The sequence below is a fragment of the Electrona antarctica genome, assembly GCF_951216825.1.
Source record: "Electrona antarctica genome assembly, chromosome: 12".
In the NCBI taxonomy this organism is placed as follows: domain Eukaryota; kingdom Metazoa; phylum Chordata; class Actinopteri; order Myctophiformes; family Myctophidae; genus Electrona; species Electrona antarctica.
The window spans coordinates 21,071,434-21,199,231 of record NC_136793.1 but is presented as its reverse complement, the minus strand read 5'-3'; the positions used below and the strand labels follow the sequence as shown (position 1 = coordinate 21,199,231).

General features: G+C 42.6%; 6 protein-coding genes and 2 long non-coding RNA genes across 14 annotated transcripts; 4 read left to right on the top strand and 4 right to left on the bottom strand.

Annotated features, from left to right (window-relative positions):
- Nucleotides 1-10,201: 10,201 nt before the first annotated feature.
- LOC306933307 lies at nt 10,202-10,626 on the top strand. The gene is made up of 2 exons (XR_013791210.1): nt 10,202-10,325; nt 10,363-10,626. It is a non-coding gene; the product is annotated as an uncharacterized lncRNA (long non-coding RNA).
- A 144-nt stretch (nt 10,627-10,770) lies between these two features.
- LOC306933292 (metal transporter CNNM4) lies at nt 10,771-41,519 on the bottom strand. Of its 2 annotated transcripts, XM_079515442.1 has the most exons (8): nt 40,071-41,519; nt 27,992-28,135; nt 27,689-27,826; nt 26,031-26,200; nt 16,797-16,893; nt 15,463-15,546; nt 11,907-12,085; nt 10,771-11,166 (listed from the first exon to the last, which is right to left on the bottom strand). In XM_079515442.1, the coding sequence occupies exons 1-8, from the start codon at nt 41,488-41,490 to the stop codon at nt 10,897-10,899; spliced, it is 2,502 nt and encodes an 833-aa protein (XP_079371568.1). In that variant the 5' UTR covers nt 41,491-41,519; the 3' UTR covers nt 10,771-10,896. The 2 variants fall into 2 exon arrangements, with proteins under 2 accessions (XP_079371568.1, XP_079371567.1); XM_079515441.1 differs by lacking the exon at nt 15,463-15,546 and having other exon boundaries at nt 40,071-41,514.
- Nucleotides 41,520-46,730: 5,211 nt separating this feature from the next.
- Nucleotides 46,731-52,138, top strand: LOC306933306. Its single transcript, XR_013791209.1, has 2 exons — nt 46,731-46,799; nt 49,710-52,138. It is a non-coding gene; the product is annotated as an uncharacterized lncRNA (long non-coding RNA).
- A 1,143-nt stretch (nt 52,139-53,281) lies between these two features.
- Nucleotides 53,282-73,397, bottom strand: sec14l8 (SEC14-like lipid binding 8). Of its 3 annotated transcripts, none has more exons than XM_079515451.1 (13): nt 73,114-73,397; nt 72,524-72,582; nt 71,878-71,953; nt 63,026-63,069; nt 62,190-62,252; nt 61,866-62,054; nt 61,208-61,303; nt 61,024-61,084; nt 60,385-60,468; nt 59,369-59,475; nt 56,403-56,542; nt 55,583-55,752; nt 53,282-54,792 (listed from the first exon to the last, which is right to left on the bottom strand). In XM_079515451.1, the coding sequence occupies exons 1-13, from the start codon at nt 73,262-73,264 to the stop codon at nt 54,416-54,418; spliced, it is 1,617 nt and encodes a 538-aa protein (XP_079371577.1). In that variant the 5' UTR covers nt 73,265-73,397; the 3' UTR covers nt 53,282-54,415. The 3 variants fall into 3 exon arrangements, with proteins under 3 accessions (XP_079371577.1, XP_079371578.1, XP_079371579.1); XM_079515452.1 differs by having other exon boundaries at nt 73,136-73,396; XM_079515453.1 differs by having other exon boundaries at nt 73,068-73,140.
- A 4,075-nt stretch (nt 73,398-77,472) lies between these two features.
- Nucleotides 77,473-81,061, top strand: rnf215 (ring finger protein 215). 2 transcript variants are annotated; one of them, XM_079515461.1, is made up of 10 exons: nt 77,473-77,707; nt 77,930-78,082; nt 78,203-78,274; nt 78,397-78,482; nt 78,597-78,651; nt 78,746-78,850; nt 79,052-79,168; nt 79,355-79,498; nt 79,807-79,909; nt 80,065-81,061. In XM_079515461.1, exons 1-10 carry the CDS (start codon nt 77,492-77,494, stop codon nt 80,085-80,087), a joined length of 1,074 nt encoding a protein of 357 aa, XP_079371587.1. In that variant the 5' UTR covers nt 77,473-77,491; the 3' UTR covers nt 80,088-81,061. The 2 variants fall into 2 exon arrangements, with proteins under 2 accessions (XP_079371587.1, XP_079371588.1); XM_079515462.1 differs by lacking the exon at nt 79,052-79,168.
- Nucleotides 81,062-81,687: 626 nt separating this feature from the next.
- Nucleotides 81,688-99,769, bottom strand: LOC306933293 (activating signal cointegrator 1 complex subunit 2-like). Its single transcript, XM_079515443.1, has 19 exons — nt 99,631-99,769; nt 97,176-97,285; nt 96,578-96,736; nt 95,693-95,866; nt 92,011-92,140; nt 91,670-91,737; nt 91,411-91,524; nt 91,074-91,186; nt 90,858-90,932; nt 89,509-89,613; nt 89,348-89,416; nt 88,525-88,599; nt 87,322-87,562; nt 86,380-86,576; nt 86,006-86,125; nt 83,990-84,214; nt 83,642-83,729; nt 83,278-83,372; nt 81,688-83,138 (listed from the first exon to the last, which is right to left on the bottom strand). The coding sequence occupies exons 2-19, from the start codon at nt 97,260-97,262 to the stop codon at nt 82,967-82,969; spliced, it is 2,307 nt and encodes a 768-aa protein (XP_079371569.1). The 5' UTR covers nt 97,263-97,285; nt 99,631-99,769; the 3' UTR covers nt 81,688-82,966.
- Nucleotides 99,770-101,447: 1,678 nt separating this feature from the next.
- slc39a14 (solute carrier family 39 member 14) lies at nt 101,448-124,609 on the bottom strand. 3 transcript variants are annotated; one of them, XM_079515456.1, is made up of 10 exons: nt 124,375-124,609; nt 120,171-120,358; nt 119,248-119,591; nt 116,472-116,649; nt 114,587-114,756; nt 111,776-111,898; nt 108,560-108,736; nt 105,984-106,209; nt 105,545-105,729; nt 101,448-104,983 (listed from the first exon to the last, which is right to left on the bottom strand). In XM_079515456.1, the coding sequence occupies exons 3-10, from the start codon at nt 119,560-119,562 to the stop codon at nt 104,828-104,830; spliced, it is 1,530 nt and encodes a 509-aa protein (XP_079371582.1). In that variant the 5' UTR covers nt 119,563-119,591; nt 120,171-120,358; nt 124,375-124,609; the 3' UTR covers nt 101,448-104,827. The 3 variants fall into 3 exon arrangements, with proteins under 3 accessions (XP_079371582.1, XP_079371580.1, XP_079371581.1); XM_079515454.1 differs by lacking the exon at nt 114,587-114,756 and adding an exon at nt 112,920-113,089; XM_079515455.1 differs by lacking the exons at nt 114,587-114,756; nt 124,375-124,609 and adding exons at nt 112,920-113,089; nt 123,287-123,326.
- A 1,625-nt stretch (nt 124,610-126,234) lies between these two features.
- LOC306934335 (TBC1 domain family member 22B-like) lies at nt 126,235-127,665 on the top strand (the record flags this gene model as incomplete). The annotated part of the gene is made up of 1 exon (XM_079516904.1): nt 126,235-127,665. The coding sequence occupies one exon, from the start codon at nt 126,235-126,237 to the stop codon at nt 127,663-127,665; it is 1,431 nt and encodes a 476-aa protein (XP_079373030.1).
- Between the last annotated feature and the right edge of the window lie 133 nt (nt 127,666-127,798).

Here is a 127,798-nt window from a genome sequence, read left to right as displayed (position 1 = left end):
ATGAACAGGAGGATGATGTCATCTGAGATATGGTTTTTCGGAGTTCGTAATAGTCAAAGGGGCCTTGACACCCACATCCACAATACTAGAGGGAGCGACAACGATCTGTCTATAGAACAAAAATGAAAAAATTGTCATTCTACAATCTACACTGTCCTCCTGAGGTACACCAAAGAATACCATTCACCCGTTTTAAACCCTGTGCCAATAAACCCCACCCTTAAATAAAATAAGGACCACTTGGCTGAATCAGCTGATCCACCAGGTTACATTTATCAGTATTTTATTTAGCCATATGAGAGTAAGTATTATATTCATTCAAAGGTATTGTGTCCTCCTAGATGATGCTACCTAATGCCCACCCATGTTCTGAATATACTTTTAGTTTTACATTTGTCCTTAAACCGTGAGATAATCTAGGTCTAAAGAAATAAAGGAAATACAGACAGGAAACCACAGAAAACACATTACAGTATACACGTACAGTGAATGATCTAATCTACAATGTCCTAATGTTTACATGTCTGTAATGTCTGACCCTAGAGTTCACTTCTCAAAATTCCATCAGTTCAAGTAGCCAGTCTTAACAAACAAGGGCTGAATCTCATCTTTCTTCAGTTCCTGTTGTGGAAGTTTCACAGGGAACCAAAGGACTATAGGAAGCTAATATGTGATTTGATTCCTCATTCCAGTGTAAAACCTGAAACTACTTCAATGACATGACATGTTTAACCAATACTCATTGTATCGGTTAAACAGAACAGGGTCCTCCTAATAATCTGAAAAAGCGTGTTCCCCCATTATCTGGCTTGGTGTCCTGGGCAAAACTACAAACTATACTGTAGGCTGCTATACAAAATTAGACGAGATGCAATCTGGCACCCTATTCTGTAAAAAAAAATTTTTTTGCTGCTATTAGCAGGCCCAATCATAACTATGAAATACCAAAACCATAGTAAAAAGTATGTCGCCTCATAAATTGCAACTATAGAGGGTATGCGCATGCATAAAGTGAATGGCAGATCGAGTGGCAAATCGAGTGGCACAGTGAGTGACAAAGTGAATTTAATGTTGTTTAAAGTCATTTAATGCAATCAAATGGGACTTTTCTGTGTGGATGTATGGGCTGTCAAGGCCAGAAAGTAGTTTGAAGTTTGAAGTTTATTGAGAGGATGGCCCCTTGAGATGTCGCAGCTCGTTTTAGAGGGGGTCCTATACATACAACATTACAGCAGTGCATGTACACATAACATAACATAACATAACATCATACCATAACATAACATAACATAACATACAGTTCGCTTGCTCCCTTTCTCCCACCCCCATCCCTGACCCCCGACTCGTTTATATATGGGAATAATGGGGAAAACGGTATTATAAACTGTCTCAAAGTAGAGGTAAACATGTGAGCAAGCAGTATTAGAAGCATGAACAGGTTGTTTGAAGATGTGAATACAGGGAAGTCCTGAAGCGGCCTAGAGAGGTGATTGATCTGAGTGGAAGCAGGAGATTATTCCAGTCAGTAGTTTTTTGCCACTTAGGCATTCCCGCATAACTTCCGGGTATGATGATGATGTCATGCGCATACCCTCTATTGTATTGCTCCCCCATGTGGGTTGGGGGAATGCACACGTTCCATGGTCTGTGACAGCATCAGATCAAATCACCTGTGCTTCCTTTTGAGTCACAGAGGTGTCTCTATGAACATAAAGTGTATCTATTTACAGACACCTGTCTGAACACTAACATATTATGGATTTAGGTCACACTATGTGTGTCAGGTATGTGGCACGAGAACTCAAGGGCGTGACTTACGAGCAGCAGACAGACGTGCAGGTTGGGGAAAGGCCCTGAGTACATACAGGAAACACCTGCATCCGGCAAACATGACTGGCACTGCCATGCTAGAGCACTACGCTCTAGTGGGCCTACACCAGAGGTGCCCACACTTTTTTGACTTGAGAGCTACTTTCAAAATGACCAGCTCAACGAGATCTACCCACCAAAAAATGATGATTCCATTGCTGAAACTAGTTTAACAATGTACCTGAGGGGGCTTTGGAATAGCAGTGCTGGCATTACATAGAAGACAAACGCACTTGGAAAGGGAAATAGAGGAAAAATGGGGAAATGGAATTGATAGTTTTTTTTTGTATATAACTTTGAAATACTACAGTAGTGACATTTGTGCGCAACATTCTTAAAACAAAATATTGCATTGCTGGTTTGAGCTGACAGGCCTTTTTGATGTTAATCAAGTCACCAATTGTTTGTTTCATATATTTTAATTATATATTTTTGTAGGGCATGTGGTCTACCTGCACAGCCTTTGTGATCTACTGGTAGATCACAATCTACCTTTTGGGCATCCCTGGCCTACACAAACTGTGTATGTGTGTAGGAGGGGTACATTTTGTATTATTACTGATTAATACACATTGCAAACGATAGTAAAAGCTTTGAAGTAAAATAGTACCACAAGTCATAATAAAGATTAAATACGTTTTTATGTGCCTTTTGGTTTATATGGATGGGGCTAGAGGAAATTATTCCGCTCAGCAGGTTTCATGGCCATCATCCACCCATTAGAAGTTGTGTGCAATTATAACATCTGGCCTAATGGTAGATAGATAGATACCTATTGATCCCGAGGGGGGATTTCAGTCACCCAGAGGCAGCACAGCAACCTATTTAGGACGAAAAAAACTTTTGGGGTTTTTACCTCTCAAGATGGGAACCCCCTTTGGGTTTTTTACCTTTCAAGACGGGAACCGTTTTGGGGTAGTTGTTGCCATGTACACTTGTACAGTACTGTATAGCAAGGTAATGTTTTTGTAATTTTGAAGTTGAAGGCATTTTACAATCGGCCTCAGGTCTAAATGAGTACAGACTAAGGAAAGTACGGTTGTATACAGCAATACAAAGGCAGGAAAAACTATAAGCACCGTCAATACAGAACAACAGCATAGTATACACTCACTGTAAAGACTGAACGGACCAAGACAGAGGCACAGGCTTTTATTTATTTATTTATTTACATTGATCAGAACCAACTCAGTGAAGCTGTCACATACCTCCCCTCAATGAGCTGGCCCAGGGGGCGGGGCTGGCCTTGGTGCTGAACTCCTCCTCTCAGAGCTCTGGCTGACCTGTTGGAAGCACTCATCCATGGGCATCTAGGGCGGCAGCGACACTCCACGACACCTATAAATACATTAAATACACAACTATTCTGCACTATGCAGAACAACACAAGGTAGGCTACAGCATATCCTCACCGTATCCCGCCCCAAAACAAATAAAGTGTCCATTACAGTCGTTACAGTGGCGTTAGATGAAAGGCCATTGGATCACCAATATCTGTAGGGATCATTGAGTGAGGAGTATGAAAGTGCACATTAAATTAAGGGAATAATATGTCACAACAGTCCAACCTGATATTCTGGGAGTAAAAGGTGTGCACATGTGGGCACTAGAGTAAAGATAAAAAAATAAATAATAATAGCCACTGCGAGGCTAGTTTATGCCAGCAAGTTTTAGACTTGTATGATGTGGTGGTCTTTCCACAGTGATAATTATTTGTAATTATTGAATTATTATTTATTCATTCACAGAATGGTGTTTGAAGTAATTGCCTGCCCTATCGTCTCAGTGGTCATGTGACCTGTGACCTGCTAGCATATAAGGGAGGTGTGTCACAAACTATGTCACCTGATGAAGGTCAACAAAGGCTGAAACGTTGTGAATCTGTGTAAAATGACAGTGTTTTTAAAATAAAATTAAACACTGTGGAGCAGATCTGTGTGCGGACCTCTCATCTTTTTACACTGGCACTACAGGAAAGGCCATCGTCTGGGGTTCAAGAAGGTGCAGAACATTCTAGGCAATCCAGCTAGATAGTAGTTTTTGAAATATGTTGATTAGGACCAAAGTGGTAGATAGATAGACTGACATTGCTAACCTAACCCTGTAGTTGCGGGGCTAAATAGTAAAGGTTATAGATGTGAAAAGTCAAACAGAAACAAGATCTCAGTGATTACATTGATGCAACTCTGCTGGGAGAGTCTGTGCCATATGATTACTTAAAAAGAAAAAGTAAAATGTCAGCATATTGGTGAAAGGTGTCAAAAAAGTTTCAAAACTATGCTATTCACACGCACGCACGCACGCACACACACACACACCACCATTTGATATACAGTTCGAGGACAACTTGTAGTGGTGGGCAATGCTGGGCATGAACCCCTGTGGCCGGATGCACAGAACTCCATTCTTTCTTTCTTTTTTGGCTTTTGGCTTTATTTTTATTTATTTTTTAATGGAGGGACAGACAGTAGGCTGACAGGAAATGGGGAGAGAGATGGGGGGAAGACATGCAGTGAAGGCCATCGGGATCGGGAGTCGAACCCGCAGCACACTGCCAGACTGGATTACCAGCCAAGGTGCCTGGACCACTGAGCCATGGCCCAGGCCAACAGAACTCCATTTTAACAAAAGATATTCCCTCTTTGTGTTTGATGATAGTGGGGAGTGTTGTTCACATTGGTCCAACATTTCCCATAGGTGGGTTGAGATCTGCTGACTGCAACGGCCAAAACAAATGATTCACAAAATTCATACTGCCCTGTGGATGGGGGACATAGTCATCCTGGAGGAGACCGCTGATAAAGGAAAAATGTTCTATAATGATGTTATGAAATAACTGGCACAAACGGACCTTTGTGAAATAGCCTATGTGAGATTTGCGAGAACAGACTTATCACAGGCCTGTGTTTGTGCTCCTTGGCCTGTCATCATGCACCGGTGGCCCCCAGAGAGACGGGCCCCAACACTCCCTTCCTCCCCTGACCTTGTTTATGCATTTTTTAGATAACCGATATCAACTAAATCCTGCATTCACCTTAGTGTTCCATGAGAATTAGATAAACGTTAGACTATGTGAGTTTGCTTGCAGACTGTCTGTGTTCATTCTGTCTTACACCCTTCTGTGTACTAGATCAGAGGTCCTTAACCCTTTCAATTCAATTCCAGGCACCGGATCCCCCTGGACCCCACTTTGAATCTGTGATAGATCCTCCTTGTACTATACGCTATCATCTGTGTTCCATTGGGATAGAAATGTTTAATCACAGCTTCTGCATTGTTTTCCACTACCAAGTGAGTGGGAGTGAGGCCTTGTCTCTTTGGACGTAGACCAATTTTATAAACATGTTGCACAAAATCATAACTTGCTTTCATTCACTGTGACTGAAATCATCAGTCCAACTTCTCATACAAGAAAAGAAAGTGCATGAGTCGCGATACAACACGTTGTGAACTTATAGATCGGCTATTTTCACTATTATTGTACGAGAAGTATAGGGCTTAAGTGGTTTAAGGGTGGCTGTGGCTCAGGAGGTAGAGCAGGTTGTCCAATGATCCATGGGTCGGCGGTTCGAATCCCAGCTCCTCATGTCGAAGTGTCCTTGGGCAAGACAATGAACCCTACATTGCCTCCAATGAGTCGGTCGGTGTGAGCTTGCCACCATTGGTGTGTGAATGTGGGAAGTGAGGACGCTGGCATCGCTGTTCGCTGTGGGAGGTGAAGCGCTGTTCGCCGCTTCACCTCCCACTGTATGAATGAATGAACCATTGTAAGTGCTTTGAGTAGGCACGTAGTACATAGAAAAGCGCTATAAAATGCAATTCATTATTATTATTATTATTTAAGGAGTTCACCCAAAATAGTCCGGCAGCCGAGGTGGACGGGTGGTAAATTTGGTATATAGTCTTTTTTATTGGCCTAAAATATTGTCTATATACATACATTCATGAATCCACTTGCTGACCGGCTGAATGTATTGGGCAATTTTTTTATCTGGGTTTCTTGTGACCCTACCATTAACATCCTATGGCAGGCAAAAATGTCAAATTCCTTTTGCTTTAAGTAGCATGTAACATGTCAAACTAGGGGGTTTTCATGATTCTGAATCCATTCCAAGCATTAGTTTTGCACAAAATACACTCCTTGGGCTAAAAACAGCCATAGACATGACAAATGTGATGAGGTCAGCACATTTTTTGGCAAGTGGCTATGGCTGCTATAATATTTTAGGCCAATAAAAAAAGACTATATACCAAATTACCCGCTTTAAACAAAAGAAGCCTGTCGGCTGCCGGACTAAAAGATTAAAACGTTTTTACACATGGTGTACATGTACACTGTACACCCCATGGCATGAAGCCTTCATTCATGGAGATCGTTTAGTTTTTGTCGCATTTCTAAGGCAATAATTTGATAACCAGCAGAGATTCAGAGTCTCCACTGAGTCTCCTAGTCCTTCACTTTGAGTCTCCTACTTTGCCCGTTTTGAACAAAATGCCTCAAATAATGAATGCAGTATCCAATTCCTGTGAAACATTGCTGGCCCACAATAAGCTACCTGCAGTGGTGGAGACCTGTGCTTCGAAGGGCACACTTTTCTAGTTGATATTCACAACGCTCTGGATAAGTGTCTATAAAGACACTGTGGACTGTATAAAATCAATAGCCCAGACAACAGAATGGCATTTTAGTGTACAGTACCCTGTTTAAGACAAACTGGATTGGTGACGAATGTTGAGACCGGAGACAATTAAGGGCTGACTCATCAGGAGGACTAGACTTTACTGTCTGGAGGCATCATTGTGATATATTGACGCATTTCATATGAAGCTTCATTTATAGGATAACTTCATCATAATGAATTGCATTTTTATAGCGCTTTTCCAAGTGCTCAAAGCGCTTTACAATGGTTCATTCATTCATACATTGGGAGGTGAAGTGGCGAACAGTCGACGCCAGCGTCCTACATCCCACATTCACACACCAATGGTGGCAAGCTTACACCGACAAGACTCATCATGGCGTCCCAAAAAGTTAAATTAGCTTTTCTATAGCAAATTAGCAATAGCAGATCTCACAACATACTTCATTGTGAGCTTGTAGATTGGTAACATCTGAGCATTGTAAATGAACAAATGAACGCCCTACTTGATCGTATTACAGCGCCATACAAAAGCATCAAAATTGCAGTGCTCTTGCCGCCGTTTTTGAATTTGAATGATACAAAGTAAGTTTTGGATATACAAGGTTTCCTCCCTACAGGGACGATATGGGACAATATGACATTTCCACAAACTTCCTCTTTCAGTGATATTCCCCTTTCTTTCTGACCTTTGGCCCAGATCTAGATTCTAGACTAGTGTTTTATGCGCGTACGACAAAGTATATACCAGGCTTTACTTTTAAACGACTAACATAAATTATATAGAATATGACCAACTTATGACAAACATGCATTTGCAACGTTTGTCAATTTGAAGCAATAGAATTGGTCACTGGTAGTCATGTAATCACGTATAGCTGATGACAGTAGGCTATACAGAACTGGTTGTGCAAATGTTGGTATGTCGTCTGCTACTGTGTGTATGCAGTCCAACATGTCGGAAATCAGGACTGCTACATGTTTCTGTAGAGAAATATATCTCAGGTTTATTAACAACTTTCTTCATCTTTAAAACAAGTAATTATAAAACAGTATTTACACCTTGTTTCTCTTTTAAGTTAAAGCATGCCAGACAAAACGGAGGACTATCAATGATTTTCACCCCGGTTAAAAGTCACCCCATTCTCCCCGGCTCTCAAAATAAAGTTAATAACAATTAAAAAAACCTAAACAAAACAAAAGATTGTTTACCACGATTACTGACAGTGTTCTGAGGTACAAAAATAACCTGGGACTCGACATGTCACACCCATACATATACATTGTACACAGTACACACGCACGCACACACACACTCAAGTCCAGTACATCTTAGGGGGTTATGCTCAACTTTAGAACCCAACAAACGTCACACGCAACACACACTTTAATGGCAACCGCTACCAGACCTGCTAAAACATTTTGTCTAGAAAACCAAATGTCTCCTTTATGAAGATAAATACATGTATGTGTGAGAGTCTGTGTGTTGTGTGTATGGCCCATGACATGAGTCATGCCTAAATTATGCTCCATCGATCGGTTAAGTATAAATCGGGCCTCAGGAATGAACACAAAATCCAGCAACGTCAACAGACTGAAGGCAACAGAACAGTGAGGTGAACAGGTGCTGATGGGAGAGGGAAATGTTGTGGAAAAGTACAGTACAGTGCCACTTAAGCACAGGATGTGAAACCCTGTTGTTGTGAATAACCCTTATTGCGACAGAAAGTGTGAGCTGGCGACTTTGGCATATTTGTGACTCGCTAAATCCTAATTTACAATATCTACTCGTATGACTCGTAAAACAACAGATTTTCAGTGAAACGTGTGTTATTTTCCTCGAGCACCGTGGTCATTCCATAAAGTATTAATAGCCTTAAAATAACGCAGTCCATGCTAAAGTGCGTGTTTGTATCATAATGAGTCCCAAGTCTTTGGCTACTTTACAACAGAACATTTTGGACCCTTGAAATTGATTATATATAAGGAAAGAATAACAGGAAATAAACCTACAGAGTTGTACTCACTCAAACAGTTTTTTTTTAAGGCAGTGAGATGCACACTGTGCTACAAAACAAAACTATAGCCTCAATAATGGCCTTCGTGGTTGACTACCCTGACCATGAGTCATGACATGTAATACCAGAAGAAAATTACTGTTTGGAGATAAGTTATGGACACATTTCTTTTGGCTTCCTCATTAGTGATTTTTTTTAAAGCTTTTCCAAGCATGGAATAACAATGTTTGCATCCAATATCATCCCATATATAAATGTTAATTCCCCTTGAGGACAGCATAAATCTGGTTTTGGTATCATACGCAGTTGTTGAGGTGGATCGGAGGGGAGAGCTGATGATCTCAGCAGTGAGACAAGCTAGATCGGTAGTTTTACCACGATCGAAATAGCTTCAGTAGTTTAGTTTCACACAATCCTTCAGGCCATAATCTGATTAAATAATGTATCAGCGGCAGCTGTTGATTGTACGTGTAATTCTTCAGATCATACAAAAAAAACATACTTCGATCTGATAAGGGCACCGTAATGTGCTGGAGTGTGTATAGGCTACAGGGGTCTGAACGAGACTGGCATGATCATAGTCAAACAAAACACTATCGTTTCACATAAAACTTAAAATGTGGCACAGTTTCTAGTGCCAGTGTTTGACTGCACTAATGCTACCATTGTAATTTTACCACAAGGCAGCCATTCCAATTGCATGACTGTAAGCCTCTCCCCATCTGCACTACAGCACGACCCCCTCATCTGAACATGGATAACAAAACACAACAGAATTTACATGAGATGCAAAAAAAAAGAAAAAAGAAAACAGTCCAATGTGTTAAAAAAATAAATTTTAAATCACATTGCTATATTAAAAATAAATAAGGTTTTGTACTGTGTACGTGAATGCATGTAGTCAGGAGTTGATTAACGCTTCACTCTTTTGGTTACACATGCGCGCATGTGTGCACACAACACACACACACACACACACACACACACACACACACACACGGGACCCTCGAGTACCTCTAACATTGACTATTGTCCTCATATTCTGCTTCCTGCGTCTTACCAGCGTAGCCTTCAACCATATTTACACGGCTCTCTACATTCTGATAAGTGTAGTCTTTCATTTGTAGCCCCCTCCTCAAATGGACCTGTAATTAAAACAAACAGCACCCATGCTGGAGGAATCGGAATCAAAGGTAATTATCCAAGGCAACGATAGGAGGACATCAGAGAGTATCGGGGCAGGGCTACAGTAATGTACCCTACACGACACGTTCATAATAGTAATGATTGTCTTAAGCCTAATACATACTAACTCATGCCACTGCGACATGCACGATTCGTTAACAAAATCTCTTATTTTTGGTGATTGCCAGCCAGGGTTGTATGACCAAGTACACATGGTTTAGACACAAAGTGAGCTGATTGCCTGTCTGTGCTGATGAATGGCTTGGGGACTGAAAAAAAGAAAGAAAAACTTGAAGTATGAAAAACCACAAAGAATATACTGCCGACATGAAAGAACCGATATGAACTGTTCAAAATGTCTTAGAGTGTGTGTGTGTGTGTGTGTGTGTGTGTGTGTGTGTGAGAGAGAGAGCATGCATACATGCAGTTGGCATTCTAGCATACACATGGAATAAATAGTACTGTGGGGTGATGGGGGATGGCCTGAGTCAAACTAATTAGACTGAGCTAGGTGTGACAGCACACCTACAAGTAGCTTCTGTCTGGCAACATATAGATGTTTTCCTTTTGTACAGAACATAGTACTACTGTCATCATGCAGAGATGGTGTTTTGTCTTCTAGCTGTATGGGTGAGGGTGTGCATACAGAGTGCTACAGGTGCACTTGGTTTGGCCAGGCTAATCGTTGTGCATGGTTATTTGTAGGGGGGGGGGGGGGGGGGGGTGTCTCCCTGAGTCTCTTAACGGAGGACTTTACAGTGAGATGGAAAAGTGGCACACACACACACACACACACACACACACACACACACACACACACACACACACACACACACACACACACACACACACACACACACACACACACACACACACACACACACACACACACACACACACACACACACACACTGTACTGCATTGGGAAAATGTAAGGTTTAAATGACACTAGCAGCTTCACCTGGAGGAGAGGAACACATGTACGCATGTCGGTTAGTGTATGTTTGTTTTGTTGCCATTTTGTTTTGTTTGTTTTGAATAAATCCTTTGCATATTATGTACACAATATGCTTAGCCTCTTTGGGGCCTTGCCGTCCGCGTGAGGCCGTGAGTCAATGTCTGCATTTCTCTGTCCCTGTTGGTTCCCTCGTGCGGGGCGCAGTTCGCGCCCAGGGGGCGCTGTGTCAGATGCTGTTCTCTGATTGGCTGTGGTGATTGGCTGTGGCACGTGGCAGAGCGGCCAGGCAGTTCTGCTCGTTGAGGAGGAGAGTGGTCTCGTCCGACCCGTTCTCCGTGCCGGGGATGGGGATGCAGACGCCGCCAGGACCCTCGGTCGTGGCGGTGGCGGGTGGAGTCTGGTCCACGTGGGCTACGTTGTGGCCGCTCTCAGGGGACTGGGGCATGCTGTCCAAACGAGATGCCACCAGGCCGTTCTGGTACTGGGCCCTTGTGATCTGCGAGCCGGGGAGAAGAATTGCCTTCATTGTTATGATAGTTATGGACTATAAAATGACTAATAACACTGGTTAGTTGGCTTGATACAAAAAGATTAGACTAGTGGTGTTCTTTAATTTGGTATAGGATTTCTTTCTACAGTGAAATGAGAAAAGGCTATTTTTATGAAGAGCCCATTGATATAATTAAATACAGTTAAATCAATACTTGACAGTTTCAATAATATACTGTTATCCGCTAATATTTCTTAAGCGGTACCATTTCAATCATTAGATCTAGTAAACAGCGGTTTTTCGGAAACGGCGCCACCATGATTACATGCAAAGACAATGGATGATTTTGGACTAGGTGTGACTACACACAGGTAGAGGACCACTGATACACTACCGACAATCAAATACATTACTATGGTTCCTTTGTAGATGAACACAATCAGAAGAAAGCCCATGATAAATACTAATGAGGCTCTTTAGATGCAAGATGTTTACAATTTTAGAATTTAGCATGACTGACTTTTGTCATGTTTTCTAGCTGGTTTGTGATGATGTACAGCCAGCTAGAAAAGTAATTTCACTTAAACATCTGTGATAACAATGTCAATTGATAAATATTTAACGGTTGTCTGCTGTTTGCAGACATGTGGTCCGCACATCGGTAGCAGCCACGGCTATTCACTTGCATTACATTACATTGTGGTTGTTTTTATGATCAAATCTGCACCTGTTGGACATGTTCCTACCTTGACGAACTGCAGGTCGGTGAGGGCTCGGACATAGAAGTCGGGTGTGTACTGTGGTGAGGGGCTGCTGTTGTTGAGCTGGCTGTTGCTGCCGCTCACCGACAACGACTCGCTCCGGTCGGCTCCGCTCAGCGAAGCCGTGCGGTTCAGTCCGCTCACGTGGGATGGTGAGCGGAACTCTGGAGAACACACACACACAAATACATAGTGTCATGAAGGGTTGAACAGACAGGAATACACTACGCGCGCGCACATGCACACACACACACAAATGAAGAGAAACAATATTCCTCTATTCCTTAGACACACACACACACACACACACACACACACACACACACACACACACACACACACACACACACACACACACACACACACACACACACACACACACACACACACACACACACACACACACACACACACACACACACACACACACACACACACACACACACACACACACACACACACACACACACACACACACACACAAATGAAGAGAAACAATATTCCTCTATTCCTTAGACTTACAATGATGTATAGATGCACGTAGAAACTCAAATATAACCACAAGTCTATGGTAGGCACAAGATGCAGAGATACAGACAGAGGGATAACAAAAAACAAACATCTAAACAAATGTTAAACAGGTAGATGAGAGAGGGGGCAATGAGTGAGTGATACATCTCAATCTTCCCATTCACACATGCACACAAAAACCATTCCATTTGTTTCACTTTCCCCAACACCAGGTGGTGTTCATTTACAAATGTAACTAAATGTATGTAAAATGCACTGACAATCAACTTCAGTGTCAAAGTCATGAACATACATGTAAAGCTCCTTCTTCACTTCACTGGATAAAACCAAAACAGCCTACTGGTAGTAATTAAGTGTTTGTTTTTCCCATCATGGAAAGAGACAAGCTTCAAGCACTCTTGACTAGAATACAGATTTTTAGTTAAATATATTCTAACATGGCTGGTTATGTACAACATAGAAAATACACAACTGGTTTTGACCTTTTAGGGTGATGATCTCACCATGATCTCACCAGCCTTTTGCTTGAGTCTTTCATGATAAAGATCAGTCCTTGAGCGCAGCTATAATGCAGTAATTCCCCATATCGCACAATGTTGAATTAAGAAGTGTTATTTGTGGATCGCACACTCACATGTTCATAGTCCTTATTATACAATGTAAACAAACAAAAGTAGGGTTTTTGTTGTCATGCACAACGTGTTTATTTACACCCAAGGCAAAGCCAAAGCATTGACTGCATCATATCAAAGTGCCATAATACACTCCATTACACAGGCATAACCAACCAGTTGTATTATTACCAGCAGTGGGTGTGAGTCTTCCAGCAGGAGGCCTCAGTGAGTCAAAGGAAACTGTTTTACCTGGACATGTTGACTCGGTTAGCTTTGGAGTTAGCATAGAGTTATATATAAGGGGAGTTAGGCTAGCTAAATGATTGAATCAGGTAGTCTAATATGCCAGTCAGTGGTTAGTTTGGTACTACTACCGTCAGGTCAGGTGTGAGACAATTTTCAATGTCTCTTATGCAAGAGAGGAAATCTAGAGATCCAGCAGAGGATTTCTGGAAGATTTATTCTTGTGCTCCGAATAACAAATTGAGACGAATAACAGTTCAAGTCCATAATAATAATCCATAATGTATAAATTATAGATAAGGGGTCAGGACAGAAAGGCCTTTTCGGGGAGGGGTCAGAATAAATGATGGACTTAGATGGTTCTCAACTGCTCAATGAATCACTAATTAACCTCAGCTGGTGAAGCTATCATTGTTTTTAGGGCAATGACAACCATTGGAAGACAATTCCTACTTTTAAATTCCCATCGCTGAAACAAGATGAGATTTTCAGGGACACATTGTTCACTCCGGGTTGCTGAGTGTCCACCTTGTGGTGACATTTGCAGGGAAATCCTCCACTGGATATTAAAAAATAATGATAATGATAAAAGTTTGGTTGAAAAGCATGAATGTTTTGATTTATAAGAGAGATACACTTTGTGTTAAATCAATGTTAAACTTGGGTAGAACCTTGGGTTCCATTAGCTACCTAGGCATGAAATAAGCCAAAATATTGTTGATAATCTTTATCCGTTACTTCTGTGCTCTGTAATTGAGGATCCAGAAGTAGTGATTCCTTCACTCAAATTGTATTGTGAAGCAGCTCTCAAAGTCACACTATTAGCTCATAAACAAACACGAACGAAGCAAATTCTGCCAATACATCAAAACATTTGTCCTGATACTTCATATGGCGAAAGTGAAATGGCTGTATTCATGTTGTTTTACCCCTGAGAGAAGTTCTCTAGCACCCCAAGTCATCATTATCAGCGTAAAGTAACTGAAATAGGCCCCAACTGCCCATTTTCTTTATTTTATTAAGTATGTGCTGAAATTTGATGATTTTGAGAACCATACAATGGGTGAATAGAATCACAAATTGTGGTTCACAGAAGCAGCAGATTAAGATGATTTTGACTTATTTATTCACACCCAGGTATACATTACAATCCAAGGTTCTACCAAAGTTCAACGTCACTCTAACGTCATTGAAGTGAGTTACATTTCGGAACTTATGATGGATGGAGTGACGGCGACCAATTCCAAAGAGAATCCTCCGTTCTATGGCTATCCCACATCTACAAAGTCTCTGCAGTATTGTAAAAGTTGAATATGTTGTACAGTACGCCCAACCACCCACGTTTTCTCTTTCCGGTCACGGTAAATGAGAATAGGAGAAGGTTTGAGTATTAAACTTGGAATTGGTCACTGGTGAAGTTAAGAAGAGTTGAAATATAGAGTGCAGGAGTTGTTTCAGTCTACTCTACATTGAGCTCTTGCAGACTACAAACTATGTCACTAAGTGCTTTTTTCTTTGTGTGCCCCGACATTTTGGCAAATGAGCTCTTTGATTTGCCAATCTGTTGAGCAAGGAGGGGATGTGTTCCTATGTTACCACTGTGCCTCTCCTATATACTGCTACCAGTTACCCGGCCAATGACAGAGGTTTGGGTCCGTTAACTATTACAATTTTGGAGAGACCTAGAGCCCCGATGATATATATTTTCTATCAAAGATTAATAAATAAAAGGGTAACAAATTGCTAAATCTTGAACTCAATTTGAAAAACAAAAATATAACTTCTTATTAAGTATATACATTAAACTTCAATAAATGAAAATAATATTTAATGTGTAAAAATAAATTGGGACATATTGGCTGCATAATTGCTGATAGTGATGTCTTCAACTATGGTAACAAACCCCCTGCATTACAAACTACTGGAAGCACAGAGGTGATATCGGTACCGATCTTCTCTCCGACACAAAAGACTCTTCAAAGAACTAACTAGCCAAAATGCTTGCTTAATGCTTATTCCTTCAGCTCTGAACCTTCCACTCCTCGCTACCAGTCCCAGGCAGCCCCACCTGCTCAAAAGAGTAAGCCCCGTCCTCCCTCCCGCCCCCCACCTCATCCTCTGCATTAAAAGGACCCAGACATGCCGGAGGTTACCTGGCAACCGAGAGAACAGAGAAAACCTCTTTAGAGAGAGATGACGAGGACGGGATGTAGCCACTGAGGGGACAGGAAAGGGGTCTTGGGGGAGAACAGAGGGGAAGAACAGAGCAGCGACCACCAGGACCGAAAGAGAAGAGGAGAGGAGCGAGGGAAGAGGGAGGGAGAGTCAGTGACAGAATGACAGACAGGCAAAACTCAAAAGAGGGTGAGGTCATGCATGCATGGGGATTTTTTTTGCCTCACAAGAGTGTCTTGTAGACATTTCCCCTTGAGATGGGTGCAACATTAACAGGATGGCACTGGCTTTCTCAAATGCCAGGACCGGGCTGAGGTCCCCCAGGGCTCTATACGTGGTCCACTGGTCCACTACTTTTTTCCCCGCCATCTACAAGCTCACAAAGCATCCTGTTGTTAGCTTGTAGATCTGATCAGCTGTTTTCAGCTAATGTTCACCCAAGAATAGGGATGCTAGGCTTCATGTGGAATTGCTAAAATAGCGATCTACCAGCTACGTGGTTGGTTGTACATTCCTCTATTTTCACACATTTGTTTTTAAATCTTTGAATTTCTCCTGCCAAAATACCCAAAATTGGGACAGCAGGTTGAAAGAGAAAAAGAGAGAGAGACAGACAGATAAAATGGACACAAGTTGGAAGCAGGAGGGCAAAGTAACACCTGAGGGGGAACAAATAGAAGCACACATCACATATCACAGGAGAACTGAATGGGGGGGGACAAGGGGGGGGGGGGGGGGGGGGGGGGGCGGAGTCATCAAGCAAAGGAGTTTTCAGAGACCACAGATGCGCCCCCTCCCTCCCCCCCCCCGCCCCCCCAGCCCAAACGGAAGCCTTTAGCATCCCAGTGCCCTCGCTGAACCATCCTCACACGCTACACACCTCGATGTGATACAAAATTCTATTTAGTTTACCTTAAATGTTACATATAACATCAGATCAGATGTCGTGTTTTGAATTTACAATGTAGACAGGAGGGAAGATGAGTAAAGGTTATTTGAGTGAGTGAGTGAGTGAGTGAGTGAGTGTGTGTGTGTGTGTATGTGTTTGTGTGCGTGTGTGTATGAGTTTCGAGCTTGTGGATGTGCTACATTTGATGCTTTTGTGTGATGCTGTAGTGTGATCAAGTGGGGCTTTAATTTAGATGAAGTTTCTGCCAAATAGCATAGCAACAACATAATCAAGCTTAATGTAACCATAAACCACTGACATCCCTTTGGCAGTAGGTGGCAGCAGAAGCACTGCAACTGTAGCCAAGGAGTAGTGAGGAGAGGAGAGGAAGAGGACAGGATAGTAGAGGAGGAGAGGACTTACCCAACGTGGGGGCGCTGAGTGCCATGACGCCGTAGAAAGAAAAGGGTCCCGTCTCAAACTTCATGTTCTCGTTGCCGGCCTCCACTTCCACTCGGCCCTGACAGACAACAGGTGGATCCCATGTTACAACAATGGCCGAACACCAACCTACTGCCAACCTACCTGATTAATAAGCACTCATTATTCACATGAATAAATAAATGGTGAGCAGTGCATGCAGTATGCTCCTGCATCATGGCGGGCAAAAAGTACATGCTGCGGCTGCTGAGTAGCAGTGGAGGGATGGATGGATGGACATACGGACTGAGCCAAATTTCATATACTTTATACTTTATACATCGAACAACATGACGCATGATGACGAACATTCAACATAGCCAATCTACAAGCACATAATGCTCGACGACACATTGTAGGATCTGCCATTTTCAAATCAAATGTTTTTTAAACGTTTTGCCTATAACGACAACAAGCCCAAAATACGGATGTCAGGTTGAAAGCTGAATGTGACATAATATTAATAATGTTAGCGTGGAAGAGATGGAACGATAGATGTGGGGATAGATGGGTGGACACTGGACAGAGAGGGGACAAGGCAGGGCGGGGGCCTCCGTGTTGGTACAGAGAGTTGGCTGGCCCCGGGGCCACTGGAATGTGTGAACTGCAGCAACAACACGGAGGGCACAGTTAATCCACGCTAACCCTCCCCCCACCACCCCCATCCCCACCCACCCCCCACCTCCACGCCACATAGGAGACAGACCAATGATGGTCCTGAGAATACGTAAAGAAAGGAGTGAGTGAAGTTATTGAGCTGGAGGTATATCAGCCTGTGACCACCTGTAAAGTTATTGAGCTGGAGGTATACCAGCCTGTGACCACCTGTAAAGTTATTGAGCTTGAGGTACATCAGCCTGTGACCACCTGTAAAGTTATTGAGCTGGAGGTATATCAGCCTGTGACCACCTGTAAAGTTATTGAGCTTGAGGTATATCAGCCTGTGACCACCTGTAAAGTTATTGAGCTTGAGGTACATCAGCCTGTGACCACCTGTAAAGTTATTGAGCTGGAGGTATATCAGCCTGTGACCACCTGTACAGTTATTGAGCTGGAGGTATATCAGCCTGTGACCACCTGTAAAGTTATTGAGCTGGAGGTATATCAGCCTGTGACCACCTGTACAGTTATTGAGCTGGAGGTATATCAGCCTGTGACCACCTGTAAAGTTATTGAGCTTGAGGTATATCAGCCTGTGACCACCTGTAAAGTTATTGAGCTGGAGGTATATCAGCCTGTGACCACCTGTAAAGTTCTGCTGATGGCATCAGATGTGGCTGCCACTAAAACACAAACGCAATGTTTTGTTTTACAAGGACAGAAGACCAAGTTCAAAGATCATGTATGGCGAAACTGAAGCCTGATTTACTGTATACTTTCACTGGAAATATCCGACCATCTACACACGCTCACGGTGTGTTGCAATAGGACGCGTTGTGAGATGCCTTTTTCAGCGAGCAACATTATGCATAACCCAGGGACCCATTGTTCTTAGAAAAATGTCAAAGGTTATTCAAAAACATGATAAATCTGTCCTCAACTTCAACTTAATTGTCACATCACAAGTTTACACGTATAAAAGAGCTGGGTGAAATTCCTCCATAAATGTCCACTACGTGCCGTGGACAGTAAAATGATCAGAGAACTTTACTATGGACATGATGAGGCTATCACCATCAGCTGCTCACTGGCCTCCTGGGGTCAGTCAGTGGTGCTTTTCTCTATCTCTCTCGTACATGGTTTGGTCTGGAGGAATGCAATGTTTTATGGTGTTCATTTTATAAAAGGCAGCAGGAACTGACCAAACTGACTCCCTGCACCTAAAGGCTGTGTATACTTTGAGTGGACACTAGTGTACAAGACTCAACACAAAAGGTGTTTAAATGGAAGGTGTTAAATGGATGGTCAGGTGGGTGAGAGAAGAGAATAGAAACAAGGTGAAGACAGGAGTGAAATCTGATTATACTGTCGTGTGCCGGAAATAGTAGATCGGCTATTTTTGGTGCGCGACACCGGAGCGCAATGAAGCATAATTTTAAGCCAGAGAGGTGTCTGGCCAGACCTGTTCAACCTGCCCTGCTCAGCCATTAGCTAAGCTTTGCCAATACAGCCTGCCCTCAGCACTGAGGTGGAAGGCCCATGTCATACATGTACCTACAGTAATTACATAACGTTACAGGCCTGCACACAGGTTTGTCTTCACTAGCTTTGTTGGGACATACAAATGTGACCGCTTTACTTAACCTGCTCAGCCAGCCTAACCCGAACCTGAAACCCAAGTTACCCAACAACCTAAAAAACAGTGTCCACACCAATGCAACTAGTCACCAACACTCCATTGGTGTGGATTGGCCTTAAAACTGTTTTGTAGCAAGGAGTTGCGACTAGTTGCATCTAGCCATTATTGTTTTTCTTGCCTTTGAATTGCTGTAGACGACAGTACTTCCCTTACTATGTATGTACCTGTAACTCTTAACTGCTGTGCTGCCTCTGGACGACTGAATTCCCCCGTGGGATCAATAAAGGTATCTATCAATCTATCTACATCACCCCCCATGGACGTGACCACGACCAGAGCAGTCTAGACGAGACCACTCTCCTCCTCAACGGGGAGAACTGCCGGGACGCTCCGCCACGCACCACACCCAATAACAGCCACTCAGAGAACAGTATTGGAAACTCTGACATGGGCAGCCCATGCCACGCCTCACACAGGGGAACCAACTTGGACAGAGAAATGCAGACGTTGACACATGGCCACAACACTTGAATTTAAATATTCGCCTCGGTTCGTCCCGTTTGTGCTGCACCAGGTCGCACAGCACCCGTTTGCGGTGCTCGCGCAACTTCTTGTCTTTGCATTGGCTTTGTATGTAATCGCGCCGCTCTAACCATCCAAGTCTGAATAAAAGTTCAGGAACTTAAGGGAACTTATTTTCTGTTTCCTCTTTGCAAGCCAGGCACATCTATGGTTGGTAGTGTTTGCGGTTTGCATGATTTAATAGTTCCCTAATATGTCTTATTACACCATAGACTGCGACAAAATAAGGAAGTCTTGGTCTCTGTGTGAACACGTGGATGAATCAGCAAGTTTCCCTCTCCTCCAGGTGGGGCTGCTATTGTCATACTGTATAAACAGCATTTACATTTCCCTAACACTCCCTGAAGAAAGTTCACGTGTGTGTGTGTGTGTGTACTTGGGTTGTATACTAGATAACAAACTCACGGGTGAAAAATGGCAATGAAAGTGATCTCAAAGGTCAACCAGAGAACTCGTTTCTTGGGCAGGATATCCCCTTATGTCAACAGCAGTGCTATGAGGACCTTGGCCGGTGCCCTCATCCAGTGCCACTTTGACTATGCTTGTACTTCATGGTACAGAGGTATCTCCAAGCTATTGAAAACAAAGCTGCAGACCTCCCAAAACAAGCTTGTGAGGTTACTACTAAAATTGAACCCCAGGTCTCATCTTACCTCTGCCCACTTTAGTAGCCTGGGATGGCTAAGAGTGGAGGAGAGAGTATCTCAGCTCTCATTGTGTCTGGTCTTCAAGATCCTAGATGCCTCTGTTCCTAAGTACCTGCTGGGCTACCTGCCCAGAGTGAGGGATGCTCACAGGTACTCAACCAGAGGAAGTCCATATGATCTAGTTCCCCCCCAGTTTCAGGACACTCAAGGGAAAAAATGCTTTTTACTACGCAGCCACTACTCTGTGGAATGCACTCCCTCCAGCCCTGAAATCCCTAAATTCTATTGCAAGATTTAGGAAAGACCTGAAATCATGGCTCCAGCTACACACTAACTGGTCATAGTTAGCTTCCGACCCTGGATAGCCCATCTCCCATGCTCTGGACTATTCTCTCAGGGTACCTCTTGTCCTATGTATATAGCTCCCAGCCTTATATATATAAGGATTATTTATTATATGTTCCATGGTTGTTTTGTTTGTACAGTATGTTTGTGTATAGTTTCATGTTACAAAGTGGACCACAATGGAAAAAAGCGAAGGCTTTTTTGTGTCTAAGTCCATTTGGCGTTTTTTAAAATGATGTCATTTTCTGTAATTTTCTTAAACTGCCAATAAAGTATTCTATCTATCTATCTATCTATCTATCTATCTATCTATCTATCTATCTATCTATGTGTGAGTGAGTGAGTGAGTGAGTGAGTGTTTTCTGCTAAGAGATGTAATACTGTGCCTAGGTGGGTCTGGGCCAAAGTTCAAGTGGAATGAATCATCAACAATTCCGGATTTACTGGCATTCAGTTGGGGAATGGGTGTCCCAAAGTCTCAAACCAGGACATCAGCCAAGCCATGTCATTTGAGGAAACAATTAACATTTTTCAAAACATTTCTGAAAAATAGCTACCGGTATAAGTCTATAAGCTCACAACACATCGCAGTGCAATACAAGATACAATAACTTGTATTACTTTATTATACTGTATGTAAACCTAGAATGTTTTCAATACACAATGACATTCTTACTTTGTCTTCCACTAAGTATGCACAGCTACAAATAAGTTGATATCAGTAATAAGCTAAAAAGATCTATATCAATAATAGAAAAGCATAAACATTAAGCAACAATTCTTAGGCACAGTCAGTAATAAAGGTTCCCATGTATGTACTGTAAGCGATGCAAATTTCAACATTATTTAAACATTTGTCTCTTAATTAAGGGACAACCATTTGCAAAAGTATTGAAATGTATTGTATTGTTTGTATTGAAAAAGCCTTCCGCTTTTGAAAGAAACACGGTTGTGGAAGTCATAGAACAGGGTAATTAGGATTGAATGGAACGAGGGCAGGTTGTGGAGGTATTGGAACGGGGCCGATTGAAAAGCACAATGGGAACCTGCTGCTACTGAAACAAGGACCATTCCAGCACTGAGCTCTGGCTACAGGTAACATACAAGCTAAGAATTCTTTCCAGACGATTGGAAAGATGAGCACATAGCCTTGGGATACGTTTATGTGTGTGTGTGCGCGTGTGAGTGTGCACCACACGTGCGTGCATGTGAAGCCATGTGGAGCCATTGCAGGGGTTAATGTCAGGTTTTTAAAAACTTATAAGCGAAGCGCTGGGGGCCCGGCCTCATACCACACACTCTCCTGCAAGGACCAGGCATGTGTGTGACTGTGTGTCGTGTGTGTGTGTGTGTGTGTGTGTGTGAGGGTCTTTCCACTTTTCCCAACCATCTCAGTTATGTTATGCATTAGTTATCCTCCACAAAGACCTGGCAATATGTACAACGACACATGACCACAATGGAAATAAGTCACACAATGTTATTAGTGTTTATGTTCTTGACGTTTCCCTGAGAACCATGTAACATGTGTTTTTCTTTTAACCAAGACGTTAACAAATCAAAATCATAAAATGAAGAAGGTTAAACTGGCTGAAATAAACTACAGTTTCCTGTGACATGCTTGTCAGTTCTCACTGTGACACTTTTGTGCATGTGCGCACAAACATCAGTCAATGTGTGAGGTGTCAGTAGTATCAACATCAGCCTGCCACGTTTTGGGGCTAAACAGAGAGTGTGTGTGCATGTGGGTTGGAAGAGTCACGTAAGGGAAGGCCTGACTCTCACATGCTACTGCAGCAAGTGACGTCGCATTACTCTCTCTCTCCATGCAGAATCATCGTGCTACAGTCAAAACATGAGTAGGCCATTAAGAAATGCCATTGCCTTCTAAATCAATAGTTCACACTTTTAAGATTTTTCCAAAATGTTCAAATATAGCAGATGTACAAGCTTGCAGTGAGCTTGTAGATTTGCTATTTTTCAACAGCCCAACAATGCTTTCCCGGGTTTTAATGGGTTAAGCAAGCCTAGTTAAGACAGACTCAGATATAGGCTTTTATTTTGAAATGATACAAGATAGTGTGAGTGGTGGCCACGATTGTTGAATGTGTCAGGGTAGCAACTACATAGAAATCCTTTCCTTGATGGAAACCCCCAAAAAACCTTTTAAGCTAGATGTTTTAATGGTGAAATGTCAAATTAAATCAAAACCAACAAGCCGACGCCTAGAGGGGGCTAGTTCATAGGCCAACAGAGGAGAGACTACATCCCATACCACGGAGGGACAAATGCTCTGCGATGGGCTACTACTAGTATAATAGTTGCTAGACCAACCAGCCAACCAATGATGTAACTTCATCACGTCTATATTTTCGGAGTGCTCTCAGTCAGTCAGGGACATGGGACTCGAATTGGCTGGCCCCCGGATCCGGCAACAAGCTGGTGTGGTGATCAAATGATCTGTTAAGGCCATTGTGTTGCACACATAGTAGAGTGAACTGTGGTTATCTAGGGCCTTTTGCTCCGCGTTGTGTGCGTGTGTGTGTGTGTGTAATGAAATGAAATGAAATGAAATGAAATGAAATGAAATCTATATTTACCCAGGGTATCTGGGCTAAGCTCAAGAACTTGTTTCCAGCCAGGCCCTGCTCATAGAACACAATTCATCGTAGTGGTTCAATGCCTTGTTCAAGGGCACTTCAGCGGTGGTAATTTGAACGTGTCGGACGGCTGATTCGAACTAGGAACCTTCCGGTATCAAGACCGCGCCGCTATCCGTTCGGCCACCGCTGCCACGTGTGTGTGTGTGTGTGTGTGTCTGTCTCTGCTCTGGGAGAATAACACAGCATCTTTATAGCCAGGCCAATGAATCACACTGCTCGTAAACAAATACACTCTAGTCTGCCCGCTGTGGGGGTCACTGCCAGGAAACGTGCACACACACGCAAACATGTGCACACACATGCACACATTCAGAGCTATAATAGGAGTGGAATAAAGTTTAGGGTGGACAGTGAATTATCTGTAATGAAGTTCCTGGTTCTCATGAGTCTCTTGTCTCTTGCAGCCTCCCACGCAATCATCTGATGCGCACATTTGTATGCACGTACACACGCATGATGAAGAGCAGTGGAAATCTAACCAATAGGCACAAATCGCATTACGTTCAAATTAAAAATAGGCCTTAGAAATGCCATGAAGTTCAAAATAGGCCCTAGAAATGACCACACACAAACTGGACCTTCTATCAAAAGACTGTGTATCCTCTCTAAGGGTTTAGCAAACCAGAAATATTCTGTCCTCCATCTAAATACATCTCCCGCTCTACCTTCAGCCCCACCACCCATCACCCTTTCCTTTGTTTTCCAAAAAACAATCCTGCAGTACTGGTAAACATTACACTGTGTACAGGACAAACATGTGACATTTGGTAATTGTACAATTGAGTCAAACTGCACCTTTATATGACGTTAAGAACGATCTTACAAGCAGAGTCCCATCCAGAGAGAGACCCGCCTAGGCATTTATGTTATGGTACAGATAATGTAAGTGAAAATGGAAGATGTGTAATCCTCCCTCATTCCATATACTGCATGTTTACACTAAATGCCCTCAATGGATTATTTGTAATGTACAATATCCTGCCTCCCATGGGGAAGATTCCACAAAGATGGGAGGGTGTTTGAAGCTCTGGATTAGCTAATGACTATTTAGGGACAATGACATCACTGGTTCGTGGGAAAACAAGAGTGTGTGTGTGTGTGTGTGTGTGTGTGTGTGTGTGTGTGTGTTAATAAGCAAGGGTAGGATAAAAGCATATTTCCCGACAAACAGTAATCTGGGTGCTTGTTTATGTCCACAACAGGTATTGGCTATATGGATTAATTCAGGCTATTGATGGTTTGATGGAGTGCTCGATGGTGCTTATGCAGCGTTTGTGTGTGTGTGTGTGCGTGCGTGTATGGTGTGGCATTAGTGTTATCGACAGCTGACTGATAATGCCCCTCCCCTTCTGCCGACCCTCTCCATAAAGGAGATCAATTAACAAAGAGCAGGGGGGCCTTTCACGCCCCGGTAACAAACCCACCACACGAAGGTCACAGCTGTCTTAAATGCCCCCCCAACCCCACACTTCCACTGTTCAATCCTTCCTCCTCTTCCCCAGGGGAGGCTGGCTGAGGTTTCTTTTTTGATTGACTGAATACTTTATTAGTCAGAAATGTGAACAGCACGCGGTACAGTCAGACACCAAGGCTGAAAGTATAATGCCAAAGCTCCACCAACTGTGTTGCGTTGCATTCAGACGGCGTCAACAAATAAACCGGTGGGGATTACAGCCACCGAACGCAACGCAACGTTGGCAGTGGAGGAGCACCCTTTATTGATTACGTTGACACTGACGCGACGCCCAATGGCTGCAGTGGAGCCCCGCCGTTTTTTAAACCTATTAACACAAATCTTCTCTTCTGGAGGTCCTTGGCACAAGACATTTTCCGATGGTGGGGTCCGTGGCCAAATACAAAAGAAACGGCCTCAGCTCTTAAATGTGTTATTGTGATACGAGCATTCTCAGTCAGTCCCAGTACAAAAGAGGAGCAGGGGTGTTAACTTCGCACAGAGACCAAATCTGGCTCTCTAAGACCGTTAATCTCCTTGTGGAGGTGATTGGCTTTACTGCAGACTTGACTTACCAACCTGTTGATGTTGTGTGACGTATACGCTCAGGTGAGTGCACCACACACAACACACACAGGCACACCCACATGCAGGACACACTACACCTACTAAGCTCAGGGGACATAGCCGAGTGGATATAGGCTGTCTGGGAAATGTAGAGGCACCGGGGGCTCCTAACACTCAATCCTCCTGCTCACTCATGTCAGTAGCCCTGTATAGAGCGTCGCAGTCCCGCCCCCTACCATGGACCAGGAAATTATTCTCCGTTCATTTTCCTCATAGACATTTCAGAAAGTATTTATTTAAAGACGTTTACGCCACGGACAAAGCCAACTCGAGTCGTGACAAATCATGACAACAAACACAATTTTTTGGGCCGAACAAATAATTAGAAAGAAGAAAAAAACGGCAGGTTACAACACTTTTTTGTTGTTTTTCTTCTTTGTAATTATTTGTTTGGTCCAACATATTGTTTGTGTTTGTGTTTGTGTCGAGTTGGCTTTGTCCGCGGCGTAACAGTCTTTAAATAAATACTTTTTGAAATGTCTATGGGAAAAATGCATTGGGATTCATTTCCTGGTCCATGGTAGGGGGCGGGACTGCGACGCTCTATAGATGTATCAGCTAAATTAGTACATGGGTAGTGTAAGGCGTAGCCTCCTCCCCACACCCAAACATGTTGTATACCTGTAGGATGAGGACAAAGTAGTCCACAGCCTTGCCCCGCTGGTAGACATAGTGCTGCGGTGAGCGCTTGTCGCTGTCGTTGAACTTGATCTCCTGGATCACATCAGGGTGGCGAAGAATCCGCAGTAACACCTTGTCTGAAATCTGAGACGGGCTGAACAAGGTCACCTCTGGAAGAGGAGGAGGAGGGGAGGGGGGAGAGAGAGAGAGATAGAGAGAGCAAGAATCAAGGTCAAAGAAGACAGCAAGACATCTATTCCAAACCTAAGATTCAACAGGGAACTCCCTGTTGAATTCTGGCAAGGTGCTGTGATTGGAGGAGCCAGGGCTCGTATGGTCAATTGCCACACCTGGATCGGGGACAAAGACACGTTCCACCTCACAATCAGTGTGAGTGAAGTAAGTGAACCCACACAGGGGTTCACAGTACTACTGTCAATACTCTACTGTAGAGTCTAGAGGGAAAGGTAGGGCATCCATCATCTACGGGCTGATCAAACATCGTTCATTCTGTCAAGTCATGCTTTGTCTTTATGCAGACACAGTAACTGGGTGTGAAGGGGTTCAAAAAGTTCAAAGTTGATGGTTAAAAGAACTAAAAGAACTTGAGGGAAACAGCTGGGTTTAGGGTGAGGTTATCAGGAACAGCACAAAAAGAAAAGAGAGATGGAAAGAAGAGAGAGAGAGAGAGAGAGAGAGAGAGAGAGAGAGAGAGAGAGAGAGAGGGGGAGAGAGTATAAAGTGGCTGAAGACACACAAGCGTGCTCATATTTTGTTTTCAGAAGCGCTACGTCATGCTAGCTGCGGCTAGTGCTAACTTCCGCTGGGAGGCTCCTGCCAGTCGCCGCTTTCGGACCTGACAGATGGTAACAGTCCACACGCTCAATTGATTTGTAGCGCAGGGAAGACTTTACATCCCGTTGGCCTGATGCCAGTGTCGCATTTTGCTACTAAGCACGTACAAGCATACTTGGTGCTCAGACCTTAAATATGGCTCCTGAGGAAACATGCAAGCAGAAACCCGAGCTTTAAATAGCAAGTAGGGACTTGTGCTGTTTTTTTTGTCGGACGTGCAGATTGCGTCAATCACTTTCTGGCACACCGAGCCGTGTTGATGTAATTAAATGCGTAGTGGAACTTCAATGAAATACTGGTTGGAACACTTTAAATGTGGTACAGTCATTGGCTGGGTTTCCCAAACGCATATGGTGTAAGACTTGTAGTGCCGCACATGCTCAGATGCCCTCATAGGCCGCACACAGAAGCCTGTGAACATAGACATTTCGTGCATAGATGTGCCACGCAGGCCTGAGGCCTGGTATGGTAGGCCTCAAACCTCAGGCCTGGTATGGTAGGCCTCAAACCTCAGGCCTGGTATGGTAGGCCTCAAACCTCAGGCCTGGTATGGTAGGCCTCAGGTCTACCATTCTGAAATTTAATTTAATAATATTTGGACTGCTAGACAGCTGACAGTAGGCTCTCTTTACTCTTTAAAAAAAGTATATATATAAAAAGTATATATATATATATATATATATATATATATATATATATATATAATCGTTTTTTTCTTACACCATATGCGTTTGGGAAACCCAGCCAATAACATTATGATTGTGTGTACATGTTGTATCCTTTTGCGTATGACTTTGACTCACCTGTGGCCAAGAAACGATGAGCGGCCAACAGTAGCTGAGGAGAGATCTTAACTTTGGATTCGGCCTCGGTCTGCTTGAAGGCCGAGAAATCTCTCTTATTCTTGTTGGCCGGCACCTTTTTCCTGTGGCGGTTATCAGCTGGACAGACACAGACACACACAAGACAAGAGTCTTAATTCAACAGGTTACCAGTATTACATAACCTAATCAAAAGATAAAGCAATGGCTAGTGACAATACTGTTCTCGGCGAGCTGAGCAATCAAGGAGCCTGTGACAAACAAAGCCAAAGCGGCGCCACTCACTGTAAAGATCAGATTCATCCAGGATCTCTGACTTGATTATCTCCTCGATGACATCTTCTAGCGTGACCAATCCCAGCACCTCGTAGAACGGATCTCCCTCCCCCTCGTTGTTCACCTTCTGTACAATGGCCAGATGGGATTTTCCTAAGTGGGAGCAAGATGGAGACGGGCATTAGTTGGAGTATCAGTCAATCAATCAATCTATCTATATATCTATCAACCCACCAAACAAAAGCCTGGATCAATGTCAACTCAATCGACTAAATGTCTAAAACAGTGAATTTAGGCGCTTATCTCAAAGCATATTAGCATACCTTAGAGCCTGGATCAATGTCAACTCAATCGACTAAATGTCTAAAACAGTGAATTTAGGAGCTTATCTCAAAGCATATTAGCATACATTAGAGGTGCAACAGTTAATATAAGTATTGTGCAATGAAGTATAAAACAAGGCTTAAGTGGTTAATCAGACTAATCGATGCAAAAATGTTTTTTTTGTTCACAAACGCATCGATCCATGAAACCTTTTAAAGAATGACAAAAATGCTTCAATATTATTAAATTAATCGAAAACGCAATGAGTAGAATATTCGCTAAGAAAATAATCGATAGTTGCAGTCCTAGACACTAGACTAGACAGTACACGTCATAATTTTTTGTATTATTTTATGCAGGAGGCCCATCGGGTTCAATGATCCTAAGACAGAGTCAAGTCAGGGCAAGTCAGATCCTTTCAAAGTGTATTTGTCAAATATAGCTGGCACTGACATGCTTGGTTTATGATTCAAGATTCCAGATTTTATCGTTATATATCCCATAATGATACTTATATGAGAAGCAACAAGACAAAGACAAAAAATAAAGAAAGAAAAGAAAAGAAAAAAGCAATAAAGAAAAGACAAAACAACGATAGGAATAATAGCAAATACCTCAAATCTAATGCAAACAACAATTGCACACTGTGAGTTGCCTTCAAACCTACCTCTAAATATTATGAGGTGCCTGTGACGTGACGTGAGTGTGGGATATGTTGAAATAATACAATAATGTCTGGTGTGTGTATTGTGTAAGGTGCTGCGTTATGCTTAATAAATGTGCAAAATATACACATAATGTGGATGTAGGTCTGCCTGTGTGTGTATGCACAGCTGTTCCGTGTGTGTAATAGGCAGACAGGCAACAGGGCTGTTAGTGTCCATTGTTGGTTGCCTGCCACTCCCAGAGCCTACTTGTCAGGGCCTTGAGGCTGTGGTGTGGTTCTGGGTACATACAGTATATCATGACATGTCTTGACGTTGTATTTATTTATTCCTCATCATCATCATTCTTATTTTGCACAAAACAGATACCATTGTTGATTTATGTGAACATGTGATACTAAAACATGTGATTTGGACCAAGCCTGCGGATTACAGTACGTCAACTACCCGACGGCTAACATTTATGACTTTTGACTATATCTGATAACGGCCCTTTCCTAACTAACCCCGCCTCCCCTCCAATTCCCTCTGCTTGCACCGCAAACAGCACGTTAATGGTTACAGGTCATAATAGGTAGGGCTGGGTGTGGACTTTGGCCATGTCTTTTACTGTACTACACAGTACACACACAAACAAAAGCACTCACACACACACACACTTATGTGCTCATACACACATTGTGTGCCACAGATCCACATAAACAAACACTTATTACACACAATAATGAACTCTTCACCTGGCACTTCATCACTGATATCAATAGTGTATCAACAGTGCAAATGTTGCTGCGGGACTTTCTGGCTGAATGGTTGTCCACAATAAGTGCAGCACTGGCAAACAGGCTGCCATGGTGCGCCGCGGACGCAGGCTGAATTATTAATGCCAGTGCCAGAACGGAACACTAGTCACAGCTGTCTCGGGGGTAGAGAAGGCCCCGTGTGGAGCAGGATAATGCCCTCACCACCGCCCTGACACACAAATGCCAAGTACCTGTATATACAGCATGTCCACACATACACAAAGGGTAACCAATAGAATAATCGATACGTAAATAATTGATGGTTGCAGCTGCAGGCTTGCAGCCCTAATTAGGACCTTCCTTCACTGTTGACCGAAAAGCATCATAATGTTATACTACAGTACACACATTCACACGCACACATTCCTAATGTTTGTTTCTATTCTGCTCAAGGCCCATTGTGATCAAGGATGAAATGACAGGTCGGCCGTCAATCAGCTATCCTTTTCTTCGCTTCCACGAAGAGGCCTGTCGACGGGACGTGTAGAGAAGAGGGCTTACTGAACTTAACAGGATCTGAAGTGTTTTAGGAGTGCGTCCTTGATGCCAGCCTGCATAGCCGGGAAAGGGGGGGGGGGGGGGGTAGACAGCATTGGCAGAGTGCCACAGGGACATTCTACACATTCCCTAACCTGACCTTGGTTTGACCACAGGAATAGAGCATAGAGTAAACCCATTTGTCTCTTGAGTCCCGTGGACCGGCTTACTGGAGGAGTCCATGATGTCATGTTCGCAAGAGGGAGACAGACTGGTGGGAGGGAGGGGGGTTGTATATTTTAGTCTGGACTCTCTGAAGTCTCCAGGGAAGGCAGTCATGATTCATTTGTTGTACGGCGGAATTAATCGCACGCCAAAAATAGCCGCTCTACAAGCTCACAACGGGTCGCGGATGATGCGATTGTGCACTTGTAGAGCGGTTATTTTCTAAGTATATAAATGAGGCTACACTCACCGCCGTGTTCTGGCTAAGACGCACAGCATTGGAGGCCGGTGGTCCTTAGCTTGCTGGTGGAAACAGACACTTCTAAATACAATACTGTAGCATGGCCGTGGCAATGACGTCACGCTCAGTGCCAACAAGACAAAACTCATAGATGAGGGTGCCTGGACTGCCTGGACGGAACAAGATCTGAAGGTCCGCTGGGCACTTGCCTGGAATGCCTTGTATGGGACGAGGAGAGTATGGATATCTGAGATGGGAGATGACGTCGAGAGACAGTATTTTTTACCAGAATCAGTACTGCTGTATAGGGCAGAGACATGGACACTCACAACACAGCGGGAAACGCTGGATGGTGTCTACACAAGAACGCTAGGAATGGCACTTGATGTCCCATGGGAGGACCAAGTCAGGAAGAGAGGGATGAGGCTGGCTGGGCACTGTTCTGATGGCAAGGGTACTGACTCTGTGGGAGACAACCCAAGGCACAGCTATGAGGGGACGGCGGCGCACGACTTCAGTAGACACACCACTTCAGTAGACACACTAGCGGCCTGACAGAGGAACGAGCAACACTGCAGAGCTCTGAGATCTGATGCCGACAGGAGGGAGGCGATCCAGAGTTGGTGTCAGCCAGCGCACACCATCGCATGCAATTAAAAGAGAGAGAGTGTGTGTGTGATTGGGGGGGGGGGGGGGCAGTTGTGTCCTGTTGTTGGCTTATGCTAATTTAATAAAGTGACTGTGAATATAGAGAGAAGTGACTGTGAATATAGAGAGAAGATTCTGCGTGTGTTCCTTTGGGATGCATCTCAGCAATATGCTCCATGTCCCATATGTTATTTCAACCCAGTACAGTAATTAGTTACATCTATAATCATTACTAGCTAACATTCTTGGGCATTGCATGCCAAGACATTAATGTGGCAATACAGGGAATGGAAAAAGAATGCAATGGAAAAGTCTCTGTGTGTGTGTGTGTGTGTGACCCCTCTCTGAGATCCCTACAGAGCTGAGTCAATATTTCAGAGGAAGCGGGGGCCACAGGGGACATACTTACTGCTAGTCACAGGAGAGTCACTTTTAGAATTTATTGACTCCTTTGCGCGCGCGCGCGCACGCACGCACGCACGCACGCACGCACACACACACGAGAGAGACATATGAACTGTCAGCTGGGGTCTCCAGAGTTCAAACACTACCGAGTCAGCCCACTATGTGGTGCTGGGCTGTTGCTAGATCTTTTCCACTAACATGACATGACAGACTCTCTTAGCACTGTTTGCACAGATCTTCACTGACCATTTACCACAATGGTAAGGAAACAACATGCGGGATGTCTGGTAGCTCAAACCTCTTTTCCCGCAAAAATAGGGATGCCTGGGTTCATTGTAATGGTTAATCTTAGAATTGAAAAGGTAAAAGGAAGGAAAAGGTCACAGACAGTCATGGGCAAAGTCACAATGACATAATTAGTTGCATCTCGGAAATGGCATATCATGACAACTGCATAGTGTTGGTGGAGTTATGCGCTCTACTGAGTGCAATCCTTCATGTTCTGTTGCTGCTGGCAATGTAAAGTACAGACAGATCTATACAATCTGTAACAAAGAGGAAGTTTGTCTGTCATGTTTCTATAAAGTGACTATCTGGCCAGTGGCCACACTGGACCGAGTGTTTTTGTCATGCAACATTCATGACTCAAGGTGGATATGTCAGTTTTCTTCCAGTGTAGGCCACGTGATGTTTAAGTGACCCATGGGAAAGGGGAAGAAACGAAAAGAGAAACGGGAACTAAGACAAATAGTAAGCTTTATCCAATCTGCTGTACACCACTCAGCTATGGACAGTTGATTCTCCTTTTGAAGCCATTTCTGCAATAATAATTGAAGTGTGGTAGTGTGGTGTTTTCTTTTAGGGCCGGGGTGTTTTTAAGGTGATCTACAAAAACTGGACTGAGCTTACCACTAATTGATGTTAACAAGTCAGAGCAGAGCAGACTTCAGCTAGAAAATCAGCTTATCAGCTAATGTTGTCTGATGTCAACACAGCATGGCCCACACTAAATACTGTATCTTTGCCCGACTGGAATAAGCAAACTGAAGCTATGCTGTTCATAGCTTCAGTTTGCTTATTGCAGGCTCTGGCAGTGGCTGTCTGTTAACTGGAAGGACCCTGGTTCGATCCCCGGCTCCTCCTGACTGTCTGTGTCAAATTGCCCTTGAGCAAGACATGCAAGTTGGTGGCTTGCATGGTTGTCTCCACTGTTGGGTGTCGAGTGTGTGAATGGGTATTGTAATGCACACCAAAAAGCACTTTGAATAACAAAGCATTATACTGTAGAAATGCAGAGTGCATTTCATTTTTACAATTAGGGCCTTTTCTCAGCCTCTCCCTCGGTTGCTACATCTGCAAAGTGCTTACGCTTAGGCCATTAGGCTTAGATGCAGTATTTCACATTGGCTCCCATACAGAAAAAATGTCTCATAAACAGAAATGGGAATATGTTTATTTTTAACTGTACTTTAACTGCAGACCATTCAGATCAAAACACCATAATTCATGTTATTATTCATACAGTAGATATTCACACCTGCGAGCTGCTCAGCACTGGCACCACAGTGAGTATTCTACTGTTGGACACCGAGCAGTCTAGACTAGAACTAGAGCATCCGGCTGGGGACTGACTGATTTGCCCAACAGTACACAGAAGGCTGTTGTTGTGGGAAGATGAGAGTAAAATGTATCACCTTATTCCTTTACCCGCCCTGATTCTCCCAGCCTGTATGCAGATTAAATTGTGCTCTGACCTTGTGGCATTCTGTCACCAGCATACCATTCACTGGCTCTGTGTTTGTTGACATGAAACATCACAAAGACGAGGGAGGAGAGCTATTAGTTTGTATGGGAAAGGAATGCCACGCGCATACCACCCACGAACACAAACAGATCGATGGCACTGACCACTGACACAAACAGACACATACATGCACTCCAGGTGACGAAAAATGCACAAACATGCACCCACACAAGTATATTATTGTGTGGATCAGGTCATGCCCTTCCGACCTGTTATTCCAGTGATATGGGGAAAAGCTGGAATCCATCACAATCCCTCACAGTTCCCCAACAATCTCAAAAGAGATTGCAGTACAACTTCCTTGTTTCATCAAATCTCTGTCCACTCTCAAAGTCCATTGAAACAGAGCATCAGAATTAAATCCATCGTCCGCTTTGAGTGAAGTGAGATAACGAGCGTAACAATGCACACAGGGCTGGGGAATGTATTGATTTTATAGCTATATCTTGAAGACTAGTCTGGACATTTTATCTTAATGACATTATATGGCATAGCTGTCGTTTTTTCCTGGTTTCAATCACTTAAATCACTGCGCAAAGTGCAAAGATTTGATGCATTATGAGCTTGTAGATTCTCTCTAGTAAGTAAGTAAAAAAAAAAAGAAAAAGAAAAAAAGATTATTGCGACCGAAGGTCTCAGTTAACTATGGAATTGTGCATTTCCCGTCAGTGTATCACTCAAAAAAGTGCCTCCGTACAGTAATGCCACGCCCCATTGATGAAATAATTTGTTCAAAAGTAGTTTTTCCGTAAAATATTCTAATATTTTGAGAACAAAAAAAGGTTTTAAATACTTCACTTTATGCACAATGAATTGAGAATATATTAAAGTTTCACTTTTTGAATTATATTACGGAAGAAAATGAACTTTTACACAATATTCTAATTCATTGAGATGAGAGGAGCTAATGCTAATAAATAAATATATATATATATATATATATATATATATATATATATATATATATATATATATATATATACACACACACACACACACACACACAAGGCCTGTAACGATATATCGTAAATCTATTTAAATCGATAAGAATCCCGACTATAAAAATCGATTTAAAAACAAAAGATCATATTCCATCATATTAAAGTGCTTATGGAGACAGACTTCATACAGTCACTTAATCAGTATAGAGCTTCAGATGGGAGCTCACTATCCTCTGCTCCTCACTGCCTGCACCAATCGCTCTCACTTTTCACACAGGCATTGCCCATAATATTATGGAGGTCTTAACGAAGCCCTTTTTCCCATTTAACAAATTATAAATGAATAATTACTTTATTGGTGAATTAAACTTTCCCCGTCTACTTACATCGGAAAACGTGCAACCTCACACCTCCGCCGCCTAGCGACACCTGCATCACAGGCCACCGTTCTCGGTGTTACCCCACTGGCATGCTTCCTTTGCTACAGCCGCAACGGCGCACACGTGACTTGCACATTAGGTTATTTGTGAGTGTCAAACTTTCTTCTTGCTGACTGATAATCATTAGGGTACCCGTACGTAAACCCAAGTGTTGATGTGACTGTTGTGGGAAATATGAACTCAAATCTATATAGTATATTGTTCCATGCTAGTCTGTCTGGTCGTGTCTGTGAGCAACGACACCTTGGCCTGAAAGCCTGTCTTAATCCAATCAACCTTTTGATCAAGCTGTACTCAGACACAACGTCAGGGAGTTGAGTGGATAGCGACAGCATTGTCAGCACTCCTACACCACAGTAGTTCCAGCGACAAGGCAGGAAGAGTAATAGAGGAGCAGCAGGCCGCTGATAAGAGCCTTCAGAGAGCGAGAGAGGTGGACAGAGATGCCGTGGTCCTGTTTTTACGTAATTTACTGTCCCGAGGTGCCACACATCCAAACACTGTCTGACACCCGCACTTGGCAGTTAGGAAGTGGTCCAAAATGCAAGGAAGCATTGGGCAGAGCAAATGCAACCATTCATTGCTCAGGTGTGGTCACGCGCACTTGAAATGCATGGCACTAGCATATTTACTAATGCACATCTCAATCCCATCTACCACCAATGCTAAAGGTGTACACGTGTTGGGAGTTGTCGATATATTTAATTATTCATATGGTGTCAATAATATGCCTGGTCTGATCTGCTGCCACTCACATTCCCCATCCCTTGAACAACATATTTAAAAATAATCACAATAATAATTTAAATAAGCTTGACAGAATGACTAGGATATATGCATGCACTTAACTGGCATTATACTGGCTGGCAGCAGTGATAATGATCTGAACTGTCGACCTGATATGAAAGGTGTGTGTGTGTGTGTGTGTGTGTGTGTGTGTGTGTACTCGCTGTTTCTAAAGAAATACTTCAGGGTGTGACGGCCAGAGTCACAATTTACTCTTAATTGACTAATTGGATAATTAACAGGCCGAATTCCACTTCAGGCCGAAACCGTTACAAGGGTTTGTCTTATAGAATTAGTCTATCAAATATGCACATATTGTACTATGCACGCATGCATGCGCACACACACACGAGAGAGAGAGAGAGAACAAAAGAGACATGTGGAGTCAAATGCACACATTAAATAGACTAGGGTGGTAGAGAGAGAGACACGGTGTTGAAATACAGAAATACAGTACAAATTAGAGGCACGCCCATCACACAAAAGGAGACTCAGGTTGGATCTGTGACAGGCCTTATCAGCCGGGATTGGTAAACCTTCAACACACATTGATCAAAGGGTGTGTGACACTGTGTGTGTATGTATGTGCATGCAGATGCATGCGTGCGTGTGTGTCTAAAAGGGAGTGTCAGGCAAGTGAGCATACTAAACCCCAGTAAAGAGTGGGAGTGGAAGTGGGTAAATGAGTGTTTGGTCCAAAGGTCAGGGAGGGCACTCTGTAATGAATAGTAGAAGAATGCTGAAAGACAACTAAGAGAGTGAGTCAATGTGTAGGAGTGCATAGTAGGAATGGTACATATATATATATATATATATAAATATATATATATATATATATATATATAAGAGAAAGAAGAAGATGGCAGATATTGAACATCAGCAAGGTATCTGTTATTGTAGCCCTGATATTTAACATACCAAAAGGTAGGGTGGAGTGTCCAGATGAGTGCGTGCACTGATAAAACACAGACGGGGGCAATATAGAGACAAGCCTAGCAACACAAACCAAACAGAAGTTGGTCTATTTCCTGTATGTACAGTCAGACTTCTCAACAAAAGGATCCCTATCTCAAAAGCTAATTAGCACATGTAGTTATAAATTTCAGGGAGAGCATTAAATTTGACATCATGTGTGTTGTAGGCTACGGACATTGAAAAAATAGAAAAATAGAAAACAAATGCATATCGGATCTGCAAGTGTGTGCATTTGAATGAATCCTGGTGACTGGCTCCGAGTCCATGCATACCTGGAAACACATATGACACGTGTGCTCCCGAGACATTTTAACAAAGCTAAGGAGAAATGAGATGGAACATGAAATGGACATGCCACCTTCTGAAAACCCGGTAATACAGATCCCATTACCAAGGCTTTGGGTCTCTTCTGTTTTCTAATATCTTAATGCTGAATCATTTGACATATCCTCATACATTTCATATAGAATTTGCTCAAAGATTACATGGACAACTGAATATTTTTGCTAGAACAGACACACACAATGCTATTATGCTACTCATAATGTGAGAACACAACGGGTTGATGCACAAAATCAGGAATACTGCAGTTTTGCTCATAAGCCATTTAAAATTGGGAAAGCATTTATGTCACTTCATATTTTAGCTATGAAAAATGTTGAATCTTCTGGGGGTCTTCCTGGCACAAAACATTTTCAGATTGACAGATTCCGCAGCCAAAATTTTGAGAACAGAAAGAGGAAGAAAAAGGCATTTGTAGAATCTGCCTCAGGTCTTAATGGGAGAAATCGTATTTGGGGTTGGCGAGACCCCACCCTGTCAGTGTATGATGTAAGAACAAAATGACCACCACCATGAATATGGTCCGTGTATCCTATGCAATGGGCAGGCCTAACACACCAACTCTCCAAAATGTGATTAGATGCAACAGGTGGTGGTGAACCCTGGCACCTGCATCCAACACAACTAACACTACACTATAAAGGCTGAAATGGGGAGGAGTGGTGACAGGTAGATTGCAAGAGAGAGCAAGACAATGTGACCTGTGGCACAGTTGGATACCATCACTATGACGACCGATGCCAAGGTGCTAGAGAATGGAACTCTGAGTCTGTGGGGGGTGAGGTCAGCGGAGAGGTGGACAAACTGTGGGCCAGTCAATCACGTACGGTATGTTCCCATGTAGTAAATGTTATTCGCTATTATGAGTTTGCAGACTGGACTGGACTGGAAGCTTGGAGCCTGAGTCAGTAAACTGGCAGTTATCTGGTGCGTGTGTGCGTGCGTGCGCGCGAGTGTAGGTCCACCTAGCTAACCATAATGTGATATACTTAGGACTCTCTAACAGGAGAGCACTCGACTCAAGTGTACAGTATGACCAACAGAGTGCACTCCAAGATCAACATCTCACCTCGCCATGCTCTCACTCATCTAACGCTCTCTCTCTGTGTGCGTGTGTGTGTGTCATTTTGCTCTGTGACTTGTTGCCAACGTCTCTTGCAACTCCAAGGTGAGCTGACTAAGATGAACTGTAGAGCATTTCCACAGCCAAATCTCACACTGCACTGGTGCCACTGCAGCCAAATGTCCGTTCCAATTGAGGTAAAGCCAATATAAACATAATATCAGCTGCAAGTGTGATAGCTATGTTAATACACTTCAGGAGTATGTGTGTGTAAGTAATATGTACAATACATGTAGTAAAAATACAGTAGCACACACACACACACTTTCTTTTTTTGTTCCAATAATGTACACATATGTATGAACAGGAAGGACTGTAGTGTCAGTTGTATTCAATGTACTCTGTGAAATGTGTCATATAATCCCATATGGGATGGGCCAAAGTGGCATGACACATGACAAATATTTCATTCATTCTCACTCACACACTCACACACTCACACACTCACACACTCACACACTCACACACTCACACACTCACACACACACACACTCACACACACACACACACACACACACACACACACACACACACACACACACACACACACACACCTAATTTAATGTAGCCACATTTATTGAATTGGGAACAGGCTCAATTAAATTCAGCCCAGGCTGTAATAATGAACGTCTACGGATCTCACAGTACCGGGAATACTAACAATGTTGTGGAGGCAGAAAGGCAATAACACAATACGCAAGTGTGCTGTGTGTCTGTGTGTGTTTTGTCTACATGTCTGTGACCTTCAGGCAAAACACCCAGAGGAAAAATAAACCCCTGCGGGAGATGTGCACGGTGTGCACGTGAAATGTGTGTGTGTACATATCTGAGGACTGGAAGCTGCAAAGGGTGAGGGTTGGGAGCTGGGAAGGTGTTTGGATTTGATCAATTGAATCTGCATTGTAGATCACCTATTTTTGGCGAAGAGATTTGGTGTAAAGGGGGAAAAGGAGAAGCAAAAATAGACCCCTGAGGGTGGTGGGACAACAAAGTATATAGGGGGTTCAAGTGGATAAGTGATTAGTTAGTCATGAGGGATAGCAGGAGGATAGACTTCTTGCCCATTAGTAAAGGTGATATATGCTTGAGTATGAAAGAGAATGTACTTTGTGTATGTGAATGAAAGAAACAGAAAAGTGAAAGCAGGCAAAGTTTAAAAAACAGTTCACCTCACTAGGTACTAGTCTCCCCCACATGCCAGTTCCAGCGAGCGAGCGAGCCACACACACACACACACACACACACACACACACACACACACACACACACACACACACACACACACACACACACACACACACACACACACACACACACACACACACACACACACAGAATAATAATAAAGAGATGATCCTGCTACAGGCTCCACTGCATATTCAAAGTTAAAAAAAATCATCACATGCTGTCTGACTCTGAATGAAAAGAGAAAATTAACTCCATAACAAGCTCTGAAGGCTGCTAGAAGTTGTGCAGCAGAAAATCAACTTCACCTCAGTTTCAGTTGACATGAGAGTGAATAGATAATGAAACAAATTGTATTTCTGTGTATACTACTCCTTAAAAGTCATCATTTCATCACTTGCAAGTTGCAATGTATGTCACAGATGCAGACCCTGCATGCAGTTGATTGTACTTCAACTAATGCAGTGACACACACACACACACACACACACACACACACACACACACACACACACACTTCACTGGGACTCTGGGAGAATAATAATAAAGAGATGATCCTGCTACAGGCTCCACTGCATATTCAAAGTTTAAAAAAAATCATCACATGCTGTCTGACTCTGAATGAAAAGAGAAAATTAACCCCATAACAAGCTCTGAACTGCACTGTCTCAGCTCACTCAATAAGACCCCCCAAATAACAAACAAACCTTTCTTGAACTCCTCAAGCATGGAGTCCAGCTTGGTGTCGTGAAACACGAAGTGGACAGGATGGTTGTAGAACTTGGTGATAGTCTTCAGGGTCGTACAGTCGTCCGGGTCGACGAAAGCCAAGTCTTTCACGTACAGGATATCCACGATGTTGGAGCGCTCGTCCTCGAACACCGGGATCCTCGTGTAGCCGCTCTCCATGATCTCCGACATGGTGTTGAAGTCCAACACGCCGTCGCTGTGGATCATGAAGCAGTTGGCGATCGGCGTCATCACATCTTCCACCGTCTTGGTCCTGAGCTCCAGGGCTCCCTGGATCATGTTGAGTTCCTCTTTGACCAGGTCATTGTAAGGCTCCGTGACTCTCAGCATCTCCACCAGCTTCTCCCGGTTGTACACCGTGCCGATCTCCTGTCCCAGGACGCAGTCGAGCAGCTTGCTTATGGGCCACGACAGGGGGAAAGTCAGAAGCATGAAGAACTTGGTCACCGAGATGGTGTTGGCTCCCACCGCCAGGCCGTGGCGTGAGCAAAGCGCCTGGGGAACAATCTCGCCAAATATGACGATGCCGACGGTGGAGGCGACCACGGCACCGATGCCCGAGCCGATCAGGTCGTCCAGGAGGATGGTGAGGGTGGTGTTCACCAGGACGTTGCCGAGGAGCAGGGAACACAGCAGGTAGTTGCCTTTCCTCCGGATGGGCTCGATCTTGCGGGCGTACTTTTTCTCCTTGTCCGTGCCACAACTTTGCACTATGCGGAGCTCCATGGGGTCCAGTGCCATGAGTCCCAGATTGAGTCCACTGAACATGCCCGAGAGGACCAAAAGGCAACAGATGATGATGATCTGCAGCCACAGAGGCAACAGGGACTTCTTCTCCTCCGCCACTCGCAGCCACCCATCGTCCTCCCCCAGCAGGTACCACTGTCCTCGGCTGTCTTTGATGCACAGGCTGTACAACTTCTCCACCTCGCTCTTGCGGAGCGCCTTGATTTTCAGACTCAGCAACCCCGAGGTGCCCTGGTTGCTGACGTTCATGCCGCCCCGGACGAGTATGCCTTTGGTGTCCTCCACGGAGCAGCTCCTGTTGAAAGGGACACTGGTGCCGCCCGCGCCCCCGTGGCCCTCATCCTCATCTTCGTCGCTCGCGTCCTGCTCCGTGAACTTGATGAGAGTCGAGGTGTTTGGAAAGATCTGCAGCCCGTAGAACCTGAGGAGGATGTTGCTATCCTCCGTTACCTGGATCACCCCGTCTTCAGTGGTCGTCGCCGCCTTGTCGCTTTTTTCAAGCCGCATGCCGAGTATCCGGCTGCCGGTACACAAGTCCGTGGCCCCGGTGTTGAACTGTCCACTCGCGAAAAAACATGAAAAAAGCAATAAAGTTAGCGTGAACCTCTGCCCACTCCAGCCTGTCGCCATGTTTGTTTCACTCTCTGGAACCTGGGAGCTGACGTCACATACTCACTTGAAAGAGCCCCGCCCATTAGTATAATTTTAAAACTGACCCAACCAGCATTCGGAACGTCACTGAAAAATACTGAACGAGCCCCTTTATTTTATTTGTATCCGATTTTTTTATTTATTTTTTTACAATGACTGATATTCTTTTCCAGTAGCCCAGGGCACATTTGCAGAGCTATCACGGTGACATGTGTTATTTAACACATTGCATTTAAACACGCAACCATAATTTAGATTCATTCAATTCAACTTTTATATACATTAAACTTTCCGTACAACCCATTTGGTCTCTAATTAAGCTGCAGCTTGCCTAGTAGGCAGTAGGCACTATGCAGGCTATCTTTTTATGATTTTATTTACAGCCTGTCTGCCTAGTAGTACCGTGTGTAGGCTATTTGTGATTTTATTTAAATTGTATTTAGTTTGGCTATTTGTATTGTTTTTACCACAGTAGGCCTAATGTCCATAACGGTTATTTGTACATTTGTAACACCACACGCAAGCTTTTGATTTAATTAGGCTAGAGTTTGTTTTAATTTGTTTTTCCAAATACAGTTTACTTCTCGTCCTGAGTCCTGACAGATCACGCCGTACCGTTTTCGTCAATAAAGCTGTAGTAGGTATAGATATGGGTGTCTCAAGGTCTGACTCTAGATATTGTGCAACGTGCATACAGTGCGCAACCATGTGATGTTCTCAAGACAGACTCCTGGCACATTTGAGGAAATAGTCTCAATCGCTCTCGCAACACAGGAACGACTCATTGCAGTGATTTTCAAAAAAAAAAAAAAAAAGACGCTCCATGCTCTTCCAAAGCAGAACTTTTTTTTTTAGTGCAGTGCTCCCTCTTGTGACCAAACTTGAAGTGCACTTGTGACTGGGGCTGGGCCCTGGGGACTCAGTGGGGAGGTTCAACTTCTGACAGACAAAACCGTACTGTCAGGGCACTGCCTCTGATATGTGAGTTTATAGCCAATCATTGCGTGTACAGTCAGACAGCCAGCGGCCTATAGCTACCATTTATATAATTTGAAAACAATGATGCAAACAATATAGCCAATCTTTCCCACAACTTTTACAACAGTCACATGTCAGATGAAGTAGCTATTTGACTCATCTGGGAACCCAAGGTCACAATGTGCCACAATGCGACACATTGTGACAGAGCCCGAGAGCTGTGCAGAGAGCACTGAGGGAGCAGCCAGGCAGGTGCCCAAACCCAAGAAAAGGGTAGGAGGGGTGGTCTTTTTGTGGGGTCCGTCCCTCATTCCATTTCACACCATAAATGTAGTAGGCCTAATTTGGATGTCTTATGCTAATGGAGCAAGATGTTCCACAATAACTTGGCCAAATAGGTGTAACAATAAAGAACCACATTGAAGTATATTCAAGACTCAGGACTGGGTTTCTTTCTCAAACAGCATCTCTGCTGTAGAACAAGAGTTGAAGAATGTTTGATTGATTTATTGAAATTTTTATTTCACAGTATGTAGAAGGCGTACATTTCAAACGAAAGTACAAGTCAATACAAAAACTGCTACTTTGAGGACGAAACCGAAAAGCACTAGACTTGTTTAGATCAGGGTCCTCCATTTTCAATTCATCTGAACATTTAAAGACGTACAGATAGACCAATATGAAAAACAGGAATCATGTAAAGAAAGAAAACAAAAGGAAAAACATGTACAGTTGGGGAAAGGGGGTGGTGGGCCAGTTTCGAATTGCAGCCGTCCATAGGTGCTTTGAGAGCGGTTTTGAAGGAGTCAAATTATTCACATTTCTTCTTTTCAAAATCTTTTTATTTCCTTTTTATAACAGTATGGGTGGTCACAGGTTCATAGAAAAAATAAAAATAAAATATCAGATAATTATTCACATTTCTTAAAGGCTGTTGGTAGGGCGTTCCACATTTTAGTTAACCTGACTCCGCCAGATGGGGCAGCAGAGAGTACACTGGGTTCCCCCCTCCTGCTCCCATCTGGGAACTCTCAGGCAGACTTGATGCCCGGCCACAAAACGGCCTGGCCAATCAGCAGCAGCTAGAAGCTAGAAGCTGCTGCTAGAAGCTGCTAGAAGCTGCTGCTGCTGAACCCAGTGTACTCTCTGCTGCCCCATCTGGCGGAGTCAGGTTACATTTTAGTGGCATAGGAGCAAAATTAATTTAATACCTTGTTTGAGCCGAATCTGGGTTGCACATGGTTTGTTGAACTCCCTCTGGTGTTGCGAGTGTGGAGTTCATTGACATTAAGGAAGTATTTAGACAGGTATACATGGGAATCTTGGTGATCTTGTGGACCAGGCCCATTGCAAGATGCTATACTGCCAACACTATAAAGCCATTCAAGCCTATGAAAATGGGCAGGGGTGAGGTTGGTTCTGGGAGTGAGGCCGCAAATAGTAGCCTGACCAGTTTGTTTTGGGAAGTCTGGATCATTGTATTAAGGGCCTTTAAGGTGCTGTACGTGGTACCAACCAATAACCAAGAGGTGCATGCATAGTCGAAGAAACCAAGTTGTGTTAGGGTATTCAAGGTGTTTTTAAACCAAGTTGTGTTAGGGTATTCAAGGTGTTTTTAAACCAAGTTGTGTTAGGGTATTCAAGGTGTTTTTAAACCAAGTTGTGTTAGGGTATTCAAGGTGTTTTTGTTCACCAGTGAAGAAATCCTGTGCCTACCTTGTAAGTTGTTACATTACATTACATTACATTAGTGGCCATTATATCACCGGAAAGATTTGCCTCCAGGATGGAACCTATAGGTAGGCGTTTTCATCTTTTCATGCAATATTGTCACCCACTTTAACTGCATGGGAAGCTGTCGGCCTTGCTGAGATTACTATTTGATGCAAAGAGAATGGATTAACTTTTCCCCAGGTGTAAAGATAGTTTGTTATCGGGGAGTCAGGTGCAGATTCTATACCGAGTTCAGAGCCTTTTCAACCTGCAGTTTGTTCCTGTCTGAGAGTGCACAGTGCAGAGTCATCCCCGAACAGGATCAAACAAGTTGTAGTCACACAAGCTGATCATGTCGTTCACATTATATTAGGAACAGTAAATTCCCTAGTATGCTAATTGCTTCCTTAAATTGTGGAACACCACAGCAAACTGGGAGGGGACGACGACGACAGTGTTCCATTCACTGTCACTTTGTATTGAGAAATGTACTGTAATTCTGCAAACTGTTAATAAATTCTTCAATCAATCAATCAATCACCTCCGCCATCTGTTTAACCTGACTCCGCCAGATGGGCCAGATGGGCTGCCCCATCTGGCGGAGTCAGGTTACCATTAGTCTCTTGACGATGGGATTCTCAGATTGGGTTACCATCTGTTCTCTTCTCTCCCCTCCAGGCAGGATAATTTAACAGCATCCAGCTCACTGATCTGATGTGCTATCATTAAAACCAATTGCTTTTAGCTTATTAATCAGTATGTCAGCAATTTTTTTCAGATTGTATTATTTAATGCGTTTAATAATTTGGAGTATAACATTTGCATTTTCTTTTTACCGTTTGAGAATACTTTTAAAAACTGTTTTTTACACCAAAATAAAAAATAGCAGTTTTCTTTTTTACAGTAGGTGGCAGTGCGAGACCTTGCGCTTGGTTACTCCAGCCTGGGTACAGAGGCTACTCCAGCTAGCCGCAGGGATCCATGGCGCAAGATTTGGGATCGCACTAGAATAGTTGGGGCACTGTTTTTCTGGCAAATCTAAGCTAGCAAATATAAGACTTCCGGGGGACGATCTCTTCAAAATAAGAGTACCCGAAAAAAAGATTAATTTGCACATTAAAACTATAAATTAAGCATTTAAACGATGCTATAGGACACACATTATGTTTCTGTGTAAAAATAAGTAATAACTAATGTTTCTGTGTAAAGATAAGTAATTAAAAAGTTATCTAAATGGATAAATGCTATTCACTGGAGTGCATGGACTTTATAAAGTGGACGCTGGACAAAAATCCCTGCTATGTATCGACTAGTGTGACATACGCACATGTCCGTGGAGACCTCCTCTACAACACCACACTGTCCGCTAAGCAGCAGAGGTGTAAAACAAAAATTGGCACGCCATACAGCGAGGTGAAAGGTCAAAAAATATCCCATTTCCAGACTAAAGTTAACTAAGGTGGACACTGGACAAAAATCCCTGCTATGTATCGACTAGTGTGACATACGCACATGTCCGTGGAGACCTCCTCTACAACACCACACTGTCCGCTAAGCAGCAGAGGTGTAAAACAAAAATTGGCACGCCATACAGCGAGGTGAAACATAAAAAAATGTCCCATTTCCAGACTAAAGTCAACTAAACTTTAGTCTGGAAATGGGATGTTTTTGACCTTTCACCTCGCTGTATGGCGTGCCAATTTTTGTTTTACACCTCTGCTGCTTAGCGGACAGTGTGGTGTTGTAGAGGAGGTCTCCCCGGACATGTGCATATGTCACACTAGTCGATACATAGCAGGGATTTTTGTCCAGTGTCCACTTTAGTTGACTTTAGTCTGGAAATGGGATATTTTTGTATCTTTCACCTCGCTGTATGGTGTGCCAATTTAATTTTTACACCTCTGCTGCTTAGCGGACAGTGTGGTGTTGTAGAGGAGGTCTCCACGGACATGTGCGTATGTCACACTAGTAGATACATAGCAGGGATTTTTGTCCAGTGTCCACTTTAGTTGACTTTAGTCTGGAAATGGGACATTTTTTTTATGTTTCACCTCGCTGTATGGCGTGCCAATTTTTGTTTTACACCTCTGCTGCTTAGCGGACAGTGTGGTGTTGTAGAGGAGGTCTCCCCGGACATGTGCGTATGTCACACTAGTCGATACATAGCAGGGATTGTTGTCCAGTGTCCACTTTATAAAGTCCATGCACTCCAGTGCATGGACTTGGGCACTCCAGTGCATAGACTTGGGCATTTATCCATTTAGATAACTTTTTTACGTTATTTCATTACTTATTTTTACACAGAAACATAATGTGTGTCTTCACAATAACTGTAATGTAATAATAATACTAATAATGTAATGTAATAATTATTTAATTAACTACACTTTTATTCTGAAAGCAACCGGATGTCTTAAATATGCTAGCTCTCAAACAGGAAGTTCTAGATTTGCCAAAAAGACGGAGCCAATAGTTGGCACCATAGAGTATATAAAGGGGTTGGCACGCCCGGATCTGCAGGAATCGTAGTCAGGAGCACAGTGCGCATGTGCCGGTGTTTTCGTCCCACAACTGGAAAATTCATCAGACAAAGAAAGGTACGTAATCCTTCTCTCGCCGTTCTTTCATGCATTTAGGGTTGATAATGTGTGAAAAACGTTTAGAAGATAGCTGTAGGGTGTAATTATGAGGCATGATTTTTCTCCAATTACAAGAGTAAAGGGACTGGTCAATGAGGTGTTCAGCTTTTAATAGTATCACTCGCATCACCAGGCTTTCCACTTTTTTTAATAAGAGCCGACAGCCGCGGCTTCCGTATTTCGTTTTGACCTACATGCACGCACGTTTCCGTATCCGCAATTGAGCAGTAGACGCGAGTTTTGACCGGTGTTTTTGACGCGAGTAGACCCAACAAAAAAGTTGAACCACGAGTTATTTGACATGTATACGGTGTAAAATGTTTTTGAATTGTGTTGGAAAATGGAACTGTTGGAAATGGTTCAAGTGCACACATTTTGTATGTTCATTATCATGTGCAGTGCAGACGCACTGACGCAGTGATGTGAAAATGATAGCCTACTTATCAGGGTGCCAGTGCATTTATGATGCAATGATGCAGACTTGCAATTTTCAAATGCTTCCGTCATTAGGGTGACCACTGACCAGATCCAAACTGTTAATTTGAGGTACAGAAGTATCGCTTGTGTGGGACAAGTGGGATGGGGGGGACCCGTCCCCCATCCCACACAAGCGCACACAAGAGATACTGGGGTAGTAGGGGTACGGGGTTTGCAACTTATTACTTGAGTTGCTATTAAATGCCTTGATGTCATATTCGACCATAGGCCTAATATTGCCTATCATTTATAAACTCCTACTCTGGCATCTCACATTTAGTTTTAAAATCATGCAAATTTTGGGTGGTGTGGCTGACTAGGTACTGTAGCCTATAGACCAGGGGTGCCAGGGGTACTTTCAAAATGACCAGCTCGGCAAGATCAATTAATCAATTATTATACCATTGCTGAAAATAGTTTAAATATGTACCCGAGGGGGCTTCGGAATAGTAGAGTTCGTGTTACATTCTGTACAGTATAAGACAAATGCACTTGGAATGGGAAATAGAGGGGGAGAAATGTTTTTTGTTTTTTTAATCGTTTTTTTCTCTTCAATATATTTAAATGAAATACTCTTTAGGGGCATGTAATGTGATCTACCTGCACAGCCTTTGTGATCTACTGGTAGATCGCGATCTACCTTTTGGGCACCCCTGCTATAGACCTTTTGTTTTTTTAGGCCCTAGGCCTAGGCCTAGGGGATATTTTCATGCTACTTTAACAGGCTTAAAAACACATCTTGCAGGAAAAGAGACAATGAGAGAACTTTACAACAGAAAGACAACTATTAGGGGACTAACTATTAGGGCATTTGAACACTGACCCTGTCACAATGTGGGACAGGGTCTCAATTTGTGGGACGCTTGAAAAGTCTTGGGAATGAGGGACAGTCCCAGTGTCCCGGACACTGGGACAGTCCCTCATTCCCAAGACTTTTCAAGCGTGACCAGATGTCCCTCTTTGCGTGGGACAGTCCCTCATTTCCAAGACTTTTTAGGCGTCCCACAAATTGAGACCCTGTCCCACATTGCACATTGTGACTGGCAAGCATCAGTGTTCAAATGCCCTAATAGTTAGTCCCCTAATAGTTGGCCTTCTGTTGTAAAGCTCTCTCATTGTCTCTTCCTGCAAGATGTGTTTTTAAGCCTGTTAAAATAGCATAAAAATAAAGCACGATTTTAAAACAAAATGTGAGACACGGCAGGTTACAACACTTTTTTTGTTGTTTTTCTTCTTTGTAATTATTTGTTTGGTCCAAAATATTGTGTTTGTTGTCATGATTTGTCACGACAAGAGTTGGCTTTGTACGACGCTTATAAGGTCTTTAAATAAATACGTCTTGAAATGTCTATGGGAAAAATGCATTGGGATTCATTTCCTGGGCCTGGCGTCGTCATGAAAGGGGGCGGGACGCTATAGGATCTTTCAATTGGAAAAGACACAGCATGCTAGCCCCTAGGGAGAGGGCACATATGGGGCTAACGGCATGCATGCATTCTCCATCTGTAGCATAATTAGCATTTACAATTTAGGCATTTAGCAGACGCTCTTTATCCAGAGCGACTTACATTAAGCAAGAACAAAAACATGGGAATACATCACATATGTAAAATGCATTTATCAAGAAACATGCGTAAGCTAAGAACGTAACTAGAACATATCTATAGAATAAAAATAAAGCACGATTTTAAAACAAAATGTGAGACACCAGAGGAGTTTATAAATGATAGCCAATAGGCCTATGGTCGAATATGACATCAAGGCATTTAATAGCAACTCAAGTAGCCTAGTAGGTTGCTAACCCGGTACTCCAGTATCGCTTGTGTGGGACAAGTGGGATGGGGGGACGGGGTCCCATCCGTCCCACTTGTCCCACACAAGCGATACATCTGTCCCTCAAATGAACAGTTTGGATCTGGTCACCCTAGTGTCCCACGCAAAGGGGGACACTGTATGACGGACCATCATAGAGCAACAGAAGCTCTATCATGCGTAAGCGATATAGCGGAAGTGGAGCCTCCTCCCCACTTCCGTTTCGTCTTAGTCATGCAAATGTATCCTAATATAAATCATCTAAGCATATATAGCTTGTTGCCAAGCAGAAAAGGAAATACAAAAAATAAAATGTAAAGAATTTTCGTGAGCTTCCTTACTCGGACTTCAGGAGGTGTAGTTCCAGACTATAGCATTCGGAGATTGTGGAATAGTTGTCTGGCTACGAGAGAGACTACGAGTAACTAACTCAAATTAATTGGACAGCCAACTAGTGCTGCACGATTCTTCACAAAATTAGATTGCACTCGGTGTCTGAATCTAGATCTCAATCTTGTGCAGCACTATAAGTAAATGCAAGCCATAACTCGTGTTTCAACATTATGTTCTGTATTTCAGCATAGCTGCTAATGGGAGCTGCAGCCTGTTACATCGGAGCAGAACCAGAGACCAGACCATACACAGCAGGTCTCAAGAATACTGGTAGTCTAGTCATGAACTCCAAACACCTGGAAAACCTGTCCTTCAGGGTCTGTGAGAAGTTGGGGGAGAGGGTCAGATTCGTTCCCGTCGTTCTGGACCCAAACACAGCAAATGGCTGGCTCTGTGTGTCTAATGACCTGACCAGTGTGAGACATGGAGACAAAAAGGAGCGGCTTCCTGACAACACAGAGAGGTTCAGTAAGTGTCCAGTTGTTCTGGGTCATGAGATCCTGGGTTCGGGAAAACACAGCTGGGAGGTGGAAGTTGGAGACCATCCTGACTGGACTATAGGTTTGGCTAAAGAGACCGTTGACAGGAAGAGGGAGCTGTGTGTCACACCCGAATATGGATTCTGGTGTTTAACACAGAAAAGTGGGAAGTACACTAATGGGTGTGGAGAAACCATCACGTTGCAGAGGAATCCTCAGAGGATCACAGTCAAGCTGGACTATGACGGGGGATTGGTGTCCTTCTATGATGAGATGACTCACATCTACACTCATAAATACACTTTCACTGAGAAACTCCATGCATTTTTCTCAATCGGAAAGCCTGGTGATGCCAAAACCACTGATATCAAACTAGATAGAGCTAAATAGAGACATAGAGATAATCGCTCATGGCATGTTTACAGTAATGCTAAGAGTAAATGGAGATATCTCTCTCTGGGATGTAAGTTATGTGTGTGTGGTATGTGTGAATTGAAATTGAATTGTGTGTGTGTTTAGGGAAAGTCAATGCCTTCTCAAATTCACCCACTCTCTGGCAACGGACAAATGTAACGTCTCGTCTTGCAGAGATTTTAAAGATACATCCTATGCATAGGAAAATGCATAGGAAATAGAAAAAAAACAGTCGTACGATTTGTCAAACACGAAATTTGACCCATCTCTTGGAGCAGTGAGCCGCAGCCAAGGAGCGGTGAGCTGCAGCCGTGCCGCGCTCGGGAATCATTTGATTAGTAGATTTGACCCCCCAATCCAACCCTTTGATGCTGAGGGCCAAGCAGGGAGGCATTGGGTCCCATTTTTCCAGTCTTTGGTATGACCCGGCCGGGGATCGAACCCCGACCTCCCAGTTTCAGGGCGGACACTCTAACCACAAGGCCACTGAGCTGGTCCAAGTTTCATGAAAGCATGTGTGGGCACACCATTTTAATTTTAATTTCTTCTATGAATTGTGCTGTTTCAATCTTCAGTTATTTCGGATGCTTTTTCCACATTGGTTACTTACAGTTGTACTGTTTCTTTTCTTTATCCACCCTGGCTTGTTTGTATGAAACAAAATGAGTTACAAGATGTGTTTATATCGGCCATATGATGTCTTGACGTTGTCACATTTAGTGCTCTAAACAAACATTAAAGTACATAGACTTTGCTGCCATATGACGGCAAAAAGACATGTATTGGAGGGGCTAGCGCCCCTCAAAAAAGGTATACAGGGTTCTAAAAGGGGCTAAGGGTATTGAGAGTATTTTAACCCCATGAGAATCATACCCCTACACCCAAAATAGTAAAGATACAGGTCTATGTTGCTTAAGTTTGTTCTTAAGTCTGGCATAGCTTGTTTGATGGACACTACTGTACGTCTGGGGATAATGTATAGCACTAACTAGACAAACATTTGTAAAAAAAAGCCAATATACAAGCTCACAACACGTCACAAACCAACATGTTGTAGATCACAATTTGCAGCAAAAAGATTTGGAGGTAAAAAAAAAAGGATGGGACCAGATGCAGAACTCAACAAATGCCTCAAAATACATAAGACGGCGCGCAAAATATGGCCGATCGCATGTACCATATGGATCCATGGCAGACTGTTTCATATTTATTATTTTTCATCGATATTGTTTGAATGTACATATAATCCATGTCATACTCTGAACCAGTGCAAAATACATAGGTTGCATAGGAATTAGGAAACCCCTGCATAGGAAATAGAAGAAATACCGGATACAGACAGTAGTATTACTAATGTCTGTATAATAAGCATGGGTCTTGTGCTCCTTTCCTAGTCCCAGTATGGTTCTAGCTGCTGAACCATTTTTGTAACATTTGTAACTATGTATTATTAGTATCTTGTTGCTACCCCTAACTTTCTTCTTTATATGCCCGGTTGGTTATATGAACTGCTGTACTACCCGTTTTGTTCAGTCAAGATTTGAGCTTGATACTGATGGACAACTAATGAAACGGAGTGATTTTGCTTTCATATTTTCTTTTTTTTAATAAAAAAAATCACACCCATGCACTGAGGATCATCTCATTCTGGCCAATCACAATTTGCATCCTCAATTTTGTCTTCAATGTTGATTTATGCAATGTTTGTGTTTACACTCTAGTGTTTGTACACAAACACTCAAAACTAGTCAGGTGGTGGTAGCAAAACAATATTTGTGTTTACACAAACCCTCAAAGCTGGACATAGGAGGGGCTAGCACCCCTCAAACAACAAAATGGAACTTATGTGCTGTACAGTATGTTGGTGTACTGTATGTTCTCATATTTCTATGTCTGCCATGATTAGGGGTGCAATAGTTAATTGACGACCTGATGATGTATTAATATCGAAATGTTGCCGCGTTACTTGCCTGCACCCATTTATTAAAAAGGCTTTAATTGTCAAGAGTTTGCTCCAGTACCTTCCTTACTTCATATTTCCAGTCCCACACCTGAGCGAAATCATTGTGCATCAAAATATCACACACACACACACACACACATGGGACCATGGGAGATATGAATTGGGTTGCATTATTGTGTACAGTAAAATTTGTGGCAAAGCAATGCAACAGGTAATAGATTACAGATTAGTAATAATCATGTCAATTTGTATGTTGTTTATGGGTATGTGTTACTGATATATATTATACTACTTCAAGAGCAGGCGTATGCCTCGAAAAACACTAGTTTGCCTGAAGGACACTTCACATTACTTGTTCCAAAAGCTATGCTTTGACACATCATCACTATGCCTTTTTACAGAACTAAAACAAATATTGCAGGGATCCACCTGGGACGTATCCTCAGTGATGTATCCCAATTTAAGGTCATCAGGGTTTTGGGTCTCGCAACATCATACCCCTCACTCAGGTGACCCAGCCAGGGTGATCAAGTCCCGACTTACATCCCACGATCAGTCCCATTAGGGAAAGACAGGGTCACACAGTCCGCCGCTCCCGAACTATACTCTGCCGGGACTGGGAGGTCTGCCGCGTGGAAGGACTAGGCTCTGTGGGTTGACTCCTGTCCGGGCCAACCAGGTCCACTCCTGCTCTCACCAGGTGCAGCGCAGGACCTGTGTGTTGCACCAGACTCCCAGCACCAGGATGATTGATTATTGGCTGTTGGGCCTCCTCCTCACGGAAGACTGGGGCACGAACCCATACTGCTCCCGGGTAGGGTACAAATCATTACCTACATTCTATAACTGTCAGGTAAGGATTATGTAATTGGGCAATTCAAAAAATATATACTGTATAACTATAATATAATACTAGACATTCTTTATTTTGTTTAACCTGAACATTAATCTTATTTCTTCACACTACCAAGTACCAACGTCTGTGGTTTTAAACAAGCAGACTGATAGGATAAGAAGAAAGAGTTGAGCCAGTGTTGCTGGGTGACGAGCACAAATTCCAGATAACATTAAATATTCTAGGACTACTGTAGGAGGTATGTACGGTATGAAATACTTCTCAAGTAGTCCAGTTGATATATGTTTCCCTGTGAGATATCTTCTTGAATGCATTGCAGACTGTTCCTCCATTTCTGTATCAGTGCATGGGTGACATGGTCATTGTCCATGGCTGCAGATTGTTTTCAGATCAAGTATCTCAGGACGTGTGTACCAGTGGTGACTAATCAGTGCAGCTGCAGTTCCTCTGACTACCTCATGTAGTCATTCTTGGTAACACTTCCTATGAAGCCCATAACTACAATGCATTAACCGGCTTATAAAACTATAAATGGCTATAAGAACTCATACATATGCTTCATAAGAATAATCATAGCAGAGTATAAAGCATATAAACTACTTATAAGGTCATGTATGCATTGTAATCTGATTATAACTGTAGCCTATAATTACAGTTTAAGTGCCCATTATGAAATCATAACACATAATAAAGTATTACTTTAGAAGTATTCTTCATAATTACTGGACATTTTCATTTGGCCAGATCATAGTTTATTATATTTCTCAAAGTAGTATATTATAATATTTTATAATCACTGTTATAATACATTATGGCGTGGTATAAATCACTATAAGTGATAATGTAGTGTTTTAAATAAAGTGGGCAAATAGCAATACAACTTTTCTGCCTACGCCTACTGGAATGTCATTATGTATTGTAAAGCACCAAATGAACATTTATAGTGACTTATAATCACACTATAATGCATTGTAACAGTGATAATACATTGCAAGTTATTATAAAGAATTTAAATTATGAGGATTCATAATAAAATGCTGTTATGTGTTTTGAGGTATTATGGTGTTTATAACTAATCATACAGTGTTCAAAATCAGAATCCGATTTATTGTTATAGGCAGATTGTAATGCATCATATAGACACGGGCTTGATAGGAAGTATTACCGAATTAGTCTTCAATCATGACTGGCTGGTGCTCTCCTCTTCTGGTTGGCTGCTAGACCCACCATTAGCCTTGGGGGACTGCAGTTGGACCTCTGGCTGGCTGGGGCTGCCCTCTTCTGGTTGGCTGCTAGACCCACCGTTAGCCTTGGGGGACTGCAGTTGGACCTCTGGCTGGCTGGGGCTGCCCTCTTCTGGTTGGCTGCTAGACCCACCATTAGGCTTGGGGGACTGCAGTTGGACCTCTGGCTGGCTGGGGCTGCCCTCTTCTGGTTGGCTGCTAGACCCACCGTTAGCCTTGGGGGACTGCAAGTGGATTGGCAGTAGGACCTCGACAGAGAAGCTGACCCTCTTGGACTGGAAGATGCTGTAAGTGTTGTCGAATCGCAGCACATCTGGAAGGCCACCGAAAAACATGTCACACATCAACCAGTTTTTCAGTTCTAATCACGAAAAATGTTTAAGGTCTTCAGACTGCAGCCAAATCTGATCTGAGAAACAAATCAGATCTCTAGTACCGACGGTCCACACTGTTGAGTAGCAAGTGATCAAATTGGATATTGAAGTATTCACACAACGTTTGACCTATCTGCATTGCTTGTTGTGTTAACGACGTAATGTCCGTATGACTTGAAAAAAATTACATATCTACAAGCTCACAAAATGGCGCATTGCAATGCGCTGCAAGCCAGTCCTACACACCGAAAATAAACTATCTAGTACAAGCTCACAATGCAGTGCAATCATACGTTGTGCGCTTATGGATTGGCTATTTTCAGTTAGTACAACAAAATATAAATCAGGCCTTGTGTCCAGACTGAGATCTTTAGAAATCAAGTTTAATCTAATTTCAAACCACCTATGAATGTGGTTCAAATCTGATTCACCATAATGTGTTTTCATCTGTTTTTGAGTGGTGCAACCACTCCAAGGAACAGCTTTGTCCCTATGTCCTAACCTATGTGACTATGTCCGTTTAGAGTACCAATAGGGGGTGCTGTTGCACCACTCGCTTCAGACTGGTCTGATTGTTTTCTCTTCCGACTTGATTAAACTAATTTGATTCCAATACAGACAGGCCAAAAATCTGTTTTGGGCTGCCAGTCTGAACATACAGCTTGAGTTTATGTTAGTATATGTAGAACGTTCATATTTTTTCCGGTAAGGAATTGTAATTCAGCTCACAGATTCCAGGTTGTTCACATGTAAGTGAGCCATCCTCGGGCACCAGGTGGGAGTTGTAGCGCTGGCTGCACACCACTTGCTGCATTTGACCCTTCTTCTGCCATTCACCCTTCTTGGACTTCAGAAACACCCCAAAGCCAATGTCTCCCCCATCGCTAACAAACTGCCACCTGAGAATGGTTACATTGGAAGAAGATATTGCTTGACACTACATCTACTTATAGTCTACAATGCAGTAGTGGGAGCTTGAGTTATTCAAAAGTAAAAGCAGGAATAGTGGGTTGCAAATAAGGATTTGTGTGCAGTTTGTGCACACAGCCAATTAACAGTAGTTAAGATACAATGGTAGCTCAAACAAACAGGAGGCCTTGTTCCTAAACTTCAGTAGGTTAGAATTCATAAATAGACACGATCTGATATAACCATTGTTCTGTTGACCTAGGCTTGAGCACTTACATAACATGGCTTAGATATTACAGAAAAGGTAGAGCGTGCACCATGAGAGCAGTTATGTATCTATTGGACACCTCACATAATAGATACATTTATATTGGGGATACTGAAACATATTGTTAGATTCAGAATAATCATTCATTTTTGTCATAATTTTTGCCTGTGCCATGCCGAAGACGTGGCCGATACTATGTTTTCGCCCGTCCGTCCGTGTGTAGGTTCACCGTTGGACCGGTGGACAGTCAGATCCTGAATTCACACCACTGCGACATCCCCTAGCAAGTTTCTATCTAATCTCTGTTTGCTCCATTTCCTCTGTGGCTTGAAGGCATTTAAAAAATGTGCAATTACATAATACTATGTTAACCTGAGAACGCAGCCGGGGAACAGGATCTCATATTCCATCTGCTTGGAGGAACCTCGGCCGACTGTGAGACACTGGTCATAGTTCACCTTCACATGGTCCCGAACATAGTAGGAGGGAGGCACAGGACCTGCATATTGGATCTGGAACATGAACACACGCACGCACACACACACACGCACACACAGTCGCACAAATCACATCACATACAGACACATGAGGTTAGAATATTGGTGTCAATTTAAACAAAACAATTGATGTTGAAATGTAGCCAGGAGATGTAAGAGTTTGAGGGAGATGAGGGTAAATAGAAGACATAACTTACTGTGACATGGGGCCTTTTAAATAACAGCCAGGAATAGCATGAATTATCTTCAGTAAAAGAGAGATTCAGATCTCAAAGTAGCAATATATTTTCAAAGTCTGTTTTCTGTCATACAAATTAAAATCTTCCTAGACATACAAAAAGGAGCCCATACAGCTACTGTAAAGGAGCACTTATCTATTTATTCAAGTAAAACCAAACCAAAGACATGGCGTGAAATTGTGTACAGTACTGGAACCGGGCAATAGAGGGCAGTGTGAAATCAGAATAGGAAGCAGTCATGAGCCCAGGGGAGATACAGAGTTTCCCTTCACCACACCAGGCTACAGTATGGTTGAGATCAGCCCCTTATATGATAGTTAATACAATACCAACAGTCATGCACACACCACTGTGCTATCTTGTCAATTACACACTGCATGCTTATTGCTTACTTAAAGGGAATATTCTTGTAGGAGCCTAGCTTCTGCAAAAACAAAATATGAAATTAGTTTGAAAAACTCTACTTCATGTCCCATGAATTGTGATGTTGCTATTTGATCATACAATATTTAGATGAATATTAATTTAAACATGACTATAAATATGTATTCAATAACCGTTATCTATCAGAAAATACACTGTGGCAGGAGGTAGAAAAACCCAGTATAAACGTCCTCCAATAAAGAGACATACTGTATTGGGGCACTTTCCTCAGGGCATTATGCATTAGCATAGCCAACAAATACTAACAGGACAGGAGGTTAGAGTCTAACCGTTAGACACTTTTTGAACATACTAAGAACAGACATGACTAAGAACTCAGTCACCCAAAAGCATAGTCCTTTCTTTTGAACAGACACAGTTATCAGCTTCATCCACCTATCAGTCTTTTACCACGGTCTAACTGCACATTGATAAGAACAACCAGAACGGCTGTTGAAGAATTTAAAGGCCTGATATCACACAAGTTCATTTAAAAACGAGCAAACTCCATACAGTTAATGCCAATGACATTCAAACAGCCACTGTAACACTCTCTAATAACTCAAACAAAAAAAGGTTGTGTAAAAATAGGGGTCGAGGTTGAGCCTCTGTCCATTGAATCTAGCAGGTTCATTCCAATGTTCTGATATTCTTTCCTCTTCCTCATCTGTCTGGGGCACAATTACGTATCTATAGAAACAATGATAAATCCGGGTTCAGTTTGCATATCTAGAAAAATTATCTAATGCATACTCAAGCTAAAGGTTCAGTCATCCTAACTGCTTCTACACCAACTACATGCTGTGAGGCAGGATTGCAATGGGAAGAAAGCAGAAGCTGTCATTTAAGCAGTAACTCGAAAACCGTTTGGCCTGCCGACTTCAAATTCGACACACGCGTTCCACACCCCTGCAGGTAGTGCAGTGCCCGTTGTCGAGTCGGTCGCCGGTTGGATCCACGGTTGTCCAGAAGCGCCACAAAAGGCCTCTGCCCGGGCTCGGGACAGGGCCCTTGCCCGGACTCCAAAAATGGAGCTGGCCTGTTCTGACATCACAACACTCCATATTTGGGCATGTCTGACACAGAACTCCATATATAGGAATAAAGGGACACAGAAATCTCCATATATGGGCATAAAAGGGACATAAACAGATGGGTGGAACGGGTACCCCTTGACATCAATGTCAACAGTACCATGCATAGCGGGGCATGGATCTCCAACTTCCATCGTTACCGACTCGGTTCTCTACAGCCGGGCACCGGTCTAGTGTTTTTATTAATTGTGCATTCTGTAGAGGTTTCTCAGCTTCTCACCTTTTGGTTGAAAGTCTGTAGTGGTCTTGGTAAGTAAGTAAGCCTTGCTGAGCCATGAGGCCCATAGGTCAGGAGCCTATCTCCTGTTTCTGTAGAGTGAGGCAGATTGATGTACAAGTACACCCCCTGGACATGGTGCTAGTACTGTATGTACTGTATGCTTTTTATTTTATTTGTTTGACTTAAATTACTTTGAGACATGCTTCTCAATTATTCAATCAATCAAAATAGTGTCCGCTGTTGTAGTGTAGGCAAGTCAGATTTAACTTAAATACCTTTATATTTAATATTGTAAGCTTGTAGATCTGTTCAAGCTGTTACTTTGGACAAAAAGACAGACAGATTAATCGGACCGATTAATTCATCGGTCTGATTGATTAATCGAACCGATGCCGATTAATCTAAAACAACTAGAATCGGCCGATACTGATGTGTTTGCCGATTAATCTCCCACCACTAAATATAATAATTGCTAACAAAATAATCGATAGTAGTTGCAGTCAAATAGAACAGCAACGTTCCAAAATACTGCAGAGACATTTTGAGGTGTTGTTGCTTTTGAAAACTCTAGTCCAAACACATAGAGCCACCAGGACATCTCTCAGAAAAGCTTTGCAACTACAGGAGCAGATTGTAGAATCTCCTATGTTAACTACAAACAAAAACATCAATGTCAAGGCAAGATTTGCAACAGCACCATGTAATCTGTGCGTGCAGACTACACTACAGACTACACCAGCATCTTGCACATATTTTCAGCAATAGGTTGCAAGTCTATTTTGCAGGTTTACTGTAACAGCACTAGAGAACTGCAGCCTAGATGTTTGCAGAGGGTCTGCTTCATCCTGACGGGGATTGGACTCACCCTGGATTTACAACGAGGGTCTCCATCAGGATCAGTCATTTTACCTCCATAGACCACAGGCAGCTGCTCTGGGTCGATGTATTTCAATAATACCTCCTGCCAGTTTTCTGCAGATCCAGAGAGGACAGAAAGGACAAAGACATAAGAAATTAAAAATACAACATTGTAGAGCTTAGATAGGAGAGTGTGGAGGGCACTCAGGGCAGTGATCCAGGACTTCAGAGTTGGCTAGAGAGCACTGTTTCCCAACTTTGTATGGGTCATGACTCGAGTAAATAACCCACTTTTTGTGTTTTCCATTAAAAATATATATATTTTAAAAAGTGAGGGAAAAAAAACCTTTTCATCAATGAAATGAATTCCAACATATTTGTGTTTCATGAATGAAATAAATCAAATCTTTTCCAGAAATAAAAAGGCGTTTAAGAAGTAGTGAAAATAGGCAATCTAATGTGACCTTGTAGATGTGCAATTTTCACTAGTTTGGGTCCTGGGCGAATGTCTAATTTCTCTTTTGGGTCACGGGTAAAAAAGTTAAAAAGAAGGCTAAAAAGAACCACTGGGATAAACAACGCTCTGGCATTGCTTGATCCAACTCAGGGGTTTTTCAACTCGAGACCCAAAAGAGACATTTGGTGTCTTCCAGGGACCCAAACTTACAAAAATACATGAGATAGAATAGATAGAAGAAGGTAGATAAGGTATTTCCACTATTTCAGAGGGAAAAAAAGAAAAAAAAGAAATAAAATAAAATAAAAAGAAAATCTATAAAAGTTCTTGATTTAGCTTTTGAAGGAAATGTTATAAAGTGGAAATATCCTAATACTAAAACGGATCTGTGACTAACCCTATGTTTGTGAATCACTGCTCTAAAATTCACATTCGTTTTTGGGGATAGGGTTTCACATCCCATGAAATTAGACCATAATGGACACGACATGGTCAATTAAACAACTTGGCAATTAAACAATGTGACATCGTTGCAGTTGTAAAAATGGCGTCTTAAGTTGTCTTACCCCCCAGCACTTGGATCTTTGATCGCGTGACCTCGCTCAGGAAGTGCTTCACGAGGTTGTAGGCCACAGGAAAGATTTTAGGGGCTGTAGAGATACAGTAGAGATGTTGTAGAGTCATTTTATGTCAACTGAAAAGATTAGCCATCCAATATTATCAACGTTCTAGGTGAAGTGGCACTTTGCTATGATGACACTTGATCATAATGACTTTAACCCCTCATGAGTTCCTAAGGCGGGAACCTGCTTGTTGTTCCTGAGTTGAACACAACAGTGCCTTTGCTTGTTAGAGGAGCTAAGTCTTCATAAATCAGTGTCGTTCAAATGCACATCAAAAGACATTTCCATAATTTAACATTCATTGTATTGTATGATTCCCTTTAATGGTTATATTGTTGTTAACTTCACTTATTTTAAAAAGATGAATTACATTGTAAAATAAGTACACTGTATCTTTGTTTTGTTAAAGTTCTTTATAAATGAAGCGTATTATTAGGGCCTGAGCACTGCACATTAGTGCGAAGCCCTATTGAAATCGCAATGATGATGATGACCATTATTATTAATACTACTCACTTTACTGTATTTGCTTGTAACATGTAAAGGCACTACTAGCTAGGGACAGGGAAGAGACAAATGCACCTTTAATGACAAATAGTCTTTTCAACCCCTCTGGATAGTTGTCTTCAAACATCTGAACGATCTGAAGATGCAAAACAACACACATTATTGAGTCACTGCTCATTTACAGAATGCCTTATTTTCAGGACACATTTGTGTTAGTGTGAGTAAGATATGTTTGTAATATACGTTTGTGTACGTATACCTCTCCATATGTCTCAATAGCAGGCTTCCATAAGTGCTTCAGAGCCAGACCCTCAACATCATAGATCATGGTTATGGCCTCCACATGCTTCCCCAGCTAGAAGACAACAGACATAGATAAAAAGGAAGCTATTATTATGTTGCCTTCACTGGGAAAACAATTTTATCCCCATTAGTGATGGGGTTCTAATTAGGATGGTGGTGTTGCTCAGTCAGGCTGTTCACCCACCACTTTAGCCCCAAACAACATATCTTGAAAGCGGCTGAATTGTCATTGAATTTGCAGTGCACGCTCATGGTCCCTAGAGAGGATGCCTCCTACTGATGTTGGTGACCCAATGGCCTTAGCTACACCAGTAGGCCAAACTTTCCACTTGCACACAAGTTATCTCAAAATCTATTGGGCAGATTGCCATAACACTTGCTTGATTGCCTGCTCTGAAATGATTAGATATCTGAACAGTGCTAACAGTACAAAAGAGCATAATTTTAACAATATGAAAACAATTCATATTAACCATGAACAACTTTTATGAATTTTACATATATGTAAGACATGTAAGGTAAAAGCAGAGGACACACCCCCACATTGTGTTGGGCATGTTTGCGACCATGCCCAACAAAAAAATAAATAAAAACATTCTTCCTGCTCATCTTACCCTCTGGCACTGCAGTTCACATTCCTTCTGCAGCAACTCACAGTCCTTGATCTTGGACTTAACAAAATCCTGCTTGGAGGCGGACATGAAGAGGCCTTTGGGATCCACTGGTCCGATGACATCATACCAGATAGGACTGCCCTCACGATCATAGCCGCACATCCCTCCAGACAGGTACTTCTCTATTACCTGAATGAAAACAACCACCGCTTATTCAGATATGCTGAGATTATTTGTTAATGACAGTATTTTGACACGGTTACTTTCAGGGTCAGATTTGTAAAATATGTTGATATTCAATGACACATTTTATATAACACTTACTTCAGGAGGTCGCCATTCAGTGGCTATTGTGTCTACTTTCATTTGATTCCTGAACTCCAAATGCTGGAATTAAATAGAAATGTGACAGGCCCAAAATTGAGATGCCAGGTTGGAAGAGGTTAATAGTGCATAATGAATACAAGTAGAGCAACTACAGCTCTTAAAACAGTGTGGACTGAGTTAAGTGGCTCAGGAGGTTTTAGACACAACTAAGACCTGCCCCCTCAGCAAGAAACGGATTGTCTGCCGCAAGAGTGGACAGTCTGCACGCACACACTGTGAGTGTGAGTGTGACACACACACACACACACACACACACACACACACACACACACACACACACACACACACACACACACACACACACACACACACACACACACACACACACACACACACACACACACACACACACACACACACACACACACACACACACACACACACACACACACACACACACACACACACGACTAAAGGTCAATCAGGATGAATGTATTAATTAGAGCTTGTGAGTTGTGACTAAATAAATACATTGGAATTTTGTAATCTATGTGTGTGTGCACGCACGCACGCACATGCGTTTGTCCGTCTGCACCAAATCTTGCAAACATACGACACTGATTTGCATCACATTTCTTGTTGTGAAATGTTTTTACTGTTATTCTGTCGTAAACTAAATGAGTTGCAATTGTCTTTGGTTAGCTTCAATTGGATAAGATGGTGTTGATGGCAAAGCGACTTAGCAGGGTAACTGGGGGTAAAATATTGCATGCGCACACACACACACACACACACATGGCCTCTCCAATTGAATAGAAGACCTGCAGGGTTACCTTTCGCAGCATAGCCTCAGACTTCTGGACATTGAAGTTTCGGGCTGTAAAAAGACAAGGGAGAAAGAAGAGTGAGTGGTTAAGTGTCTTGCTCAGGTAGTACACTTTGATGTCTACTGACTGACTACTGGGCAGTGTCCATTTGAATACATTTAATTTGAACGTATAAGTGAATTCAATTCATCAAGGCCTTGTCAACAGCCCTGTCTCAAAGCTCTGAATTAGAACTCTTTGCAGGCGATTACAGTATAAGAACAGTAGTATAGTTTTACATTTTTCATTCGTTTTTATTTGTATTACATTTAGTTAGACTTTATTACTTTTTAAAGCAGTTTTGCAAGTTTAGGCAGCTGTGCACTGAGCCACTAGCACTGCGTCAGGGAGAGAATGATGAGGCTGGCTGTGCACCGCCACTGTGTCAGGCACTCGGAAGCTTGCAATGCATCATGGGAATTGTGGGAGTACAGTATTTGCTGCATGCAGGGCACAGTAAACTATCAGAATGCAATTCTTGTGAAAAAAAATCAGACCTGTCTGAAGTGAGTGGTGCTGTACTGTACTGTACTGTACTGTACTGTACTGTACTGTACTGTACTGTACTGTACTGTACTGTACTGTACTGTACTGTACTAGCTCTCCTCCCTGGCCTGTGTGTGGTAAAGGCACGGCCTTTGCCCACGCGGCCGTCTTGAGTGACAGGCTGTCAGCCAGGCAGGCAGGCAGGCACCGCTGTTAAGAACACAAGCGCGTTTTTAACAGAATATAGTTGTTACTTCGTATTTTAACGCCAGGCCCTACACACAAGCGATCCGTTTTTAACATAAAAGTAGAGTTGTTCAGGCATTAACGCGAATGGAAACGCCAAAGTGATTTCTTGATTTCCTCTTATGAGAAGCATTGGTTGGAACTTGGAAGTGACATTACACAAGCTTCAGTTTTTAACATGCATTAGTTTTAATAGTTGGTATTTTAACGCGATTTAACTCTTGGAATATTTCAATAACTTGCTAAGTTAGCCTACCTCATATGTTTATTTGATGAGATTTAGCCTCTCAGACCCATTTGAGCCACAGACCACCATTTGATGACTATTAGCCTCTCAGACCCCAAACGTACAATTTCATCCACAATTCCATGCTGTAATGATGTGGTACCATAGGAGAGAGACACAAACATTGATCAATAATAACACTTTTTTTTTAATGTTTTTTTGTGGCTTTCGCCTTTATTTTATATATTTTATGGAGGGACAGACAGTAGGCTGACAGGAAATGGGGAGAGAGATGGGGGAAGACATGCAGTGAAGGCCGTCGGGATCGGGAGTCGAACCCGTGGCACACTGCCAGACTGGATTGCCAGCCAAGGTGCCTGGACCACTGAGCCATGGCCCAGGCCCAATAATAACACTCTTGAGTGAAAGATCTATAGGGTCCATTTGGTTACCAACTCTCCATCATTTAGCTGGGGACCACCTGAAACCCAAGGACCACTGGTTGAAAACCACTGGTATGATAGATAGATAGATAAGATCTGGGTCATCTTTTTTGCAGCTATTTGTTATTCAATGGAATGCCAATGCATAGAGGTGGGTCACTATAATGGCCTTGGGTCAATCATCGTCATGCCAATGTGCCTACTAGAAATCACTTTGGCGTTTCCATTCACGTTAATGCCTGAACAACTCTACTGTTATGTTAAAAACGGAACGCTTTTGTAGGGCCTCGCATTAAAATACGAAGTAACAGTCAACTATATTCTGTTAAAAACGCGTTAAAATACAAACGCTATTCTGTTAAAAAACGCACCGTGCTTGCGTTCTTAACAGCGGTGCCTGGCTGACAGCGTATATTCTTTCTACGTCCGAGCATAGACATGGTAACGCCCCGCCTGCCTCTAATTGGCCTACCGACACTGCCCGTCTTGCCTGTCCTCCGAGATGCAAGGGTACTCTGTGGTGGGAAATAATACAAGTACAAGAGAATGGCAACACGCAACATTAATTTGTAACTTTAATTTTTATAGAAGAGGCAAACTAATATTGTTTGTGCCGTTTGCTTTGATTGAATAATTGAACACGTAGGCCTATGTACTATGATTTGATTTGGCTGTGTTCTAAATTAAAGTGTTAGTGTTGATTATCGTGTATTAATCTAAACTTACTATTATACTAATAAAGATCAAGGGAAAAGAGACTTTTTTTTTTTACAGTACAATAATGTTTCAAGTTTACACATGTATACAAATAAACAGGCCAACGGCATACACAATATTAGTTTACCTCTTCTACAAAAATAAAAGTTGCTGTCGTGCCAAGCTGTCATTCTCTTCTCTTGTAGCTATTATATATCGTACTTGACTTGTATTATTTATTTCCCACCACGGAGTAACCTCGCGCAGCAGACTATCCAGCATGTATCTTCCACCTCAGAGACACCGACTGTGTCGGTAGGCCAATCAGAGGCAGGCGGGCGTTACCATGTTGCTCGGACGTAGAAATAATATACTCTGGCTGACAGCCTGTCACTCAAGACGGCCGTGGGCCTGCCTCTAAGCGCAAAGGCCGCGCCTCCTTGTTCTTTTGCCGCAGGATCCATAATCAAGCGCCAGGGACACAGCCAGGGACACACATTGCTGGGCACTGGGCAGCACCACTCAAAAAGAACAAAGCCAGTTCTGGTAGGACATAAAGTCATGTCTTGTCTCAGGTCACGCTCTAGTCATCTCATTCTCACCTAAACTTATTTAGTAAAATTATTTAAGGCCATCCATGTCCTATTGTCTACAAATGCTGTTGCATGACAGCTAATGTAATTTATGCTAATGTATTTCTGCTACCATCCATTTCCCCTGTCCAAACGGTCATGAACTTTTTGTGCTTACTACCACTGGAAGTTGACTGCAAGTACAGAGCTGCTTTGTCTGCCAAACAGAGTCTGTAATTTACAGTGGCCCCGTACGCTCCTGTAGACAGTAAAGTAAACACACGTGTAAGCTGATTCAACAGCATGGATTTGGTATGCCAAGGTGTGGCAGTTAATTACCATATCTTAGCAGGGTAGGTATGTATTCATTTGATGGACCACTTTACAATAAAGAAATCCAAAACAAAAATTAGGATGGCCGCACAGCCATATGCTTAAAGGGGAATTCCACTCATTTTCAACATTTTACTGGAAATAATAAAAAGTCCCCCCATTCTGTGTTGCCTAGAACTGGAGGTCTGAAAAAATCATTAACATGGTGAAGATGTACATGGTGAAGACCTCTAGTTCTAGGCAACACAGAATGGGGGGACTTTATTTCCTCACAACAGCTTTAAGGTATATTAATGACATGTTGAAAATGTATTCCCTTTAAGTACTTTCGCTTAGCACACATACAATAGGATGGAATCATACTATGCTTGAGCTCATCTGCATGAAACTGCAGTAGCAAGATACTGTAGTATCACTGGTGAACAAATGCTGGCGATTAAAGTTCCTTCAACAGTGAAAATTAGGAAGTCATCAACACAATTTAAAAAAAAGGAAGCTAATCAGACCACTATGCTATGAAACAGACCCCTTGCAACATAGACCTAAAGCTCCAGTATTGACCATAGAATAGATAGATACTTTATTTGTCCTTTCGGAAATTGGTCCAAAATAAGCCTTAAAAAGGTACTGCAAGGGATATAGTCTGGTTAATACATATTTTATTTATTGCCCAATCAAAAGTTTTATATTCCCATAATCATTGCTATTAGAGTGTTTGTTCAGTAACAGGGGTCTCCCCATCTCTTTAGCAAACAGAACAGGTTTTGCACCAAACATACTGCAGCTATACTTGTCACTTGAGAACATGATGTCTGAGTCACTGAACATGAACTGAATGACACTTTTATTGGAGGCAATTCCCATGGAATGAGAAGGCTATCTCACTGACCTTTGGTACACCCTTGCACAATGTATAGTAGACTAGGACCAAGATACTTGTCATGATTGCCAGATTATGCGAGGGAAATAAGCAACCAGGTCTATGAATACAAGCCCAAAAATAACCTATGACTATTAGGGCCACATGAGCACTTTAAACCTATATACATCGCCATTTGAAAATAGCTGATCTACAAGCCAAGCCAATGTGACACGTTATAAGCTTGTAGATCTGCGATTTCAAACAAATCTTTTAAAAAAAATTAAAGAAATCTTCTCGAAACATTTTACAACAAAAAACTATTTTCAAAATACATTGGATTTGGGGTTCCTTGACATTAAAAGGTTTGTTTAAACAACTTTAGTTAACAAGCAACTACAGTACAATTTACAAACGAGCCCAAAAAAACGTTGCTTAACAGACATGGCAACATCTGGTCATGATGACCCATCACAATTTACACACTCATGAGAATACTATTATGGATCAAATGGTTGCCATAAATCTCGTCTTTTATCTCTCAAAGTGAAATTCTCCACAGTAAAAAAGATATATCTTTAAGCATATGTCCGGGTCATCTGAAAGTTGGATGCAGTAATCAGTAATGACTCAGAAAGGACTGCAGATTGCAGAACTGCAGCCTCACTCCCAATCTTCCGCCGTAGTCTGAAAACCCACCTTTTCAGACTCATCATGGCCCGTAGCACTTGCCCTAGCCCCTTAGATAGCACGTTATGTAGACTTAAATAGCATTTTAAACAGACTTATAGCATGTTACGTAGATAGCACTAGAATTGCATTTTATGTAGTCATAGCACTTTATAGTACATATGTATAGTATAATATGTATAGTTTACAGTTTCATGATATAGATACTCCACTGTTACGTTCTTAGCTTACGCATGTTTCCGCATGATGACTACTTTTTATATATGTGATGTATGCCATGCTTTTTTGTTATTGCTTATTATTGTAAATCGCTCTGGATTAAATGCCTAAATTGTAAATTGTGACCTCTAGAACACAGTTTCCCAAACAGTGGGTTGGGTATGCCCTTTCTTTCATTTCCTATACATTAAAAAAAATCACACCCGTGTGAACTGAGTGGTGTAAGGTCTGTCTGACGTAATTAAATCATGTCTGACGTAATGAAATCACACCCGGGTGTGATTTCATTACCTGGCTTTGTTTGTGCAGAAAAAATGAGCATGGTTGCTATGTTCACCCTGTTCACCCGGGTGTGATTTCATTACGTCATTACAACAGCCAGTTGTAGGAGTGGTTTACACCACTCAAAAAATGTCTCTCAGAGTTACAGACTCTTGTGTGTCCATTTGGACCTCTGATGGTTGGATGTTGAGAAACAGTGCTCTCTAGAACACCATCCATACTTTCTGTCACAAGGATAGTGTCCCTTCGCTATACTGTAACAGAGAGGCATATGGGCCGTCCATCAACTGCTTGAAATTCAAACTGAATGAAATTCCAGGGCAGAGAACACGTCTGAAATTAAGGTACATTTTGGATTGTTGGGTAAAGTGGTAATTACAAATATTAAAATGTACGATTACAATATAATATAGCTTACAGCAAAGGTTTCAGCTAAATATGGTGAGATAGTTTTGAAAGCCGTTTCAGCAGATGCAGTTTAACCTTTTTTTGTTTTGTTTGTACTCCCAGGAGGTACAATCCTTCCACAAATGGGAGAGGGATTTTAACAATTAATATATTGAGGACGACTCGCAAGAGACCACTGACTCGGTTAAAAAGGTTTACACCTTTAACAGACTATGAGAAACAAAATACAAAGTTCTTCACAGACTACACATTACACCTGTGTTCCTCTGTTCTAAATATCAAACAGATCTTGGCACTTACTATGACTACTTTTGGGAATGCAAGTGGATATCATAGATATTGGGGTCAGGTGGCACGTGAGCCAAGCAATATTTTTGAGGGGTGTTAGCCCTTCCTATGCCCAGCTTTGAGTGGTTGTGTAAACACAAACATTGAAGAGAAAAGTGTGTACACAAACATTGAAGACAAAAGAGAGGACGCAAATTGTGATTGGACAGAATGAGATGATGTATGATAAAAAAAAAGGTGTGATTTTAAAGGTGAAATTAAAGAAGGATATGGGAGCTTTCTTACTGTAACTCCCTTCAAAAGAGATTAATTTGACTTCCCTACAATTTAAATTACTTGATAAACTTCTATCATCTCGGAAATGCATTTTGATAAATTGGATTAAGGATAAGCCTCCTACCGTACAACTCTGGTATAGAGATCTTTGGTGGCAGTGTATAGTGGCAACGAAGCTTCCTTTTGGAAGGTTTGGGCCCCACTGCTAGATTATTTTCCCACCAAAATGTCTCGGATCCTTCTAAAGCAGGGGTTTTCAACTGATTATGAACCAGGGACCACCACCCTGACTAAGAATCAACCTGGGGACCACCACCCTGACTAAGAATCAACCTGGGGACCACCACCCTGACTAAGAATAAGCCTGGGGACCACTGTTGTGTTGGGTGGGGGGATATAGGTGTGGTGTTGAGGAAAAAGTCTGAAATAATTAAATATTGACAGTTAAGGGCTTCGTTTAATTTGAGGTGAATTAAATCAAGCCCTTAACAGTCAGTAATTTAACTGGCATTTGCTAGTCGTCCAGGGCTATAACGTTCCCATGGTTGCCCTTATTCTGTTCTCTTAACCTTCCATATTAAACTCATAGATAGCAGACACATGCGATTGCATCATGTGTCTTCCGCCTACGGTTTCCCTTGAAATTCAAACTCCCTTTCTGTGGAAGTTCTCGACATCCGACATTCCCATAACATTGATGTCATCATGCATACATCACCAGGTAATTTCATTAACTAGTTCGTTTCCCAACTATAGTGGTCGATAAAAAAAATACTAAATGCATGGCCAGGGACCACATGCAATAACTTCACGGACCACCTGTTGAAAACCCCTGTTCTAAAGCCTCAATTCCCAATGCCCTATGCGCTTGAACCCTCCCTGAGGATAGACCCTGGGGAGAAAAAAAGGAAAAAGAAAAACTGGGAAATGTGAATAATACTAATGTGGTTGTGCTTGGGGATCAGGTTGTTTGAACTAGAATGGTGGCATATGCCTTATGTGACTGGATATTGTGCTGTTGTTTCTCTTTTCTTATTGAACTATGGATGATGGTGAAGATGAACTGTTTGGTTATGTCAGGTTTGTAAAAGTATGTCTGAAAAACATATTGTTTCTTATCTCACTTTCTTGTCTGCCATTGGAACAGATCAATGCCTTCATTTCCCCGAGATGCAAATCTCTGTTCTCTCCGTTTCACCGAACCGTTTACAACAGGTTCACTGAAACGTGAAATCATCCACAGGGTCACTCGTTCACAGTGAGAGGAAAATAACCCGAATCCCTCAGCACCCAAAATACCCCAACAAGCCCCTCTTTGTCTGGGCTTGGACTGTCTATAAAAGGGGTTTATGCTCTGTGATTATTCAAGAGGATCTAATTGACAGAATGATACACCAACTCAAAAATACATTGTGCTATCCCTACTGTAACCAATTACATATAGTAGGCCTCCTAGCCCATGCATAATTGGAGTACTCTGATCCCTAATGAAAATTATTGCTGAGCCATTTGCACGCTGTGCACTAAGAACGTTGTTGGCCCTTATTTACGGCTGTTCTTCTGAGAATGCTCTCCACTGGCTAGATTCAGTCAGATGGTTGCTTTTAATGGCTTTAAGATGTTTGAGATTACAGTGCCTCTTTCGTCCATTACACTCTAGGATCTGTCCAACCTGGGCTTGACGCTGATCAAAAGGCAAGCACTATTAGCTGGGCTTATAGCAGCGTAAAAGTGATTGCTACGCCTATGTGAGTGTGTGGGCTAACGCACTTATACTGTGTACTTGGAACTATCCTGGGTAGATAGGGCAGCCTGGGTAGATAGGGCAGCCTGGGTAGATAGGGCAAAGGAGTAAACAATCAAAATGGTAAATACTTGTGCGAGTAACAGAATGCAGGTTCGGGTGGTGGCAGGGATGGCGGAGGGTGGCCATTTCTTGTGATTTGTTTTTTCTTCGTTAGGGTTACCTTTATTTTTACCTATGGACACATGGTTGTGTGCACTGTTTTTACTTTCTGTTTTTACATGGCTGAATGTTATTAAACGAACATCAATAAAGGGAAAATATTTGATGTGCAACAAAACGCTGATTTCTGTATTGCTATGAAATATTATAGGAATTCTACTAGGCTGTACTTGACAGATACAAAACTAGAGAGACCTACAGCAGACCACATAGTCTACGCTTCATCTTGGGTTCATGTAGCAAGTGGTAAGTACAGTGACTACTGGCAGATGCACCGGTCCGTGACCCATCGTTGACAAACTTTAATGAGATCAGATTATCTCTAGATAAGGATCAATCACAGAGCGATCGCCCTCTTCTACAGCAGAGACCCAGCCTGCTCAACAAGGCCTCCTTTATAATACCTTCCACTTTCTTCCCTCCTCACTGCAACATCACGCGTGCTGGGGAAAATCGGATTCTATAGGCTGGTCACTGCTCATAAATAAAAAAGACCATGACCAAGTCTTGATGTTTCAGTCATACATCCAAGGTCACATTTCAGCTTAAAAGAAGTTACCAATGGTTGCTCTCTTTCTTAACTTCACTACTGTACATCAACACATGCTTCAACGACCAGCCACAGAGGATGTTTGGAAAAGCTTGTCCACTTGTGTAGCAATGGCTCCACTGCTGCAACTTCTGTATATTGCAGAGGTATGGTATGGAGACATTGACAATTTGGAAAGAACTTCCTCTGCTTGCGCCCTGGGCCCCTGACACATCAACATACACTAATAATTAACCCACAGTGCATCTCAGTACACACTGCATTAAAGATGTACCATACCTCTTAGCCAGCGTAATAGGAAGTGATCATGCTGGGCCGGAAGTTGAGGAAGAATGTCTTGTATCCTCTCTCGAAACTTGGGGGCAGAGAAGTAGAGAGCGCGAGAAAGAGAGAGAGAGGTGGGTTGGGCATCTCTGATCATATTGCATAATGCATTATGACCATTGAGTATTTTAATACAATGTCCTCAAATCTAAGGGAATCTTCAGCTTTATCTGAGAAAACAAACGCATCATGTGAGTTTAATAGTGTAGTGGTCCTACATGTTTAGATCAAATTCTAGTTCCTAATTTTACTGATCATGTGATATATATATATATATATACACACATCATGGCATCATTGGCATGCCTCAGACATGATGCCTGCATATATGATAGAACACAAATAAACAGTGTTATTTCGACATTCCAGTGGAAACAGTGAACCAAAATAAAAAATAAATACAAATATAAAGAATACATTTAAAAGACAACACTCAAGAAAGCCAAGGACATTATGAAAGTGCTGCATCAATAGCGAAATTATGTTCGCAAAGATAACAACTGATCTGATAGCAATGTCAACTGCACGTTTTTAGCACAGACTCAAACATTACGAGGAAAGCATTTCCTATAGGAATGAAAGTAAATGTAGCTATTATTACCTGTTTCAACGCATCGGCCTGTTTGGGACTGAGGTCTCCAACCCTTCCACTCATCGCCTCTGTGGATAATATGAAGTTATTAATCCCTAAGAGCTTGAGTGAGTGTATTATCTTTATCTTCTCCGCTGTATCCGCGGTGCTGTGTGCTGCCTGGCTGTCTGTATGTTTGTGTATAAACGTGTGTGATGATGATGCTCAGGGGGCGCCGTCCATGTAAACACGCCATATGGAACGCCCACTGTGCTCTCGCCCCTAAAAAGAACAGATCTACAAGGTAATAACGCGTCGCTTGGCGACGCGTTATTACCTTGTAGATCTGTTCTTTTTTATGGATGGCTGGCTGTATCATCCTGACGCACGTAGCAGTCGCAGACTGACTCGAGTCGCAGTACATCCATTCCAAAGCAGTTTCCAGCTGGTGTTACATCAGAATTGGTCATCAACAATTCAATCAATCGTGTTCACTAACACTAATAAAACCGTTTGTGTTTTACAAGTAAAATGACAACACATGACCAAAACTGCGTAACAATATAATACATACAACAGAGGATTACGCGCTGAGTCACAAGACTCGACAGACAGGTTACCAATTTCGGTGAGACTGCGCACCTGTCGGCACGCAATGAGACAACAGACAAGCCAGTCCCAGATTGATGTGGGTCCACCACTGCCTGTTCCTGCCACCAAACTGTCGCTGTCGCTGACTCGATCAAAAGCGTTTGGCTGGCATAATGGCATTTCATATAAATTCAATAGGTAGCCTTTTTTCTTTTTTTTCTGCTGATATGAGTGTCTGAATCTGAAAGAAGGAAGAAGAAAAGACAGATTTTCTTTCTTTCTAGAATAACATGTTCGAAAACAAATTAAAACCCTTCATATATACTCTTAAATTAAAACCCCGGTAGTATCTCAGATGGCAGTCTAGTTGAAAGATAACATGCCTTTTCGGCTTTTCCTGTGCAGCCAGGAAGCTCAGAGCTGCCTTCGCATATTTACCCCAGAGTGTAGAGTAGGAGAGTAGCGATACGCTTTGATCTCGCCGCAAAGCTGGAACTATCCGGAACTATCCCATTGAGATAGAATGAGCACTTCCGCATTCCATTGTTAAAATGGGAGTCAACGCTGGTGTCGCCACTCTCTTACCATAGACATATATACATAGACGCCCCTTCCGGCTCTGAGGCGTGTGTCAAAATTGAAGGCACTATTTTCCCGACATTCCTTGCGAAGAATAGCGGAAGCAAAGCGGAAGCTTGTCAAGCTTCCGCGTGCGTAACATAAGTCCCGGAAAAGACGCGCTGTGATTGGCCAGTAGTCACTTGAGTGACAGCGAGAGACATGGAGGAGTCACATGAGTGACGTCACTTGGGGAGCGACGCAGTCGCCTTCAGCAAATGCCTTCAGCACTTCTAAATAATAAAGCTGCGGAGAACTGTTGCTTTGTGTTCACTCTTTCATGTTTTCTGTTAGTAATCTAATCCCCCTGGCTCTGATGTTGTATTGTTAATAACTTTGTTGTTTGTGTTTGTTTGTTTGTTTGTCTTGTTTTGTATTGTAATGTATACGGTCATGACTGTTATAAAGATTTGTTAAAAAAAAAAAAAAAAGCCTTCAGCACTGCACTTCCGCCTTCATTGGGATACACGTCGCTCCAATGAACTGCAGCGGCAAATGAGGCATCTATTTCTTAATATCTATGTCTCTTACTATATTACTCTGGTTTACCCCATGATGTTTACATTTTGGGCCCGAGAAGAAACCAGCGAATCAAAATAAGACTTCCGATAGTAGACTTCAAAGTAAAAGATACACCAAAAGGGCCACCGACACATTTAATTCACTTTTGGGTTGAAAAGGTCAGGTCAAGGTCATAATCACTGGCAAGAGAATGGATTTTCATGAAACTTGGTGTTTCATGAAACACACACACACACACACACACACACACACACACACACACACACACACACACACACACACACACACACACACACACACACACACACACACACACACACACTTTTCAATTTCAATTCAATGGGCTTTATTGGCATGAGAAAACGTACGTTTACATTGCCAAAGCAGAAAGCACAATACAACAATACATCAATATAATCAAAACAAAAAACATGTACATTTGAACGTCAGAATCTTCAATAGATCAATTTCTATATTGTACCAAGATCACTGGATGCAGGTATAGTGCAGGAATATACACAATGATTAGTCTTTAGGGTGGTTGTGTTCCGTTTGATATCCTTCTCCTATCACAGCAACTCACAAATCTTGCTGCTGTGTTTGCACATTGTTGTACTTCGCCCAGCAGATATGGGAGTTTTTTGTCATTGGTCATGTTTTCAAAATCTCCGTGTGTGGTTGTAATCTGTGGGAAGTATGTGTCTCTGATGTCTTGGTACAATGGACAGATGGTTAACCTAGGGTTGCCACCTTTGAGATCTTGAAATAAGGGACACTCTTTACGCCTGCCACGGCCTTGCGGCACAGGCGTGTGCGGCAAGGCCGGCAATAGGTTGAAGCAATAAGTTGAAGCAATAGGTTGAAGCAATAAGTTGAAGCAATAGGTTGAAGCAATAAGTTGAAGCAATAAGTTGAAGCAATAGGTTGAAGCAATAAGTTGAAGCAATAGGTTGAAGCAATAAGTTGAAGCAATAGGTTGAAGCAATTGGTTGAAGCAATAGGTTGAATGGTTTATTTCGATCTTATGCCGTTAGTACATTACAAGATGAATCATGTTTTAAACTCATTTGACATGATCGAAAAGGTATAGGCGGAAGCTGGGAGCTTATTAGTGCCTATCCTTAATACATTGTACAGTTGTAACTAAGAGGAATTTAAAATGAAAACAAAAACAAAACAAAAAACAAAGACAAAGACAAACAAAAAACAAAAAACAAAAAACAAAAACAAAAACAAAAACAAAAACAAAAACAACAAAAAACAACTAACAAACAAACACAGGAAACGAAAGAACAGACAGGCAGAGAAGAAGAAGAAACACATTATCGAACACAGTAATCAAACAGTACGAAAATAAAACTCAAGCAGTTCAATCAATAATGCTTCAGTCATTCACTTTTGTATTTGTCCAATATAGCATTTTTTAGCCTTTTTTTGAATTGTATAATGTTTTTACTTTGTTTAATTGTATCCGGCAGGTCATTCCATAGTTTCACCCCGCGAACGGAGATACACATACTTTTCAGTGTAGTACTAACACTAGGTTGTTTGAAGTTTAGTACCCCTCTCAGCTCGTACCTCCCATCCCTATTGAAGCAATAGGTTGAAGCAATAAGTTGAAGCAATAAGTTGAAGTAATAGGTTGAAGCAATAAGTTGAAGCAATAAGTTGAAGCAATAAGTTGAAGCAATAGGTTGAAGCAATAGGTTGAAGCAATAAGTTGAAGCAATACGTTGAAGTTTCCCTTCAACTTATTGTTAATGCTATCCACAACTTTTGAAGTAGAATTTTGTTTTCCAAATGAGCATAACATAAAGAGTTCCGATTGTGAATCCGAGTGGTTCTTTAAATGGGCACAATATTTAATTATATTGATTTATATTTATATTAGACTTTAAAACTCAACATTATTAAACAATCAACTATAATAGTCTACTGAAATAGCAGGCTAACCTATCCCCACATCAGCAGCCAAGATGTGGGCTATTGGGCAGGTATTAGAAATACTACTGACATGACATCTTGTAAAAACACGGATAAATAAGATGATAAATAATAAGGTCCCATAACGAATCGATCTCAGGAGATGTTTGTCAAATGTCAAATGGATTTCGCCATTACTGGATGTTTGGGTCATGAAGAACTGAAAATGAACTGAACATGAACACGAAAAGATGAAATTACCTATAGGTTCCATCATGGAGTCAAATCTTTCCGGTGATAAAATGGCCACCAACGTAATAAAAAAAGTCAACCAAAGAACAAGATTCCTATACAGGATCTCCTCACTGGTCAACAAAAACACCTTGAAGACCCTAACAGGAGCCCTCGTACAAGGTTTCCTCGACTATGCATGCACCTCCTGGACGGTACCACAGCACCTCAAAGGCCCTTAAAACAAGGCTCCAGACTTCCCAAAACAAACTGGTCAGGCTACTACTTGGCCTCACTCCCCGAACCCACCTGGCTGGAATGGCTACAGGACTCTATACTAGGAGCCCGCGGACCCCCATTAGAAAATATATGCCAGCGACCCCCATAAGAGAGGATTTTTACGCAGTGATTCTCAACCCATTTAATTTCAAGTACCAGTTTGACATGCATTAGTCTACGGACCCCCATTTAATGGCATTTCTATCTCTGGGCCCCCAATTCATATTGTAAAATCAATGTTAATTTAACTCTGAGGGTCCATTTGGTTCCATTTGTACACTCTCAGAGTTACAGACCCATAAGGGTCCATTTGGTTCCAAACTATCATTTAGCTGGGGACCCCCTGGAACTCCCTCAAAGACCCCTGGGGGTCCCCGGACCCCACTTTGGGAACCACTGGTTTAGGCTACTTTAGGTACTGTGTGCCTCCTGCTAGAACAATTGTGCTGACTTTAATATTTCCTGTGTTTTGTTTTGTTCATTATTGTTAAATTCAGTGTTGACGTGTAGAGGCTATTTAGGAAAATAAGGAACAAACTGTGTTCCTTATTGGTTCAATAAGGGACGCATCATTTAATTCTCCAATAAGGGATGATTCTGTATTTTAAGGGACGGGTGGCAACCCTAGGTTAACCTGCAAAGCCATGAGGTGAAATAAAATATTAAAGCTTTTATTTTGATGGCAGGATCAATCCTTTCTAACGTCGGTAGCTCTGTGGTCAGCTGTGGCTGAGCTGACGCAGTTCCAGCACGTAGTGGGACGATAACATGAGGGGTGACAGCTATTGGGATTATTTATTTGTGACAATTTCAGATCTGTTCGGTTTTTAGGCAATGGCTTCGAGTTCCCGCTGGTACTACATGTGCATATCGCTTGTCCTGGCTCCCGCTTTCCTGTCAGGGCTGCTGGTTACGGGCGAACAGGCAGCGCTGGTGGAGGTTTTTCTGGAGGAGCGGAGAGACGTAAACACTGTGCTGCAAGGAGAGGTGGTCGAGGCGACCTGGGGCAGCATCTCCGACAATAACGAAAAGCTACATGATCTGATTCTGGTCAGTGCTGCTGTTTTAACATCTTTCGTAAACTGTGTGCCCTCAGTTATTGCAAAATCAGGATCCCTATAGTTGTTTGATCTCCTTATGAATGTATTTTGAATACCTTGAAGCTATCTTATTTAGCTTAGTTGATTATAGTCTCTCAGGAATTACATTTTGTCACTAGTCCAAGAGTGCAGTGTCAATGTAAAAAGACCAATTCTTTCCTGCTATGATCAGGTGCAGGATGAGGAGACCCAGGTGAGAAGAGGGAACGATGAAGATGAACCCAAAGAGCAGGAGCCGTGGATTGGTGTGGTGCCTGTTAAGATGGAGGAAAGTAAAGTTTCTACCAGGAACCAGGAGTCATTTGCTGCTACTGTGGTAAATAAAGTGAGTGTTTATTTTGAATCATAAATGTTTTCTGTAAAGCCCCTGACTGTTTGTAGTAAGGTCCCTAAAGTGTATAAGTCACTGCTCAGCCCAACTGCTCGTTTTGTTTCTCTTTGCCAGATGCAACGAGCTTTGGTCCTGGGGGCCTCTGCATTGATCATTCTGGCCCTCAACCAAAACACTGTCAGTGAGGTAGGTAAACACATACCTAGTAATTACAGAATTACTTCAATTACACCAATCTGAATTGTTGTAGCCAAAATGTCACATTTGCCGGTCTTCAGCCAGTTGAATGATCTTCTTGACTATTTCAGATGGATCTGTCCCAAGTTCTGTCCAAGCCAATCATTGTCATCCAGACATCCGAGAATGTCACCAAGCTTATTGGTGCCCTCCTCAGGTACAACATGTGTACTTACTACTTAGCAAACACAATCTATCCAAAACCATTTTATGGCATTGTTAAACCATGAATGGACCTTGAGTGGCACTGAGTGACTCGATTTTTGCACAGAGGTCTTCACGCAACCGCCAAAGTCACATACAAGACCCTTCTACAGGACAACCTGGTGAGAAATTATGTTTTTGCTATAAGATGGATACTGTTACCAATTATTGACCAAAGGATGCTACTGTACAACTGGTTTCTGTGTACTCTTTTAGGGGGCCACCCTGACATTGTGGTCCACTTGCGGTCGCTCCAGAGGTGGTCTGTATGGTGAATGGCAGGGGGTCATCTGTACAGGAGAGACCAACTCTCAGGTCCAGGTGAGGTTGTGGCAGATCTCCATATAGAATATTATGTGCACTCAACGATGTTGACAAGCCTACCATGGATTTGCACTGTTGAACCAAATGAGACTCAGACATAATCATTCTAACGAATTTAGAAAGGATAATCAACATTATCATCATATTCTTACTTTTAAACAAATATTGTGAAAGCCATTGACTCTGGTGCATTTCCAGAAGTATCTGCAGCAACTTTGGAACACAGTTCTCCTGGTGGCTCTGATCCTCAGTACTGGGGTCATAGTTCAAGCCCGCTGGCAGTATCAAGATAATCAGCTTAATGATGATTTGGAGGTACATGTGTTTGCTATTGTCAAAAATAATTGGCTTAGCATTGCTCTTGATTTGCCCTCTTTTAATTTTAATAGAGTCCAGCTACTATTTTTACATGAATGCACTCACGTTGACCATGATACACACCTGGAGCCTAATCAAAATGTGGACGAACACTCACTCATTTGTCCTTGTTCCACTATTCAGTTACTACCCAAACAGGACATACTGCAGAGGATGTCTTCTCTCAAGACCAAGACATACCATCAGCCCAAGCTGTGGTGTGACCCAGCCCAGCCCATAGAGACTGATGACTGTGCCGTCTGCCTGGAGCCTTTCAACAACAACCAGGTTTGTCCCAGTAATGGCTGCACGAACCTGCATAGAATAATACCAAGTCCTATAGAAAGGCCTCTGGGATGCTAGATCAGGGGTATTCAACTAGATTAGGCCTGGGGCCACAATGTTTTTTAATTATTCCAGGGGCCACAGGCCACCACTTGAATACCCCTGTGGTGCTTTACAGGCCATCACTTGTATGACGAGTTCTTTGTAGTTGTGATCATGTTTTGTGTCAGGCCTGCAAACTGAGATGCACAGTTACACAATTAACTGATACTCGATACAACTCAATCCATGTGTGTTATGTTGTATTTCAGTGTCTGCGGGTGCTGCCCTGCCACCATGAGTACCACAGGGAATGTGTGGACCCCTGGCTCCTCCGGCAGCACACCTGTCCCCTCTGCAAACAAAGCATATTCAGTAAGTCTGCGATAACAGCGTTCAACTGGGGGAAAAAAATACCAATTTATAATAGTTTTAATGTTTTTACACCAAATATAAATACATGTTGAATAATATAAGTGTTGTATGGACAAAGGTCTGAAACTCACCATACCTCTCTTCATCCTCACAAGGCAACCTCTGCAGAGACAGTTAACGGTTGCCACCATTTAGGTAACCTCCTGCAGCAACAGTAGAACGACAATGGGATCAAGTCTTGTGTTGTGTTTGGGGACACTTGGGTAGCTCTTCTCGGACCTCGCCACCACCAGCACTGGATCTGTGGGAGCACTTGTCTTTAAGTTCTCATAGCTGGCGGCCAGCCTTTGGGACCTTGTATCTGTGGGCCAACCAATCCTACAGCAGAACTCAACACAGTGGCTGGCTGTGTAAAAACAATACTATGTACTGTACCAGTACTATTGTTTGAATGGTACTTTTTCTTGGGATTACAATATTATTATTGTAACATTGTGGATCTCGTTTGGCAGGTATGTAATGTGTATGTGTGACTTAGACCAACGATGTGGTGGTGCCTCAATGGCATGTCATGTCTGTTTACATACAGTATACAGGAGACGAAGGGCAAAACACATTCTAGCACATGGGTGGCCAATTATGCCCTTTTCAAAAAGGTAAGTGGGTTCTTGTCCAGCTTGTTGGCGTTCAAGAACCAAGTTTGGTCACCCTCGTTCAAGAATGTGTGCTTTGTAACTTAAAATATCCTCTGTACTGGTTTGTTTCTGAATTAGATTCAAAATGGCTATTAACCAGACCCTAGTCAGAAGCCCTTGAGTGAATTGTTTGTGCATGGATGTTCTATTCTTTGACATCCTTAATAACAATTGTCTCTTTGCACATCAGTATTTATTCTGTAACAGTTGCGTCGGACAGGAGTAGATGAGCAAAGTAACTTTTTAAAGTACTGTCACACCTTTTTTTTTAAATTAATTACACGTTCATCAGGTATACTTATCGTGAGACAATGTCAGTCCGGGTCCCCTCTGTGTCCAAATAATAACTAAATATTGAAATATATTTTGTCAATGAATAAGCTAAATAACAGTTGTCATAACTGCCACAGTTGACAGACATGAAAATGGACCTTCAAGCGAAGTGATGACTTATTCATGAATTTACTGGGCAGTGGTGAAATGGCATGCTAACAATTTCTTTAAACCAGACTATTTTGTTTAGTCCGCTTAATCCTTGTTTAGAAATGCTAGTGGTTGACAAATGCATTTGTACACCAGGGGTGCGACGAATAAATGATCCGAAAATTGCTGGTATTTCACATCAAAACTATATTATAGTTGATGCCTTTATTTGCAATGAAAATTGTGTTGTGTAGTCCATGTTTTGGATGTAATCATGACACAAATGGTTCAAAACTATTTTCAGGAAAATTGCATGAAAATAAATAAATGGAAGAAAAACAAACAAAATGCCCTACTGTGCAACAGTGGGGGTTGGCAGAAAAATGTATGTGACATTCAACTGCTCAGTTTGATCTCAACCCTTTTCTCATCTTTCCCAAGTTTCAAGAATCTTGAATAGGAAATCACAAACCTACACAACACTGTTAGCAGAATCAAATGGCATATTGTGAAAATGTGTTGAATATGCATCACTACTTAAAATACTGTTTCAGATCATCAAAAAAGCTACTATGCAGTTGGCTTTGACACAACATAACCTTGATGTCCATCACTTTAGCCAACATCACAAAGCTTTGACCAAAAGAATCCTCGAAACAGTCAGTATTACTGTATTTATTTTGTTTTTGTAATAACAAAAAAAATCACAAATATGCTTTTGTTACAAAATGCTCTGTGCATGGCAAAATGTAGAAGCTTTCTTTCCTCATTTGTTTGAGATAGGAGGGACCTCTCTGTGCTTCCAAACATGGGAACACACGACTATGCTAGTGAGATGTTAATGTAGCAACTTATGCCTGATGAACCTAGCGCCATGTAGTGCACCAAAAATAGCCAATGTACAAGCTCAACACAAGTCTGGATTGGTTACTCTTGGTGCACAACACCTGCGCACAACCAAGTATAAATCACCTATTACTTTGTATAGGATTTTACTGAGTAAGATGTAGACAAAATCCACACACGCACTTGAAAAACAACTTCCACACATGGTACTCTGAAGAGTAGGGGGTTATCACACACTCCAAAAAAAAAAAAAAAAAAATATTCCCACCCAGCTTCTGATGTTCGGAATAGCATTACCAGGAGTCCAGGACATGGAGTTTCAAAGCGGTACCCTATGACTCTTCCTTTTATTCCTATGATGTTGTTCATATAATGATAATGTCAAAGAAACCGCCAGTTTCCTCAAAATGGACCTTCATAATAAACAGATTTGTTACTTGGCAAAATAAAGCTCTTGTCATGTCTTTCTCCTTGTCGCTGATTTGGTGGGTACATTTTCTTTCTTAAAGCTACAATCCATATCTTTTATGTCCTGGACTGGTGGAGAGAGGAAATTTCAACTGTAACACCCATGACTCAACTCAGGGTCTCCCACATGGGAAACCAAAAATCTAGCTCAGTCAAGAGGGAAGCCCCACTTGGGCAAGGGAGATACTGGGCTTCAGGCAGGGCAACTTGTCAACCAGTAGGTCACTCCTACCAAACACCAGGGTCTACATTTCTCAATGAAAAGGGAGACGATCTACAACCACTGCAGATGTGCCAGTTCTATTGTATCAACATACTCTACCATACAGATTGGTCAAAATAAAGATTAATTCATTTAAAAAGACCTGGACTGCAGCTGTGAAGGACAATGAAAGAAAAATCTAACTTGTGCGCAGATATCGACTATTACCAGGACTATAGCACGATGTTGGGGAGACTTGAAGAGGGTCATGTTCTGACTGAAAGCCACAACCATAAAATGTAGCTCTTTAGGATACCTCAGCCTTGACCTCTTGCTTCAGTGTTTGGCCACAGCCCCTCTGCGTTTCCTGTACCGGACGTGCGGTTTTGTCATGCTCCAGGCTGCCCGTCATACGAGTGCAGTTCAGGAGGGGATCATGCCCTTGTTCCTTTTGCGGTCGGCCATGGAACGGCGGTTGTGGTTGCCGCCTCGGCCCTTAGCGACCTCCTTCTTCCGTCTGTCCTGTAAGGTCTCCTGGGTCTGGCCCTGGCCCTTTGGCTTGCCCGCCACGTCTCTGGGAGGCGCTGGCCGGTATCTGGAAGAACAGGAAGGATATGGGGAAAAATAAAGATGGATGGATTGGATTTCTAACGTTCTAAGGTTTTGGCTCTCTTGGTATGAAAGTAACAGTGAGTCAAGACAGTGAATTGCAGGAGTGTGTGTGCCGTCTTTACCCTCTCCTCTGCTGCATGGTAGCTCTTCTAGCTTCAGCCCTCTCCCTCAGCAGGGCTGGGTCCTGTATAAACTGGTCCTTATTCACTGCATTGCTCTGCAGATGAAATGAGAACACAAATATATATATCTGCATATAGGGCAGGGCGTATGGACTGAAAATCAGGAGACACACTGGCATGGCTTCATGGAAGAAAAGAGTTATGTCTCATAATGCACCTTCAAACTATCGATATTGATATAAACAGTATTGTTTCACCCTCATTTGAAAATAACGACATCGATATAACTTAAAAAGTCGATATACCGCCCGCCCAGCCCTATCTGCATGTGAAGACCACATGCCTTTGCATCTCTGACTGTTACCTCCTCAGCCTCTTCCTCATCTTCATCCTCTTCATCCTCCAGAGCTGCTCTGCCTACTGTTCGTAGTATTTGTGGGACAGTGAATGGCCTGCAGGGAGACAGAAAGGCATGATCTTACATTTACAACTTCAAGTATACTGTATGTAAATACTGTCAAATTGCAGTCCGTGGCAACTTACTATAAATCAAAAACATGTCAATGTAAATGTATACAGTGAGTGCCCACCAGATAATACAAAGATCCAAAATTCAAGACTGTTGAGGTTTTAGTAATTTTATAAATGTCCGACAGTCATATTTCTTGAGTCAGAGTAAATGAGGAACCAGTAAAAACCACTGCTACACAACCTTCGGTTCAGCAGGCTGTCTCCATCCAGGTCGTTTGCCCCCACTTGGTTGATGTCGTAGGTGTCGTCATAGTCATCGTCATAGTCGTCTAGGCCGTAATCGGCTGGTGTACGCCCTGGTTCGATCACGATCTCGTCCACTACTGTCTCGTAGGCGTGGTAGCGGGCCCTCTGGTCCTCGATGTGCTGCTTGTCATTCAATAGGTCTCGAGCACTTTCCCCTTTCCTGTGGGATCAAACATGTAGTGCAGAGATCACACTTAATTCCACTAACACAAAACATCGTCATCTACTAATGTTCAGACTTACATGGCCTATGTTTCATAGAGTTGGAGCAATTTCCCGTTTACCTGGTTTAGTCCAGTGTACAAGCTTAGAGTGGTTTCATTTTATATGGATTGACTGTAACCGGCACGTCATTATAAGACGTGTTGGCAAGTTAAAAGTAGACTACAACTATATTTTAGTATAAAAGAAGGCATAACACATTCATTTCTATATTATAAAATTATCTTTAATTCATATTTAACATAATTGATTGACTTTTCTGTATATGGGTGTTTTTTTGTTCAATGACATTTCCCCTGCAAATGTACTGTATGTGTACTTCAGCCTCAGTTGCCAGAATGTTTTATCTGCAAGCATGACTCCACCTCGGGAAAACACTGGCATTGCATGGATTGTTTGATTTTCAAGGAAGTCACTTGATTGAGTGGTTTCGATTCATTTCAGTACGGTCTGAAAAATCTACTGACAAGTTGAAACTTTAATCCGTTATCTCACCATTGTATAATGTATTTTAAACCCCAGTTTGATAAGAATTCTAGACAAAAATTGTCTACGGAGAAAAGACTGTTTTATCAAACCCATTAACCATGGGTTAGGCATGGTGTCCCTAATCGTATGCATGCGAAATGTTCAAAAAATGGGCTGAAAGAAATCATTAACATGGTGAATCACATCTTGATGACATCATCAAGATGTGATTCACCATGTTAATGATTTTTTTCAGACCTCCAGTTCTAGGAAACACAGAATGGGGGGATTCTTTTTATTATTTCCACACAGCTCTAAGGTATATTAATTTAACACCTTGAGGGCCCGGACCTATTTAATCCATTAATAAAATGTGCCCATCATTTATAGCGCCCGGACCACTTTTACCGGGGGACCGGAAGTTGTTGTGTTGTGTTGTAGCAGCTAACAATAGCCACACCACTCTAGAGTCGATCGACAACAACGGGACACAGGATCTTTTTTCATAATTAGACGGGATGATTTAGATCGCGAGTTATGAACGTTTTAAGATTTTCGTTGTCGTCCGCTAAACAGCTTCGATGACGTGTCACTGTTGTGCAACACCGAGGATTGGGCAACAAGCGCTCCTAGGCTGTGGAGCCCGGTTTTGATATCATTAATCTCCGTCCCATTTATCAATCTCCGTCCTGGGCAACTGACCATGAACTTGACGGTGATCTCCGTCTGGGGCCCTTAAACTGTTACCATCCAGCCACAATACCCCTGAGCAACCGCCCCTGAGCCATTACTCACTACCTCCGGATGCAGCGGGGACTTTTATTTTGAAGACCTCAAAATTCACCCCAAAATGAACCGGAAGCAAAATCACTTAAAGCTAATGTGGCTACCATCTTTTTAGAAGACATCAGAAGCGTTAATATTGTAACCGCAAGGTAGCAAACATTTAGTAATGAGCCACTAACATAGACATTCTGTTCAATCACAATAAAGGGTTTCTAAGATACAATGAGGATGGATGGGGGGTAATCATTCCATTGAGGGACCACAGATGAACCGAGCATTACCTAGCGACGGGTACGCTGCTAGACGGTGGATATCAGCGAGACCATTCTGAATCAATAAAAAACTAAAAAGACATTAAAGACGTGGCCAGTTTTGTCAACAGAAGGCAAAGCTTCATGCAGATGCCAGTGCTGGGTTATAATGGAAATCCAAGCCATTCTGAATGTTTTTCAATGAACAAGTCCCATTCACTCACCTTCTGCCCTTCCAGATGCGTGACATGTCCACTTGGTCTCTGTGGAAGACATCAAACTCGTCGTCGTCAAACACATTGGACCTGTCAGTAAGCACGGTGGGAGGCTCCTGCTTCACTGGCCTGGGGAGACAGGGAGGGAAACAAGTCAAATACAGCAATAGCAGTGACACTGCCATCCATTTTCCATTACGTCAGAAATCAGTCCTTTCCACCCTGAAATATCTACCTCGTATGAAATGGAAGAGATAAATGTTACTTCCACAGCTAACCCAAGAAAGAAAAGAGCAGTGAAGCTGGCTATTTTCACAATTTGTCCCACAACATGAACAAAGTATATCAAAGGACTTAAGTGGTTAGGTTTTGGTTATTGATACCTGGGCATGGTGCGGTCCAGTTGGTCCAGGCCGGGTGACAGGTTGCCTTCTAGGATGTTGTTGATGACCAGCTCAGTATTATAGTCGTACTCCTGCAGACAGGCCAGTAGGAAACCCTCTCCCAGGTCAGGCAGCAAGTCCCTGATACACGTTAGCAGAGACTCCAGCTCCCCAGCACTCAATGAACACGCTGCACCCTGGACCACACACAAACCAGTTCAAGTAGCAGGGTAGAAGTAATTAAAATCAAGGGCCAAGCCACTCGCTAACCATGTCATTATATGAAAAGTAGAGCCCGACTGATATATCGGCCATTATCTGACCTTTTTGACGACATTGGTATTGGTATTTGGTAATTATGCAGCCTGAATTATTTACCACTTTCAACCTGGTATCCCTATTTTTGGCATGTGATAAGACAATTTTCAAAATGCTTTAAAAAACAAATAGCCAATCTACAAGCTCACAACACGTTGGGACACATCGAGAGCTTGTAGATAAGTAATTTGTTTAGATCTATTTTTAATTTATTCAAATTAATTTGAAACTTTTGGTCAAAACATTGGTTAATCAATCGGTGGTCTACGACTCTTCAAAGTCGCGATCAGACAAAAAAAAGATCTCTGCTGTCCGGATGAAACCAACTCCAAAATGTTCATTTTTCAGGAAATGAAAAATATACATTTTTCAGGAAATTAAGGAAACCTTATATTTTGAAAACAAAGCAATACTGCCTCATCAAAGTTGGTGTTGTGACTTTATAGTCCAATGGAGTTTTGTCCCAAGCGCTTTTTACTACTTTTCATTGGTTCGATATTTTCGAAACAACACACATCTAAAACCTAAAAAATGGAGTTAAGTGGTTTCCTCCCAACAGCAACGATATTAGGTATGCCACAATCCAATTAGTTAAAATCAGAATAAAATAACAGGAGGACTAACATTGTTTCCCTTGTAGGGCATATTCAGCATGGCCTCTGCCCCCCTGGGACTCTCCCCACCCTCGCCTGCTTCTCTGACCCCTGGTGGTGACTCCCCACGACACCAGGCCACATCCCCACCCACTGCCCCTTGTGCAGCTGCAGAGGTCTTGGGCTGAGCTTGGCTTTGAGGTCTCCTCCGGCCTGTGCTGTCCCAGGCACTCTGCACTCCTTGTAGCAGGTATGACGTCCTGGTCTCATCTCTAAAAGGAATCAGGGGCACCATTAGAGGGAATGCAGGCCCAAACTGTAGACAGTATTTTAAATGGAAAAATACATACATAGCCTTTACTTTTAGAAAATGGGACAATCCTATGAGTCTGAAATTTGTGAAGGGAATAGTTCACCACCAAAATGAGACAATTCCCCTATAAATGACTCAACCCCTTGAATTCATGGAGATTTTTTTTGTCACATTCTTGATCCAATATTCCTCCTACACCTTGGATTACAGAGTTGTTTTTGAGTTTATTATTGCCTTGGCCTCACATTTACTTCAATTAATCAAATGTTGGAATATTGGACCAGGAATGCAACAAAAAATCACCATGAATTCAAGGCTTCATGGGTAGAGTAATCGACAGAAAATAAGTTGTCCTTTTAGAAAAACCCTTTTTTTGTTTCCTTTTAAATGTGTAGGCTGTTATAAATGTAGCCTATCAAGTCTACTGACAACTATCATCTCATTGTACGTGCACGTGAGAGAGGGGAGATAGAAAAAGAGACAGCGAATGAGAGAAAGGGGTAGAGTGAAATTAAATTATAAACAAGTGAGTGTATTATTCAACTGTATCATGCTCTACGTATTTGGAAAAACAGCCTTCATGTCGCTTGGTGAAAGATAATGTCAGTCCATGTTGTGTCTGTATTTTGTGAAATGAATGCATAGGCAGGCTATACAGTAGTTGTACAACTAGAACCTGACAACAGCAGCTGTCATTTTAAACAGCATCCCGTAACCCTAGTCTCTGATGCTGTTGTATTACACAACACACCTCTGAACAGTTAACTTGTTTCTTTTTTGGTTAATAAAAAAAATAAGTGACCAACATTGGCTCAATTCATTCATGTCTATTCGATTTTCTCGATTGAAAGATAAATTAGTTCTAATATAACCAAACAGAAACACAAGTACTAAAACGGACTCTATATAGCTTCTAGTTACATGAGAGGTAAAGCCTGCTGTAGAAGGCTGATGTCGTCTGCGATGGGGAATTGATCATCATAGTCTGACAAGAACCTGAGAGGAAAACAACATACACATGATTAATACACTCAATAAATCAATCAATTTGTCACCTATTCTAGAGCAGATGGTCATGAAAATAATTGTTCGGTTCATTGGTCTACACTCCCTTGTGGCATTTCTCACTGTACACAATGAAATGTTTAAGAATTTAACCCCAGTATCCTAGTATCAGGAGCAGTGGCCAGCTACAGAGGGCAGCAACTCGGGCAGCAGTTGGGGGTTAAATCAGTGTATTGCTCAGGGACACCTCGACACAGGGCACTAACCAGGAACCTTCTGTTTCCCAGGCAGCCTCTCAGCTACAGCCACCACGATTTTCAGTTTAACCTTAGAACACTAAACCCAACTTTTGTCACACCATCACTAAACCCGGTATATTTTACCCGATAATATTCCATTAAAATATTTCTCATCAAAATATATTAAAGTACAGCAATACATGGCAAATTGAGGTACTACCCAAGGACCCACCTACCTCAGACATCAGCAACATTATTAAAATCACAAACATTATTGTCCGGGTGAAAGTCCGGGTTTAGTGGTCTAGGGTTAAGGATATCCCCTATTCGATCATGTGTTTTTTACTGGATATTTGATTGAGCATTGAAATGCTACTGTACATTGCCAACTTGAATGAAATTAGACTATTCCTCATTAAGGGGGTCAACCGTAAGTCCGAGGACCCATGAGGGATCCAGTACACTGTGAAAACTACGGTCTCTTGGACCATTGAATGTACCTCTTCTCAGGTAGAAAAGATGTGAAATGTTGTAGGAGCTCCTCTGCAAATGTTTGGATGTTTTCGCCCCTGCAAGGCACCAAAAATCAGCGTTAGGGTGTGTCACAGTAGAGAAAAATGCTGCATGCTAAACTTCTCTTATAACAGTAGTGGAGTCTTACCCCTCCAGGATGGGCTGGAGGCAAGTGTGTTGCAGCAGTAAGTGCGCCATCTCCACCATCTTGCGGCCAGAGTGGGACACCCGCTTCCACAAGTCCTCCTGAAGACTAGAGGAGGAGGGTCATTCATTAAGGCTGCTAAACAACCCAGTAATGGCCCCTACACACTGTAGGAGTTTTAAAGTTGTCGGCGAGTCATCAGATCGTTATGTATTTCACACTGCAGGAGTCTTTTTTGAAATCGTCTGTCATTATATCGTTGTGGCTTTCACACTAAACGATTGGTCGCAGACTAGGCATCACACACTGCAAGAGTTCACCAAGATGCGATCAAGACCCGATATTCATTTGTTTTTACTTGATCATTTTTACATCTCACGCACGTGCATGATGCCGTGATACGAGCGTGAGACCGACACAGAGGACGCCCCTCTCTCTCTCTCTGTGCATGCCACACACAGGAATAGCCAGGCTACACGGCGAAATGTTTGTGACAGTGTGTAATGTAGCCTACGTGGGCTGCAGTGACACAGGACGTTAAATCTTGATTTTCATGAAATAACGTCTCTCTCCGCGTGCACGCACGCACGCAGACACACACACAGAGAGAGAGAGAGAGAGAGAGAGAGAGAGAGAGCGTACGAGGTCCAAAAGTTTGCTCCGATGCGGTTTTATCAACATTATTCAAGTGAAATGATTTGGTTATGGTTTATTTAACAGCAACATTGGGCTAATGCTACCATGTACGACACAGGCCAGGGATGTACCCAAGGAATAATGGTTCTATATTATCATCTGATCATCTATCGATACAGCCGACACGACAGACAGACAGACAGACAGCAGTGCGGTGAGCAGTGAGCACAGCTGTCCTGTGCTCTCATTGGCTGTAATACAGGACTTCTCGGGACGCGATCGCAACCCATTTAATACTGTACGATGTCCAGTCTGCGACAGAGCCAAATATCAAACTTGCTTGATATTCAGCAACGCTCGGGAAGGCGTCGGCGAGCACTTTTATCGGCGCTATATCTTCTCGCAGCGAGCAAAACCCCCGATCTTGTGTCAGATCGGGGGTTTTGTCGGCGAGCGGCAAAAATGGTCCCCGACAGCATAATCGGAGCAAATATCGGGCAGTGTGTACGAGCCATAACCCAGCTGTATGGCCTGGATTCAGTCCTCACAACTACAGTACTGCATCATCAGCCATATTCCAAATGTCCAGGTAATTATTTTGTTTTGCATGACTGGGAAAGTTCAGCCTGAAAACAAAAGCAAGAGAAAAAAGGGGGAAAAAGAAAGAAAAAAATCCCTATTAGTGGGTGAACAATCCGACGATTAGATTTACCCACCTTTTATCGTCAAAGTCCCTCTTTTTCAGTGCCTTCTCAAGTTCAGGTATGGCGGTCTCATAAAACGAGGCCAGTCTACAATTCCAAGAAACAAGGTGGAATATGAATTATTAGTGTGGTTACCCCGTAGGGCAACACACTATAGTACTTGTTGTTCATTAATCTACGAGTGATTCACATTAAGGAGGTGCTGCTGTGAGCTTTCCATCTGGGTACCTGGTGAGGAAGCCGTGGGAGTGGAAGGCGGCACAGGCAGCAGGGAAGATATCCAGGAAGGAGTGTATGGTGGTGGTGGAGTCACACAGGTACAACACCAGGTCCGCCAGGTCCTGAGAGCGACACACAAGCATGTTTCAACTGGACTGTTCCAATCACCCTGAAAGCATCTCTCCTCTTCAAGCTTTTGAATGAGTTATTGACAAGACATGGATATATTAACAAAAATGACATGTAGCAATGTAGCAGTGTGTACACAGGCAGGTGTGCATGTTTGTGTGCGTGTCACCGTGTGTATGAGTGAGTGCGTAAATGAGTTAGTGAATGAGTGCCAGACCTGCTGACTCATGGTCATTGCAGTGGGGCGGCTGTGTGCATTCAGCTTCAGCGGTTCTATGGCTATGGCTTCGTCACACTGGAGACCACACTTATCTAAGATGGTATCAAATATCTACAGAGAACAGAGAGTAAATGAGTATAGATTAGAGACAGTCTGATGCATTCAATCAAGAAAATCTTGTGGCATACAAGATATATCCTTTATGGACTGAAGGGCTCGGTTTGGAAAATAGCTATTGTGTCTCTCTCTCCCTTACCTGTAAAATTGAGGGCACCGTCTCATCCAAGTCGACATAGTAACTGGGCTGCTGGGTAAAGATGTTCTCTAAAAAAGGATAAAACAAGGAAGTGAAATACCTTTACAATCCAGTTTATTATGTTTTCAGCAACGTAATTGTGAAATTGTAATGAGGCTCTGTACTGTAAGTCTGTATGTCACTCTGTTCACAAATTACTCATTGCATTGTATCATTATCAAACCACAGTATATCTAAGTCTAGTTACTCTATCTTCTAGTATTTGGTCAAAGGTGTCCGAAGAGCGAAACAGGTCAAGATGGGCAACTCTACAGTAAATTGCCCTTGTTCTTTAGGATTACCTATCATCTTATGCAGCAGCTGGGCGTTTCCCTTCCCAAAGAGAACACACAGGTCCAGGATCTTGGGAATGTCAAAGAGGTAGTTCTCGTAGATGATCTCTCCGAATACAGTCGGGGTTAGAAAATTCTCCTGAAGGGAGAGAAACCAGTTGTTCAAGATCACATCTCTGTCCAGTGACAAAATATCTCAATAGAACATTACAAAAAAAATGTTTTTGTAATTGGGTTGACAATATATTTTGAAATCTGGGCAGGGAAAAAGCAGCAAAACACCTAATCTAGGTACACATGATCTTGGGAGTCATGTGTCAAACATCTTTTTGATATCCCATACTCTTTGATTTTCGACTGGATTCCACTAAGGGAAGGGCCTATTTTCCTTTAAAGAAAATGAAGGAAAAAAAATCACTCGTGTCATGTGAAGTGGGGGCGCTCTTTCCATCATACATCACTAACATCACATTTCGTGCTCAGCCAATCAAATCATCACAAATGTCATTCCAGCCAATCACTTTTGGCATCTTCACTTTTCTGCCCTCACTTTTCATCCTCGATATGTACTTTGCTCAGCCAATCAAATCATTATGTTTCTGTTCACACAAACAGACAAAACTGGGCATAGGAGGGGCTAGCGCCCCTCAAAAATGACAGAATATCCAATCAAGCCCAAATTTGAATCACAACTCTATAAGGCCTGCTTTAGACTGCAGTCACTTCAAGTCAGATCCGATTCAAATCCGATTTTTTTCTCAAATCCGATCTTTTGGCCCGGTCATTCACACTACCGTTTGCAAGTGACCAGATCTGATCTGTGCTTTCAGACTGATTTTAACAACTCAACGCAAAGCCGTCCTGCATCGACATATCTGCTTTGGTTACCATGGTAACCGAGTTGTTTTTTTCCCGGTTTGCAATGCCGTCAGCCCGTTGATCAATATCACTCACACACACACGAGTCATTACTGTATTTTTTTGGACCGACATTAATGAATGAAATAAAAAAAGAACCCCCCCCCGCAGTACAATTGCACAAATAAACCTCAGCTGCGTGAATCTCAGCTGATTTCATTCCACAGTGGCGAGGCGCACAAACTGATGCCTTTCATCATAATATTTAAATATTAAAATGGCGGAAGTAAACGTATATGTTTAGCTCTACATTAGCTATCCAACTTCATTTAACTTTGCCATTGTTTAATATGTTGATAAGAGCATGGGATTGTCTGTGAGGGAAGGTTTTTGAAACATCAGGTTTCATGGATCATGTGCGCTGCGGCCTTGTTATTAAACACTACGTAATGAATGTTCACTGCATTAATATCAAGTTCCATATGTTGCCCACCATGTCCATGTAATGTTACAGTAGGCTACCTGGCTACAGGCTTATTTGGACACAAACATGTTTAGTTGTAGGCTTGTAGCCTATATTCCATCGCGCGCCGTGCATCATTGATTATGTTGTATCCAAAATAACAGATCTGCAAGCTATCAACACGCCATGAAACGGCATGTCGACAGCTTGTATGTCTGTTTTTTGGGGGGTAGCCGACCCAACGCACGTTACGCATTGGAACAAGCCATGGGTTTGAGAGGCTGATTGATGTAAACTTACAGTATTAGATATTTAGTAGCATATTTAAAGTTGTCACTTGTCACGACGATGGCTGTTAGCTAGCTGTTGCTCTATTTTGGAACTTTGCACGAATAAGATGAATGACGTTACTTCAGTGAAAACTAAATGGAGATATACTTTATCAGACTCCTGTCCTGGAAATATAATGGAACCATGAGAAGGTTGGAACTTTGTTCAGCCAACGGAACGTGAGTAGCCTAGTAGGCTACACTCACTGTGAACAGCGGGGAAATTGGGGAATGTCGATGGATGCAGTGCGCAATTGTCTTTGATTTGATTGATATTAAGATAGACGCAAAGAGCGGCTGAGCCTAAATCAATGTATAGTATCATACTATAGGCCTACATTGATTTAGCTATACGTGCATTTTAGGGGGCACCTTTCTTTTTTTTGACGGGAATTCCCGGGAAAAGGTTGGCAAATTCCCGGGATTTAAAATGAGCCAAATCCGGGAAAATATTAAACCCTACACAGTAGGGAGGTGCTGACCACGGGAGACAAACTTTAAAATAGAAAGGAGAGGTCGCACAGCTCGTAGTCCCGATGCCAAAAATACTTTGTATTATACAATACATTGTAGGAGAAAACTTTCGCACACCTAGAAATCAGGCGTATGCACAGGTGCGTAGGCCAGTGGACATCAATGACAGCAATAAAGGTACACCCGCACACTGTGTATTTGCTCGGCACATGAGTATTTCCTTAATGAAGCAACGTTTCGGTCCCTCCGGACCTTCCTATTATACAATACATTAAAAAAGTATTTTTGGCATCGGGACTACGAGCTCTCCTTTCTATTTTAACCAACAACAATCTCACATTGCAGATAGGACCGTGTGTAGCTGTTCTCTACCATTCCGCGAGAAATCATCCTCATAAACGGCCTTGTTTCTGTAGCCTACATTTAGAGAAGTTTAGAATATTGTACGGAGGCATCCTCCAGTGATATGACAGGAGGAGCATCATTTCACATCCTACCTGGTTTGCATTTAACCGCCTCCCCCCCTTCGGAATTCCAATAACTTTTTCATATTGCGTCAAATAAGAACTGTGTTCCAAAAATAAACAAATATTCACAGCGGTTTGACTCTAATGGATATAAAGAATCAACTGACTGAGAGAAAACATTTTCGCTAGAAACAGACAGTATCAAATATGAGTGACTGACTGTTGTAACCATACAGAGACACCTCCCCGACAATATCGTTTTGACAGTTTATTTATTTTTGGACCACAATGCTTATATGAGACAATTTAAAATTAAACTTCTGTGACCCTGGACCAAGGGATGAGCGAGTGACGTCAGGACTTTGGTACAGATTTCACCGTCTGTCCGGCGTCCGCTGTAATGCTGACATAATGAAGTGACATTATTCCTATAAAACAAACGTGTGTTGCACTATTGTTTTCTCTCTTTTCTGTACTCTCGCTTGTTTTCTTTTGCTCTCGTTTCTCTCTCTCTCTCTTGTTTGTTTACTTAAATAAAAATACTCGCGCTCTGGTCACGCTGCGGGTGACGTTTGGACAGTTTGATATGTGACTCAGGTCACTTCATCTGGTCGTTGCATTCAGACTGAGACAGATCTCCTCAGATCGGATTTAAATCAGATTTGAAACCACCTCTGGATGTGACTCAAGTCACATTTGAAAAAATCGGATTACATGTGACCTGTCTGCATTTAGACTTATTTAAGCAAATCGGATTTCTATCTTGAAGTGACACAGATCTGATTCAGGCTACATTCAGTCTAGATTTGGCTGCCAGTGTAAATTGGGCCTAATTAGTGAACCTCAAAAAGATTTTGCTCGCCCGCAGCTACCGTGGTTCCTGACAGCTGCAACCCACGACTTACACATCCCTGGGGAAAGGCCACCTGCCCTGGTGAAGACACTCCGTGAGCACTCTTTTCTAATTTAAGATTGATTTACAAAAAATTACATTTTAAATTCACACACATGCTCTTCAATACAGTTTACCTTTTGAAAGTGAAATGGTCGCACTGTCGAGGCTCTGACCTCTAAAATCCATGTTCAGCTGTTATTCCTACCTTGGACTCCTTGTGTGTGGCCATCCTGAGGAAGGTCATGAAGACAGCTCGGTGGACGCAGCGCTGTGTGTCTGCCACGACCGGGGTGGAGGGCAGAGAGGCAGGGTCCAGGCCCCGGGGAGCATGATGCAGATAAGAGTCCAGACATTTCTGCAGAGACTCATCAAACACCACCTGACAGGATACACAAATGCCTGATGGTGAGAAAACTACAGTAATATCAAAGCAAACGTCTATATCCACTATCCAGTAATACATGAATATAACAAACTCCACAATGGTAAATGGTGCATTCATTTAGCGACTTTCTCTGTGCAAGGCACCAACCTGCTTATCGGGAGCAATTAGGGGTTATACGACGTTATAACTATAACTGATTAATTGCATGGTCAAAACGACTGATATATATTGAGATATTGCAGTACAAGTTTCCAGTAGGGTATGATTGATGGTGAAGCTGAAGACTTCCATAAAGAAATAAAGAGTGCATTCTTACTACCCGATTTATTAGCACTTCAACACACCTACATGTTTTTATTCTGTGAACTAGCTTGTGCCAACTGTCCCGCGCTGTTGGTCAATAAAAACAGTGTGATTCATTAATTCAGACTAGAACGATTGGGAGCAGACTTGGGCTGAAGAATTTATGCAGAATTTGTCCCACTCGAGTGGCATAAACAAGGTGTGAAAGGCCCTTAACCCAGAGGTAGCCCGGGATCAAACCAGAAACCTTCTGATTCCCACACTCTACCTCATGAGCCACTGCTGCCCCCTCTATCATATCCAATACGCATTAAGCCAGCCAAAAGCCATGACTTAAGTATACAACAACAAAACAGGTGTGAAGGATTTGAACCATAAAGGCAGTAGGTGACGGTCCCACACCTGACACCAGAACTTGTCATGGGGCAGTGCTAGCAGCCACTCCAGATCCTCAATGATGAACTTGGCATGTTCGAGAAACTCCTCCACCTGGGCAGGTGAGACGTTCTCTGGCAGGGGCTTGTAAGGCACAAAAAACCTCTCCTCCTTCCTGTCTGGGTGCTGACAAGAAAAAGCTGTACATCAATGATTGATTGATAAATAAAATTTGATTGATTGATTGATTGATTGATTGATTGAAAATGTTATTAATAGATTGCAGAATGGGTACAGTCCAAGGAAGGTACACGTCAATACAAAAACTGCTAAGAGGATACAACCAGAAAAATCAGGGTCCTCCATTTTCAATACATCAAAACATTTAAAGACATACAAATATACACATCTATGCAAAATACAAATCAAAATCATCAATAAACAGTTAGGGAATACGTGAACAGTTTAGTAAAAAATAAGGGGGGGGGGGGGGGGGGTAATGACAGTTCTCTTCAGTCATGTAAATACTAAATACCAATCAGAGGCAAGCAACAGACTTGTCCTAGTATGAAGGCACAGTGCCAATGTGCAGTGTTTAGATAACAGCCTGTTAGAGCTGACTCACCAGAGCAGGCAAGGTCCTCTCCTTTCCCAGCGCTCCACCTGGCTCTGTCACCTGCTGCTCATCCAGTGGCACTCTGGCACACGCCATGTGTCGTCCCCCTCTAGTGGTTTCTGAGAAAAGATGGAACACAAGGTAGTTTGGAGTCTGGAGAATTTTGTATTACAAAAATTCTCAGCGTTGGAGTTGATTCATCCATTTGTAACTCTTGGCTCCATTACACTCTCAAAGTTAAATTAACACTGAGGATCACTGTTGGGATTTTTGTTTTTTTAATGTTTTCATTTTTAAGTAACCATATAGATTTATATTGGTTTGGTAGCCTAGCCTATACATTTGTTGATTTGTACCATATTATGTACATTTTAGAAGGAGTCAATGGCATTCAATAATTTACTTTAAAAATATATTTATATATATTGCTGTGTGCTTCTGGTTTATGGTGACAGAAAACGTAGGCAGCTGAATGCAGTTCACAGGTTTAATAAAAATGAATCCAACGATTCTCCCGTGGTGGAGTGACCGATATCCGATATCCGATTATTTGCAGGGTCATATCTGCCGATATTATACGGATTCATTTATGCTGCCTTCAAAGATTAGAAATACACAAAACAAAAGTGACAGAGCCATTGACGTCACGTTATTATTGCGTCATCAATATCTGTGAAAATAATCTGGATAATTTTGAGACCAATCCGATATGGCATTTTTATGGCCGATTTCAATATGCTACCGATTATATCGTGCATCACTAGTTTTTTTACTCTTCTCTCTCAACTCTGACCTCCTTCACTGTCCATGGTGCTGAAGGGGGTGCATAGCATGGGCTCAATGTAGTTGTAATCCAGTAATACCAATACGCATGACAGACAGGTGCAAAACGCCTGTGGACACAAACCCTAGCCTACCCTAAAAGTATTTCCGTTTTGATGCCCAAATTTCCACCTTCTCTTCTCACGCTAGCCCCGTTTAGAACCTCACCCTCTACGATCGGAGCTATTTTCTCACCCAAAAGTCACCCCACATTTCCCTACTATATAAAGCCCATATATGGGAATGCCCATAATGGAGATCCCTGATGTCATCAATATTGGCCAGCAACTCTACATCTGACCTCAAACCCTTAGATCTCATATATGGAGCTGACCTGTTCGACATTCCATATGTTGATCCTTCCCCATCCGTCCTTCCTCTTCTATGTCTCCCTGACTGATACCTGTCCATTTAAACTCTAGACGGGCCTGCTCCAAAGTTATTAGCGCAGCCGCGCCCGGCAACCGGCGAAAACTAGAGTTCTCAACAGGCCCGAAAATTAAGGCCTGGCGGCTGGCCCTACCTGGGCCCTCATCAAACCCTGTACACTCAAGACACTGCCCCCGCTGCCACTCTTAGAGCTCTATATATGGAGCTGACCTGTTCTGACATTCCATATGTTGATCTGACCTCATCAAACCCTGTGCACTCAAGACACGCTCCATATATGGCCAGTACAGAATTTCTTTCATATGTTGATCTGACCCCCCATACCAAAGTGTCCGCTGCTGGGCGAGCGCCAGCGGTCGCCCAGCAGTCTGCCGTCACCATGGCGGATGCGAGGTTGCGTCTCGCCCTCAGGTAGTCTTACTGGTAGTCTGTAAAATGTATGTTCAACGTATGTTCATATAGTGATATGGTTTATTACCGGTATGTCTGAGTCCCGTCTCAGCTGTTATTCTTTTATCAGGCAAGAAATGGCCTATAAAGCGTTTTCTAATTCATACTCTTGTCTTTCTTGTGTGTTCAACTCAGTCCTATAGATTCTGGTAAAAGGTCTTGATTGGCATACACATAACACATTTCAATTTGTCTCGGTCTGAGGATAGGTGTTGTTCCACTAAAAAAGGCGACTGAAAATATTGTGTATAATTTTGAGAGGACCCTTTAGCTTTAGTTTAGGGTGTATCCCCAGGGATCTTTTTGTTTTTAATCCGGCCACAGGACTAGGAGAGCATTTTAATGTGACAGTAACGTCGCCACAAAGCTAGCTAGCCAAGCCAATCCATGGGTTGGTTGGACCAGCTGTGAAAACCTGCCACCGGTACTTGGTTAGTTACCGACTATATACCTGCCAAATAGAAACGGGTTAACTAAACCGATATAACGTTCTCAGTGGGACATGGCAAATATCATTAGGCAGTTAGCTATAACTGGGTCAACGACGTATTATGTTCTGGTGACTCTGGTCAGACAGCATATTCAGTGTAGTCTACTCTAAATACCCATACAGTTTGCAGAGGGGCCAACGTGCTAACATTTAAGGCAACAGTGCGCGACACAACTTCACTTCAACACAAGTGACAGCTACGGTGGCTAGCAGACCGGTCATTCTCATCATGTCGTTTTAATTACCACATTCAAATTGTATTTATATATTTTCTGTATTAACGTTACAAAATAAAATGACAGACTTACTCACCTTTTACTGTGATTATGTTTGAGCCGTTCCATCAAGTGACTGACTTATCATCAACGTTTACAGTTCATCTGGAAGTGCTCAGGAAGTGTAACAGGATTTTTTCCAGGAGGACGCATGTGCGGTAAACTAACGTCACCGGTCAGTTTCCCACGGCACCGGTGGAAAGCGTTAGTTTCTCTAACCAGTGTGATCCGGTCTAGAGCCCGCCTACTGTGTATACTCTATGACTGTGTCCGGTAAATTGCACTCATTACATATTTCTCGCGTAGCCAGACAACTATTCCACAATCTCCGAATGCTATAAAAAAAATCTATTTCTATATATAAATATAGATATATATAAATCGCGGAGGCAACAGTCTGCTACTCATTACATTCATGTACAGTTCCGTATCCGCTTTAGACCCAGACAGAGCCTTAGAAATAACAGGCTCTGGACCCAGACTGGATCAGCAACCCAATGGGAACGTGAAGTCTGAATGCAATATCTTCCATAATATATATGCAAGGGTTAGGGTCTAATAGAGGCATAGCAAACCATCCGATTATGTATGTCTCTCTCTGGAGTAATATTGATTTATTTTCAGTTGAACCCCAAACTACAGTTTAATAAAGAAGCTTGTGATGCCCACTAGTGGCTACAAATGGTAGTCCATCTTAATTAATCTGCATTTTTGTGAATGTACCGGTATTCCCCAACAAAATGAAATGCTATATAAAATAAAGAGGTTAAAAATAAACTGTATGCAATGACTCTCCAAAAACTGAATTTTGCATCAAATTCAAAATTAACGTGCATCACAAATTGCTATTTTTACAGCATCCCCCCTTAAGGGGCTATAGAAACTGCAGGCTTTCTATTCCTGAAAAGTTGCAATGCGATAATGGAAGCCATCGTTCTCACGATAATAGAAATCTAAATATATATTTTAAAAAAACAAATTCTGCCTAACGCACACGCGCGCGCGCACACACACACACGCGCACACACACACACACACACACACACACACCAAGTGTGGGTGTGTGTGTGTGATGAAGTGGTCTATAAAGAGCTGGAAACGTGAGACCGTTACTGAACAAACACTATACACTGTTTGTACATTGTAGGACTAGTAGCATGCCAAAGTTTGTGCTATTGCCATTGAGAATGCATTGGGCGTTTAAGTTAAATAACTCAGAAACTACAAATCATTTCAAAGTAAAAAGTTCCAGCATTTGGCTTCACAGTAAACTGAATTATACAATGTGTGAATGGAGTTTCTAGGTGAAAGTGATTTTTTGACGTGCCATAGAGCTGCCATTGAGCCCCATTATAAATGTATCAAATTTGAAAGCACTATATTTCTAAAACTATGAAACATTTCAAAGATTTATTTTCAGGCAAACATGTCCACCGTAAGATGAACCTAAATAGGTTTGAATGGGGTTTCTAGGTGTAAGTATGTAGGACTAGTAGCATGCCAAAGTTTGTGCTATTGCCATTGAGAATGCATTGGGCGTTTAAGTTAAATACGGGGGGACATATTTTGACAGCAGAAACTGCCTGTCATAATTCCCTCCCTATTCCCTCCCTATTCCAAAGCCCCCCCAGGTACATTATATATTTAAACTATTTTCAGCAATGGTACACTTATTTTTTCAGTGGGTAGATCTTGTTGAGCTGGTCATTTTGAAAGTAGATCTCACGTCATAAACGTGTGGCCACCCCTGCTATACAGCAATGATTACAGAATATAGAGATTTTAACATTTTTTCAAAGGACTTGCCAACACAACACACTGTATTGTAGAATAATGATACTTAAAGCATTTGGTGTTGAAAAAGGATGTTTATACAAAAAAGACATTCCCTCAACACACGGAGAAGGCCAAGGAGGTTTCCCATAAATTACATTAGATACAATACTTTTCAAGATACCGCTGTGCACTTCTGAAAAAGGATAAATAAATAATGTCTTTAAAATATCCAACATTGGTCATTGCTTTGCATCAGAACAACCAAAACAGCCGTTGAGGAATCTAGATAGGAGTATTAGCTTTAACTGGACAATATGTGCGTCAAGTGCTGTATCTTTAGTTTTGTGTGTGGCATTTATATTGCTTCATTAGATAGGAGAGTTCTGTAGACTAGAGACAGGAAACAAGGGCAGCGAGAGGGGTGACACATGAGACAAGATGCTGGAAGTCAGATTGGAACCCAGGTCCTTGCAACTCACAAGAGTACAGTATGTGACTGATATATCGTACTTAGTTGTGCATGGATGTCACACACTGAAAATGTCAGATCTACAAGTTGTGATGTACATTTTCAATCAGCTACACCTGCTCACAACTAAGTAAGTACAAGTAAAACTCAAGCTTAACTGGCTGAGCCACCAGGTATTTTTTTGTTCATTTTCTTTTACAATGAGAGCTTACAGCATGTGTATTATGAATTGTCCAACTGCTCCACTACTTTGACAGAAGCAGTTTATATTATATCTGCATGACAAACCAAAAACAAATAAACAATCATCTTTCTGGCGCCATGGCTTGAGATAAAGAAATTAATCTTATGAGCTTACAGGTTTATATAAAACAAAGACATGACATATCCCATGTCTTAAAAAGAATGTGTATCACCCAGAGATTATAACAGCTTCCAAGATATAAAATTATGCTACATCACTTTATATCTTGGTTTACACTCTCCACCTGGGAATAACTTTGAAATTGTATGCTAATAAATGGTGGTGTAATTATAAAACAGGCCTAAGTTTAGATCACTGTACATTTCTATTTTGTACTGCTTTTTTAAATTACTAACATTTAATCTAATAAAAGTATGCACAGCGTTTGATAAGTGACCACCTTCACATTGCATCAATGACAGTCCAGGTATGTCTCAAAGGCTTTTAACTCCATGTAGCATATGAAGGAAAACGGTACAGACATCACCTCCTCTGGGTGACCGTTTGACTGACAATGTGCATCACTAGAGACACCTGCGATCCTTATGCTTATTATGAGTTAAAACACCATTATGGTGTGTTCTGGTTGCTTATTAGGAGTTGAAACACCATTATGGTGTTCTGGTTCTATAGACAGTGTAATGTACTTGTATCTCATAATACCACATGGTCCATTGAGGATAATGAACCTCACTGCATCCTCTTTACTTAATGGTTCAATCAAATATTAACAGTACAGATAGTAAACAGCTTGGTTGTACTTGGAGATAATGAGCCACGAGATATGGCTAGCAACAGAAAAGGTGATTCCTATCAAATAAAATGTAACTGTGAGACAGACAAGGATGCAAACAAGCACACAGCGTGTACTTACGATTCAGCATATACTGTAGTATGTTTAAACCTCTAAACAGTCTTTAACATACGGTAATACAGGGGATTTAAAAACTAGAATATGGAATTAAAATTGTAATGCCTGAGCCATGGAAAATTGCATTTCTAGAGCCTAAGTGGGTGATCACACTGAGACACATCATTAGAAACCCATCGATAGCATAATTGTTCTCCTATGACCTATGGCATGCCTGGCACACTTGCACCATGAATTGCATTTTTGTAGCAGTTTTTAGAAACATTGAAATATTCTCCAGTGCAAGGCATAGAGTTTCACCACTCGTCCAAGCAGACAATAAAATAAAGCAAGAGGTGAGCTTTACAAATTCATCAGCACTATCTTCCTGTTTTGATGCTCATAGTTTAGGAACAGTAATGGAGCAATGGTGACCACCAATGAAAGGTTGCATTTTAAAGTACCGGTATTTAATGGCAATTAACTGTATAATTCAAGGTCACCCCATTATTTAAATACTAATCAATGGCAAGAGCTCGACGTCTGCTTAATTCAAGTTTCCCCCCGCTCCATAAGAGCACCATACTGTTTTGCCTGACAAGCTTTTCCATGGCATTTTTGAAGCAGCCATGTCTGTAGCGATAGGTCTTGGTGTGATCATATGGAATAAAAAAGTATGACGAATGCCACAGACGAATAACAGTCTAAGTCCACACTATTGATCCATAATGTATAAATGATAGATAAGGGTTCAGGACAACGAGGCCTTTTCGTGGAGGGGTCAGAATGAAATTTGGACTTAGACTGTTTTTCGTCTGTGGTACTCAGTGATGCTGCATTTATTCAAGAGGAGCATGCACAGGTGGCCAAGTATTGGAAATTGATCAGTGAAAAATAACCTCAGAGGGAAAAACAATTGGATTAAGCTACCCCGTAACAGACGCTCTCATTTAGCAGAACTGAACCAGGCTTTACTGCCATTCTAAGCACATTCCAGACTGTCTACGTCACAATGTAGCCCTTCACCATTCTCAATGGCCACCCTGTATTTGGTCTTCTAAAAAGTAACGCCATTTTTCATGTTTAGTTTCAAGGGGGGAGGGGGGGGGAACAAAAAAACAACAAGAAGTTGTTGACGCTTGATCACAATTCATTGGAGACACCGGAGCTATTTTTGGTATGGAATGAAATTGGAAAGGGAGGTGGCAATAAGTTTAAAGGTGTCTACAATGCAATTACATTTACCTGATTGTGCTTATCCCACTTCCTGGGGTAGGTGTATGGGCAAGGAGGATTTATTCATAATTATAATGTATAACTGTAAATAGGACCTGTTTGAGACTTGCCCGCATCCAATGACAGGAGGAAAAAAAGAGAGAGGAAACAGACCAGAGTGGCTGATCAGTAGTCTGGGTAGAGAGGCCAGTTTGAGCAACCAGGCAAATATTGCACGTCAGTTCGCAGTCAACAAATTAGTTCATACAGTGCTTCTCATGTACTGTACTAGACTCATCTCTCCGGGTCCTTCTGAGCACTGAAGTTATTTATGGGTGTCTACACAGACGCAGAGGGAGAGGTGGATGGAGGGAGGTCAGTCATGAGAAGGCCAATAAGAGTCCAAAGGATGAACATCTGGAACATCTTCCAGCAATAACCTACTGCATATGGGAACTGCAAATTAACAGGATTTCTAATAGTCCTATAGATGTGCGTGCCTGCCGCACTAGAGACCAGGTCCTGGTAATTGGGAGTTGAGGAACTGAGAGGGAGAGGAAATGGAGGCAGGGGGGGATTACCTTTCATCCCAACTTGTTCCCATTTAGGACCAGTTTGCACCTGCACAAACCGTCTGAGGTCAGTTCCTGTTCACACAGATCTAAATCTGTTTTGGTCTGCTAGCGGCCCATCTGTATCTGTCCAGAGTAGGTGGTGAGAATGAGCATGATAGCAAAGCCTGTCAGGAGGCCAGCGTTTTGGATAGCGAATGTCACGAGGAATCGCCAGCCACCCGCCTCCTCTTCCTCCCGGCTGACCGCATTCATCTCTGGGAACTGGAGGAGAGATAAAGGAAAGAAGGAAGGAGGAGTAATGGTGTTTCATTATAGATCATCATGTAAAGAGATTAACACACACATCTCGTGCCAGTGATGGAGTCACATATTTGTAGTCAAATATTTTACTTAAGTAAAAGTATCAATACTGCAATGCAGAAATACTCTGTTACAAGTAAAAGTCCGGAATTCAAAATGTACTTGAGTAAAAGTACAAAAGTATTGATATCAAAATGTACTTAAAGTAACAAAAGTAGAAAGTACTCATTATGCAGAATGCCATGTCACATATACAATTCTTTTGAAAATAGCAGATCTACAATATCACAATGCATCAAGTAACTAAAGTTTTCAAATTAATGTAGTGGAGTAAAAGTACACTATTTGGATCTGAGTATTCTGAGATGTAGTGGAGTAGAAGTAAAAGTACTGGCAAATGAAAATACTCAAGTAAAGTATAAATACCTCAAAATTGTACTTAAGTAAATGTACTTTCCACCACTATTTATAAGTTTATACACCTCCGTAATGTTCCCCGTCCACAAGCTTTCTGCCACTAACCATGTCTGCCAATGCAATGTAGAGGAACATGCCCCCTGCCAAGGCGAAGATCCAGTTGGGCGAGAAGCTGTTGCCGGCCAGGATGCCAAAGCCCATGCCCAGGTAGCAGCAGCAGGCAGAAAGGAAGTTGAAGAACAGAGCCTGCTGGATGCTCATGCCAGCATTCAGCAAGATAACAAAATCACCTGTTGAGAGGAAAGGATGGAGGTAGAGAGACAGTATTGAAGAGTTTCTTTTTTTTTGTTGTAAAAAGACAAATGAAGACAACCCTGTAACTGCAGGATAAAAACTAAATGTACTAGCCAAGTATGGCCAGTAGCAGGAAATAATATGAATACTATTACTAACTAATAGACTGAACAAGAGCAACTGGATTTAGAGAATGCTGGTCATGGCTGAAAACTATATACTAATAATGGGGTCCTCTCGCTGGACTCACCCAGCTCGTGGGGGAACTCCTCGCACAGGATGGCGACAGAAGTGCTGACTCCCTGGAAGACGGACGCGGTGAAGGAGGCGCCGATGGCCAGGCCATCGATGAAGTTGTGCAGGCCATCACTCAGCGTGATCATCCAGGCCAGCGTGCCGATGTCAGAGTAGGCAATACCCTTCAGCCAGTAGCAGCCACCGCCGGACCGGCGTGTCCCCTCCGTGCTCTGGGACTCCTGAAAAGAGTATAAATTGAGAGTCAAAGCAGATTATGTTTAAGAATACGAATCTGTGACGATATGATAACACTTTTGTTTTATAATGCGGAACAGAGACCATATTTTGGTGATGATTTAAATAGCACATATGAGAAATATTTTGTTATTTACACATTTCCGATCGGCAAGTTTCTGTCGACCCGTTAATTGATTAATCGTTTCTCCTCTAGCAGCGGTGGCCGAACGGATAGCGGCGCGGTCTAGATACCGGAAGGTTCCCAGTTCGAATCAGCCGTCCGACACGTTAAAATTACCACCGCTGAAATGCCCTTGAACAAGGCATCAACCACTACGATGAAATGTGTTCTATGAGCAGGGCCTGGCTGGAAACAAGTTCTTGAGCTTAGCCCAGATACCCTGGGTAAATATAGATTTCATTTCATTTCATTTCTACGGACTCTACTAAACAATGCATGGACCGTTTTTGACATGTTTTGTAAGTAACAGCTAAATACTCATGTTTATTTTTCAAGTGGGTTAGAGGTCTTCACGGGTCCACTTGTCTTGAACCCATAATTATGAGAAAGAATCCACGATCTTTGGCCAGGTATACATCTCTAGAGTTAGAAAATATGTTTCCTCACAAGAGGAAAGTGATTTTTAATTCACTAGGGCCACTAGGGCATACTGTACCTTTCCACAAATCCCAAATTTGGTGTCCTGGCTTACATGAATTGGGGCTAGAACCTGCTGGATAATCGATTCTTACAATTTACTCTATCAAGAATGAATGAATGGGCCCAGACGGTTAGTTCAACCGTCTGGGCACCTTGGCTGCTGAGCCAGCCTGACGGCGTGCCGTGGGTTCGACTCCCGATCTCGACGGCCTTTGCCGTGTGTCTTCCCACCCCATCTCTCTCCCTATTTCCTGTCAGATTACTTTCAACCTATCAATAAAGGCAGAAAAAGCCAAAAAAATATCATTAATTCATGAATGAATGAATGAGTTAGCGATTTTTCCAGCCATAGAGATGCTTTGCATGTAAAAAACTGCTGGTCAAAAAAGCACCTGCTGCAAAGGCGATAGTCATGTATGTAATCCGGGAAAGCATCAGTGTCATTTTAGACTTTATCTATATATAGCAACATCCAATATCTTTTTCAGAGAACTGTTAGGATTTAGAAGGCCTTTTTTAGAATTCATTACTTACACACTTACATTAGGCTATATTTTGTTTATTGAATTCCATAACTTCCTTAGCATCTATGTATGTAATCATACTATTTAGTATTACATATTTAGGTTACAGAGGAAGCCTTTGTGTAACATCTGAAAACAGAAGTACAGTATACCTTGTGTAATCTATAGTCACTATGTTGTCAATGCCACTAATGGAGAACATATAGTCTGAGCTATGCCCACTGTTAAAAAAAAAAGAGAGGGTCAATAATAAGAGAGAATCATCAGTTTGAAGAAAAATGCTTCGGTTCATACAAAAAAAATCACTATGAGAATTATTTCCCCTAGGATGGCTAATTTGGGGTCCGGACTCCGGGGGCACTTGCCCTAGCCTCGACGACATTACAGGCGTATGCAAAGGCTCAATTTATGTAACTTAGATAGCAATTTATGTAGACATAGCACTCTAGAGTGAATATGCATAGTTTCATTATATAGATATTCCACTGTTAGGTTCTTAGCTTACGTATGATTCTTGATGACTATTTTTTATGTATTTGATGTATTCCCATGTTTTGTTCTTGCTTACTGTAAATTGCTCTGGATTAAGAACGTCTGCTAAATGGTTTTTTTTAAGGCGTGTACAGACGTCTTGGGCACACCATGCGATAATTCTAAAGACGTCTGGAGACATCTTGGGCACAAATTGGGTTAACAGGCATACCGTCCACCCTGTAGGACTTGCTAGTGCAGTGACATCCTACTGTATATCACCCTCTGTAACAGGCTTCCCACCCACAAACACAGGCAATTGTGTTTGTTAGACAGAACCGGTCAAGCCGGATGCAGCATAAAGGGTATCAAACCCCAAGTTCCCCACGTGGTGGACAGGAACCTGCACCATTTAGATGCCCCAAGGATGTGGCTATTGATGCCGTTGGTGCACGTCCAGCTGTACCAAGGATGTGGCTATTGATGCCGTTGGTGCACGTCCAGCTGTACCAAGGATGTGGCTATTGATGCCGTTGGTGCATGTCCAGCTGTACGTATTGCCACACAGAAAGTACAGCACCAGCTTGTTCCTGTTCAACTAGTAACACACTTCCCACTGTGAATACATGTATACAAACATACATTTATAATGTATACTGTATACCCACATGTTGAAATCCTGTGTGATTCCTATACCTGTGGCGTCTGTGCGGGGTTGAGCATGAGCTCGCCCTCTCCTGCGTCTCCCGCCTTGGCCAGGACCAGGCCACCGGCCTCCCCGTTGTGCTTAGGTTTCTCGCTCACCGCTTCCTCCGCGTCGCCGTTGGCTGTCGAATAGCGCTCCGCACTGGTGTAGTGGCTGTGGCCGTGGCCCTGGTAGAGATAAAACAGAGAGAATGACACATGAACATTAGTCATGATGATCATAATATAATTGTAATAATTGTAATAATAATAACAATAACAATAACAATAACAATAACAATAACAATAACAATAATAATAATAATAATAATAATAATAATAATAATAATAACTGTACCATTCACTTATGAACCTGAGCCAAATCTGTTACTCACAATTCAATATTGTTATTTTGAAATCAAGTTTAAATTGAGTGACCATTGGCATTTGGTCATTAATAGTTTCTGGATGGTTAAGGTAATGAGAGAAGCTAAAGTAGTATGTTGGTGCCTACAGTAAGTAGGTCAAAGAGGTTCTATAATGGGATCAACAGGTGACATACTATAGGTGTCAACGTGGAGCTGGTTGCACCATATGGCTCTGAGGTGAGAGCTCACTAGGGGGAGCTACTGCCCCAGATTCACCACTTTCTTGTGCTCAAAGCTACTGATTCTATGAATGAATAGATAGCTCTGTGACTATAATGTTATTGTATCCATTCACAATATAAAAATATTTATTTATATAGCACATTTAAAAACAACAGTTGAGCCAAAATGCTTTCCGGATCGAGGATGACAAAATATAGAACAAATGATACTTAATTAATGTCAAACTAATTACAAAGGAATTATAAAAACAAAAAAACAACAACATAGTTTAACCTCAAACTGAGTCAAAAGCAACAGAGAAAATGTGGGTTTTTGATTGATTTAAAATTGTCACAGGCGGACAGGACTTAATGTGGTATAGCAGATGGTTCCAGAATTTAGGGGTAACAACAGAGACAAGTAACCAACATACATTTAGATAGTACAATTAACATCTATCAAAATTAGGCTAGACATAGTGAACAAGGAATGAGAAGTACCAGGGGTGAGTCTAAAGAGGTGAGTTTTGAAACTGCGGTGGAAAATGGGGCGTGAGTGCTTCTCAACATTTTCATGTCAAGGACACATCTATTTATTTACTGTATTTGGCGAACCACCGTTTTAAAAGCAGAAAAATAAAATAGGGCTCAAATGTGTACTTTAAACTGTTCCTCATTTTGCTGGAGACCCCTTTTAACCCCCTCAAGGACTCCTGAGGGTCCCCAGACCCCACATTGAGCGTTGGCCAGGATGTCATATAGGACAGGAATAGACATCCTGCGTCAGGTGATCCAAGTGTGCGGAAACCAGGAAGGGGTGTAGGTGTCGATCATGTCCTGAAGTTAAGGAGATGCCATGCCCGCCGGCCTTTATCGCCTTGTAGGTCATCGGCAGTGTTTTAAATCAGTGTGTAGCAGCAACAAACCGGAAGCCAGTGAAGGAAACGCAGAAGGGAAGACATTTAGGGAGGTTTAAGACCACGTGTGCCACATTGTTGAAGGGGATTTAATGAGCATCCCGGTAGACCAAGGCATGGTTAAGGGTCTGGACAGACTCCTTGGTCAGGAAGGGTCTGATCTTCTGGATGTTGTACAGTGAAAAAGTACAGAATTAAGTGATCGCTGCACAATGTGTGCCTTGAAGGACAGCTCACTGCCCAGGACCACTCCAGTAGGAACAGGAGGGTGGAAATGGAAAGATCATGTGCATTATGTAAGATAGACATTGCTCTCTCTTTTTCTTTGACACTTTTGCCCAAGCCAACAGGCAGACCAGCCACACCCCTAGCATTGCCTTGTAAGTTATAGATCGTCATAGCCTGAGGACACACGTGTCAACTTGAGCTACAACTGCCTCCTCTACGCAATTCAAGTACACGTGTGTGAAGACTAGACTCCAGGCACTTGACAGTGAGTCAATAACGTTTATGAATGTGTGAGTTGTACAAAGCTAAAGTACTTATGACACCACATAATCACTCATCAGTTATGCCAGCCTCCTGCATAACTGGTAAAACCTGCCTTAGGTAGGTGAATAGTAAAAATGCAGACCTTGAGAGAGACATAAAGACCATCAATTGTGGCTTCTGCAGCTACTGTACAAACAGGAAGGTAGGAGCGCACACCAGTAGTGGGGAGGTGCTGACCGCAGGAGATAACTATGACTGAGAAAGGAGAGAGGCCGCACAGCTCGTAGTCACGATGCCATCAAAATCTTTTTTTCCCCAACGTTTCGGCAACAAGTTGCTTTCTTCAGGGAATGACTTACTGTACCATAAGTAAGGGATAATATCTGGCTAGGTGGTCATTGTCGGGAGATAATTCTGTACCCTTCAGGGAGTTTAACCACCTCGTCTTCGCCTCGGTGGTTAAACTCCCTGAAGGGTACTGCTTCGTCTATTTCTCACTCAAATGTTTTCAAAAACATTTTTGAGAGCAATGTTTAGCTGTAAATGAAAATGGCCCAGTTTCCCAAAGGACACCTCTTACACCATGGTGTAAGAGGTAAGAGTGGTGACTTTCTTCATCTCATTTAAATATAAAAACTTTGAAATGAAGGCCTACTTCAGCATCAAAGAAATTAAATTGAATTACATTTTTTGTAAGAGTGAAGAGAGCCTACTATCAGCTGTCCAGCAGTCCAAATATATATATGAGGCCTGAGGCCTACCATTGCGTGGCACATCTATGCACGGAATGTCTATGTTCACAGGCTTCATGTGCGGCCTAGAGGGAAACTGAGCATGTGCAACACCATATCTCTTACACCATGGTGTAAGAGGTGTCCTTTGGGCCATTATCAACACATACTGTAACTCACCGCTGAATTCAGCGATTGACCAATCAGAATCAAGCATTCAACCAAGCCATGTAATAAGACAGTACACATAATCACTCATCAGCAGCCGTTATGCCAGCCTCCTGGATAACTGGTCAAACCTGCCTAAGATTAAATAGTAAAAATGAAGACCTTGGGAGAGACCATACATATCAGATGTGGCTTCTGAAGCTACTGTACCATAAGAACATGTGAGAGTAGAACCTTATACCTATACCTACCTAGGCTTTATTTTAACACAATTATATATATATATATATATATATATATATATATATATTCTAAAACAATCCGTTCTTACCTTATTTTTCTGATTCAGCAGCACCTTAAGGACCTTCTCGGTGAAGAAGAACAGGTAGAATCCTCCGAACACTACGGTGGACTTGCTCACATAGAAGTCCACCATAGGGTCAAAACCAAAGGCCTAGTGTACAGGGACGACAGCATGATTAGCTTGAATGCAATTGCCCATATTCCCACAGTGGCCATTTTGCTCTTACATGTACAGTATGCCATTGCCTCTCCACTCCATCCCCAGATGCTGACATGGAGCCAAAATTGCTGCTGTGAGATTATGGTCAATTCCGATGACAGAAAGAATAATACACTGTCATTGTCTAAAAACAGTATGGTGTGAAACCCAGTAAATTATGTAGGATCAGGAGGGAGCCTGCCTGGGCCTACAGTCAATGTGTGACTAAACAGGCACAATGGAGTTGAGGAGTTATTCCAAGTAACGCTTCAACTCAAGGCTTAGTGACTCTGCAGTTTCTGCAGGTCAGTAATTATGGATTGGTGAATTACTAGGTTCTAACTCACTGAGTCTACCGTTCTTTGGTTTTGTTTTTGTCAAGTTAGTACATGGATGGTTCATCTCTGGGAGAAAGTGAATTGAGACATCTCTGTTGTGTGCTGTTGCACAAACATAATACTTATTGTATGCAAGCCAAATTTCAGACTGCCACGCTTTCCCATGACTTAGCTGACACTACATAATCAGAACCAGATAGTTGTTTGGGAGCCTGGTGCTGATTTGCCTTGCAAAGCATTCCCTGATTTGAAGGACATGTTGGGATGTGCGCGTCAGTGTTTGGGCCCCAAGGAGACAAAAACATCCCATGACTCAAAACCCCTCAGCGTGAGGAAAACAGAATCATTTCGGAGTGTTTGTAAAACATAGCTATGTGCTAATGACAAATGCAAATTTGGAAATATCCAGAGTCGAATTCACCTACGTCATGTGACAAAAACACACATTCTATGGATGGCAGCTAGAACAGTTTCACTAGTAGTTAGTTTACAGTTTAAGAAATACTTGGTCCCTCAGCAAATTGTTAAAACCTAAAAAGCGCTTTTCTAAATACTAAATGTGCCTTCGTCTGAGTGACGAGCGTGGTAGCTTTCTGTGAGCGGTTGAAACGGGCTCAAGCCAGCGAAAACTCTACCTCTGGGATGAGTTGAAAGAGGGCGTTGGAATACAGCGTGCCAATGGCCAGGGCTATGAAGTACAGCAGCAGCCGCTTGTAAAAGGTTTTCCTCATGAACGGCACCACGCAGGCACCCACCAGCGAGCACAATGAGATGAGCGTCACGCACAGGAACCCATAACCCCACACTGACCACCAGCACAACAGAGAAGCATGGGGAAAGGAGGAGAGTGCAGAGAAAGAGGAGAGGGGGGAGATAATTAGAATTGATCATTTATTTATTTTTAAGACAAAAAAAGAAGCACAAACTGAAAAAAATGAAATTCTTTTGAGACATGAGCACACCATGTAGTCCCCACACCTCCCCTAAAAAAGGAAGTAAGAATCAAATGTGATCACCCAACTGCTTAAAATGGAGATGCCAGATAAGGAGGCATCCATCTTCCGGTGAGAGAATTGTCCCACTGTCCATTCAAAAGACCCGATTGTTAGATCATTGAAAGACCACCGTTCCCGCGCATGTGGAGATAATAGTTGGTTGGGCGTGTAGGTTTACACCCCCTCCACAGACATACACATGGCCTTTGATCAAGATTAGGGTAAATTACTACAATGAAATTACGGTACTGTGAAAATCCACATGTGCACACAAACACACTCTTTGTTTCAGTCAGTCCAGGTGTGTCTGCACCACTCCATTATCTCTTGACAGTAGCCCCAGGTTATACACCGAACAGCTCTTTGAAGACACAGGGGGCAAATGAGCTCTAAAATAGCTTATAAGAGCAAGGAGAGCCCTGCAACCTAGTGTTCCTTTCCCAATTAGAAACAAAACAGGACTTTTTAAGGGCACCACAGTCTGTTGCTCTTTTGGCCAGATTACAATCCTGCTGCACACCACACAGCGCCTTAGCCTAGCTTTCTCTGGCATTCTGCACACTGCATTGTTTTTAGCACACAGAGTGTAATGAAATTCTGAGAGGTTAAAAAAGTGAGACACTGAGGCTTTAACTGTGCCGTGCGCAGCACAACTGAACAGCAAGCTGGCCAACAACTCTCCAATGTTAGCAACACAGCATGTTTGGCCTAGATCTCAATGCCATGGGATGGGTCAGACACAACAGCCTTGGAAGCACACGCGCGTGCCGCGCACGCACACACACCACACACACACACACACACACACACACACACACACACACACACACACACACACACACGTCTTCTTCTTCTTCTGATCAGCATTGCAGTGAAATTGATTAACCACAGCCACACAACCTGCCCGTTGAAAAAAGGGAGCCCGAGAAGAAAACAAAAGGAAGCCAAGGAGAAGAGGAAGGAAGGAGTAAGGGGGAGGTAAAGGAATTGCCCCAGGGCAGCCACTTGCAGGATTAGGTTGGTTGATGAAAAGGCCATATGACGGCATGTGTGAAATAAGGGAGGACTTGCCTGCTCTGTGTGTGTGTGTGTGTGTGTGTGTGTGTGTGCACATGTGTGTGCGTGCGTGCGTGCGTGCGTGCGTGCGTGCGTGCGTGCGTGCGTGCGTGCGTGCGTGCGTGCGTGCCTGCGTGCGTGCCTGCGTGCGTGCGTGCGTGCGTGCGTGCGTGCATGCACAATTTGAAAAAGATATATCAGCTGTCAGGGATGGATGGGTGTGTGGATGAGAGATAGGTTGGATAGCACACCTCAGGCAGGAGCTGGAAGACAGCGGTGGAGTAGAGGGTTCCGATGGACAGAGCGATGAAATAGGTGAGCACGCGGTCCATGTAGCCTGCCCTCATGAGGGGAACCAGGAAGGCTCCGGTCAGGGAGAAAACACTGACCACACTCACACTCAGGATAGAGAAGCCCCACACTGGGGGAGGGGAGGGAAGGGAAGGGTGAGGTCGTTGAAAAGTCACAACCTAGGCCTGTACATGCAGAGCATTGACCTAATGGAGCATTATTAAACAGGGCAATAATGTCTCATGTGTTAAACAGGTAATCGCTCTGGGAGGCGTTCATACCTGTGGAAGGTAGAAAATAAAATAATATTGCAGACATTAAGCAGGACCTTGAGGTGGCTCATGCTGCAGGGCTTCTTTTGCCAGTGTTTACTGCAAAATAAGGTATAAACTGTTAAATTAAATCTGGTTTCCATTTGGTCCCGAGATGATTCCCCCCACTGATTCTCCCCAGCTGAAATAAACGGAGATTATGAGATCAGGGTTAGGTAGCGATACAAACATATTCCATCTGCAGACTTTGACAGAAACAAGGTAGGTGGTGGAAATTGAAAAACAATCAGGAATTTATTTATTATTCATTACTTTATTGGGAAACAATGTTTCTGTCCTGAAACATTCATCAGGTTATCTTGATACCTTCATAACTTGACGAAGGTCTCAGAAACAAAACATTGTGTTGCTCAATAAAGAATTCCTATTTATTTTATTTGAAGCAATGCGTGGGAGTTTTTTTCTATCTTATTGCTTTCTTTGATGTCCACTGGCCTACGCACCTGTGCATACGCCTGATTGCTAGGTGTGCGATAGTTTTCTCCTACACTATCTCAATAAGAGAAAAGAAAAGAAGAAAATGTGTATATCCTCCCATCACTAATGGTTTGTTTATTAATAATAACTTCAACAAGATTAATTGCATCATTATGTGTGACGCATCACCAACTTAACAACCGCATTGTGAGCACGATTGGCAAGGCCCTACCTACTGCACCCTCAAGGGAGGAACGTTGCACGTATTCTCCAAAGTCTTTCATTACATTACTTTTTATATCCTACTCTCCTCTGGACATTTTAGGTTCCACTTGACGGGAAACACAAAGAAGACATACAACGGCCTATGGTGCAGTCCACTTCTCCAAGCCCAACAGATTGGAAGCAGATGCCAGAGTGGCTTAAAGAGCTCCCAGGGACATCCGGTGGGGTTTTTACAGTCAGCAAACTATACAGTGTTAAAGAGGGCAGCTTGATATAGAGGAAATAGGAGACGTTTGATAGCAATATGCCTTCCTTTATATATTGGCTTTACCTGGACTGAGAGCTCTCTGCTGGCCGCAATGAGATTGTGGTCCTAATAGATGTTTTGATTTAAAAGGCAGGTCTAGAAATGACATAGAGCCCCGGCCAACCAGGCAATTGTAACTTTGCTTCTAAAGCTTTAAAGCTGAGATTCATTCTTTTAAGAGTCTTCGATGAATCAGGTATTCTAAGAGACATTTTAAGGTAAAACGTTAAGACCATTGAGCAATAATTTAGTGCTTTTATGTAACGCAGTTACTCATTAACAGAAAAGAGAATGCAATAAGAAGTCATAAAACTTAAGTGTGTGAATAGTAAAATACTCCTAATCCTAATTGTTACACTCTCAGACTTATATTAACACCAAGGATCTTACTGTGTGAAAGCAGAGTTTCAAAGGCCAATTACATGCAAACATGAAATGAAAACCAAACATTTCCAATTTTCATCATTTCATAAAATAGCATCCCAGCATGTTTGTGATTAAGCAATAGAGGTAGACAGTAGTAAAAATAGATTGAGAAGCCGTGATTCCAGACTGGAAGCTCACCTTCAGCACCCGAGGGCCTGGGAGGTGCATCAGAGTTGGGCTCCTCCTGTTTCTGTTCCTCACAGGCCCTGGCGTCCAGTTGCTGCAGCATGGTGGGGCACAGCTCCTGTAGGCCTCGTCCATCCAAACGCGACTGCTCACTGATGCTGTAAACAGCCAGCGTGTCTGCAGGCAGGCACTGTGGATGGAAGAGTACACGCTGCAGTCAGTCTCTGGTTAAAAATAAATAAATGGAAGGAGGTAGGGCCCGCACACCATTCTTTTGGTAAAGAATTACTTTATTGGCCTGGGCCATGGCTCAGCGGTCCAGGCACCTTGACTGGTAATCCAGTCTGGCAGTGTGCCACGGGTTCAACTCCCGATCCCGACGGCCTTCACTGCATGTCTTCCCCCCCATCTCTCTCCCCATTTCCTGTCAGCCTACTGTCTGTCCCTCCATAAAAAATATAAAATAAAGGCGAAAGCCACAAAGAAAAATACTTTATTGAACAAACGACAAAGTTTCGATCTTAGTAGATCTTCGTCAGTTCAGTATATACTGGTCAGTATATACTGACCTGATGAAGATCTGCTATGATGGAAACGCTAATGCTAACGCCAATGAATAATCCCCCTTTATAATTATACAATTTTTTTACATTCACAAAATAGGTATGCTCTATGATTTATTTATGCTCTAAAAATAAATAAATCGCACTCGTGTCAAGTGAGGGGCGCTCTTATCATCATACATCATCACATTCCGTGCTCAGCCAATCAAATCATCACATTCCGTGGAACAATCACACCAAGCTGTGCATAGGAGGCCCCTCAAAAATACAAGATACAAAATTAGGTACCAATGGGGCCATTATATATCTAAAAATGTGAACGTTTGCAGTTTCGCCCTCAAAGCCAGCTGAAAGGCAGATATCACAAATAAATACTGTAGGTGAGTTGGTAGTAACATAAATTATAGTGCATAAATTATAAAATTGCAACCATTTCCATGCTCATTCAACATCGAATGAAATTGTTCAGTACACCTGCCTTGTACAAATGAGGGAAACAAATAACAATATTTTAATGATTAAGCGGCTAACGTATACGAATGTCAGAGGTCTTGGCAAATGCAATTACAATTTCTGTGTCTAAAAATCACACTTGTGTGAACTGAGAGGTGCCTTTGGGGGGCACCCACTACGTCATAGTAAAAAGTCCATAGACTTGGCTTCCACATGAACATCACGGGGGGACACGCACAAAGCCGGGGGCACACACAAAGCCAGGTGTTGGAGCCTCAAAAATACCCAGATGATGTAGTGGCTGTCATTGTCAGAGACGTGAGTTACATTAGAAAGGAGAACAAAGTCGGTCATCGCCCTGAAACCTCTTTTGTACTGGTTACTGGGAGTCGGCAACACTGCACCTAAAGGCTTCTACAATGAAATTCTCCAAAATCAGTCATCTTGACTACTACAGAGTACAGACTAAATGTCGGGAGAACAGTCGGGTCAGTGGGTGTTCACAAATAATCATGTTCACGCAGACTACACACCACACATACGGACAGGTGATGTCGCTGTTGTGATTACGCATGTATCTCCCAGTACCTCCATAGGTGTGTAGAAGCCTCAAGCCGTACACATCTCTTATACCTAGAAAATAAACGGAATACTGTTACACATGACCGTACTGTTGCATTTCTAGGTTCCCTGCCTGGGTCTCTGATAGTAGTAAATCCGCTCAAAGCACATCAGGGAGTTAAGCGAGTCGATAGTATGTGGCAGTAAGCCTGGGAAACATTTTTGTTGTCTGGCACCGGTGGCTCCTAGTCCTGGCCCTTCCAGACAGACCCTTCTGCTCTCATGACAGGGAGATTTCAAGGACAATGAGGACGCTGTAAACCTCAAGGCCCCATGTGTGGGTTGCCATGGATTTTAGAGTTGTCCTAACTTTTAAGACAACACTGGTGTCTGAACATTTACATATCTATTCTGTAAAAACAAATATTGCATTACGTATATATGGTCAGATATATACACGTTCAAACATTGTTTGACTTTTTTTTAGGGGAGCTAGCCCCTCCTACAGTATGCCCAACTTTCAAAAGTGAAAGACAAAAGTGATGACAGAAAAGTGAGGACGCAAATTGTGATTGGCCGGAATGAGATGATGTATGATGATGTATGACGATAAGAGCACCCACATGGGTGATTCTGTTATTTTTTTTGGCTTTTCTGGCTTTATTGATAGTTTCAAGTGGAGATTGACAGGAAAGAGGGAGAGAGAGAAGGGAAGAGACATGCAGCAAAGGTCGTCATGAACGGGACTCGAACACGCAACACGCTGTCAGGCCAGAGCCTATATGTGGCATGCGCCTGGACCACTAAGCCAGCGGGCGCCCCAGGGTTATTCTGTTTTTAACAGAACAGTACAACTGAATAATGTCACTATGTTATTGCACCTCTACTTACAGTATCAGTCAAAGTTCAAATGTACCAGCATTTGGCCAGTGGCTAATTCAATTACATTTTCAGTTAGGTTAATTTCCTAAAGCATGTAACCTAACAAAGGTGGCCTGGGCTGGCTTTGCGGTCCAGGCAGCTTGGCTGGTAATTCAGCATGACATTGTGTCGCCGGCTCGAGTCCCGATCCCGACAAACTGCTGTGTGTCTTAACCCAATCTCTCTCCCCGTTTCCTGTCAAGCTACTGTATATCTATCAATAAAGGCAAAAAAGCACAATACAAATAAAAATAAACATAACATAAAGGTGGTCAGAGGAGTCTTCTCACCTTGGAGCTGTTGGCTTTGGGCCAAGTGGCTGGAGGTCTCTCGGTGGCGGTGGTCCCATTGCTGCTGGTGTCGCCTTGGCCCAGGCTGAGACGGGCCAGCAGGGAGCGGAGCTGGGGCACTGTGATGGTGGCGTTGTCACCGTAGCGGGCCAGCAGGTCCTGGAGGACCTGAGCAGGGGATTGGGCCTCCGCCTGGCCCTGCACCGTGCCCAGGGGATGCAGTAACAGCAGAACGGTGAGAGCCAGGCTGAGGGTCAGCTTGCACTGGAGGAGAGCGGTGGCGGTCGCACGGCCATGACCGAACCGATAAATCATGGCTCCTCCGCTAGCTGTTGATGGGTGGCCTGGGATTGATGGCAGAGTGCAAGTTGTAACAGTTGGCATTTGGAAAGACAAATCTAGAACTAAAATGTGACACCCAACCCCTCTTAACATTATACTGCAAGTGTGTGTCCAATCCTTTGTTGCATTGGTGTCTGTGCTTGGAGTGGGAGGAGTGAGTGGAAGGGGATGGGGTTAATTACATACTGGACCGAATCTAGCAGCCACACAAGCAAGCAACAAGTGCTACACAAATGGCCCTCTGTGACCGATCTGAAGCATAATGCACACAGGGGATAGGAAATTGTCAGGAAAATATAACCCTGCCAACGCGTTCACACATGACCGCAGCTCACTTCCAACACAACAGGAGCCCAGCTGTAACCCGGATTGGAGGAGTGGGGAGAGGGTTCAAGAACAAGCATGCACACACACAACACTGACAGGCGAGGAAAATCCTCCAATTGCTCAAGCCCCAGTGCAGGACCAGGTATATACAGGGTCTGTTACTCTGTTCATGCAGCCTATAAGGGTGCTATAACCCTTAGACTGAATCATTTGGTTTGGACAAGGAGCCCCATTCATTCCTATAAGACACTCACCTTTGCCTGGCGAGGCCCTGGTGATGGTCCTTGTGCAGAGCTCTCCGAGTCTGTCAGTTCGTCTGTCAGTTTGTCTGTCTGTCTGTCTGATGCAGAGTTCCTTCTATGATGCCCGTTGCTTGGCAGTGGTTACAGATATGCAGGAGTACTGACGGGAGAGAACTGCAGGGTCCTCAGAGTGCAGTCAACTGTATAGGAGAGAGGAAGAGAGACAGAACAGACACAAGGATGAGCATTGCTACCACTCAGCAGTGAGGAAAAAAGGAACACGCAAGGACAACATACAAGGAGCAGTGGCGACAACCAGCCTTCTTGACATTCCAAGCCTGCACTGGCGAACCACAGACTCGAGTGACATGCCAGAAGAACCCACAGATCAGCGCTCATTTCCAAACTGCTGCTGCAGTGAGAGCATTTTCATGTTGATTCCTGCTCCACGCTGTACAGCGAAGGCCATTTAGCGAGCGGTGGAATTTGCTCAGTTCATACCGCAGGATTTAACATTTGATCCAGTTCCCCCGTAGAGTTGCACAGCACTCTGTGTCCCGATATGCCCTTAATGCTTCGGCACTGTGCAAGGTCAGGCAGGTCTCTGGCTCTGCTGACACACCTCTATCCTGTTCCGTCCTTCCCTCTCTCTCTGCAACAGTGAGCTGTTCCGTTGGTTCGCTGACACACCCTGCCTGTCTCCCTTACACACCCAGAGGCCAGAGGTAAAATGAGCCCTCACCTTCCTCATCATCAATGTTTAATGAGAGAAACAGAGAAGGCAGTCGCGTGTGTGCGTATGTCTGTGTGTACGATGGAATGTCTGGGCGTGGCAGGTGGCTAGGTAGCATCAATGTAAAAAATAGAGTGCTTTAGTTTAGACAAAGGTAAACAAGCGTTGCTGCCTCATATCATGGTTACATTTTGAGATCCTGGTAGTAAATCTAATCCCCATCCTAAATGAGATGGGTTCTGGCTAGAGCCTGTGGCATAAATATCCACACAACTAGTTCTGCCATTATTGGCAGTACAACATAATGTTGGCAAATGAACAAACAGAGTCAGACATAATATAATAGTTGTCCAAGAAGGAGAATGCATAGTAATTATTGACAGGGTCTTGGCTACTAGGGCAAAACAAGCACTAAGAGCTCTGATCACTACTCGAGCAGAAGCCTTTGGTTGCAAACTAAATTACCGTTTACCTCTGTATAGATACTTCTTGGTGTGGCAACGGTCAAATCAAGGCAGTGCAAACATTTGCTTGGTGACATTTTCATATCAGAGCAGCCTAGGGTCACCGCACACTCTCTCTGTGTGTGTTTGTGGAAGCTGCTACCTTGAACTTGTCTGTGTGTAAACCACAAGTTGAAGGCCTTGTGGTTTGGAGATAAGGCCGTGGGAAGGCTGACCAGGCATCAACACAGTACTATAGGCAACAGCTTGCTTGTAGAAGAAACATCAGGCTGCCTTCACCCATGACTGTAAAGTCCTCTGTCATATAATTCAGTTGGAGCTTTGCAAGAGGCAGAGAAAATGCAGGGAAGAGCGGGATGTGAAAATGTTTCTACACAGTCGGCTGGTCTCCGATCCCACAGGAATGTGACCGATCCCATCTCTGCACACCCTCTCACTCCCCCACCGTTCATCCTCATATAGATCACACCCTGCATCACTCTTTTAATTCTTTCTGGTCAGTGCTTTTCATTAGAGCTGGACTATGTGACTTAAGGTTGAATGTCTAAAAACCTCAAGTCTGCATGCTGTATTGTGAGCAACATCACTGGGCAACTACAGTCGCATACAAAAATAAGTGATACAGGCTACAGCTGGGAAATATATTATATATCGTTATTGTGAACAAGACTAGATATCATCTGGGATATCATAATATGGCATAAAGAAGTGTTTTTTCATCTGTTTTCATCTAATTTATAGTCATGATGCAGATCTTATCTACTAGCTCATTGCATCTACAGTATATCTGCTGTATGAGCACTTGGCTAGGACCACTAGTGATTACATGAGGTAGGAAAACTTTTAGTGAGTTACCTTATGAGCCCTCAGCCCACACACAGGCAGGCGCACACACACACACACACACACACACACACACACACACACACACACACACACACACACACACACACACACACACACACACACACACACACACACACACACACACACACACACACACACACACACACACACACACACACACACACACACACACACAAAAGTTTCCCTGATCATCATCACCTTTATCAGTTGACTGAGCAGAAAATGTTCCAGGACCATTTGACACCTTATCAGTGGAGACGGCAGGCCCAGCACCTTATCCATCGCTGTGTGAAATGATAATAACCCTAACAAAATCAGCTAGTTTACTCATATTGTACTCTTAAACTATTATTATTGTTGGGGTGGATGACTTAAAACCTAATTTAGACCTATATAAAGGGCCATGGAAACTTCTAGGAATTGAGAACATATTTGTAATATTATAAAAGATGTCAACCAGACATCAAGCAAGTTTACCTTTGTGTCAGCAATGCATGCTCAACTAATCGCCTAAAGGTCTGTCAACCAAAGTAGTTGAGGTATGAGGAAGTATATTAATCTACCGTCCGCCAATGAGGATTTAACTAAATATTTATGTATTATTTTAAATAACTTGCATGACATTAAGCATTTATTATTCTGCAGTTGCTATTCATAATACGGTATTTCAGTATCTGTTCTGGGCATAAGATAGTTATAAATTACTTAAATATTAATTATTTTGTTTATTTACAGGACAGTAAATGTAATGAAATAAAATATCAGCATTCTTAGTAACCCAACACTGTATTTTAGAACCAAGGGTATCAGTACAATAATAAGAAATAGCAATCCAACGGTACAAACAAATATAAATAAATACATTACATTGATTAACACAAAGTAAAATCTAATAGTGTTTCAGAGTGTGAAAATAGTTGCATACTCATATTTAAAACTCAGTAAAACTTGACCCAAATGGTCCATTTTGGTCATGCTTTACACTTGTCAAGAGATAAATGAACACTGAGGATTTTAAGTGCCAAGTGCCAACTGCCAACATACACATAGCCAAAGCAACATACTTGCCACCAGGAAGATCTTGTAAAGTGGTCTAGTCCTTCACATTCCCATTCTGGAACCAAACTGAAGGGAAGCTCCCTTATCAAGGAGCACTTTATAGTGCTGTGGGGTTGGGGGAGATAAGCGCCACAATAACAGTCCAACCATTCTCTAAGTCCCATAATAATAGCCTAGTCTAGTGTTCGCTGATGGAACAGGTGACATCAGGCACCAACACTATCATTAGTTGAGAAAGTTAACGACCACAGGCGAATCTAAAACCAACCTAATGGGACAGAATATTCATCATGAGTATGCAAAAGGATACCCACTATGAATTATAGGCTTATATAGACAGAAGGCTTGGTCCATCACTGCATAGTGAAATTCCTCAGGGTTTCACACATTTTTAACTCTCATTTTTAACTCTCATCTAAATATAGATCAAATTGAGCTTTTCTCTGTCATATCTGGTGTATTATTATTATAAACACATCATGGAACTTGTTACTAAGCAATAACCAGTACACTGTACTTCTTGGACCGCTTTTTTCCCCGTCTACACCACACCAAGGGTTTTCAAGTTCAACCCTTTTCATATCAAGGACCAGGCAATCGATCCACGGACCACCATTTGATGAGATGTAGCCTCTCAGACCAGACTTATTTTGGATAAGATTTTGTCCACAATCCATGCTGTATTAATGTGGTACTATAGGAGAGAACCACCTCAAGGACCACTGGTTGAAGAACTTGAAAACCACTGGTCTACCCCATATATCTTCGCCAACGTGACGATCTATTATTGGCTAAACTATATGTTGCTCTATCTATATGTGGAAGTAGGTTAATGTCACAACATCCTGCCCCCCCCCCCCCCCCACACACACACACACACACACACACACACACACTACAGTGAAAAAGAAGGCTAGCAAAACTCCCTTAACAACATGTTGTGTACTGTGCAGAGCTACCTGAGCATATAACGCTTATTACGCTTCTCAGTCGTGGGGGAGTTTATTACCATGAATAGCACATTAACAACATAAATGCTCAAATTAAAACGGCTAGCTTTAGCCGCTACATATGTAGCCGTGCATTAGCTTACCTAGTGATGCTGCCTGCCTGCCTGCCTGCCTGGTGAATACCGCACTGTGTTCTATGGAGAATAAATGCTCAGTGCATTGTCCTCGTTCCGTCATTCATCTCCACATTAGATGCGTTTCATATCAAATGTCAAATAATGCGATACGGACGGGAGGCGACCTGCTATCACTGTCCCCTCAAAGTCACTTCCTGACGGCTCTTCTGAATGCTCCATTCAATCACAGCTTCCAGGTCGGTCCAGGTTCATGTCCAGCGTGCGGACCTATATGTATGGATGGAGGACATTTTTCTGGTGACGTGACGTCAGCCATCATCCTCCCACCACTAGACTTGCGCTTGCCTCCCCCAACAATCAAGGCCATGTAAAGAAGGACAGGACAATAGAGGGGATTTTCTCAACCTTTTTCATTTTCAATTTCAATATACGCCCAATGGTTTTTTGATTGATTGATTGATTGATTGATTGATTGAAAATGTATTAACAGTTTGCAGAATTACAGTACATTTCAAGCACAAACTCAATACAAAGGCTGTTAACTGTGAGTGGACGACCCAATTAAGCATTACACTTGTTTCCAATAGGGTCCACCATGTTCAATTCATCAAAAACATTTAGAGACGTACAAATAGACACTTCTATATAGACAAAGGACAGAACAGGAATTCATCATAAAGGAGGTAAAAAGGGAAAATAAACATATACAGTGAGGGAAAAAGGGGGGGGGGGGGTTGACTTGATATGAATTATTAGGGCACAGCCTTTATATACTCTAGGGCACAGCCTGCCCTGCACGGACCCCCATTTGACGACGTTTTGTTTTACCTTTAAATCTCTGGGGCCCCATTCTACAACCATTTACACTGGTATAAATCAATGGAAACGCGTGTCCATGCACTAGTTTTGTGAGTCTGTGACTGTCCAGCCCACCTTGTCTGTTGGCCACTGGCCAGTCAGTCAGTGGTGGTCTGTGGTCACTTACTACGCCACAAGTTGAGAATCAGCTGTTCTGATGCATGTGCGCCCGTTTATATTAGGCTATATAATATAAATAATATGTGTGCAAGCGACGTTAATGCATTCCATGATCGAACATTGTTCGATCGAATGCATGTGAGCCGGGTTTACAAGATTATATGAACAATTCGGGAAAATGAAAGATTATTAAAATGATTATGGGCTCCAAAAGTCCTATCCTTGTTTACTTAGCCTTGCTACACCAGGGACGTGTTTCTTTTACTAAGGACCTTGGCGCCCCCATGTGATTAAAACTACATACTGCAGTCATAACAGTCAACTTGAGTCAAGTCTATTGCATGTTGGTATTTATGGACGGATCGATGGATGGATGGAGAGTTGGATAGACAGACAGACAGACAGACAGACAGACAGACAGACAGACAGACAGACAGACAGACAGACAGACAGACAGACAGACAGAGACATTTTAAGATTATTAATATAGGTAGATAATTATTAGTTATTTGTTGCTGTTAAATCCATAGCAAGAATGCCCACATTGTTAACTCAAACCTACCACTTTGCAGTACCTATTCTAGTAGGCCTACTTTATAGAGGCCACCAGTACGACCTCTGTCGGTCATCTCCATATTTGGGCATATGAAGAGGCACACACATAGATCTCATCTCCATATTCGGTCATATTGGGAGACCATACATCATCGTAAATACCATAATATAACATTGTCACCCACAGTGTTGAATTGGACTCTCAATGTGGGGTCACATCACAAGGGCAGAGTGCATGGCACCACAATGTCACTGTAACACGGAGACCATTCCCCTATTTTATTCGTACGAGAGACCACTGTGCTCAGTGTCAGTCTGAGGAGCCATTGAAGTATGACCACTGAGTACAGGATAGATTTTGGGAATAGAAACAAAAAGGTTCCAGACACACTGAAGCCCAAAATCAAGATCCTGAAATCAAAGAAAGCCTCCAGCTTCAATGAGTTTGTCCGCAGCACAAATTATGCTTGGGGCATAGATGATGAGGATGAGGACTTCCTTAGTGCCCCTGTCCACCCTTCAGCACTGCCACCAGGCCTACACTCAACACACCACCAGTCCTCTCAGCAGCAGCAGCTGTGTGTACCGGACACATCGGACAGACTGGACCCTATCAGGGCAGACGGACCAAACTGCCAGGAGGTACCGGAAGAGGAGATGACAAAGGTAAACCACGTCAACACATCCTTGGTCTGCAACACGGTGCAGAAGCAACAGTCTCGCATCATCCCACAGGTCGCCCGCATCTCCGACCAGATTGCCTCGGGAGCGCCGAACATGGCTGTGCGAGAAAAGAGCCGCCTGGAAAAATTCAAACAGCTGCTCGCCAGTCCCACCACTGACCTGGAGGAACTCCGGAAGCACAGCTGGTCAGGCATACCAAGAGAAGTCCGGCCGATTATATGGAGACTCCTCTCTGGCTACCTGCCCACTAATATGGAGCACAGAGAGCTGGTACTGAAGAGGAAGAGAGACGAGTACTTTGGCTTCATTGAGCAGTATAACCACTCCAGAACAGATGAATGCTACAGGGACACGTACAAACAAATCCACATTGACACTCCTAGGACCAACCCTCTGATTCCACTGTTCCAGCAGTCTGCAGTACAAGAGCTGTTTGAGAGAATCCTGTTCATCTGGGCGATCCAACACCCAGCCAGCGGTTATGTCCAGGGGATTAATGACTTGGTCACGCCCTTCTTTGTCGTCTTCCTCTCAGAATTTGTTGAGGAGGACATGGAGAACTTTGAGGTGGCATCCCTTCCTCTGGATACACAGAGAAACATTGAGGCAGACAGCTTCTGGTGTATGAGCAAGCTACTGGATGGAATCCAGGACCATTACACGTCTGCTCAGCCAGGGATTCTCAACAAAGTGAAAGCTTTGGACGAGCTGGTCAGCAGAATAGACGAGGACATCCACGGTAAGCTCCTGAAGTGTAAAGTGGAGTATCTGCAGTTCGCCTTCCGTTGGATGAACAATTTGTTGATGAGGGAACTGCCGCTACGCTGCACCATCCGACTGTGGGACACATACCAGGCTGAGGCAGAGGGCTTCTCACATTTTCACCTGTATGTCTGCGTGGCTTTCCTTATTGAGTGGCGGAAAGAGATCCTTTCCAGGGTCGACTTTCAGGGCCTACTCCTGCTACTTCAGAACCTTCCCACAATCCACTGGGGTAACGAGGAAGTGGGTGTCCTGCTGGCTGAAGCCTACAGACTGAAATACATGTTCGCTGATGCACCTAATCATTACAAGAGATAGGCCTCAGCCTGGGGGCGGCAGTGGGGCCTCCAGATTGCGACTGCAGTTTTACCTCCTTCAAAAATCTCCTTTAAACTACAAGTGATTGATTACAACATTTTTTTGTTTGTTAAAACAGTAAAGCTCTATATTC

Excerpts from the sequence above, each read along its gene's own strand:
- slc39a14 (XM_079515456.1), bottom strand. The coding sequence starts at position 119,562 with ATGATTTATCGGTTCGGTCATGGCCGTGCGACCGCCACCGCTCTCCTC. Across the intron at positions 111,899-114,586 it reads TCTTCCAGCTCCTGCCTGAG|GCCTTTGGTTTTGACCCTAT; the intron begins GTGTGCTATCCA and ends CCTGTACACTAG. Across the intron at positions 105,730-105,983 it reads GGAGTTCCCCCACGAGCTGG|GTGATTTTGTTATCTTGCTG; the intron begins GTGAGTCCAGCG and ends TCCTCTCAACAG.
- sec14l8 (XM_079515451.1), bottom strand. The coding sequence starts at position 73,264 with ATGCCATTATGCCAGCCAAACGCTTTTGATCGAGTCAGCGACAGCGAC. Across the intron at positions 63,070-71,877 it reads CCTATTACGCTGGCTAAGAG|CCCGAAACTTCAATGTCCAG; the intron begins GTATGGTACATC and ends GTCTTTTTACAG. Across the intron at positions 62,055-62,189 it reads CTGAATGGCGACCTCCTGAA|GTAATAGAGAAGTACCTGTC; the intron begins GTAAGTGTTATA and ends GTTTTCATTCAG.
- LOC306933293 (XM_079515443.1), bottom strand. The coding sequence starts at position 97,262 with ATGGCGTGTGCCAGAGTGCCACTGGATGAGCAGCAGGTGACAGAGCCA. Across the intron at positions 88,600-89,347 it reads TCTTTTCTACCTGAGAAGAG|GTTCTTGTCAGACTATGATG; the intron begins GTACATTCAATG and ends TTTTCCTCTCAG. Across the intron at positions 83,139-83,277 it reads ACCATGCAGCAGAGGAGAGG|ATACCGGCCAGCGCCTCCCA; the intron begins GTAAAGACGGCA and ends CTGTTCTTCCAG.
- LOC306933292 (XM_079515442.1), bottom strand. The coding sequence starts at position 41,490 with ATGGCGACAGGCTGGAGTGGGCAGAGGTTCACGCTAACTTTATTGCTT. Across the intron at positions 27,827-27,991 it reads GGATGAATCTGATCTTTACA|CTGATAACCGCCACAGGAAA; the intron begins GTGAGTGGCGCC and ends GTGTCTGTCCAG. Across the intron at positions 15,547-16,796 it reads ACTCAGCGCCCCCACGTTGG|ACCCCTTTCCTGTCCCCTCA; the intron begins GTAAGTCCTCTC and ends TTCTCCCCCAAG.
- rnf215 (XM_079515461.1), top strand. The coding sequence starts at position 77,492 with ATGGCTTCGAGTTCCCGCTGGTACTACATGTGCATATCGCTTGTCCTG. Across the intron at positions 78,851-79,051 it reads AGACCAACTCTCAGGTCCAG|AAGTATCTGCAGCAACTTTG; the intron begins GTGAGGTTGTGG and ends GTGCATTTCCAG. Across the intron at positions 79,499-79,806 it reads AGCCTTTCAACAACAACCAG|TGTCTGCGGGTGCTGCCCTG; the intron begins GTTTGTCCCAGT and ends GTTGTATTTCAG.